At 44.1% G+C, this 144,179-nt stretch overlaps 1 protein-coding gene across 2 annotated transcripts; it reads left to right on the forward strand.

Moving 5' to 3' along the window:
• Window positions 1-5,942: 5,942 nt before the first annotated feature.
• ACOT12 (acyl-CoA thioesterase 12) lies at window positions 5,943-82,428 on the forward strand. Of its 2 annotated transcripts, XM_088457906.1 has the most exons (17): window positions 5,943-6,028; window positions 9,378-9,631; window positions 10,834-10,903; window positions 19,479-19,539; window positions 20,729-20,830; window positions 31,022-31,157; window positions 33,661-33,817; window positions 36,294-36,413; window positions 39,789-39,939; window positions 51,230-51,285; window positions 54,618-54,681; window positions 57,886-57,969; window positions 63,742-63,875; window positions 68,382-68,510; window positions 73,786-73,912; window positions 81,184-81,306; window positions 82,308-82,428. In XM_088457906.1, exons 1-17 carry the CDS (start codon window positions 6,018-6,020, stop codon window positions 82,386-82,388), a joined length of 1,860 nt encoding a protein of 619 aa, XP_088314032.1. In that variant the 5' UTR covers window positions 5,943-6,017; the 3' UTR covers window positions 82,389-82,428. The 2 variants fall into 2 exon arrangements, with proteins under 2 accessions (XP_088314032.1, XP_088314033.1); XM_088457907.1 differs by lacking the exon at window positions 82,308-82,428 and having other exon boundaries at window positions 81,184-81,964.
• The last annotated feature ends 61,751 nt before the right edge of the window (window positions 82,429-144,179 follow it).

Here is a 144,179-nt window from a genome sequence, read left to right on the forward strand (position 1 = left end):
TTTTTTGTTATTTTAGCCTAAATCTAGCCCTAAAAATCAACAAAAAAATATATGTCTCCATTTTGGTGCTGACCTGCTAAATGTAACATATCCTCCTCCCTCTTCTCTCCCATGATGCTGCTGGCACAGTGCCGTGCAGCCCACCTCATTCTTCCCTTCTCCAGCTTGCAGTGCAGTTCCTACCCTGCATTACAGCTGTGTTTTAAGTATAGGATGCTCCCTGAGAGAGGGTGGCCTGGTGGGGACGCCCCCTCAATCTGTGGCTGCAGGCTGGGAGACAGGTATAGAATGCTGCCTGAACGCTCTGATTGTGTGTAATTCACAATCAATGTGTCTTTCTCTGCCTGTCTCTTAGCTGGCTGCTCTATGCACAGCACTCCATGATGCCCAGCCCGCCCCTGCTCGAAGGCCCCTAGAATCGTGAGGCCACAGACAGCTGCCCTGTATGCCTATACGTTAAGATTCCAGCTGCCCTTCCAGCAAACCAGCAAAGAGGATCTAGTGACTACCCTCACGGCTCCACGCAGGGTCATTCAAATCCTGCTCTAAATGGTCGGGCCTGGGGAAACACGATGCTAGCCTGGGCAGAAAGCCGGGCACCTTAGTTCCCAGGGGCCCTGGTACATTGCACCTTCTGCACCACCAGTAGTTCTACCTCTCACCCAGAATGACAGAAAACTCTCTAATACTGGCTAGTCCACCTACCATAGGTTCACTCTCCTAAGGATCCAGGAGGACCTTCTGGGAGTGAGCAAGATGCCATATTTTTCATTTGGAAATCAGGACACTTTTATAATTGTTTTGTTGGGCTATTGTATTTTTTTACTCAAATTACAATCTTTAATTTATGCCAAACACACATTTCTTCTGGAGTTAACCTTATTGGTTGCCAGTCCTGGGAAGACTAGAAACACCGTAAAAATATATCCACTTGTAAACTATTCTGTATATGTATATAATAAATTGATGATTTTTAAGAATCCATCCTAACCTGCTGCTTACATACTTCTTCCTCACTGACTACCCTATCTGTGTTTTCTGTCTGTCCCCCTCCCCCCCTATAGAATGTAAGCTCTCACGAGCAGGGCCCTCTTCCCTTATGTGCTTTTCCTTCCCTCACTCATACGATCATCTACTCAAAATTCTCCACAAGGGCACCTAACACTTGGTTGCTGACGCCCTGCTGCTTTTTTCCGTGTTATGATTGCTGCAGCAATGTATATAAACTATGTTCGTATTCTGTATTGTTTTGTACTGTAAGTCGCTGTTTTACGAGTTTTCTCATTTGTTAATGTACTTTGCGAGGCGCTGCGGAACCCTTGTGGCGCCATATAAATAAAGAAGGATAATAATAATAATAACCCTTCCACCAGCCTCATGAGCTTCAACAAGTGTTTTTAAATGGTCTCCAGAAATTCCTGTTAATCTAGGTATTGTTCACTTCAGCAGAGCTATATAATGAATGGTCAATCTCAACATATGACTCAAATAACCCCTCTGCTGAGTACAATGGCCAATACTGTATATCACTCATACAGCCAACGAACAACATATTGTCAGTGTCCACACACAGTATATCTGTGAATGACGATGTTCACAGATATATTGCAACACCGTGCAGCACGGCATATGTGATATACTGTATCTTGCATATATATATCGTTCATAACTACCGTGTGTACACACGACAGACCCAACTATATATCAGGCACAGAATCAATTGCATATGATGTCACAAGTGGGCGGGCATGTTCAAATGGAGCCTGCTGGGCTGACATATCGAGTGTATGATTGGTAAGTGTGTATGCACAAGAATGTTTGAGCATAAATATTACCAATCGTTGGATCAGTCGTCCGGTCGCTTGGTTGTTCGTATTGGTTGTCGGCCCAGTGTGTACTCCACATTATACAGATACATATATACATTACAGAAGGATCACATATCGCCTCACTACTTTCCTGAAGTACTCAGGTGAAGGTGACATCATCTTATATGACATTATTCTCCAAAAGTATGGCAGATGGCAAAGATTAATCTGCATGATGCTGGGTTCATTTTTATGGTGCCCCGACTAGTCAAAAGCCAGAACATACATAAATACAGCACATCCTCTCCAAGCATTTCAATAAGGATAAAATATAATTATTAATAATAATAATTAGAAGAAGATGCTTTGTGTACGTATATTATTATTTTTATATGTAAACATGGTTGGTAAGAGCTGGAATACTGGAAATGGATATTGGTTATATGATATGAGCCATACAGAACCTCTTTAAAGTGCTAATTTGTGTAGTATGCCTACTTCTAAATACCTACACTGTGAGCTGAACTACTTAAGCCAAAGTAGCCATTTTCAATCAGTATTTCAGCTTCAATTGTTGCAGAATAAAATCTGATGCAAGAAAACCACTTCTGAAATACTGCAGATATTGGGCCTGATTCAGAACCGATCACAACTGTGATTGCAATAGCGATTGTGCACGCAGTCTCACTGCGATATAGTATGCTAATCCACTACGATCGCTATTGGGGGGTATCCACTTAGCGATTTAAACAAGCGATTGCACAATAACGATGTCGTTATCGTGCAATCGCTTGCAAATCGCGCATGCATCGGGCATGCTTTGGACGGAAGCGACCGGCAATGCGCATGCCCGCGGGTCGCTTCCGACATCGCCATTACATGCAGGTCAACCTGACTATCTCATCAGGTTCTGCATGTGCGGGGATGAGGGATGTGCCGAGACTTAACGAGTGAGCGTTCAGTCTAAGCACATCAGTAGCTATACAAACGAGAGCACGATTGCAATGTCACAATCATGCTCTCGTTTGTATATCGCTAAGTGGATACCCCCATATGTCATCGCAGCACAACTTAAGGATACCCACTTTACCTTACACACATCTGTAATGTTTAGCAAGACTGCGAAACCATCGGTACTATCGAGTACCAACGCAGCTTCACGCACACTTGCACAAGCCGTGACCTTACTCAGGAATTGTTAACTTCATCGCACGCAGTGAGTACACAAGCTGCGTACGGCATCACAGTGGATAATTTATGCATGCCCATGCAACGGCGTTCTCTCTCAATCACTCTGCAATGGGTCTGCGTGGTCACTGCGACCGCAGTCCTGATGGCAGTGGCTGGTTGGTGCACACAGGGCCGGTGCTAGGCTGTGCCGCGCCCCGCGCCGTATGGAGTTGCCGCCTTCCCTCCTCCGCTCCCCTCCCCCTGAGCTTAAATATTTCCTCTACCTCCGGGAGGGTGGTGGGCGTTTCCTGTGCCCTCCGGATACAGTGGCGCTCCGGGCGACAGACTGGCTTGCCCGTGCCTGGAGCCGCTACTGGGTGCACAGGTGTATTCATTACTCACTGACACATTTTTAAAAGATCCACAGTAGGAGCTAATTATTTCACTTGTAATTCTGGGCGGGATGCATCAAAGCATATTTTGCGGTCAAACCACAGAAAATGCAATTTTCTGAGTTTTGGCCACTTACCCCATATGCTCCAAGCCCCACAAAGTAATACATTCCGGCGCTTGGATGCGATGCGCAACACCATCTTTAGAATCTCTCCCAGCACGCCCCGCAGCGCCTGCATCACTCTATGCATGCGCAGAAGGTACTAAACCTGGAAATCCTTCTAACGCAAAGGGCAGCTCTTACCGGGAAAGCTGTCTTTGTGATGTTCTTCAAGCATATGGCATTAGTAAACGCCGTTATGCTTGTGATGAGTGGCGGGATGCATCGCATTCATAATGTGATACATCTTGCATCCCGCCCTCTGTGTGGAGATCTGGAAAACATGAACTGTTTCAGGTCCTGAGGACTGAGGGCCTGATTCAGAGCCGGACGCAATTAGCGCTCGCTCGTCCAGAAAATAGGGGTGGCTATTCAAATGAACCGTTCGCTCTTTGCGGTCTGTTCACGCCTCTATGTCTGAATGAGCGAACAAAACATGCGGTCGTTTTTTGGAAAAATACGCCCCCTGGCCGCTCGCATCCTACGTCATGTCCGTTATTTATTAGATTAATCGAGTACATCGAGCAGCGTATGAACTGCTCGCTATTCTTGTGGTTGGTTTTTGCTACCACAATCTTGCGAGCAGTTCTGGCTATAAAATAACCCAGTGACGTGGTCAATGACGCTGCTGTATTATGCACACCCATAAAACGCCCATTTTGACCTTTAAGCACGCCTGCGTTCGGATCTCCACTCCCCGTTTTCAAGCACCTTCCCCTGTTACCACCCACATACGCCTCCTTCTGTCACTCATATTAGCAGGCATTCACTATTTTGCGAGCATATGAATTTCGACCACACTGACTGGTTTGCGCATGCGTATAACGATCCGTACGCATGCGCAGTTGGGCAAACATCGCTCGGAGCGAACGAGCGGCCGCTTACGAGCGGCTCTGAATCAGGCCCTGAGTTTGAGAACCTGAAATATGGTACGCCCTGTAACAATTCTGAAACGTGATGTTATTTCTCTGCAAGTGACATTAATATTAGTGTTTGGGTCGATTTTATTTCTAGGGACAACATTACACTATGGCTGGTTAGTGATAATCTGACAGCATTGAAACATATGGACAATTAGGGGTATATATGACTGTACAGTACTAAAGCTGGTCATACACGCTACAATTATTGGGGCGATCCGCCCGATATCTGCTGATCGCCCCGATAATTGTAGCATGTGTGCGGGCAACCGCGGGTTAAATATTGCTCGGTCGGGCATGCCGTATTGTCCAGCATGCCCGTCCGATACGATATTTATGAGGTGAACTGTCGGCTGCATCGGGCAGTGTATGCCCAGCCACGGCCGACAGACAGACATTTCCTGTGTTGCTTCCCATGGAAGGAACAGGGAAATGTCTCCTCCCCTGGGGGCGGAGCGCAGATGTTGGGGCTAATACACTGTGAGAAATCTCACAGTGTATGCCGTGGACATCTGCGGCTGGCAGGCTGCCAGATAAAAATGTTTGTCGGTCTGACAGGCATTTTGTCTGGACGTGTATGCCCTGTTTTAGTGGTAGATTTTCAAAACTCCTAATTTTTCTCTGTATTGCCTGCCGTATTTAAAAGGGCGATAATAGTAAATGTAAAATCAGGCTTGTTTTGCACCTAATATTATTGCCCTTTTAAATCTGGTGAGCAAGTTTGGCAAAAATTAGGGGTTTAGTAAATAAACCCCTCAGTCAAAAAATAGTGGTTCACAGAAAAGGCCTGAAATCTTTCCCTGCTTCTCACAGGTGGCTGAGTCACAGTGCTTATCACACACACAGTCATTATCACAGATGTGCTTAATTGTGGCTATAATAAATGTCTGGAGTACTAAAGCTGATGACCTTTGATCTAAAAGAGACTTCTTCAGATCTCTCCTCAGTTACCCCTAACAGGTCAAGTTTAAAAAGTGCACCATAGATTTTAATATGTGCTAATTATTACCCTGAATTTCTTTCAGAGAGAAATCGCACCATAACCTGTTACGGCAACTGTGGAGAGGATCTAGAAAGCTTGGTTTAGAATAAAATGACTTCGGACCAATCCTTCACCTTGTTGCAGCACTAACAGAGCATACGTATCTCACACCTTCCCTACATCCTATACAATAATGCACAGATTCCCAAACTTGGTCCTCAGGACCAAAACAGTGCATGTTTTCCAGGTCTCCTCACAGAATCACAAGTGAAATAATTAGTTCCTTCAGTGGAACTTTTAAAATGTGTTGGTGAGTAATGAATACACCTGTCCAACTTCTAGGTGACCTGGAAAACATGAACTGTGTGGAGTCCTGAGGACTGAGTATGAGAACCACTTCAATAATGCCATGCCATAAGGAGTGTCCTGCTACAAGGAGCACATCCAATCCATCAGCCACAATTTAGAATATCCATGGCTAGGCACAAGAAGAGTGCCTCACCTGGTCAGTGGTTTTGATTGAAGAACTATCTTTGTCTGTTCAAGAGAGGTGTCTAGCCAATCGCACAAGCAAATGTTAAAAAATGACCAGCAGGTACAGTAACTAAAGACGCATACACACGACATGATGTGTGTATGCGGTGATATCGTTATTCTTGGGCACGATGGGGTGCCAGCATTGGCAAGTGTATACACACTTGCCGATGCCGGATGGTGGCGGGGGACATGCTGCATTTAGCAGCATGGCATCGCTCACAATATCCCCAGATTGGGCTGCATGTACAGCCGACTGGGGTTATTGTAAACGACCAGCGGGAGCGCGCATCGCTGGTCGTTCTTCGCATACACACTGGCCGATATTTTGAACGATAATGTTTAAAATATCTGCTAGTTTGTACGTGGCTTAAGGGTAATACGTAAGCACCAATGTAAAGTTGGAGAAATCAGATATTTACTTGTTTTTCAGCAATGTTAGTTCTGGATTACTCATGAATGTGTAGCTAGAAATATATAACTGATCTATAAATAATAGAAAACTTCAGTCGAAATAATTTTTTTATTAGTTTTGGATTGTTTTTAGACTCCATATCTATAACATTATGTTGATAACTAGGCTAAAATTCGACTTCATTTCAATGTTAAGTGACCATTATGGGTGTTGAGTAGTTTGATAATACTTAAGTAGTAATTCCGTCATGTTAAAAACAGAATCATTTAAAGTTGATTTGCATAAACAGGTTTTTGCTGTAGTTGCTACAATGTAAGGGCTTGTACGGACAAGTGTTTTGTTCATTCAAACAGCTTTGAATGTTGCACAGACATCCAGATCATTAGTCAGATGTCCTGTTCAGACCAGAAGTGGTAGACGTTGCGCCACTGGTTTAATTTTAGTACTTAATGTAATGCGCAGGGACAGTGGTTGTGAGAGGCTGTCCCTGCAAGTTACATCTCTGGCATATCTAAGGAGTCTTTCACTTTTTCAAAAGACTCCTCCTGTGAATCTGACATTGTGTATGTGTAGTGTCAGATACCAGAGCCGGATGGAGGCTTTGGGAGACTGATCGGAAGATCCCTCTCCTGTGACCGTGCCTGCATAGGCATAAGTGGTTTTTGCCATCTGGGGCCAAACTAAAGGGGTATTTACACTGCTGCGATAACCCAGGTTATTGCTGGGTCTACCCGGGTCACAGCTCAGTGTAAAAGGGTCCCTGAAAAATAACCTGGGTCAAGTGACCCGGCAATCCAACCCAGGTAGCTATCAGGGTCGGACCCAGGATGGACTTGGGTAATGATGCAGTGTAAATGGCGCAACCTGTTATCCAACCTGGGTCATGCCTAAAATGAGCTGCTTGGTGGTTGTGGAGCAGTCACCTCCCACTTTTTATGACCTCACAGGTTTAGCAGGTCAGACCCAGGTTTAGTGTGAACGGGGCTGACCTGAGAATAACAAAGATCGATGATGCTGTGTAAACGGTGCCCCTGGGTTGGAACCATGTCTGAAAACCCAGGTCGGACCCAGCTTTTTGGTGGAAAAGAGGTATAAGTTTGGTACATAGGGGTCAAACCACACTTACGGTAAAGGGAACTGCGTTGTGCAGGTTATTATGAATTCTCCTGCTTAGGCTAATGGGAAACATTAAAATTATGCAGGAACTGCAGTTTCTGCATCATTTTACGGAAAAAAAAACAACTTGATAAATAGGCCCCTAAAAGCTCATCTGAAGGAGCCTGTACAAAACCTATTAATACAATGTATTTTATGGTAGATCTATAGTGTCAAAGTACACTAAAAGCTCATTAATGTATTTGGGGTTTAGTTTTGGTACTTGCTAATTTTACGAATGCTAATTTAAAGGTGGACTCTACACCCTGTGTTCACATCAGCTCTGTTCCACCTGGATGCCACATACCCATGCCATCGGTCCTCTCACCATCACAACCTGTCAGCCCACCCTGTCTCTATGTCTGCTTACATAACATCTGCCTGTAACTCTTGGCACACCGTGAAGCAGGCATGCCATTGAGAGGGGTGATTGGTGCAGCAGGACCAACTTCCCAATTATGCTCAAAATAGAAATATCCTCCATGGAACGATGTGTGGGTGGAGTCAAGTGGTGTCCTTATAAGTAACAAGTACCTTTTTTATATATATATATATATATATATATATAATTTTTTTTTTTTTTTACTTCATACTAATTACACTTTTTTTTTAAGTTGTACTTCATCTTGCAATGTCACTTACTCATGTTTCAGATAGTAAATTTTTACGTGCTATATTACTTTCCTTGTAAATTTTGCAAATTACATGCCACTTGTTAGGAGGTGTAAAACCTAATTGCATACAAATCTATGAACCCCATATGGTGACATGCAGTACACTCTTTTTCAGCCTGCAGATGTCACTACTACACATACTGTTCAACTGCCCTCTCCCTATGCAATCCATGTACAGCGGCCTAGATCTGACATTTCATTTTGGTGCACTAAACCTAGTTCGACTAGATTTTAATTGTTGGGAGAGGTCACACCCTATGTAATAGTCAATTAATCCGTATGGATGGGAGCTTGAAATATGTAATCAAGCAATTGAACCATGCATTTTTTTTCTATTGAAATGTGCTGCAAAGTTGTCAGTACTTTTTTTTTTTTTGCAGCAACATGTCACAATATATTACGGTCCACACAAGTTTACACAACCAGCCCAGACTTGGCTGTTCTGATTGTTTAGCTGTAGGATTATTTGTTCTGAGCAATGTTGGGCACTACTGGGAGGTGTAAGAAAGGGAGGCATGGTGTGGCGCTATGCCACATGGGAAAGCTGCCAGTCAGAGTCTGTGCCCCCAGTGCTGTGGCTGGCACATGTTATACTTTTTATCAGCTGAGAGGCACCTGCTGGAAACTAAACAGTACCTGCGACATATGTGCATCATACAGACAGTGCACTGTGCCACAAATATCCTGACAGCTTGTATACTCCAGTACCCCAAGGCAGCACTCTGCCAGCCTGCATACACTACAATACACCCTGGGGCAATACACTGCCAGCATACACTGTACCACAAATATCCTGACAGCTTGTATACTCCAGTACCCCAAGGCAGCACTCTGCTAGCCTGCATACACTACAATACCCCCTGGGGCAATACACTGCCAGCATACACTGTACCACAAATATCCTGTCCCTGCACTTATACACGTGACGTTGTTATACTCTGCCTGTATACACTTGTCTTCCAATACCCTGGGCCAGCACTGCTTCTGCCAGCCTGCTTACACTGTGACTATATTGCTATATTCCATGCTGCACGTCACTGCACAGAGTCCACTCTCACGGGTCACACACAGATCAGTGCCTTCCCTGCACACACACACACAGATCCGCCTTCCCTGCACACACACCGCTGCTGAGCACTCTGCGTTTCATGTCATTGCTGCTCCAGGTCCAGGACTCCGCTCCCAGCGCCCAGGCAACTCCTGCAGAAGTTTGTGACCTTGACCCGCATGCTGCTCTCCGGTGACCCAACTGATGGACCAGGCTGTGCTGGCGGAGCCCGGAAAGAGGGCACAACCTCTGGCTATGAGCATGGTGAGGTGCAGATGTGCCACACTGTGTACCCCTGGCACTCCAACCACCGGGGTGAGCTGAGTGCTGGACAGCTCCTGACCTGGATTGATACTACAGCCTGTTTGGCAGGTGAGACGGAAAGACACTGTTGGGGGAAAATCTTTCTTTCAATCTTTATTTTAGCTGATTATAGCAAAATATAATATATATATATGTGTGGTGTTGAGGATGTATTTTATGTTTGTGAAATATTTAATTTATTTGGGACTATGCTATTTTCTCGTTGTGCTTGGATGCACTATTCAGGAATGTCCACAAATAAAAGAATATGGGAACATTACAATAAGTAGTCAATAGCAGCAGTGTATATACCCGATTGATGCTGCAACTATCGGGACATTTTCAAAGTTCAAAAAAACAAATAATTGCTGTTGCATCAAGGGTGTGAAAAACAAATATTTAAATTGGCAATAATTAATAAACACAAAGATAGAAACATCCTACATTATTATTTGCAAAAAGAGAGCTTAAACCTTTGATTACTTATTTTTTTGTTTAATGTATGGCAGGTAGCAGCCCCCCCCCCCCCCTCCCCATTTTTTTGTGTGGGTGGCATAACTATAATTCATTTTAGGTTTTAAAAGTTGCACCAAACTGAACAAAATAATTGACACTGAAATTTACAGTTGTCATTGCTACTATGTCTAAGTCGCTATTTATTAAATTATTCAGAAGTGTTTAGTGCTATACATCTGTGCTATACATGTGGCTCTCCAGCTGTTATGAAACTACTAGTCCCAGCATACCCTCCCACGGTAAAGTATGCTGGGACTCATAGTTTAACAATAGCTAGCGAGCCACAGGTTGACCAGTCATGTTCTAGATCATTCACATGCAACTATAAATAATGCCCAATAAATACCTTATTTGTGTGTGTTTTACCCCTTATAACAAATTATGTACGTTTTGGGTTAATTTATGGTGAGCACATGACATACTGCGACGGCTCCAGCCGGACATCCGCACCAGACCATCCTGCTTCTTTGTAACTGGATGGTAACTTTGTCCCCAGTAGGACTAAGCAGACTTATATTAGTGTCCAGTTTGGACACTCTATACAGCATAAAGTGATCTGATGCATCCCTGCCATGATGATGTGAAGAGCCACAAGAGGCCTGTGGGACATATACCACCACTTTGTAGTGTGAACAGATATTGGCTTGTGTCACGGTGCTTTGTTATACACACAGCGGCTCTATACCGTCACCTTGTCACGATGTGCCACTATTGCATTGTGTGATCCATCTCATAGAGATCCGTTTCTTTTCTAGCTGAGAGACATGCTGGCGTGGCCTGTGTTACAGCATCTGTGGATGACATACAGATCGAAGAGACAGCCAGGTACTGGGCATCTTTTCTTATTGGATAACATACTGACACTTCTCTAGCAGTCTCCTACAGGAGGTCATCTCTTTACATGTGAAAACATTAATGAATTACTCTGGAGTTTTAGGGTTCATTAGAAACCGCTACCTGCAGCTTACAGAGCAAGGAGAGCGTGTATATATAATATTATGGGGTCTAGATCTCAAAGGGTGGAAGCCTATTCATTGTATTTGGTTACCAATATAAAATAGCGCGCGCACATTGTTTTGTGCTTTACAGAGCGCATTCAGGCATTCACATCAGTCCTTGCTCCATGTTCCTTATCATATGGACAGACACACACTAGGGTTACTTATTTGGTTAGAAGCCAATTAAGCTACAAGTGTCAGAAAATTGTGGCGCTCATCTAGTCTGTTATTATATTAATCGAACTCAATTGGTCACTGCGTTGCATAAGTCTCAAAAAATGAATCTATGAAAAAACAGAACAAGAATTAAATAAAAATAGAAATAAATTCAGGAAAAATGATAAGGTATAAAGGTATTGAATGAAAATGGATAAAAAACAGGGAGTCTGCCACTTCCACATTCCTCACTGTCTCCACATAGCACTATGATGTTATTCCAACCAATCCTGTGAATTATCTTTATGTAGTCCCACAGTTTTATAAAGTCTTTAAAGTCCCGTCTTATTCCTGGATGGGTTGTAATCCAATGTCAAAAATGCGCCACTCCGTGCAGCGGCACCTTTAGTTAACGATAGGGACAGTATCACCTTCTAAATACACTATGTTTTGGTATGTGGCCCTAACAACGGAGCCTTGTACAAACTTGCCATATACATATTGTTTTAATAGCAAGCTCGGGAGGCTGTTCCCAATTTTTGTATGTATAATATGTTATTTACACATTAAATACATTTTAAGAGTACCATTTAGTACTAGTCATTCCAAACATCAGGTAAATCACACACGTTGTTAGAGCCACATACCCCATCCACTCCACAACTGAGTCGGACAGAGGAAAAGACCAGCAGAGATGGAGCTATTTGGGTGAGTACAATTCAACCACCACTCTGCAAAACATAGTGTCTATTTAGAAGGTGATACTGTCCCTATCGGTGTTAAAGGTGCCGCTGCACGGAGTGGCGCATTGGAGGTGGTGAATAAGGTGGACCCGGTGTGTGGTTTGGAATACCCCAAGCCAATTGCTGCAGTACTATTTACATGTTTTTTTGACATTGGATTACAATCCATCCAGGAATAAGACGGGACTTTAAAGACTTTATAATACTGTGGGACTACATAAGGATAATTCCCAGGATTGGTTGGAATAACATTATAGTGCTATGTGGAGATAGTGAGGAACGTGGAAGTGGTAGATGTCCTGTTTTTTTATCCATTTTCATTCAATACCGTATATTTTTCCTGAATTTATTTCTATTTTTATTTAATTCTTGTTTTGTTTCATATATTAATTTTTTTTGAGACTTATGCAATGCAGTGACCAATTGAGTATGATTAATATAATAACATAGACTAGTTGAGCGCCGCAATTTTCTGATATCGTTTGTGCTTTTTGAGGTTGTTGGGAAACCCTCTACTTTGCAGGCTGCTGTCTGGTGAATCTACAGCATTGTGGCACAGAGTGCTGATATAGTGTATTGAGCCATAAGCTACCAGTGTGTTTATGGGGTGTGGGAAGAAACCCATACAAACTCCACACAGTGATGCTTTGCACAGGAATTGAATGCATGGCCTCAGGACTATGAGGTAGTAATGCTAGCCACTACGCCAACCATGTATAATAGAGACAGGTGGCAGTTTGAGAGTGAAAGTGGATGTGAGAATACTGTTCTGGGGTATTTTAGCTAATATGTACCTGATGGATGACTGCGAGATTGAGATCTGAAATATTGAAGCTACCTAACAGTAGCACCCATAGTCTGCACAAGATCCAGATTAAGACCCATTGAGGCCATACATATACAGTATCTCTATACAACCCCCTTGGAGAGAAAAAGAATACGCCACTTATAGTGGGACTTATACAAAAAGTATGCATAATAATAACACATATTTTACTTTGTCATTATGTATAAAAATAAATCAACCTGAAGATTTGAGTCATTAAGTACACCCCTGGATTCTGTAGTTTTTGGACCATTTCTATCAATACTGCCCTAATGTTTGATGATTTCTGGTACACTCCTCCTTTATAAAACATTTTCAGCTCCCTGAGGGCAGTCTTTTATATACATCTCTTGTAAGGTCTAGATTTTGACCTACTGTTGCTTATTGCAGAGTTAAAGACTGTACACAAAGAAGAAATACAGGTGCACAACTCCAAATTAACTGATTATATATAAATAAATACATTTTGCATAAATACAGTAGAGGTTTTTGGCATAATCTTGGCCAAGTTTATGGGCCTGCCCACCATATCCGGGTAACCTCTTGTCGAGCAGGTCCCTAACATACTAAGGCTCAAATCCAGAGCACAGGACACCCCCAAACTAGCCCAGCTAAACCACCCCAAGGCACCGCTCTAAGAGTTAAAGACTGTGCCATAACGGCTTCCGAGCAGCCTGTGCCCGGTGCCGGGGCCGACCCCTGAGCTCATGATGTTGCGTAGAGAGGATGGGGCCATGACTGCCAGCATTGGGAAGTGCAGCATTGCCAGGAGCATCTTCAGGAAACTCCCTGCGACTGTACTTGCAGGGTGCATGGCATGCTCGGAGCGCAGGGGCAGCAACAGAAAGTATGGCACTCGGTACACCCATTTTTAGGGGTCCTCAATCCCCTGGTCCCTAGTAGGTACAGGCCAGTCGCTTGAGTCTTCCTTACCTATATGGGGAACCTCTGAAGGAATTGTTCCTCCCTGGGCAGATTGTGACTTCAGTCAGTATTCACGCTAGAGATCACATGGACCAGAAGACGCTTGTTTGCATAAAAATATAGCTAATGTCATATAGCAGTGTCTCTCCAGCCGCCCACACTAACCTCCTATGTCTCCCGGCTGCCTGCTGCGGCTCCTCTGCTTTCTTTCAGCGGTGCTGTGCCTCAAGAAACAAAAAAAACTTTATTGCTCTGGCCACTGTCGGTGGAGTAAAGATACAGCAGCACCCCGAATGGCATCCCGTTTCCTGTGACTTGCTGATCACTGCGGGGGTGCAGGCAACGGTTAGACTTGGCTTAATTTGTGGGTCTCTGGGGCCCCCTAGAACCTCGGGCCAGGTACAGCTGTGTCCTTAGTCCATCCCATCCCTACCAGCAGCATCGGTCGCTCACCCTTAGTTACAGCCCTGGTTAAAGGTACAAACATGGCTGCACACAGTGCGGCCTCGTCGGCCTTGCACCCTGAGCAGCTGCAGCGTGCACACACCCCTAGTGACAGCCCTGAATAATGGCTGCTTTTGCATGTAGTATATGAATACTGGGCAGCTCTCTTTCTACACTGACATTTAGATAAGAGGGGATGATAAAGTCCTCGGCCTCACCAAGAAGGAAATGGGCTAGACCCATGAAACTTAGCCTATTCCATATATTCACCCCAAAGTTCAACACACTTGGCACAGCGTTTCTGGAGTTTCTTTAACCCTTCCAAAAAAAATGATACAGTTTGATCACTGAAATACTGCTCTGCTGCTGATATCCACAAATCATTCAGAAAATACTTCCTTTTCAGTTTTTTTTTTTTTTTTAAAGGTTTGGGAACAGGAAACAGGCAGATGGAGCAAGATCTGGTGAGTAGGGTGGATAGTCTATGCACTCAAACCCCAAATCCTTCAAAACATCCATTGCCTTGCCAGCCTTGTGAGCAGGCACATTGTCCTGCAAAAAGAGAGAACTTTTCCTCATTTTTCCACGCCTTCAACACATGCTTTAATCTGCACAGCAAGTTAGAATAGTATTCAGCATTTGTTGTTTGGCCATTTAGGAGATAGGCATTTTACTGACTGACTATCACGTCTGAAAAAAACCGTTACCATCACCTTACCTGCAGACCATTGAGTCTTTATTTTAGTCGTGGAGCCAAGTTTCATCAGCAGTGACAAGACGTTGCAAAAAAATCATCACCAGATGGCTCAGAAAGCTGCAAAACCAACTTGGACCTGTCCACTCGTTTTCATTTCTCATCGCTGTTCAAACATTTGGGCACCCACTTGACTGACATCGTCTGCATATCCAAGAGCTCATGAATTATGAACCCAACACGTTCCCTGGAAATCTCTGTTTTAGCTGAGATGCGCCGATCTGTCAAAATCAAATCTTGAACACTATGAACACTTTTGGGTGTGGGCACTGTTGAAGGCCTCCCAGATCTTGCTGCATCTTCAGTCTCCATCTCCACGCTGAAAGTTGGCACACCATTTATTCACATTGAAAAGGGCACTTGTCACTTAATGTTTGCCTCATACACTCCATGGATTTCCTTTTGCATTTTTCTTCTGCAGCAACAGAAACTTCATGACAGCCCAGAGTTCCACATTTGAAAATTCCAAACTTTGCATTGACATGGTTCAGTTTAGGATGTGAAACACCTGCAAAAAAAGCGCTATTAGTGTAAAAATTTGCATTTTTTCTTTTTAATAAAACAGGATTCTCTTTCTAGCTGCACCAACAAAATAATGCTATGATTACAGTAAGTGAGTTATTCCGAGGACTTATCAGGGCCCCTTCATATGTGCTAGGACAGGCCCTTTTCCCTTTGCTTCATCACCTCATCTTGAAGATTTGCTGGTGCATTTTGGAAAGTTGTCCTCATGTCTGTGTCTACAGGACTAATTGTCTTACATTTTCAAATGCAAAACACTAAGTCATCATCGAGGAGAGGAAAGGAGCTGTGTGCTGTCTTTGTGTGGTCTGTAGACTCTGGCTTGGTGTGGGTTCACTCTCTGTACTTTAGTCAATTGATTCTGTAAAAATGAGCTCAGATGTGTACACACTGGTGTTTTAGTTATTGCAATCACTTTACTTTCACACAAGTGACATATGATATATGCGTTGATAAGAAATTATAATTATCTGATCAAAAACCTGATAATTAATAATTAGGCCCTAAAATCTGTAAAGCACAAAAGACTGCACTTGGTAGTTGTACTTTTTTCATTTTTATATCTCAATTCAAAAGTATGAGAGTACCAACAAGCTCTAAAACGTACTACAGCACCAGGGCCGGATTATAAGCAGGGCGACAGGGGCGGTCATCCCGGGGCCCCCACACACTGTCCCCGGCCACATCCTCCTAAAGAACCTTTTTTTTTTTTTTCTTCACGGAGCTGTCTGCTGCCAGGACTCCGGGCCAGGACCGGCTGGGCTGGTGCCTTGGGTGGCCGGCGGCCGCTCAGCCTGCCCTTCACTCACTGACCCTCCCCTCCCCGGGCTTCTGCGATCGGAACTTTAAGCTCCGATCAGGCAGCTTGCTCAGAAAAAAAATGGGCGAAGGGGAAGCTGCCGCAGCAGCTCCTCACATAAGTCTTTGCAGAGCCTGGAGCCATCACCACTGACTGCTCCGCCTCCAGCCTCCTCCGACGTCACAACCAGTCAGCAGATGCAGCACAGTGCAAGGCTGTCAGCGTCCATCGGTTAGCTCTGTGAGCCCCCTCTCTCCCCTTCTCCCTCCCTATACTCAGATACCTCATACATATTATATGTGATATGTATTCCTCTTCATATACTGTGTGTGTGTGTATGTATGTAGGTGTGTGTGTGTATATGTGTGCATGTATGTATGTATGTGTGTGTATATATATATATATATATATATATATATATATATATATATATATATATATATATATATATATATACACACACACACCTACATATATATATATTTTTTTTCACACACTCGGACTGGGGCGTAAAGGGCCCACCAGGAGAATGCAGTGATAGGGGCCAATGCTTAAGGGGTGTGGTCAACCAACTGAGCGGGAGTGGCCAGCCACTACAGTTGCTTGACTAATCATTAGGCAAATCTTGGTGTGGTATCTATAGAAACAAACCAAGAACCAATGTTTATCAGTGGTCCTGCTCCATCAGGTAACTGATTCTCTAATAGACTAACAATGTACAATTCAGTACATTGTCTGGAACATGACCCCTAGAAAAGGGGGTGGGGCCCTCAGGCAGTGGGGCCCACCGGGGATTTCCCCTGTGGGCCAGTCCAACCCTGTGTATGTGTGTGTATGTATATAGATATATATATATATCTCATTTTCAACTTCTATTGATAGGGGCCCCCACACGTTTGGTGCCCAGGGGCCCCCGCAGACCTTAATCCGGCCCTGTACAGCACATACAATACATTTTACATGTGTATATAAAATTGAGGTATGTGTATATAAAATTGAGGTATGCGCAAAGATTTAATTCTAATATATTATTGATGATTTTTGGCCTGTGCCAGCCCTGGCCTTGTGCCTGCTATTTTGATGTGGCAGCAGAACAGTATTTTCCACCTATCTGGGCACTTAATTATAAGAGTCTTGTGATGTCCTGGTAGTAATGAACAGTCCAGTAACTTCCCTATGTCTACACTATTGTCTATATTTAGTTGGCAGATTTCACAGTGGTGCTGTCAAGAATTTAAATAGGAGATCATATGAAGTCACCTCCCCTCCTCCAATTGGTCCCCTCGCAGCAGGATTATTCTCAGGCCCTGGCAGAGATGAATGGAAATTTAGCTGTGGGATCTCTAGGCAGTCACTTGTTTTCAGTCTAGGTTACAGAATTGTTCTAGGTTGCAAGTGAAATTAAGCTAAATGAATGGGAACTGGAATAAGGAAAAATCAGTAGCGGTTGAGGGACATTTTGTACCTTTTAAATCCTTACATCTATTGTGATGTTCTGTTCAGCTTGGCAAGAAGTGCAGTTGTACAACCCAATAGATTGCACCTGCATAATATGTTCATCTATTCAATGTAGGAGAGAGAGAGCTCAAACCCAACAAACTTGCTCATCATCGATTTACTTTGTTTCCATTTTTGTATGCAATTATGTGATATTTGGTGTGCTGTGGTTGGTCATGTATTGTGTAAACTAATTAACAATCATACCTTTTACTTAACACTGGGGGGCTATATAGTGGAGAAATTGCAAATGGCAACCAATAAGCTTCTGTCATTCTAAAACCGTGCTGGATAAATGATAGCTGATTGGTTGTTACTTGGCAGGTTCTCCACTTCTCTCTGGTAGGTTTGACGTTGGAAAGGATGTGTGTGCAGGTGTTGATACTGAGGAGTTGTTATATAGGCACACACCAGCAAATTAATCAAACAGCCCAGTTACTTAACCAGTGGTTTATTGAAGTATAGTAGGTACAGCCGTACACACTGTTACATGCACACTGGTAATGGAGCGGAGATTGTGTGAAGCGGGGATCTATACAGCTCACCAGCCCGTGAATGTATGCTGCAAACCGGCAACAGTCCAGAAAGCTGGAACAGCATTAAATGCAGGTATTAGCAAGATCTTCCAAAGAAGCTAAGTAAGAGACTTCTGTCTCCCAACATGTCACTCTACACAGTAAAATACAAAATGGTCCCTACACATGCTCAGTAGTGATCTCTGTGGCCATTCTGGAACAGGGCATGAAGCTTCCCTGGAGGAATAAGAAGACAGGAGTATGCGCAGTAGCGCACTCATCTTTCAATATTTGATGCATTTCCCTTTTGATCAGTAGATGTTAAAGTTGAAGAAACTGCTCAGATGAATTGGTAATAACCAATAAGTAGGACCATGGCAATCCCAAAATCAGGGAAACAGTACTCAAATACCCAGGTGATTAAAAAAAACAAAAACAAAAAACGCCATATATACAATTTGCAGGTGAGAAAGTCACCAGTAAGTGGTAAACGAAATATTTAGGTGAAGAGGAAAGGGGTGATGCATCAATCCTCGTAAAGAGATAAGCAACCAATCAGCTTCTACTTAGCATTTGTCTAGCAGTGTCTATAAAATGACAGAAGCTGATTGGTTGCTTAGGGCGACTTCTCCACTTTCTCTCTCCAAGGTTTGATAAGTCACCCCCCCTAAGTGTGAATATTCTTTAGGATTTTTAGAAGATAAAGTACATGTGTTCTTGGAACATTGTGGTATAAATATAGTATGAGTATTAGGTGCCTATCCATCATACGATAAATGGCCCATATTTAGATTACCGGGCCATTCATCATCATGGGTCCAAATGGGACCACCAAATTCCGCAAGCTCCATCTTTTTCTCTTAGTCCGGACCATCTTCTTCTTGTAGCCACACTCCTTCCTATGGGGATGAGGTCTGGGGATGTGAAGAGGGGTTCGAGCAAATCCCTCCGATGCCTCCTCAGACTCCCTGGCGGCTTAAGTCACGCATGTGCAGAAGTCAACCGCGGGGCAGGTAAGTACTGATACTACTTTTGTAGCTGTGCTACTAATCATGGAGACAGCTGCTTTGACCGTTCCTGACAGTGTTATTCCTATTGATATCCTATAATGATATTTGTATAGTCTGATTCTATTTTATCTAGTACTGTAGGATAGAAGATCATACATACTGTACCTCCTTATCTTTTCAGTGTTCTGCATTACATTATTTTTTATTACTAGGATTGGACAACAAATCTGCATTAAAGCAAAAGTAAATCGAGCATTCACCACAAGCATGGAGGTAAGGCGTAATGTGTGTAGCTGCGTCTATTATTATAATATTTTATCTGGTCAATTGAAATAACTGGAGATCTGGGAATTTACAGTCTGGAAAGAGAGAAAAATCCTTGTAAGAGAAGAATGTTAATTAATTCTGTATATTTCTTGGCAAAATACAATAAAGCAAAAACAATTTGAGAAATAGCTGCCTCCTCAATATTTGCCACCCCAAACCCAACTGCGCCTATCTGTTCATCAACCTATGATCATCCACTATACGTATAACATGTGATCTCTTATTTAGGAATATTTTATATACCAGTAAGTTGTGGAAACCAGAAAAGGGTAATATTATAGTATATGTATTGCAGTAACTTTGTGATCATGTCATACATGCTTAATCAACAATTTTTTTTACTGTAGTTGGAGAAACCGTGCTAAACCATGAATGACCGGACACCTTTGAAATATTCATGGGTCATTCTGAAATGGAATTTTATATATTTTAGGTATTTTGCTCCATAGAAAAGGTTAGACGCCCCAAGCTTACCGGATGATTGAGCCATTACTAGTAGCTGTGTGCTAGTGGGTTTTATTTTATTTTTAAATGTAACTTTTTTTTTTTTTCTTAAATTAAATGCAGCAAATGGGTAACAGCCGGGACACCATACAGGTTCCATGCCACAGGACAGGAAAATAACCAGACATACTTTGTTTTCCAGCTACAGTATTTAAAGAAAAAAAAAAAATGAGAGGGAGAGAGAGGAAATGAATGGCAGTGTAAGGAGAGCTCTGGGGCGGGACGTCCACTCTGCCTCATCGAAAACAGCGGCTATAACACTTAGGGGGACATGTATCAAAGCTTGTAGAGAGAGAAATTACCAACCAATTGGCTATTAACTGTCATGTTACAGGCTGTGTTTGAAAAATTGCAGGAGGTGATTGGTTGGTACTTTATCTCTCTCCAAGATTTCATACATCTCCCTAATATTTGAGTGAAAGGAGAAACCAAGCAGATCCTTTCAGAGGTATGGGTTTGTTGAAAATGGCAAAAGGAGATGAGTCAAGGAGACCCAAGACGCCCAGGTTTTGTGACCAGAACTATTTCCTCAGAACGCTAGTCATGTACTCCATTTAATTAGTTTGCTAGGTAAAAGTTATTATTTGAGGTATTAGTGTGTTTTAATTTCAGATGTTCACTTCACTTCTAGGTCGGTATTAAGGTTGCAGTAGAAGACCCACTTACAAATCTCCAGAAACATGTATGTACAGCGTTTTCTACATATGTGGCCAAACCACCTGGAACAAAAAAGGTACCACAATGCAGATATGGCTCCGAGTGTTACATAATGTCACCTTAGACAATTCCACTGTACCTATATCTGTATATGTCAGCTTCTTGTGTCCATACATCACTATGTCGTTAAATAATTTTTTTGATATATTTATATATATTATATATAGTAAATATTTTGGTATTAAGTCTTGGAGAGAAAGTGGATGGTGATAAAGTACCAACCAATCTGCTCCTAACTGTAATTTTTCAAACTAAGGGCTGGATTCAATTAGAGGTGAAAAGTCGCAGCCGGTGAAAAGAATTCCAGTGCGATGTTTTAGCCTCATTCGCCTGTTTGTACTTTCACACTGCGAGCTCCCGCTTTTTGCCCTATTCAATTGCAAAACCGGTGAATACGTGGACGTGTGAATGATGGAACTAGTGAAAAGGACTGGCTTTTTTGTGGAAAACGGTCTGTACCCCAAATTAAGCCTAACTGACCCTGGTAATCATTATAGAATAGCTCTAATGAAAGTATTTTGTGCTCCTAAAGTGAGTCAAAAGGATGTTATATGCACGTTTGCATTTGTTTGAAAAAGGATATAAAGTTATTTATTTGGTGATAAATAATTGCTGTAGGTAAATTGGGGGTACATTTAAATGGGTACTAGTATAGTTTGGTGTTTATAACGTGCATTTTAAAAACTTTTTTAATAACAGCTGCTGCAGCCCCTGCAATCCTAAAGACACTTGTCCCATCCATACAGCCCCCCACAATAGCTGTCCCTGGACATGAAACACATTTTCCACAAATTTGTACTTTTTCGCCCTAAATTCACATGACTTTTTATTTTTCCTTTTGGGTGGAGAAACTTTTTTTATTTTTTTTGTGCCTGTTTTAGCCTATGGAGTTTTCGCACATATGTGAGAACGTACCGGAATTGAATAGAGCAATACTTTGAATAGTGGCAAAAACATCACATCGGTGAAAAGTTTGCGGCTTTTCACCTCTAATTGAACACGAGCCAGTCTGTAAAGTGACAGGAGCTGATTGTTTGGTACTTTATCGCCGTCCACTTTACTTCTCTCCTAGGCTGAGTACATGGACCCCTTAGTCGTATATCAGCCGTCTGTGTGGCCGCAAAATGCTTACATCATAACTGTATTCTTTAATAGTCTGTGCACTATCTGTCACATTGGTAAAAGCAGTTGGAAAGTGACCACTAGCTGCCGGTGACCTCTTCCAACTGCAACCGGTCCCGGTGATGCACAAAGGGATTTGAGGCCCGTGGCCAGTCCTTATCCATGCATAGCTGAATTGTGTGCCTGCTGTCATTTGTCTCTGTTATCTGGGCAGTCTTAGGTTGTTGAAGAAAAGTAGGGATTACAGAAACTTCTTCAGCTTATTTGACCAATGGCTGTGCACCTTTTATTTCTTTAATTCTGTCAAATAAAACGCTTTCCTGTATTTTTAGACATGAAATGGATTTTCATAATGAAATGGATGACTTATTTCCGCATTGAATTTTCATAGATACTGGCTTTTATACAGTACATGTATCATTGATTTACAAAGTGCTATAGTCCCTCATGGTGTCGTACAGAAGATCTAACATTACACAACATGGAGATAAAATATCAATGCAAACACAGCTCACAAGAGTCTCTTGTAATATCTCTGTGTTTATTTGTATTGCCCACTATCGGGCTTCACTATGACAAAGGTAACTCAGAGTGTATCTCTATCACCTGGTCATCTTCACTATTATAGTTTGTGTTCAAAGTTAAATAGTGTTACTGCAGGACAAGAGCTGTAATGATTAACAGTGAGACATGTATCTAATCTATTTGTCCTCTGGTTTTATAAATAATTGTAAAGCTCATGTTCTGTTTGATTTTTGCAATTCTTGTTTTGCTTGTATTAATTTGAAAAATGTCACTTGATCTATTCTATTTAATGTCCTTACACTACTGGGGGTAATTTTTGAGAAAAAAATAAATAAAATGTACTGTAAGTGGAACTATCTGTGCCCGATGTCACTTCGTCAAGATACATTTGCACTGGCACCTTTTTTAAGATATTTTGCCGATTTTGGACAATTCCTGAAATGCGGATGTCTTCAAAAGTACAGGACAGCCTGCTTTCATATGGGATTTGGTCCTTTTTTTGTTTTCTTTCTTTTCTCCTAAAAGTTCCCACACTCTGTCTTGGTCCAGTTATCCCCACAGGATATTTGTCTTACAATTCAGGCTATTTTCTTCTATCGGAGAGGACATAATAATAATAATAATAATTATTATTATTATTATTATTATTATTATTCCTGCAAAATGCTAAGAGGTCCACAATAATATAGCAGAGGTTGATGACAGAATGGGTCATTTGGAATCAGAGGTCACAAGCTTATGCACAATTTATTAAAGCTCACTATGAGACTCTTCGAGCTACACAAGACAAGCTGTCTGACCTGAAATATTGCTCCAGGTTGCAGGCTTATGTGAATCTATTCTTTATGGGAAACTAGTTATACCCTTTGGCTTCAGACTTTGATTTTACCCAGTGGCTCCCAAACGTTCTTGTTTCATGGCGCCCAATAGTATCAGCTTTTTTCTCATGGCACCCTGGCCCAAGGCCAAAAGATTCTTATTGAGAAATTCGGCAGCATTTATTAAATGATGTAAATAGTGTGTACCTATTATACACAAAGTAACCTTGGCGCCAGTACCTATTATACAGTTCTGTGCTGGTGGACAGGGCTGCACTTTTTTTTTTTTTTTGTCCACATATTTTACCATAGACCAAACCAGTGACCATAAATTTTATTTAGTCCTGGACCACCAACCTGTGCGGCACACAGTTTGGGAAACACTGATTTAATCATTGATAGGATTCATTACCTACCGAAGCCTAGATTGCTATTTGAAATAATCCAGGTGGTATGCCATTGTGGATGGACTTTTTCCAAACTAAGGGGTCTATTCGTCAACACTTAATTTTCACCTGCTTTTGTAGAAATTAAGTGTCGGACCCATTCATCATTCCTGTAACGCAGGAGAGATCACCGATATCTCCTCATTTCCCGATAATTTCCACTTTAGTATGGGGACGTAGAAATTATGAAATTCATCAAGTTCCGAAAAAACATTTTTCTTGGAACTTGTGTGTGATACTGTATGCCACTCTGAGATAGCGTACAGCACAGGATACCATTCACAAGCTGCCAAAAGATCCCTCCCTGCTGTGACTCCTTACCTCCTGCGGCTACCTGCTCCATTGCAGTCACTCATTCCCTCCAGGCAGTCCTTCTGTGCTCACAGTTCAGCTGGTAAGTGGAGCGTGCGAGCAGGGGAGGCTGTGGAGGTGAAGGAGAACAGTCAGCGGCGGCAGTGGGGGGGGGGGGTTGTGGACGCTGCAGCTATGTGTGTGACTGTGAACACTGCCCCAGCTCCCAGTCTGCTCCCTCTCCTCGGGATCCTACCTGTCCTGCTCACAGTTCAGCTGGTGAGCAGGTGGGGGAGAAAAGACAGTGGCTGCAGCTCCATGCAAATGGGGGGGGGGGGTGACTGATATCAGTGGTGGTGGGGGTTGCAGGAGCAGATGGACATTGGTGGGGGCAGGCGGACAGTGGCGGTATGGCTGGGCGGCCTCAGGTGTGTGTGTGTGTGGAACGCTGCCTCTGCTCTCTCTCCCCGGCATCCTGCCTGTCCTCTTCGGGCTCCTGTCGACGGCTTCACCGGTAATTACCCCCAACACAGCAGCAGGTAACTGACTGACCTTGCAGGGAGCGCTGGTGGCTGCTGTGTGACGCCACTGGGGATGTGTACAAAGCAAAAGAGTAGTCTATTAGTGATGTGAGGATAAGAGCCCCTATACCAAGCTGCTTACTTTAGGTTAAATTAAATAAGACTTGCTTCTATGTACCCACTGTGTGGTCTCAGTTTCTAAGCTTACAGACGTTGCTCTCAGAGGTGTAACGATGTATAGAAGTGATGAGACAAAACATCTAGTGCATTACCTACTCTTGACTCCTGCATGAGTTTCGTTCTAGAAGTGCCTTCAAACATCCTTCACTCTTAGAAAGAATTAACCACCTCCAATTACCACTGTGATGTGTAATAAAATAATTATATGGGATCAAGTCTTTTTTTTTTTTTTCAGCTTAAGACCCTGGATCAAATGTGTTCACTATTGTTTTTTATTTATTTTCAAGAAATCCCACTCAACCATCCTTATCCCATCATTTTGACAGATTTTCGTAATGCCTGTTCTTTCTCATCCACCTTCCCTCCTGTATTGTGAAGCCAAAATAGTCCGGATTCTCAAACCTAAAATCGGTGTAGTATCTTGGATATACTGCTGGCCATGCTAGATTTACCCTCCACCTGATTCCATTCCCTTTATCAGCCAACACTCCATTTCTTTTGTTCTCATTGTACAGAAGACCTTTGACAGCCTCCAATGGGAACCTATGATGGAGAAACATTAAACTTGAATTGAAAAAATAATTTTAGAAGCCATCTGGGCCATGTAGACATAGGTGGTCAAAACATGTGAGAGCCGAGATTTCCAGAAAGATGACGTAAGTCTTCATTCTCCAGTCCAAACTTGGCGAGAAGATCTGAGCCAACACTGAACCACTCATCTTCAGTTAAAACTTCTTTAGCCTATAACAGACCCACTTTACATAATAGGTGGAATGTACTGAAGGGAAAAATGTGGTAAACCCCCTGAAAATGCAGTTTTCGGGGGGTTTACCGCATACCCCATATGTACTTGATTTGTCCAGATTGGTAACGCCATCTTCAGGTGGTGTTACCCAATAGAAGCCTATGGTTTTTTTTGGGACACCTCTCATGACAGGGATCCAATCGAATTCCTCCCATCACTCCCAGCGGCCTTCTGTGCATGTGCAGAAGGATGGCAGAGGGACTTCAGGTGGCGTTGCCGAATAGAATAGATATGATAGAAACGCTTATGTATAAAACGGATGATGCAAGTTTAATGAAGTCAGCAAGTATGATGATATGGATAAACTGTGTACAGCTGAGTGTGATAATGAGGTGTTGTGGGCAATTCAAAACAAATGAAAAACAACGATGTTGTCAGGACCAGCAATGTTGAGACAATAATGAACAAACATATAACAGTGATAATGTTTAACAGCACTTTCTGTGAGTTGGTGGGAAGGTGTTGAAAAAATGTAATTCCCCCGTGATTGCCGTAGAGGACTGATGCGGGTACACAGAGTTTTGGTCTGACCCTACCTTGCCCTATGAACGAACCTGTACGTTGCGCGGTGATCTCCTGATGCTCTGCCGCTGCTGAAAGCGCACGCTGTAGCCGTCAGCCGCCTTTGTGGATGGCAACCCGCCGGGTGCCTCGTGCTTTCGTGCAGTCTTGTTCTGGATACTGCTAAGTTACAGCTCCCGCTCCTAGTCCTCCTTAGGAGGTAGCGTCAATGGGGTAATAAGTAACACAAACGCGTTTCATCTATACAGACTTTGTCAAGGTGTGTCCGTGAATGCTCCCTTATTCCTTTTAAACCTGTGGGTTTGTTACAATTGGCTACATTCCTCTGTCACTCAAACTCGCCAATCGTCCCGCTCAATTTTTTTAACCATTATTTTTAAGCATTATCATTTTTTAATTAATAAATTTCACACTTACTATTTTACATATTTTTTATAATTCCCTTTATTAACTCCCCTCCCCTAAAAAAAAAACCAAAAAAAACCTTTCATAATTGAGCGGGACGATTGGCGAGTTTGAGTGACGGAGGAATGTAGCCAATTGTAACAAACCCACAGGTTTAAAAGGAATAAGGGAGCATTCACGGACACACCTTGACAAAGTCTGTATAGATGAAACGCGTTGGTATTACTTATTACCCCATTGATGCTACCACTTAACGAGGATTAGGAACGGGAGCTGTAACTTAGCGGTATCCTGAACAAGACTGCCCAAAAGCACGAGTCACCCGGCGGGTTGCCATCCACAAAGGCGGCTGATGGCTACAGCGTGCGCTTCCAGCAGCGGCAGAGCAACAGGAGATCACCGCGCAACGTACAGGATCGGTCATAGGGCAAGGTAGGGTCAGACCAAAACTCTGTGTACCCGCATCAGTCCTCTACGGCGATCACGGCGGAATTTTATTTTTTCAACACCTTCCCATCAACTCACAGAAAGTGCTGTTAAACATTATCACTGTTATATGTTTGTTCATTATTGCCTCAACATTGCTGGTCCTGACAACATTGTTGTTTTTAATTGCCCACAACACCTCATTATCACACTCAGCTGTACACAGTTTATCCATATCGTCATACTTGCTAACTTCATTAAACTTGCATCATCCGTTTTATACATAAGCGCTTCTATCATATCTATTCCTAATCATTGATTGGTCTGTTATCTGACCTTCCAAAATAGAGAGCTGCTTTACACACTCTGGGAGCGCTTGATTTATATTGATCTGTTACCCAATAGAAAACTATGGGCTTCTTTTCGGGACACCTCTCATGAGAGGGATGCGCATGCGCAGGAGGACGCCAGAGGGACTTCTGGGTGTTTAAACTCGGAAGTCCCTCTGCGGAGCCATCGCAAAGGACAGCTCTTTTCAGGAGAGCTGCCCTTTGCAATATTCTAGGTACATACCGCAGTAACAAACAGCTGCATGTATCCGAAGACAGGCCGGATGTACCGCATCGCAGATGCAATGCTTAGTACATCCCGCCCCCGACACATTTAAATTGCAATTGCCTACCGTTCATCATCCTCTCTAATTGCCCTCTTTGAACTTTTGATGGAATACACTGTGTTCTATTATAAACCGAGTAGTAAAAGACTGAAATAATGTTTTCTTTATCCAAATCCCATTTTATATATATATATATATATATATATATATATACACACACACACACGCACGCGTACACACACACACACACACACACACACACACACACACACACACACACACATATAGTCAGGTCCATAAATATTGGGACATTGACAGAATTTTCATATTTTGTCCTCTATTCACCACCACAATGGCTTTGAAATGAAACAAACAAGATGTGATTTAACTGCATACTTTCAGATTTAATTGGAGGGTAATTGCATCCAAATCCGGTGAACGGTGTAGGAATTACAACGGTTTCTATATGTGCCTCCCACTTTTTAAGGGGCCAAAAGTAATGGGACAAACTAAACAATCCTAAATCTAACTTTCACTTTTTAATACTTTGTTGCAAATCCTTTGCAGGCAATTACAGCCTGAAGTCTGGAACGCATAGACAACACCAGACAGTGGGTTTCATCCCTGGTGATGCTCTGCCAGGCCTCTACCACAAATGTCTTCAGTTCCTGCTTGTTCTTGGGGCATTTTCCCTTCAGTTTTGTCTTCATCAAGTGAAATGCATGCTCAATCGGATTCAGGTCAGGGGATTGACTTTGGCCATTGCATAACATTCCACTTTTTAGCCTTAAAAAACTCTTTGGTTGCTTTTGCAGTATGCTTCGGGTCATTGTCCATCTGCACTGTGAAGCGCTGTCCAATGAGTTCTGAAGCATTTGACTGAATATGAGCATATAATATTGCCCGAAACACTTCAGAATTCATTCTGCTGCTTTTGTCAGCAGTCACATCATCAATAAATACAAGGGAACCAGTTCCATTGGCAGCCATACATGCCCACGCCATGTTTCACTGATGAGGTGGTATGTTTTGGATCATGAGCAGTTCCTTTCCTTCTCTTCTCTTCCCATCACTCTGGTACAAGTTGATCTTTGTCTCATCTGTCCATAGGATGTTGTTCCAGAACTGTAATGGCTTTTTTAGATGTTGTTTGGCAAACTCTAATCTGGTCTTCCTGTTTTTGTGGCTCACCAATGGTTTGCATCTTGTGGTGAACCCTATATTCACTCTTGTGACGTCTTCTCTTGATTGTTGACTTTGACACATATACATCTACCTCCTGGAGAGTGTTCTTGATTTGGCCAACTGTTGTGAAGGGGTTTTTCTTCACCAGGGAAATAATTATTTTGTCATCCACCACAGTTGTTTTCCGTGGTCTTCCGGGTCTTTTGGTGTTGCTGAGCTCTCCAGTGCGTTCTTTCTTTTTAAGAATGTTCCAAACAGTTGATTTGGCCACACCTAATGTTTTTGCTATCTCTCTTATGGGTTTGTTTTGATTTTTCAGCCTAATGATGGCTTGCTTCACTGATAGTGACAGCTCTTTGGATCTCATATTGAGAGTTGACAGCAACTGATTCCAAATACAAATGTAACACCTAGAATCAACTCCAGACCTTTTACCTGCTTAATTGATAATGAAATAACGAGGGAATAGCCCACACCTGTCCATGAAATAGCTTTTGAGTTGATAGTCCCATTACTTTTGGCCCCTTAAAAAGTGGGAGGCACATATTGAAACTGTTGTAATTCCTACACCGTTCACCTGATTTGGATGTAATTACCCTCAAATTAAATCTGAAAGTCTGCAGTTAAAGCACATCTTGTTTGTTTCATTTCAAAACCATTGTGGTGGTGAATAGAGGCCAAAATCTGAAAATTCTGTCAATGTCCCAATATTTATGGATCTGACTGTGTATGTATATATATATATATGTGTGTGTATGTGTGTATATATATATATATATATATATATATATATATATATATATATATATATATATATATATATAATTTTTTTTTTTTTTTTTTTTTTTTCTTTTTGTACCTTTTTAATGCAGTAATTAAAATCCTCTTTGAATAAATTTACAGCATTTGGAACTATCATAACTTGGCAGAATAGCTACACTCAATATCCATCCCAAATATTCCACATTTTCATGCAGTTATCTTTCCAGTCTCTACACTCTACAGAACTACAGTCCTTCTTGCATTGCAGTGAACCTCCTGCAGAAATCCCAGCCTTTCTCTGCTGTCTCCCTTAAATCCTTGGAAACCTATCGCACAGCTTCACCAGTGGTCAGCCTCACACTCTTACAGGATTTGGTCAAAACTGAAAGAGCAGCTTTTGGAGACTGAGCACAGGAATTTTCAAGACCACAAAAGCTGGTTTAGTGGAACAATGTCACCTGGGTGATACCTTCTTGTTCCATATGACAATTCTACTGCCTCTCGATATCTGGAACAAAATATCCGGGTGTGAGGTGGCATCTTTACAAAGCTGCCTGTTTCTCACCTAGCTGTATAAAATATCTGCATGTTGGGCAATATATCATACTTTTAACCCCACCCCACAACTTGAATGTTGGCTGTATTTTTGTTGGTGTGTATATGTGTGTGTGTGTGTGTGTGTGTGTGTGTGTGTGTGTGTGTGTGTGTGTGTATATATAATTATTATTATTATATTCCCTATATCCCTGCATCATTCCTTCTTCACTACCTTTTTGGTGTTCTGTATCCCTTCCCAATACTGATTTAAAGCTTAAAAAAAAACAGTATTGAAATGATCCTCACGTTATTTATATAGTGCCACTAATCGGTGTGATGGAAACCCACAAAACTTCAGTGCTTTGAGGCAGCAGTGCTATCCACTGTACAAATGTGCTGCCCCACATGACTAAAGACTTACTGTATTACCACCATGTGTGAAATATATAATATATGTATTTATAACCTATGCACAAAACACCATAAATGAGAGCATGCCCACAGAAAGGACAGAGCACTGGGGTTTATTCTGATGCTTCTTGTTTTACACTGTTATATATGACTTGGACTATTTTCACCATTGGCAGATTGACCACTGTAGTCCGACCTTTCAGCTCATTGCTTTTATTGTAGTGATCGATATGAGAACTTTTATAGCATTGTTGCTGGCATTCATTAACTAACTATTTTTTAATTGCACTTGCTTGTAACTAGTATATTAAGAAATGCAGCTCCCTAAACTGCACACATTAGACCCTCTTACAAAGCATGCTGGCGCACACCACAAAATGCTCTAGTTTTGTTCTGGTGCACATGGATGGTTCTACAATCGCACTACAGAGCCCACACCTGTTTCTCTAATGGAATACAACTTTTTACATGTAGATGAGCTGGGGAATCGGTACTGTGCAAAAGTAACCACCAAACTTCTCTCCTTTTTAATCAAACTTTTTTTTTTTTTCAGTTAAGTTGTATATTGGATTTTTGACCCAGTCTCCAAAGCTTCCATTTATCTCACACTTTGATGGACTCTAATCTTTCTGCAGGTTAATCTAAAACCAGTCCGGCTTCAATCAATGCAAGATCATTTGGAATACAGTCTGGCAGCTGAAAGGAGGCGGATACGACTTTATTATGAAGATACCTACAACAATCTGATGGAGGAAGGCGGCGCACTTTATGGTCCGTCAGATAACTTTATCACTAGGAATTACTTTAAGTGAATAGTTCATAAAAATGATCTCGTAATATTGAGGCACAACAAATCTTTTGTATTTAGAGAAAAGTGTTAGAATACTATAAAATTGTAAAAAACATAAGACAATCTCATGTCTTACCTACACAATTATCTGTGCAGTTGTACAAATTTGCTCCCTGAAAGTAAAGACACACATGCATGAGCCTGTATGTACAGCTATTCATTCAGGTGCGTTTAGCAGGACATCAGAATATTCATCAGGGCTAACAAGTTTGTATATGAAATTGTGTCGAAGGGATAGCCTGTAGGGATGTGGTTTAACATAACGGTAAATGTGTAAGCTGCGTTACCCCATTTGTGAACTGTATAATAATGTACATGCATGAGACAATAGTGTCTTGAGGTTGTTGTTAATAAATAGGAAAGTCACATTTTCTGATATAACAGTGAATACAAACACTTATGCAAAATAAAATTAGAATAAATACAAACATCTAGTTTCCCCTTTCAAAAGTAAGTGGCAATCTTCTTTCCTGCAGCAGTACAAATGAAAATAATTATTAATGCAAATAAGCAGCCGTGACGCCATGTAACATAGGCCCGCGAAAGAATTGAGTACTATTTTCAGCTAAGGAGTATACACAATCGCCCAATGAGAAGCTGATAACTAGTGTTGATCGTCGTCATGGTGTCTTGTTGCACCATGTGTCCAGGTCTACCTCAGTCGCAATAACTTGTACACTCCCTTACTATTCCCTGCTTACGATTGCCCTTTCTCTTTATAATTCCAACCCTCTTCAAACATAAGAAGTCATAAGTGTAAGATGGAAAACAGCATATAGATGCATTTTTAGTACACATGCTCAGTATGTAATTGCACTGGTGTTAAAGCATCTCTCCACACTTTGGCTTATGTATGTGTGTATGTATATATGTGTGTCTGTGATCAATGTGGATGTATACCGTCATTTTTTCTCAGTTTCATAATTGTTTTCAATATTTTTCAACCCAGCTGCAACGTGGAGATGTCTCAGTGCTGACATGGTAGCGCTGGGACCAAGTATCGGATTCCATCACTGGGTGAGCAGCAGTGAAGAGATGTGTCCCGCTGGTCCACCACCGGAAGCTCTTCTGTAGCTCAGCAGTGTCTGAGGTCAAAAGTCTTGAGCGGGTGGAGCTGTGACACAGTGAGCAGATGGGACTGCTCTTTATTGGGCGCCAGTGCCAAATTCAAAATACCGTTTCTTGACCGGCGCTGGGATCAGACACTCTGAATCCGTTCTGAATTTGGTGCTGGCAGAAAATAAGGAGCTGTCATGGTGAGCCAATCACAGCTTGCCTTATCACAGCTCCACCCACTAATGACTTTTGACCTCCAAGCTGCAGAAAAGTCCAGCTGTGGAGAGGGAGGAGAGCAGACCTCCCAAAAGAAGGAAGAGCTGGATCAAGAAGCAGTCCTGGTGGAAGAAAGAAGATGAGCGGTGCCGGCTGGATGCAACAAAGAAGAAGAGGTGGCAGTAGAAAGCAGCTGAGGACCAGAGAGTGCTGCTAGTGGTGGGAAGCAAAGAACTGAAAACAGAAATGAAGCTCCCACTGCAGCCACTCCTAGCATACCTGTAGGCGACCTTGGGTCACCGGAATGTATAATCTTCCCTAGACCCCAGGTTGTCGGGCACTAGACCCGTAGGCACAGTCAGGACTTAGGACATGGCGCATATATAACAGAGAAGATGAGCGTCACTCAAGGGACTTTTGCTGAACAAATAGTCACTGTCACAGCACAAATGTGTCTGACGTTTTGGTTTAATTAACCTTTTTCAAGGACAAATGATGCCTTGTTATGTGTTTATGTCCGGAAGGGCACCTACAGCGTTTCACTACAGCTAGAGTATTGGATCTTGTGCAGTATGTGTGTGTATATGTGGGTGGGTGTGTGTGTGTGTGTGTATATTATATATTTCTTTTTTTCGAGAGAGAGCAAGAGGCTTGGATGTCCATGCCTATATTACAAACCGTGCATACCTTAGTCCAATAGTGACATATAAAGTGTTATGTGCAAAAAATAAAGGTGCTAAAGTGACTAGTACATATGCTAATTAAATAATGCTCAAAATAATAATGGTCTAGATAACACCACTTTTTTTTTTTTTAAAAGTACACATATATTTGTATAACACAATAAGACAATTAATTACAATAAGATAAAATTTATAATAATAGGTTACTTAGGTAAATGTAAAAGACTTTAAAAACTAATTTCATGGATACATAGTCCCACAATAAATATTTTGGGTACAATGCATATAGATAGCTAAAAAGTTCTTCGAAAAGTGCTTATCTTAGTTAAAAAAGTTCATCAAGGCAGGTAGGTACAGCGCCCAACGCATTTCGTCACTCAACTGACCATCATATATACACAGATTTTTAGTGTGTGCATGTAAGAGTCATTGATCTGTTAACTGCACCATATCTTTTCCTCTATTGCAGACACAGATTGGGAAAATGACCATAACAAGATATCTACAGACTGTACCCTTGTAGAGAGCATAGAACTGGTCCTTCCACCACATGCAAATCATCAAGGAAATACATTTGGAGGGCAGATCATGGCGTGGATGGAAACTGTAGCCAATATATCTGCAAGGTCATTATTTCTTTCTTTGGGCAAAAATTATCCCAGATATGTAATATTTATCATAATAACCATTTCGGACACAGCTTTTTTACACGTATGAAAGATGTGCTTAGCATAAACAATAGAAAACAAATTCAGTAAGTTCAAGAATCCAGTGTAATGTAATATTTTAAAACTAATGCTCATTGATGCAGAAATGATGCTAACATTCAGAGGACTCCATTAGAACATGGAGCCTACAGCAATAATAATGGGCGATTATCACACCACTTGCTGTCAGAATATAGAGCGGTCTTCATATTCCAGAATCTTGTTCCTGACATTAATCTGTGGTTTGCGTTTGTCCCTCACTACTATCCTTTGACCCAGTTTCCTTACCTGACTCCTCTGGTCAGGGGCTCAATGATTTACTTGATGCAAATATTTAGCAGAGTAATACAGGCACTCTCTTATAATATAAAGTTCACATTGTGGCTATGTATGAACCTTTATATAACCCAGGAACTAGTGACCAGAGGAATCCGGTGAGACAATCTGGGTGAAAGGATAGGTGATATGAATGTAGCTCAGTATTCGGACAAGATGAGTCTGTGGCTGTCGCCCATTTCTTACTGCAGGCAAGAGGCCACCTCATAGTGCAGACTTCATAACCTTAACCGTTTCTTGTCTGCAGAAAGGAGCACTAGTTCTATAAACCTGACAATTGGACAGCTCCTGATATAGCATTCTGCATTGCTAAAACATTTATTGGCAGAAAAGCGAATACCCCAGATTAGCATTTGAATGTGGTAATTCGGCACAAATGTTTGCTTTTTGTTATTATAATATACATGGTGTTACCTGCTGCACCCCTATTATAATGCTACATCTGCTTTACGGCCAAAGTGCGCACCTATAGTTTGAAATGTTTCATTTATAGATTTGAGTCTTCATCATTATCCATGGCCATGTAGTACAGAAGAGATTTAACAGTAACAGTAAATTGTATTCAAGCCAACAGATGATGGGCAACAAACTTGTCCTTATGTGGACTATTCTTTAATTCTCATTAACGTTTCATCTTCTGTATTGTTTAAATATGGCTTTCTGCTTCTGCGATCCTGCTGTATAGGCAAGGATCAAACGCTTTTGTTCAAATTAATCTTTTGTAGTTTTGGATAAATAGTCCCCAGTTATTGCTTTGCTGTATGATGTACTTTGTTGTTTATTCTCTATTCTACATATTTTAATTATTATTTGTTAATAAATAGATATAGATAGATATCTATCTATCTCTAAGTAATGCTTTTCTATGCATAAACTGCTGCAAAATTAGAATTCACCTCAGAGCTCTATGGGGTCTATTCATTATAATCAATTTATGTAAGGTGATACTTTAGGTTTAAAGTAAAAAAAAAAAAAAAAATGGATTTCATTACTTTCTTCTTACTAAAGTATCACTATTTCCTCTTGCGGAGCCAGCAATTCAGAAGTGTGATACTTTTCTGCTAAAGCTGCGATGTCTCCTTACTTGTCACACAACAGCCACCAGCGCTCCCTGCAAGGTCTGTCATTTACCTGCTTCTGTGTTGGTGGTGATTCCCGGTGAAGCCACAGACAGGAGCCCGCAGAGGACAGGCAAACTCCTGACCACCCCCCCCCCCCCCACTGCCAGATCCCTCCCCTGCAGAGAGCTGCAGCCACTGTCTGTTCTTTCCCATCTCCGCAGCCTCCCCCTGCCCGTTCGCCAGCTGCACTGGGAGCACAGGAGGACTGCCTGGAGGGAATGAGTGTCTGCAAGTCTGCAATAGAGCAGGGAGACGCAGAATGTAAGGAGTCACGGCAGGGAGGGATCTTTCGGATCCCTTTGCTGCACAAGCTGCCGTGTAAATGCCAGGGTGGCGTACCATACAGTATCACTCAGAAGTTCCCAAAAAAATGCTTTTTCGGAACTACTTGAATTACATTCTACGTCCCAATACTAAAGTTTATCAGGGGATTTCGGTCATATATCATATATCCTGCATTACATGAATGATTAATGGGTCTGACACTTATTTTATACAAAAGTAGGTGAAAATTAAAATGTTTGTAGAAATTAAGTGATGATGAATAGACCCCTACAGGAGGAGATATACTGTATCAAGACTTCCTATCTAGTACATATTAAATCTTAGCTAAATTCTGATTGGTTGCTATGGGAAACCTCTCCAATTGTTGTTTTTAGGTTTGCTAAATTTCCCCCCATTACTATCTTCATATGGTCGCAGGACTCCTCAGTGACCGATTTTATAGACTTTGTTTTGGCATAAAGATATCTTTCTCTATGAAAACAGTTGTTGGCTATTACCACTAAAATATTGTATACTACAATAGAATCTATGGATGTAACTAAGCCGACTCTCTGATGGGTCCCATGAGCCAGTCGACTTTCGCCTACTAAATGATCAATCCTAAGAATATCATACGTGAATCATTAGTTTTCTATTTTTTTTTTCCCACGCAGCCGCCTGTGTCGTACACACGCAATTCTGAAGTCCGTCGACATGTTCAAGTTTAGAGGCCCTTCCACTGTAGGGGATCGACTGGTTTTTCGGGCTGTTGTAAATAACACCTTTCAAAAAAGGTAACTGTATACTGAGCAGTGAGTTCTGATCCCTTCAGTTGTGCTTTTAAAATGTGATACTGTATGTATTTAATGAGCTGGTTCTCTAGAGACTGTCGTGTCTCCAATATTTAACATCTACAAATGTTCTGTAAGCAAAGAGCTTGACTGAAATAGAAGCAATAGCTAATGTTTATATATATATATATATATATATATATATTTGTAACTACTCAGTGGCACAAATAAAACTAAGGGTTATCTGAAGTTGTTACACAGAAATAAGGAAAGCAAATAAGCGCTGTATTTTGGGCAGTGACGTAACTTCATCCCAGGTGCCCAGAGGCAAGATAAATGTTGGTGCCCCCCCCAAATTAAAATGTACCAGCACCTATGCCAGCCCCAGCTGCCGCCGCCCCCCCTATGCAGTTCCTTTTATACAATGCCCCCAGTAGTGGTCCCCCTACGCAGTGCCTGCCTATTTAGTGTCCCCCAGTAATGGTCCCCCTATGCAGTGCCTCCAGTAGTGGTCCCCCTATGCAGTACCTCCTGTAGTGAGCCCCCTGTAGTTGCCCCCAGTAGTGAGCCCCCCCCCCCCTGCACGCACACACACAAAAAAAAACCCAAACACTTACCTTTATCCCCGCTCCAGTGCTGCTGCCGTCTATCCCCGGCGTCCGCTCCTCGGCACTGTGACACTCCCATAGTGCACTGCGGGACCCGGAAGATGGAGGGAGCTCCGTCCTCCAGCTGCCGCCGGGGGTTTGAATAGGAGCCGGGCGCCCGCTGGTAACGCACTCAGCGGGTGCCCGGCAAATGGAGGGTGCAGGGGGTGCGACTGCACACTCCGTAGTTACGCCAATGGAGGTGGAGCGCCGATCAGCGGCACTTCTCCATGCAGCTCCCGGGGACAATGAAGCCAGGTGCCCCCTTGAGGGCTGGCGCCTGGCGGCAAATGACTCCATTGTCTCGGGACTTCCGCCACTGATTTTGTAACAAATGCACGTAGTCTCCAAGAGTTTTTTTTTTTTAATTTATTCTGGGTACAGACTATATGATGTATCGTATGATCTATCGTTCTGACGTGGATCTGAGCGATATATAGAACATATTGGACGTGATGTAATAGGGTCCGAGTTTTAATTGTGGAAGTTTAGGGCTAACCTCGCACATTTTTTTTTTAGCGCTCACTCTATCTAATAGGGGGGTGAGAACATGCAAGTGGGGTCCCCCCTTTAAAAGCACAATCAAAACTTGGCTTTTTTGAGCCAGTCCTGGTTGTGAAAATATGGGGGGGGAACTTAGGGGGTCCCCTGTATTTTCATAAACCAGCACCAGGCTCAGCGAGCCAGTCCTGATTGTGGAAATATGGGGACAAAATGAGTAGGGGTCCCCGTATTAGTTAAATCCAGCACCGGACTCTTTCTAGTGGGGGTGTAATGACTCACCCGGTGGACCAACTTCACGGGGTCCCCCAGCCAAAGCCATTCGCATCCCGCGTTATTAGGCCCATCCTGGGGAGTTGGGGACCCCCAATAAAGGAGTTCTCCCTCTCCAGGGCACCCTAGGCCTGTGCTGATAGCCCGGGGCTATCCCTGACACCCCTGGGGGATGGGAGCACAGTAGATTGTGTGAAAATGTAATAAGGAATATTGGAAAACTAGAGGTCCCAGCAAGCCTCCTCAACATGCTGGTACTTGGAGAGCCACAAGTGCCAGCATGCAGAGCATTAATGGCCTGCTGGTACCTCCTAGTTCATCTGCAAAAGAAATATAAAAAAAAAAAATGACAGGACACACATTATTAAGGCTTCACTCACATGCACTAGTACTATATACTGGCCTTATCCCTAGCCGGTCTGTCCAGTAAAATATCATAACTACCCCTTGGTTCCGGTTCTCTTTGGTCCTTATAGGCATCAACCATCATCTATAATGAAAAAAAAAAAAACTGCAACCACGTGCCCATCGGACACAGTACCGCCCTCTAAGGACAGTACTTTGTGAATGACGCAAAAGCCACTGCATTTCCGATAGAAATGCATTGGCAGGCCTTCAATGGTGGTAATGCACTTTTAGTAACCTAGCAGTTCACACCATTGACTTCAATGGTGGGAACCGCTTATTGTCTGAGAGAGAGATGGAGGCTCACCTCCCCTGTGCATGCTTCTGTGTAACTCGCAGCTTTTGTAATAAAAGTCGTATTACAAGGTGCGAGTTTACCCACAGTTTAACTCTCATGCAAGTCAAACAGGGACCGTTAAACCCGCATCCTATTACATTTGCGAGTTTTGGGACAAACTTGCACCTTCCAAATGTGCGACATGGTGCAAGTTTGAGCCCGCAAAAAAATAACTTGGATACTTATACATCCCGCACATTGTATAGTGTGTATGCCTGATCCGTCTTTCCCTGTGGTCATTAATCGCATCATCCTATCTGCTGAGCTGCACATCAAATGTGACTATGCAATGAACGACGTGGTGTAGTTACATGCAGCATGTGACATGCCGAATCATAGTGTAGGGTGCGTTTACATTCAGGGGTGTATCTATAATGGGTGCAGGGTGTGTGGTGCACACGGGCCCCTGGGTCCAGTGGGGGGGCGCACCGTACACCCTGCACCCATATTATCTAAAACTTACCTCTCTAGTCCCACCTCTAGGGTCTCAGTGCTGCTGAAAATGCTGGAAAATGGCCATGGTGGCCATTTTTCCGACGTCATGCTCTGTGAGGAATTCACCGGGAAAGTGGTGGCAGCGCCATTTCCCCGGTGATCTGGGCAGTAGACTCTGGTCACACTCAGTCTACTGATTCTGCGGTGGCCGGCCACCCGCGTCAGTCGGCCGCCGGGGTGAGAGGAGGGGGCCCGTGACGGGGGATGCACATGGGCCCCCTCCTCTCTAAAGACGCCCCTGGTTACATTAGTTGCCTTGTCACGCCGTTGTATGGTGTGTGCCCAGGTGGAGCCCTGCTAAACCATTTAATGAAGAAGTGAATGCCAGTTTGGAGAAGGGAGTCATTTTAAAGTTTTAATGTAGTTTACAATATTTTGTAAATAGTAACAGCAAAATGACTTATCTGAGAAACCGGAAGCCTCATGTATACCGTATAACTGAGCTCTTGCCTGTATTTATTCAAAGTTGTTTATGAATTCTCTCCTCAGCCTATTCAGTATTTTTGAACATAAATGGTCGCAACTGATCTAAATATGCAGGAAAAATGTATTTTATTGCGTGAATAATATTGATAAATGGGGATCAAACATTTTGGGGACAAATGTTTTAAAGATCTTGGGCTGTCCCTGGAAATATATTACATTGGGTAACCATGTTTATTTGGCTTATAAAGTAAGATAAATATGTATAATTACTAATACAAATTGTGCCTATTACAGTGTAGAGGTGGGAGTCCGCGTGGAAGCCTATAACTGTGGGGAGTGGACAGAGTGTAAGTCGCGACACATTAACAGCGCTTTCCTGATTTACCAAGCCCTTGATGCCAGCAATGAGTACATAGTGTTCCCCAGGGTCAAAGCCTCCACAAAGGTGAGATCAACAGGGAAAATATCTGCTTCCTGCGAAGCTAAATAACATATCTCTGTATCCTGTGTCTACACTCTGCTTAATTATCCCGATGTAAACTAAGGTAAACTCTATCAAAGGTGCAAGGATGAGACCAATATGCTGTCATCACAGATATTCAGATACATTCAATATCCTATGGCAAGTTGGCAGCATAAATCCATGTGAAAATAGAATGTTCTAATGCAGAACCAGTCTCCTCTTGGCTTTATCCCTTGGATGCGCCATTATATATGCAGAGTTATTGTAGTGCCAGCATAATAGAGTCATCTCATTGATTTTTGGAAGTATAGGCAATAAAAATCATTTGATGATGATAGAGATTTTGGGGGCCCACAGGACTCTGCGTTATCCCATATATTCCTGTATAATAAATATGAGTAGTGGGCATACAAATGGGAACATAGGTGAATTAGGTACACAAAGCATTATGAAAGCAGCCGTTTCTCACATGCCTTAAACAAGGACATAACACCCCAGCATGGTCAGGGTCATGTATAAATACAGTGGAATGCCCTGATTGTTTATGAATATGGCTTGCATGCAGAGCCGGATTAAAACCTGATGGGGCACTAGGCAAGATGTGGGTAACAGAGGGTGTCAGTTATCTGATAGTGTCTGCCAAAATGAAATTCTCTTGCACCTTTCCACCATAACACTGTTAACTTTCCCTTGTTACCTATTGATGTCTGGGGAGAGTTCTAGCTGCCCCCAAGGTGCTGCACCTTTCCTTTTGCAGACTAGTGCTCTCTAAGAAGATTGCTCTGCTGTGATTTGGTAGTGTGGTAGCAGAAAGTTGATGAACTATCAATCACCGCACATAGAGGTTTAGGGCTGGGGTGTCGCACATTGATAGAGACTGGATGGAGCAACATTTCAAGTTGCTGTGACTGCAGGCCTGTGTATTTTACTATTGCAATAAAGGGGCCATAGACTGATCTCCGTACATAAACCACTTGTGACACACAGCAATGTGGTTTATGGTGTGGGTTTGTAAGTACCAGCAGTCCTAAACATGACTTGCCTGCTTCCAAACACTTGGCCACTGATAGCTGGCCTTCACAATCAGACTCCTCAACAGAACACAGTTTGGCTCAGCGTCATGAGAGAGTTGACACAACCTCTCTCAGGTGTTACCACTAACCTCCAGCACTGAGTACTAGTGCAGGTAATCGCCTATCAGCCAACCACTGTAAAAGCCTGCTCAGTGCATTTCTTCAGTGCCAATTGTGTTTTCATAGATGATCCTGCTTCATGAGGAGATGTATCAAGTGCTGGAGAGAGAGAGAGAGAGAGAGAGAGAGAGAGAAAAAGTGGAGAAGTTGCCCAAAGCAACCAATCAATCTGTCATTTATCTAGCACATGCTTTGCATTGACAAAAGCTGATTGGTTGCTGTCTCTCTCTGTCTTTATCATTTAGTATATGCGGCATATCCCAACAAAGCACCCGCCTTTGGGGGATACCTGCAAATATTAAGTATCACCCGAGTGTAACATATCTGCTGCGTCCCCTCCATTTCCAACAGCAGCCGCAGCACCCATAAATGTATATGGGGACTGCAATTCTGCAAGATTTACCAAGCTCCAGAATGCAAAGAATTCGGGCGTTTGGCCACAGCAGCTGGAGCCATCTGCAATAATTACCGGTAGTGGATGTCTCAGTAACCCTCGTCTGTAATGGCCGGTGCACATGCGTGGCGATCGGACCATGCATGAGCCGTAGCGTTACAGGGTTCTAATATAGAAGTAAAGTGACCGTTAACGTGGTAACTTCACTTCTAGAACATCGCAGGGACGGGGTCACTTTGGAGCCCCTTTCCCTGGATGTGAATTTTGCTACATTATTGCCACATATAGCGGTGATAAGGAATTGCATTAATGGGTTTAAAACCCGATAAATTGATAAATATGCCCTCCCAAGACTTGGTACATCTTCTCTTTAGAATGTGACTTGCACATGTCTTCTGCAACTCGTGAGCAGACAAGTATGAACACTTATTCAAACCCAGTGTTCATTTTTGATTGGCTATTTAGTGACCTTTTATATGTATGTGTGTATATAAATACCACACCCATGGGCGTCGGAATGAGAAGGGCAAGTGGGCGGATCATCTCCGCCCCCAGAAAAAAATTTGAAAGGTGCGGCGGCTACGAATGGTCAGGGACTGTGCTTTAAAGCAATAGGCTGCACAGAGGAGGTGTAACGTGCAGTGCAGGGGCTGTGCAGCCTATTGCTATAAAGCACAGCCCCTAACTGTACACGGTTGCCAGGGGGGCGTATTTGCATGAAGACTGGGGAGTCAGAACTATTGCCCCCCCCCCCTATCATAAAATTGATCTTACACCCTTGACCAAACTTGTATACATGGTCAGGGGTTGGGTACTGGATGCCGGTGCTCGTCCCAGCGGTCAGAATCTCCATGCCGGTATCCCGACAGGGTTAAAATACCGCCAGTTGTCTGTCTGTATCCTAACTCTCCCCCTTCCCCTCATCCTCTCTCCTCACTACCTAACCCTGTTAGTGCCTAAACCTAAGCTCTTCCCCTCCTTAGTGCCTAACCCTCCGCCTAAGCCCAGTACATACCGACAGGATCCCGTGCCGGGATTCTGGCACCAGCATCACGACTGTTGGGCTTATGACCGGATCCACATGGTGAGGTCTGACACTCTCGACTTTTGAAATATTGAAGTGTGTGTATATACAATGTTTTTCACCAAGATGAGGACTCCTTATACACCTATTTCATATGCCTTTGATGTGCTGTTCTGTACGCTATTAACTGACTCTTTATTTGGTCCATGAACTTTGACGCAAGTAACGCTCCAATGTATAAAATGAAGCTTGCTCAACAAGTAACTCAAGTGGGGAGTGTCTATTTTTTGTTCATTTAATAAGGGGCCTTGTATTGCCGGAGGTCAAATGGGGACTCGACATGGCCTAGAGCAGTGGTCTCCAAGCTCGTGAGCCACCAGTAGCTTGTGGTCTTAATTTTGGTAGCTCACCTAGCTGCAGTACTGCCGAGTCAACTAGGAGGAAGTAACCTCTGATGTATGCTCCCCCGTGGCATCGAAGCCATGGGTGGAGCCACAGGGAAACATGTCAGGTGATTGCCGCAGCCTTTACAGAAATCACTTAACCATTGTTCCACCCACGGCGTCTACGGCGGAGAGAGTGACTACCACCCTGCCGGAAAATCACACAGCTGCCCGGCCTATATCTTTTGCTCCTGTAATACCTCCTTGGAGACAGTAATTAACAGTGAAATGTGCCTGTGCTTTTTATTTACAAACTACAACAATATCACTGTAATAATGAAATGCATTTTTTTTTTTTCAATTCTATTAAATTAACTGAACAATTGAAGGTATTAGCCAGATTTTTTTTTATTTCTACAACTTTAGTAGCTCTTCAGGAGGTTTAATGTTTCTAAAGTAGCTCACCCCTCAATTAACGTTGGAGACCACTGGTCTAGAGTGTTAGGGTAAAAGTATAAAAATACAGAAAACTAGACATTTGTAAAAATCATGTTTTATATCAGTTCCCATGTTTCTCCCTACATTGTCAGATAATTGTATTGTATTACCAATTTACACTGGTTGGCGAATAGTACATACAGGTTTGTTTATACAGTATCTATATATTTGTTTTTTCACAATACCCATTTGCCTAATTTCATGTGCCCCCCATCTTATATATTAGGTAAGCTACACATCTGTTGCTGCTAATTTCCCTAATGTCCTCTTAAGCTGTTTTGTTGAAAGCCATGTCCTATATTTAAATGTAGCCATTAAGTGTTGTAATTCTTGTTCTAAATAAATTGCTAAAACAAAGTTTTTTTCCATTTCTTAAGTAAATAAAAATAAATACTTGCTGTAATGTGCTTTATGGCTCCCAGCATTTTCTCTGAGCGGCAGTTGGATTAGTATCCAGCTTTTTTCCGCCTATCCTCAACGTGTATATGAGACGCTCACGGTCCACTATCCGTGCACTGATGTAGCTGTTGGTTTCAGGAGGGTTTGGGTCAGTCTCCTTGTATACCTCTCCCTTGGCTAAGGTATATAGGGCTCTATAGCCTACCATTCCTGTTGTTTGTGTAGTTGACTTAGAGTCCATTGTCATTGTATTAGATATATATGCATTGTATGTGACTGTTTGCTAGCTGCTGTATTGACTCTTTCATTTTCTGTCTGTCAATTATAACTATCACTGTTTTTTTTTTTTTTTTTCTCTCCATCCTCTTGGGGTGGAGGTTTTTCTTTTGAGTACTTCGCATTCATTTAAGATTTTGTGAAGGCTGTCACATAGCATTGCATGTACTACTTTTACCGAACATGTCAAAGGTAAAAGGAAACTTGTACTGGTTTCATATAAATCATGTATGGCCTATATGTCCCCTCAGGATGTAAAGGATGGTTTGTGTGTTGTCTGTTATAAAGAGCCACCTCACCAGTGTGTCAAGGCTGCCGACACTTGAGACTCCTGGAAGGAGTCAGGCCTACTTGGCAATATAAAATTAGGTGGTTTTAGGAATGACCTTTTCATGAAATCTCAGTAGCACGGAATAAAAGTAAATAGAATTTATTCACAGGCAAAATATTATAGCAACGTTTCACATAAAGTCTCAACAACACAGAAGTTCAGATATGCAGTAATCAATATAGGAGTAAACCCCTATATGTAAATAAAGTCTCTGATACACAAGAACTAATGTGGTAGGGAACCCCGAGTCCAATATGAGGCTAAGACCTCAGGATGGCATAGCGGACCTTACTAGGGTTGAGCCCTGTAGCGTGATGAAAATCCGGAGCAGGGTTGAGCCCTGCAATGTAGTGAAGATCCGGAGCAGGATTGAGCCCTGTGATGTAGTGAAGATCCAGGACAGGATTGAGCCCTGTGATGCACGGTAGGTCCGGAGCAGGGTTGAGCCCTGTGGCGTGACGAGGATCCAGAGCGGCGTTGAGCCCCACAATGTAGTGAGGGGCCGGAGCAGGGTTGAGCCCTGCGGTGTAACTGGGATCCGGAGTGGGGTTGAACCCCGCGATGCACTAAGCGTCCGGCGACGGTAACGGTAACTGTGCAGTTGACAACTGTAGCAAAGGTAACTCCAATGTCCACGGAAGTAGAAGACAACAGGCAGAGTACATAATACAGCAGGGGATGGAACCACAGCAATGGAGCAGAATAACAATACTTAGGCAATGGCAATGCTGAGCTCTGTAGTGCGGCTGGTAACCAGTATCAGAAGTTTAACCGGAACACTGGCAGAGATATAGCAAAGTCCACAGCAAACCACAGGCACAACAGGGATCTGGCAGGAGTCCAAGAAAGACCTGAAAGCAATGTTGCACAGACACTGAGACACAGTTAGTAACAGGCTTTATACTAGAGGGCTGTGTTCCATAGGAAGTTCAGAACATGTGACCCAAATGGAATCAGGTTTGAAGTAATAAGCAATCAGAAATCCCACAACCTGACAACACCTTTTGAAACAGATGAAAATTTTAACTCTCTATCCCCTGTATGTGGAGAATGCCAGCAATAAGGATAGCTCCTCCAAAGACCACAATGGAACTTTGGCAAATGTAGTTTATCTTTATGTAGTGAAATAATCACAGTCCTGACACAGTGCAGTTTACCTGTCTCTGGACAAGAGTGATATTGGGTATCCTCTTTGTCCCTGGTAATGAAACAGTTTGTGGATCGTATGGCTGCTCCCACGATGCCTCCTTGGATGGGGTGTCCACAGCATGCTATGTTTGCGCCTCCTATGCATCCTTCCTGGTTTAGTCAGAATATGATACCATCTAATGTTGAAAGCAAACCGGTAGTTACTAAGGCGCTTAAGCACAAGTTAGCTTTTTATCCGTCTGCTTAACATATGGATTCAGACATATCATCAGAGGAATCTGATGATGTGCTGGTTCCTCTCCAGGGTCTAGCTCAGGGAAGGAGGACCATCTGTCCACATTGGATGTTCCTCCTTTGGTGAGGGCGGTTAAATCAGTCCTAGATATTCAGGATGATGAACCAGCTCATAGTAAGAAGGCTCCCATGTTTAATCAGCACCGAACAGTGGGCGAAACGGAGTTTCCTATATCTGAGCTTATGGATGAGGCATGGGGTGTAATGTGGACAAACAATTTTATGTGAATAAAAGAAAAACGTTGTATGCTTTTCCAGCTTCTGTTTGTACTAAGCGGGAGGTGCCTCCTACTATGGATGCTCATGTAACACATTTAATCAGAAATGCTAAATTGCCTCTTCCGTCAGCATCTTCTCTGAAAGATTCCACAGATAGAAAAATTGAAGCATGTCCTTAAGGCAATATTTTCATCATCTGGAGCTGTTACTCGTCCAGCTATGGCTGGAGCCAGGCTAGCCAAAGCTGTTGAAGAATGGATGGGGGCATTGGAACAACTTTCTACCAGATGCTACCAGAGAACAGATGTATATCTCCTACATACGGGAAGCAGCTTCCTATCTGGGAGAAGCTGCTGTAGATGCTGGAATTTTAGCTTCTAAAGCATCAGCAGCTTCAATAAAGACACGCAGGGCCCTTTGGTTAAGATCCTGGAAAGCTGATACAGGATCAAAGAAGGCGCTGGAAGTCTTACCTTTCTATAGAAAGGTACTTTTTGGAACAGAGTTGGATAAAATATTAGCTACTCTGGCGGCTCCAAAATCAGCAGGTCTGCCATCTACGGCAGCTATAAAGTCGAGGCAGGTTTCTTTTCGTTTCTTCCGTCCTCAGGAACGAGCAAGGAAACAGTCTTCCTCTATGCCGACTAGCAAGACAACAAGGCGCCTAACTAAGATTTCTGGCCCGGCAAGGCGTCCAGCTTCTAAACCGGACGACAAACGCTCGGCCTGATGGGGCGGTCCTCCCCTGTGGGATCCCAGGGTGGGAGGCAGACTTCTTCAGTTTGCGGATTATTGGCATCAAACAGATGCCTGGGTCCGAGAAGTGGTCTCTCAGAGGTGTGCCCTCACTTCCACGAGGCATCCTCCCAGTATTGACACACTGTTCCAAAATACTGGTTAATTGTACAATACCATAAAGTGTGCTTTAAACCTGCTTTCATGCTGTACAATTTGGAGAATAACATAGAAGGGAGAGGTGTGTCTCCATGTACAGATTTGTCCACTTTGCGGCGTATGTGGCAAGTCGTGCATTCGCACCCACGACTTAATAGGATTGCGTGATGTGATCGCAGTGCACACCATAGCGTACAGTAGCATATGCAGCTGCGGGTAATCTCATGGCGCGATGCGTACGCCTGTTTGCGGCGCGATCGGCAAGGATGTAAGAGAACACACCTGTATCTGATAATAATGCATATATGTATTGTAGCACTCTGTGGGGCCCATTTATTAATGATTGCTTTTGCAATGCGTTCAGGGCATGTCAGTACCGCCCATGATCGTATTGCAAAATGCGATCATAACGGCCGGTTGTATTAACCGGCACATGCGGACTGCACATGAGCGGCTCCCATTGCCGGTGGAGGGTTACAGCAGATCCCTCCGCCGGCTGATATGCGGTAAGTAACCATAGGCTACAGCGGCTAACGCTATCTTCAGATACCTGCTGCGATATCTGAGATACCTGCTGCTGTCCCTCCTTAATACATCCGGGGGATACTTAATACTTGAGGTAAACCCCCGAAAACATGTGTGTTTAGGGATTTTACCTCAAATATTCAATGATAAATGGGCCCCTATGTACAGTATAAACTTTATGTATAATGTTCCCCACTGCCTCATTTATAATGTTTTGACAATTTTTTTTTTATGCTATGTCCCAACAAAGGGCCATATTCAACTAGCGGCGAAAATGGACGTTTTATTTCGACATTGGCGAAAACTGATGTTTTTCGTCTAAGACGAAATTTACCAGAAAAAAACTGCGAAAACGGCACACACAAGTAAAAAAACTGGAGAAAAGTTTTTCTCCATTCCAGACCAGGGGCAGTATTCAATTAGGGAGCGAAAAGTCCGTGCTGGACTTCTCGCTCCACATCGGAGGTTTTGCAGGGATAAAGTATCGGGCATATCCCCGCATTCAATTTGGAGTCGGCGAAAACGGGGCCCTGCAGAAAGGCAAGTATCTAAAAAAAAAAAAAAAAAAAAGAAAAAAAAAAAAAAATAGGGGAATTTTTGGGAAATCATCCACTATGGGTACCCCAGTTTTAGCCTGCGGAAGGGAAGTTTTTAAATACTCGCAGCAGGTGCTTTTTTTGCGCCTGTGAAGGAGTGATGAAGAGTAGCACTTTTTTGGGGGAAAAAAGTGCTTTTTGAAAATTCTTCAAAAATGCACCTGCCGCTACCACCCACATTCTTTAAAACACCTGCCGCATACTTGGGAACCCCCCCTGCAATTGCACTACTGTAGTTTAAAACTTTGTTCCCCAATTTTTTTATTTTTTTTTTAACCCCAAAATTCAAATTGTTTTTGGGGTGTCCCGATTTTTTTTTTTTTTTTTTTTTTTAAAGCCTGCACCCCTAAACCCCAATTTTGCACTTTTTTTCGCCACCTATTGTTGTGGAAAGTTATCCCCGTTTTTTTACAAAGACTTTTTGCACCGGCGAAAAGTCTTTGAAATTGAATACAGGGATAATGAAAACAGGCAAAAATGACGTCATCGGCGATAAATTGTAACAAATAACGGGTTTTCGCAGCCAAATTGAATATGGCCCCAGGAGAGAGAAAAAATGCAAAATCCTTATTTGTGGCTAAAATGTGGGGATTTCTTTCAGAACCCTTTGGACACCCCCCCTAATGATAAATTACCCTCCAAATTTTTGTAAGTTGTGTACTTTGGCAAAAAAAAACCACGCTAATTTTGGGTGAAAAAAAAAAAATTTTTTTTTTTTTGGGGGGGGGTCTGATTTTTCTGGGGGCAGTATGGATGCGTCAAGTGTTTTAAACATAGTACGCGGTCACAGCAGGCGTTTTTTTTAATTGTTTTTAAAATTGGGTTTTTACGACACAAAAATATTCTTACACCTATTTTAACGTACTCCCAATTTACGTGGGACATTACTTTCCTGAGAAAAAATAGCTTTCTATCATATTCAATGATTTCGCCAAAGTACACAACTTACGAAAAAAATTGGGTGTAATTTAGCATTAGGGTGGGGGTGTCTCTTTCCCATCTTCTGCTCTTCTACAAACTCCGGCAGTGTGGTTCCCTCACAGGGTCATGAGACACAAGACAGCTTTGTGTGTCTTCATACGATGTCTGCACCGCTCCAGGGACACTACCTGGAGCCTAAACCTGGCTGTCTGTCGGCTATTAAACAGCTGCCAGAGCCGGGCTTCAGCCACAGACAGCGCCCTCTTACCAGTTCAGTGCCCGGAGCTCACACTCCACCGGAACAGCCCTCCCTATGTCCCTGCCCCTATGTACCACCCAATGGTGAAAAATGTATATAACGCATGTAACTTTGACAAGTAAGATGAGCCCCCCCCCTCGGCTCCAGGCCCAATAGCAGCTGCACCTATGGTAGCCATGCATGCCGACCTTTGTGCTACCCCTGTCGGGAGGGGGCAGCCAGGCTGGCATTGTGGGAGGAAAAGGCGTGGCACAATAGAAGTTGGCGTTGCAGTGATTACCGGCATTTTGAATTGGGAGGTGGAGCCTCGATGACTCATTTCAACACTAATTGCGCCATCTGTGGCGCCCATTTTAATTGGGCTGTGGGAGACTTCAGGCAGCTCGGAGCACCACCAGATATTCAGGAGCTTCCCAGAAGATCTGGGAGAGTAGGAAAGTGTGGCATTACCCCCCTATTAACGATGTATTGTGCAATGTCGTAATCATGCAGTAGTTTTACAGTCTGCTAGTGGATGTGCCCCTTAAGAAGCTGATGGACGGAGCACCATTATCAATCTGCCATCTGTTTGAAAAATGACAGTTGGGAGCTGATTGGCTGGAGCACCATTTATCATACACAACGAGTTTTAAAACTCATTGCATTGGTTACAACTTGTTGATAAATAGGCCCCTAAAGTGTCTTAAATATGTGTTCCAAGGAATTATGTAAATATTGATGCCCTCCTACAAAAAATAGAATTCTGACAACTAGTATCTGATGTAATGGTGGGACTGCAGGGGATACAGTGACTATGGGACCTGCAGGTGATGGGATGGAGTGCTGTAGGCTCTACACCCCCTAGGCTACAAGGTATACAATAGGGAAGCCGGCTACCGGAATCCCAACAGCCGGCTTCCCGACTGCTTTATCCTGGCGTGGGATAAATGACCGGGTCTATATCTAGACGCCTGTCATTTCCCCGACGCCGGGAGACTGGCCCCGGCATCCCGATAGAAGGGATGCCGGGCGCTGCGAGTGGACAGCCGCGGGGGGGAAGGTTAGGTTTAGGGCACTCGGGGGGGACTTAGAGTTAGGCACCCCCCCGGGAGGGTTAGGGTTAGGCTAGGGGGAGGGAGGGTTAGGGTTAGGCACCCCCGGGGGGGACTTAGGGTTAGGCACCCCCCGGGGAGACTTGGCTTTAAGCTGCGGGGAAGGGGGGGGGGGGTTAGAGTTAGGCACTTGGGGGGGAGGTTAGTGTTAGGCACCTCTAAGGAGGGTTAGGGGGTTAGGTTAGGTTAGTTTAGACTTAGCGACGATCGGGATTTCCTGCGCTGTCGGGCTTCTGCTGCCGGGAACTCTGCTTTTGTCGGCCAGGCGCTGCTGGGAATCGAACCGCATGGCCGCCGGTATTTCATACCGATTCCGGCTACAAAGTGGGTAGATATCACTATTATCACAGAACATGCATAGTCGAGATCAAACACGTATTTACTGCACATGCGCAGGTTTATGCAGATGCTCAAAGCAGAGCAGAGGGACACAGGATGATGGACCACATCACAGGCCCATCACTATTTTTCTTAGCATTGGGGGGTCAATGACTCTGGAGGACCCATCATGCTGAGATTGTGCCCTTTGAAGCCGTTTGAATTTCTAGAACTACAATTTGCTTTAAAAGTAGCTCCCCTCTCTGTATTTGAGCACTTTACAATTCTTCACAGCTTGGTGCTGAATCATCAACATCACTTGATGACAGTGAGGATGTTCTTGAGGCCTAGCTCTGACCTAAACCTACTCCCTATGCAATCCCAATTTTTTTTTTTTTTTTATGGGGCTGTATTTTGCTTTAGATGAAAAAAATGTAAATTACTAAAAAAATATAAAAAAAAGTGACTGTCTGGGAAGCTGGGTCTAATATGTTGTTCTATTTTATAGGACAGCCTCAGAAGATTTCGTGGAGCCATTGCACGCAGAAAAATACGTGTCTCAAGGTACATCACAGTAACTAATTCTTACATACGCGCACTTGTATAATGAGAGAGAGATTCAACTCACGTTTTTGTTTTTGCAATGGGTGAATCATTACTGTAAATTATTTCCAATCTAATATTTTTCGTTTGCTTTACATCTCCTGTTTGCATTGACAATACAGCATTATAGACCTGTACATCATCTGAGACATTCTACACAAGGATAAGCAATGGAAAGTGCTTTAACTTTATTTAGGAATGCCCTTCTTTCTTCTACTCCGTATTCTAAAAGGTTTTTACTTCATTTCTACCTTTTCTTATACTTGGTAAAAAGTAGGTGTAGTTTAGTTAACACCACAATCTTTCACGGAATGTACTATTATTTTTGTAATCATTTCCTTCCAGACTAAGGCCCTCATTCAGAGCCGTACGCTCTGAGCAGAGCGCACGCTCTGAATGAGGGCCGTCCTCCATAATTATGGAGCGCCCTCCTGGACGCTCGTATAGCTGTGGGTCACCACCCACAGCCTATACGAGCGTGCAGTTTGATGGCCGCGATGGTCCTGACCATCGCCACTGCGAGCCGGAGCCTGCGGTTGAGTTTTTCAACCGCAAGGCCCGGAGTGATTTTGGCTCTATCAGAGCCAAAATCACTCCCACTGACATCACTAGTGATGTCAGTGGGCCGGCTTCTGACGGTAGGCGTTCCCTTGGGAACGCCCCCGTCTGGGAGGCACGCCCCCGGCACGCCCACCAAAGGGGGCGTGCTGTCAATCAACATCGACAGCACGCCCCCTTTGATCAGACACAACGAGCGAAGGAAAGTCCTTCGCTCGTCACGTCTGGCGCATGCGCACGACGGAGCTCCCGCAGTCGTGCGCATGCGCTGTGCACAACATCGACCCACTTGCGAGCGGACAGCCGCTTGCGAGTGGGTCTGAATCAGGCCCTAAATCGTTACTCCCTATTAAAAATGTATCTTTTCTGAACAAGAGAATCGAGTGACTAAAAATAAAATATCTACATGCTTGTTAATGTATATTGTGAAAATATATAGTCATTAAATCAAAGTCTTATTAAGAATATATTTCAGTCTCCTGCACTCTTCTAAAATATCCCAATATACTGCCTGTTACACTGGTTACAATGTGCTTCCACCACCATCTGCGTTTACACAGTATAACTCCTCCCCCAAACACACATAAACTAATGGTGCATACACACGGTCAGATATTTCTTCAGATCTGAACGATAACAATTTAAAAAATCGTTCATATCTGAAGGAAAATCTGACATATCTGACATGCCTGAACGATGCGCGTTCCCGATGGTCAGATAACGATATCTGACATCTGATGTGTTTGCAGTCAGATTTGGACGATTCCATTCATTTTAATGCAGTCAGAAATCGTTCAAATCTTTGGTAAAATCGTTCAATCGTTCATCTGACAGATCTGACAAATCTGACCGTGTGTATGCTCCATAAGACACTATAATCCCCACACACACCTTGCGTGCGCACACACTATAATCCCCACACACACCTTGCGCGCACACTATACTTGAGCCAATTACCTATTCTGCAAGCACCCCTACGCAGCATTGAGCGCAGATGGGTATATTGGAGACAACTCCACAGGTTCCTAAAACGCAACTACTGTAGCTTTGTTTTAGTTTTAAAACTGTAAAATGAGCTGACATTCCCTGCTACCAACTAAAACTGCTCTTGAGTCCATATTTGCCGCAGCAGTGCTGCCCTGCTTGAGTTCCCACCTACATCGGAGTGGCTAGTAAATCTGGGTCAGAGGCATCAGTGGCAGGCTGGGCCGGGGGGCAGGATGCCATGTGCCAACCGGGCCGCAGCGCCATGCGGGCAGTGTCTTTGTGACACAGCTGCACTGCGTGTGTAGCGCTGACTGGACGGAGTTTGGTCAGTGCTACACAGTGACTGACAAACACACAGCCGCCGGCGCCGGCAGCTGTGTGTTTTAATTTGCAGCCAATGAGAGTGTGTCAGATTCTCACTGACTGCTGCTGCGCCCACTGCCAGAGCCACTCCATCTTCCGGCTCCTGCAGTGGGCAATGGGAGAGGCGTCATGACGTCTCTCCCATAATGCAGAGCGGGCTGGCCTGGGAGGACAGACGGAGGAGCGGATTGGCAGCGGCGGGAGAGTGGATTCAGGTAAGTGTTTTTTTGTTTGTTTTTGTTTTTTTACCTGTGTCTACTGGAGGGAGTGGAGTGGGCACTACTGGTGGCACTACAAGAAGGGGGGGCTACTACTGGTGGCACTACAAGAAGGGGGGGCTACTACTGGTGGCACTACAAGGGGGGGGACTACTACTGGTGGCACTACAAGGGGGGGACTACTACTGGGGGCACTGCAAGTGGGGGGACTACTACTAGGGGCACTGCATAGGGGGGAGGAGACTACCATTGGGGGAACTGCATCGGGGGACCACTGCTGGGGGCTTTATACAAAGGGCAATACTGGGGATACTACATAGGGGGGAGACTACAACTGGGGCCACTATTTAAGGGGCACTGCATAAGGGTTACCACTATTGGGGGCACTGCATGGGCGGTGGACTGCTACTGGGGGCACTATATAAGGGGCACTGCATAGGTGGTACCACTACTGGGGACACTATATAAGGGGCTTACTACTGGGGGCACTGCACAGGGGGGACCACTACTGGGGGCGCTGTATAAGGGGATTACTACTGGGGGCACTGCACAGGGGGGACCACTACTGTGGCACTGTATATGGGGCTTACTACTGGGGGCACAAGGGGCACTGCACAGGGGGGACACTACCGGGGGCACTGCATAGGGGGGATCACTACTGGGGGCACTACTGGAGGTCTGCATAAGGGGGTCCTCTCCTGGGGCACAGGGGGGCACTGCATATGGGCACCACTGCAGGGGGCACCCCATATCTTTATTTTTACTTTACATTAATCCCCTATGGACCTGCCTCCTCCCTGGAACACTTGAGGGGGGGGGGGGGCCGTAGCACGCACGTGCTCTGGGCACCCCGGCTACACGCTACTCCTCTGCCAGGGCCGCCTGCATGCATTTTCCCCCCAGGCTAAAAGTTGCTAGCCAGCACCTGAGAGGCATGATGTTCTTAATTTAATTTAAAAGAAAATAAAAAAATGACGGTATTGGCCTCCTTCAAAGCAATGTCTGAGGTAAGTTACACTCTCGCAGATATTATTACCAGTTATTCTGGTCTCAGAGACACATTTAGTAAAGGAAGCCAGGTGTGTGCCACCAATGAGCAGCTAATGTGTTTTCTAGCATGTGATTTAAAGAATTCTGCAACTTTTTTTTTCCCACCATGTTTTCTAGAAAGTACATGCTCTTGAATAAACCAGAAAAGCCAATCTCACATCCTTGGGACAAAAGCAACCAGGTGATATGTTTGACCCTGTCTCAATTTGTGCATGACATTTAGGGCCGTATTCAATTAGCCACAAAAAGTGCCATTTGGAAAAAAGTTTTTGCTGATTTGGGCTTTTTACCTCCGTATTCAATTACAGGACTTTTCGCCTAAGCGGAAAAAAAACAGGAGAAAAGTTTTCTCTATGTAGAGGCAGGCGAATTGGAAGTGCAAAATCACTATTTTAGGGTGCAAATGTGGGGATTTGGTCCAGAACCCTTTGGACACCCCCCCCAATAACTAATCAGTCCAAAGAAACGTAAAAAAAAAATAATTGAGAACACCCCAAAAATGACATGTCAATTTTGAGAAATGGAAAATGGGTAAATAGTGGGGGGGTGGTACTTTGGGGGGCTATATGGATGGGACAGGTGTTTTTGGGATTGCACGAGGCTGCAGCAGGTGTATTTTTAAGAGATTTTAAATCTTCACTTTAGAGATTTCAAAATATGTTAGTACCCATTTTCATGTACCCCAAACTTTACCTTGGTACTTATTTTTCCCAAAAGAAATGGCTTTGTATAATTTTTCAGCACTTATGTATATAAGCACATATCAGCCAATTCTGACACTTTAAAAACACAAAACACTTTTATTAGGGCTATTAGGACACTTCTATATTGATTTCTAATGTTAGTGCAGCTTTTTCAGGGTACAGACTAATTTCCCCAAAAAACTTAGGGACACTTCGCCAGTTTCACTTTTCGCTGATTTCGCCTGTTTGCCTTTTTGTGTCTTTTGGAATTGAATATGGAGATAAGTGGGAGCGCGCAGGGAAAAAAGTTTAGCCTAAAAACACGCGAAGGTGGCGAAAACATTGCGGCTCGGCTTTTCACGTCTAATTGAATACGGGCCTTAGTTGCTCTATTGTCGCACATGAAGCTTCTGAATACATATAGATTTGCATAAATATTATAATTTTGTTTTACAGATGCTCATTTGTTTTTAATTTAATTTTTTTACAGAAAGAGCAATTAGACAATGTGATACAGAAATAATCTGTCATTTGTTCTGTGAGCTATGTTCTGTATAAAATGGTTCTTTATTATAACCTAATCTAGCAAAAATGGCCAGGTGTGAGATGATGGATGCATGCAGCCTTAAAATGCCACTATATGGGTGCTGAGATGCTACCTTATAACATTATTTATATCCTATTTAACCCTACCATGATGCTATATAACGTTGTCAGTGGGATCGGATATTAATGCCTCCACATCTCAACCTGTAACTATACACAATAAGTGTGTGTGAATAAAGATTGCTTTATATTTATTTTGATATACTTGGTACAGGTTGAGTCTCCCATATCCAAATATTCCGAAATACGGAATATTCCGAATTACGGAATAATTTTGGCATGACTGAGATAATAAAACCTTTGATTTTGGATGGTTCAATGTACACAAACTTTGTCTAAGGCACAAATTATTAAAAATATGGTATAAAATTACCTTCAGGCTTTGTGTATAGGGTGTAAATGAAACATAAATTTATTTCATGTATGTACACAAACTTTGCTTGAGCCACAAAATTATTGAAAATATTGTATAAAATTACCTGCAGGCTATGTGTATAAGGTGCATATAACACATATATGCATTCTGTGTGTATATTGGGGTCCCATTCCCAAGATATTTCATTATGATATGCAATTATTCCAAAATACGGAATATTCCGTTATCCAAAATACCCCTGGTCCCAAGCATTTTGGATATGGGAGACTCAACCTGTACTACAAAGAATCATTATTGGCACTATACAGCTGTCATGCAACTGCACTACCAGGGCCAGATTAGTGGGGATTTTCTGGGCTCTCTAACAAGTGCACCAGCATCAGTGAACATTGACTGTATGGCATATCGTTTATGAACATTATATGTGCTGGTACATTTTTAAATAATTTTTACAGGAGAGTGGATTTTTTTATATATGAATATCCTACCAGTATTTTTATGGTTTATTACAATGATTTAACGATCACATGTCCTCCTATTAGCTAGATTTTCTAAATAACCCATTTATGCTAGCAGTAATATATGTTACAAAATTGCAGTGTTACAATTTGTAAGCTATTTAGAGATATTTAATGTATCTCTTTTATGCTTTTTTCTATAGTAAGAGAATTGAATGCAGTCAGTCAGTTTTTATGTTGAATAAAGCAGGGGCATAACCAGAGGTATGGGAACCCCATATCAAAATTTCCTTGGGGCTCCCATAGGTCTACCTATACAGTGCCCCTTTAGTTGTGCTTATAATACAATGCCCCTGTAGTTGTGCCAATTATGCAATGCCCCTTGTATTAGAGCACCTTATGCAGTACCCCTTATGTTGTGTCTCCCGTAATGCCCCTAGTATTGGCCCCTTATGCTGTGCCCTCAGTAATGCCCCTAGTACTGCCTTATGCTGTGGCCCCCTTCCCTCGTACAGTACTTACCTCTCTTCACGCTCCAGTCCATGGCATCGGCTCTCTCGCATAGACGCTGACTGGATCTGACTAGATCCAGCAGCTGGCATAGACTCCTCTCATCGCAGGTGACGGGAGTGACGTCAACCACGCACTGCATCACTGGGAACGCTGGCCTCTGAAGCCATGAGGTGTCTTTAGTCTCTGATCTCTTCAGAGACCAGCGTTCCTAGTTGCACAAGCAACTTGGCCGGCCGTGCAGTGGGACACTTGCTAAGCCACCGGGCCCCATAGCAAGCACATACCCTGCACCCTCTATAGTTACGCCACTGGTAAAGTGTATGTATTTTTACATAGAATGCAGCTCTTGGGTTATTTTATTTATATAATTTTACATATTCCATTTATCAGCGCAGACACTACACCATATACATTTTGCCTTTTCCATTTTTGAGGGTAAGCAGGATCCCTCAATAGTGTCAGCTGTTTTAAATGTCATAAGGTTTCATTTGTGTCTAAACGCATTTGTTTGGTGTATCTACTGATTGTTTATGTGCTGGAGAGGAGGTGGGGTGCAGATAACCTGTATGTAGAGCTGGGTGTGCGTTTAGGTGACTGTGCCTTTGGTTGTACGGTGGATGAGAAGTTTGGTGTTATGTGGAGGATGGTATCCTACCCTCACAATATTACCTACATTTATTGTATCCACCAGATGATTTAACCTATAGACTTTGAGCTGAATGTATCTGTTGTCTCTTATGTTATTTTAGGCATATCTTGGTTACAATAATGTGGCCACCCTGACTGTCCTTGCTGCTAATGATGGATGGGAATTGAGTAACACTATGGAGAATGTAAGTTTGCAGCTATTTCAGACCAAATGGTTTTAATTTCCTACTAAACTGACGAGAGGAAAACCTCACCACATCCACTATTGGAGACTTAATTGATCCACTTCGGCAGGTATAATGTATATAGGCAAGTATCACGGCAAGGCCCAAAGACTATAATATCGCTGATCCTCGGAGAAAACAGACTCCATGAAGCATGATGCATGAATGGTGAGGGCCACAGAATATTATTGGCTAAACATGAAACAAGGCACACATTTAAAAAAACAAAAGTTTTCACAAACCATAGAGGCATGTGTACTTGGAAACTTGATTCTTGACATAAATTCCATACTGGCCAGCAACTAGATAACTGGAGATGATGTCATATCCAAGCACCACTGAGCCAGCCAATCGGAGCCTTTTATTCATTACCCTGGTCGTTGCGACCCGGGTTATGTCATTCAGACTAAAGACGACCCGGGTCATACCCAGGATTAACCCTGCTTACTGAGCAGGGTCACGAACCCAGGATTCCGACCTGGGAGGGCCCCTTTCATACATAGTCTAAACCTGGGTCGATGTGCGTACACCGGCAAAAACCTGGGTATTTAGGCTGTGTGCGCAAAGGGGTATTGCTAGCTGCAGTGAATACACAGAAAAGATCTTCTTCAGCAAAAAATCCACTTCCCAAACTCTTTGGAGCACTACTAATAGTAAGACCATAAACATGTAGTTATTTATTAAATAAATAATCGTAAGCCAAGAATTATGACCTTGTCAAGGATCAGCAACCAAATTATGACCATGCAGGGATTTTAAGACATGAAATATAAACTTAAACTCCATTGAACTAAAGTTGCATTTTTTTCTGAAATTTTAAATAAGTACCCTTCTTGATAAAACAATATGCAAAAGTACGATGTATATAGATAGGTACACATAAGCCAGATTAGTTTTATTTATTTTATTATTTTAATGTTTCACACTTGAAATATTAGCCCTAATGAGTTTTTACTGTTTATAATATAGTGTAAAACATGATTTGAGGGTCAAACAATCAGAGTTTTGGGAAAAACATTTTAAAAAATTATGTATTAATTGGAGGTTATACTTATTGGTTGTATAGCAGTTTTGCATCTTATTAATTCCCCTAAAATGCAGTTTTCTGAACAGACAAGAGTCTAATTATTTATTATTTTTTATCTGCTACTAAAGTAAAAACTAACAAAGGTGACCTGAAAGTTGCCCGAAAAGTGAAATGGTTTGGGCTTTCAGTTCCATTAATTAAAACAAACAACATAATGTATTTGCATACTGTATTTTGTTGGGATTCATTTATCTTTCTTGATAAGGTTTAACTTCATTCTACTTTATTTAATACCTAAAATTTAACCTGTACTGTATTAATATGAATACAATTTTTTCCTCTTTCGTCCTATCTGGGGAACACTGACCCTGCAATATGAGGGAGGGGCCGAGGAGTAGACACTAAAAAAAGTGAATTCACTGAAACTCCCCCTCCTTTATATTAGGGATTAAGTAATTCTACAGAATCCGAACCGCTCCAAACATCAGGGATCCGACTCCACCTGAGCCGCGGCTTGGGTGTTCTCGCCTGACTCTGAACCCACTGCGAGGCCGAACGTCATCCTCCTGACGTCGGATTCTCACGAGAGTTCGACTCTACATAAGGCGCCGTGACCGGATACAATGCTTGCAGGCATGGAACAAGGAGTTCCGTGCTACATGCATGAAGAAACAGATGCATCGACGGATCTCCGTCCGTGCATCTGTGTCTAATAAAAATGAATAAACCTGTGTAAAAAAAAAAATGGCGTGACCCCTCCCCCAAAAGCGCAACCAGCCCCAGGCTTTAGTGACACAGAGCTGGTTGTGCAAAATACGAGGGGCAAACGACGTAGGGGTCCCCGTACTTTGAGCAACTAGCACTGGGCTCTGATCTGGTTCTGGAAATACTGGGGGAAAAATGCGTAGGGTCCCCCTGTATTATCCAGAACCAGCATCAAACTTTTTCTAGCGGGGGACTAATTCCACAGCCAGGGGGCTCTTTCACCGTGCGCCCCAGCTGAACTATTAACTCTGACCGCTAGTCAGCCCAGGCCGGGGATCCCTGGGGAGCTGGGGACCCCCTCAATAAAGGAGTCCCCCTCTCCAGGGCACCCCTGGTCGGTGGGTGGAGGGTTGATAGTGTAAGTGTAGTGTAAGAAAAGAAGAGTATATAAACATTGTCTTTACAGTAGAACTGCAGGTCCCAGCAAGGAACAGGAGGCCCTTTGTGTAGATTGTGAAGCTGAGGTGCTTGGGCAGCGCTCGTCCAGTTATGGCTCAGTCCGTTGTAGACTTGGCAAAATAAGTGCGAGATGTTCGCAGCCAGGCTGATGTAAGTGCATTTCCTGTAGCTCTGCAGCAGGTCTCACCATCTCCATCCCCCTATTCTGTGAGAGTTTGTAATCCGATAGATACGGCATTGACTTTACAAATGAGGTCTGTTCATCATTAGAAGCTGTCTTAAGCTTGGCTGGGGCTGCATTTCACTGAGGAAAATGAGGATTCAGGGGGATCCGCTGCAGAGCAAGGGAAGGTAGAATTATGAGAATATGTATCCAAACCAATGGCGCTGCACTCCAGAGCAACAAAGATGACAAGAATAAGTCACCAAACTTATATAAATATGCACAATATAAAAAGGGTAACGATCTCACTTGCGCTCCAAATTGTTCAACAACGGATGGGGAAAGAGTTTGTTCTCTTCAGCAACAAAACCGTTCATATCTGTAAATAAGAAAATGTAAATGGGAAACAACAAAAACGCCGCAATAGTGAAATATTGTCAACACTTTCAAAATTCCAACTGTGTTAGTTTAAAGGAAAGTGATGAAAACAGTGTTTTCCAAGAGATCAAGCTTCCAAGATCCCAATCCAGACACCAAATTTATGAACAATTGGCAATGTGGGCTCTTACATGAATGCGTAGTTCAAACAAGTTGGTGCAAAGCACATAAAGGTATCTTTGGTTCCCAATGATCAGCAAATGGGAAGTGGGGTTGGTGATTCCATAACACCTCCGATAATATGGAATAATAGGGAAAAATGCACCCAAATTGTAGTATAAAATATGAAACATAAAATATATTATTAAATAAAAACAAAGGTTATAAGTAGCTGTACCATATAGCTGAAATAATTACTAAAGATGGAACCTGGGTATTTAAACATTCAGTAAATCATGTGTCAGGCTTCCATATACCTATGTTAGATACCTTTCTACGCATTTCGACGCAATGCAGTATCTTTTTCAAGACGAGTGTCAGTACAAAATAGGCTAAAAAATGAAATAATGTGCAAATATATATAAATAACTAAAATGCCCATATATTAAAAGTATATATAATTATCTTGTTAAAAAGAGCATGTTGTTCAGAATATACAAGCTCAATAATGGATAGTGAGTTGAACAAATCGAACATTCTACAATTTAAATGGTATGTAGAAATAACTCGCCACTCTTATGAACAAATTCTCTTAGCCACCATATTCTGGTTACCGCAATAGTGTTGAACTGTGAGAGAGCCCCCATAATCCTTTGCAAGGCTAAAAAAAAGCTGCAGTTGCCTAGCAACCATACCTTTGGAGCCAATAAGGACTCTTACCCACCTCTACAATATATATCCCCACTTGTCCAGAACCCCGGAAGACGCCATTTCCACAAGGGACAGAAAAAATGCGCACCGCACATCACATGCCAGCGGTGACACATAGCCGCATCTGGGCTCCATTCTGTCATCTCCGTGCATCGTCTCAGTCCGGTACCAGGTGGCCAGACCAGCTTGCGCCCACAATTCCTAGCGATGGGTGTCATAGCGACGTAATGGAGATGACCAACCAGGACAAAATAGGTCCCAGCATGCATGGTGATAAAAATAAACAACATACCATCCAGGATTATAATACAAACGGTAATTACCAGTGGCGGCTCCAGAGGTGGGGCTGCAGCGGAGTCCAAAATTCAAATACACCAACTGCCATTTCAAACTCTGCCAAACTAAGGGCGCACATCCACTTGCCGATTTCTAAGTGCGATTGAACGATAACGACATCATTATTCAATTGCTTATGAATCGTGCACATTAATGCTGGTCGTTTCCTACATCAATCACCGCCGGAACATGCTGGACAACCTGACTATAACATCAGGTTGAGCATGTTAGGGGATGATTGATGTGCCTACACTGAACGTTCAGTGTAGGCACAGCACAGACTGCGAAACGACTGCACGATCACAATATCGTAATTTTGAAAATGTTGACAATATTACACTATTGTGGTGTTTTTGTTGTTCCTTATTTACATATATGGATGCTTTCGTTGCTGAAGAGAACAAACGCTATATCCATTTGTTATTGAACAATTTGGAGCACAAGTGAGATCGTTACCCTTTTTATATAGAGGAAGGGAAGGTGTTGGATCAGCAGTGGCTGGACCATTCCAGTTGAGAAGATAGTTCTCTCTGTACTCTGGGAGTTACTGAGCTTACCCAGGCCATCCGCCAGACCCTGAAAATCAAGGATGAGGAGCCTTAAGCTGGTCACACACTAGACCAACTTACATCCAACCAGCCAACTTGTTGATTGGTTGGAATGAAAATCTGGTAAGGAATGGGAGTAAATGATGATCAACAATTTGCTCCTAAATGCCAGAAAACAGATGATAATGGTCGTCAGACACGTTTGTTAACTGTTTGATCTAAACTATTTGGTCAAACAACAGTTTTTGTCCATTTTCCAGCATTTAGGAGCAAATTGCTGATTGTCATTTGCTTTCATACCTTACCAGATTTTCATTCCAACCGATCAACTAGTTGGCTGGTTGGACAGATAATCTTTAGATGTGTGGCCAGCTTTATTCTTCCACAGCTGCTGGAGGGCTATTTAAGAAAAAAAAGAAACCGGTTTTAACCTTTCCTTGATTCATGCATTTTTTTTTGGGATGTGTTGGATGAAGCCTGGTCTATACCAGATAAAACCTGCTGAAAGCTTAAATAGTTTAAGTTTACTTATCCCAAGGATATGGCTCCATGGGAGATACCTCCAACAGTGGAGGCTAAAGTTCTTCTAAGACCTACTGTGGTCGCATTAAAAGATTCTACGGAGCATAAGCGTGAATCCGTACTTAAATCCTTGTTTATCTTTGACAGATGCTACCCTGTGCCCTGTATTGACGGGGGCAGACATTTTCTTGCAAACCCAGGAATGAATACAGAAATAAACTCGGACATCAGTACAAGTAGTGTACAGGTTGAGTCTCCCATATCCAAATATTCCGAAATACGGAATATTCCGAAATACGGAATATTTTCAGCATGATTGAGATAATGAAACCTTTGATTTTTGATGGTTTAATGTACATAAACTTTGTCTAAGGCACAAATTTTTAAAAAGATTGTATAAAATAACCTTCAGGCTGTGTGTATAAGGTGTATATGAAAAATAAATGAATTTCATGTATGTACACAAACATTTTTTGATGCACAAAATTATAAAAAATATTGTCTAAAATTACCTGCAGGCTGTGTGTATAAGGTGTATATAACACATAAATGCATTCTGTGTGTATATTTGGGTCCCATTTCCAAGACATTTCATTATAATATGCAATTATTCCAAAATACGGAATATTCCAATATCCAAAATACCCCTGGTCCCAAGCATTTTGGATATGGGAGACTCAACCTGTATTATATTTACCCTTTTTATTACTTTTGTGTTCTTTCAGGTCAGAGTATTTACTCACGAAAAAAATGACATTCTATCAATAAAGATTGAAATGCAAGTGAAGGTACAAGCCGCTCAGGCTTATCTACTGCTTTCTGACCTTGGGCTGCGGCCACATTGGGATGTCCACTACTTGTAAGCACATTGGGCTTTTCTTTGATCATATTTGTCTTTGTGAAGTATTTTGTTTTTTAAAAGATATCCTATCAGGGCTGGATTAAGGCTTGTGAGGACCCCGTGGCAACTATGTTGTGGGGGTCCTATCAATAAAATTGCCACGGCTGCACGCAGCAACTACTATCTTATCTCCAGTGACCAACAAGGTTGCAGCATACTACTTCATGTCCGCAACACTGCTGGGAACAGACTCCCACCAGCATAGAGGACATGATCTAGTACATGGATAGGGGCAAACGCAGATTTTTGAGTAGGGAGGGAGAGAGTAACAGGGAGGGCTGTAGGGACGGGAGAGAGAAATTGGGGGGACTTAAATTTAACACGCTATTGAATAGCGACGGGAGGGACTTCCGAAGCTATTCAATACACCATGCTGTTTGGGCGCGCTAAGGATTTCTTCTTGCACCCCTCTGAGGATGCAAAGAGAAATCCGACCAAAGTGCCGGGTGCGCGGCTGTGTTTCTACATAGCGTGGTGCTAACAGCCGCGCGCCCAGCACTTTGGTCAGAGAATGCTGGTTACCACGCCTTAACAACCTTATTAAGGCGCGATAACCGGCATTCTCCGACCACACAGCACACTGAATTGAATAGCTCCCGGCGCTGTTCAATTCTCGTTGAATTGAATCTCCCCCATTGAGAGAGTGAGAGGAAGAGGAGAGCGAGAGGGACATGGCAAGAGAGAAATTGTGAGGGGGAGGGAGAGAAGATGGGAGGGAAGAGAGTAAGGGAAAGTGACAGAGGGAGGGAAAGAGTCGCAAGGTAGGGACAAGGAGGGAGAGAGGCAGGGGTGAGAGAAAGGGAGGGAGAGAGGATGGGAGGGAAGAGCGAAAGGGAGAGAGGGAGGGACAGAAGGCCTGATTCATTACGGATCACAACTGTGAATGCAATAGCGATTACGCATGCAGTCTCACTGTGATGATATACTAATCCTCTGCGATCGATATGCTGTCGCAGCACACACATCCGTAATACTTAGCAAGACTGCGAAACAATCGGTAAGATCGAGTACCATCGCAGCCTCACGCACGCTTGCACAAGCTCTGACCTTACTCAGGAATTGCTAACCTCGTTGCACGCTATGAGTACAAAAATCTGCGTATGACATCGCAGTGGATAATTTATGCACGCCCATGCAACTGCATTCAAACTCCTTGGCATGCCTGCGTTTCACCGACCACCCCCAAAGAGAACCTCCTGTCAATCACTCTGCGATGGGTCTATGTAGTTACCGCGATCGCAGTCCTGATTGCAGTGGAGTGCACGCACACTGCGATACGTGCACAAAATGAATGATCGGGCGATTGTGTGCGTAATCGCAGTTGTGATCCTTGCTAATTCGGACACCGAGAGCGAGCACACATTACCTGTTGCAGACTTGCAGTTGCGGCATCAGATTTCTGATGGGGGTGGGTAATTTACAGCATTAGGCTCAACCCCCTACCCATATATTCGTGAATCATGGCATTATGTCAGCGAGGGGGAGGGGCTTTGGCAGCCCCACGGTCCATCAGTGACTGCTGTCGTGAGCCGGCCAGAGAGGGTACAGAGTGGCCCAGAATGTTTGCGGGAATGTGGGAGCCCCCAATGTGTGGGGGCCCCTGGGCGACCGCTCTGTCCGCCCTGCCTATAATCCAGGCCTGTATGCCATATACCTATGTAAGGCAGCAGATGTTACAGGAAAGGACCAGAAAGATGATTTAGGTCAGGGGTTTTCAACTCCAAACCTCTAGAACCTTCAACGTGTCATGTTTTCAGAATTTCTTTAATCATGCACAGGTCATTTTAATGTATTTGGCTGGGTCAGTAATTAACCCACCTGTTTTCACATAGATATCCAGAAAATATGACCTGTTTGGGAGTAATTAAGGATTGGAATCGGAAACCCTCTGATCTAAGTAGATTAAAAGAATGGAGTGTTGCAACTTCAGGTCGATGCCATGGATTATAATTGAATGCACTTGGGCATCACAATTCAAAGGATGAATAGAATATTAATGCACAAAAATGGAAATGACTGATGTGTGAAATAATGGGTAAGGTTTGGTTGCCCAGGAAGATGAAATGGAAGCAAGGGTAGGATGAAACTACACAGGGCAAAAGTGAGAGCACACTAAGGATATTGTGTTCCGTTCTGGACTCTCTCTCCATGAACAATCTCTGAGCCTGATTCACAGTTGGCCGCAGGCGCGTCTTTTGCAGCAGTCGTCACAAGCTGCCACTGCGTCTTGTTTGACAACAGTGCTCTGGGCGGCCCTCTCAGACCCGTTGCTAGGAGATTAGGATGCCAGGCTGCTACTTCGTGAGGTCCTCCTACCTGGCTGCTCCGTCATCTCCGCCCTCTCCTGATTGGAGCTCTCTCCTTTTTCACATTCGCTGAGTCCCTGCTCGGATGTCGGCTATAGCGTTTAGTACGTGTCTTCCGGTTCCGTGTGTGGAGATCATCCTCGTGGTGTGTTCCAGTATCTCCTGTCCAGTGTGTATCATTTCAGTCTCAGCCGCACTGTGGCGTCTGAGTGGACTTTTGATTAGTTACATTGCGGCAGTCTCAGCCGTACTACAGTGTCTAAGTGGACTTTTCTTACCAACCTCTCGGCTGTCTTAGCCGCACTGCAGCGTCTAAGTGACTTTTAGTACCTACATCACAGCAGTCTGTCGCATGGCTGCGTCTGAGTGGACTTTAGTAACTACATCACTGCTGTCTCAGCCGCATCACGGCTACTAGGCCGCATCCCAGCCAAGTACACATCAACCCTCAAGGCTGCACTATCTTCTTACATCTCAAATGCTTGTTCACCACAGCACTCAAGGCTGCAACTTGGCCATAGATCAGCATTTCCTACCCAATCTCCTTCAACTCTTTTGTGTTCCTTATTTCTCAATACCTGAACACAGTGAATCTTCCCAGGGATTCATAAGTCGTATCTTCATCTTTATGCTAATGTCGCTACAAAGCCCTTTCCTTGTGTACACCTGTGCCTCCAAATGTGCAAGGACTGAGATGCCCACTTGCAGCATCTATAGACGCTGCATTACCATCTGGTGCGTCTTTAGAAGCACCATCGAAACTTTCACCAGCCCTATGACAAGTGCAGTTTCTCTCAGTATGGTCTCATATCTCAACAGTTCAGCGTCTTTGTACCCAACTGCTTTTAGCAACACGTGTCACTCCTGCGACACTCCCGTGAAAGCGTAACATCTGAGTCTTTTTAGCCACTCCCCTGTTACCTCCCAGTCAGCATCCAGGAACGCCCTCCACATTTCTGCTACTGTACATCTACATTTGATTTGTGTCTCTAAGTACAAATCGGGAAACATGTGTGCGATGCAACTTAAATGCATGCGCAAACGAAAAACCTTGTTCCACTGTGTACCACATTGATACTGCCCGCTACTCATAATCAAACCCTTTGTGTCATTCTGAAGCGTAAATGAAATGGTGCATGATTTACGTCACACATATGCCAGGAAAGACACCATGACCTCTATGTGCAGCTTACAGAGGGGGAATATGAGGAAAGCTTTCATATATATCATATCATAAGTCTTAACGTAAAATACAGGTCAAGTCTCCCATATCCAAATATTCCAAAATACGGAATATTCCGAAATACTGACTTTTTTTGGCATGACTGAGCTAATGAAGCATTTGATTTTTGATGGTTCAATGTACAGAAACTTTGACTAAGGCACAAATTATTAAAAATATTGTATAAAATTACCTTCAGGCTGTGTATAGGGTGTATATGAAACATAAATGAATTTCATTTCTGTACACAAACTTTGTTTGAGCCACAAAATTATTGAATATATTGTATAAAAGTACCTGCAGGCTGTGTGTATAAGGTGTATATAACACATAAATGCATTCTGTGTGTATATTAGGGTCCTATTCCCAAGATATTTCATTATGGTATGCAATTATTCCAAAATATGGAATATTCCGTTATCCAAACTACCCCTGGTTCCAAGCATTTTGGATATGGGAGACTCCAACCTGTAGCAGAACATTCAGCAGCAGATGAGATCTATTTCAGCAAGCGGATGTGTACAAAGGCTAGAGGACAGTAGGTTAAGGGGATATCGGAGTATGAAGAACTTGTTGGGTAGAATAAACTCCCAAATATGTCGGTAGGGGAATTCAAACACTTGGGATAGACCTAATGCTATTTTAAAGCTAAAAAAAAGGAAAGTCCCAAATGGAGTGTGAGGTTTTAGGAATAAAAATTAGCCGCTTAGTTGTTGCATAGAGTTTGTTTGCTGTCCATTTGTATGTGTCTATTTATAAAAACCATATCTGGAATTTAGTGGACACTTGGCCGATATACTGTACATGCCCTGCAGTAACAACATACATAGCTGGTAACGACATACATATTTATGGTTAAGTTCCATTGCTGCCTGCTTTTACACGTTTTACAATTGATGCTCTTCCTAAAGATGATGACCTGCGTTGCACTTGCAGGAGCTGTAAGATTGTTGAATCTGCTAGTGATGATGACAAAATATACTGCATAACCTGCCCACCCGTAAAGCAAAGCAAGTCCAGGGATTTTGTCATGCTGATGTCTCGGAGGTTTCCATGTAAAAATGGGTGAGTTACTCTATTAATACATCCAAAAGTAACATTATTGTACTTATGTGGTACACCTAATTAGCTAAAGCCATTCTGGGTATTTCTTTAAGAAACACAATGGTTCAAACTTCATAGCCTGCAAGTTGCGGGCAGTGGTGAGACTTCATTCTAATTGTAAATGATTAATTTAGTCCTGCCTCTAATTTCTGAATATTGGTATATGGAGTGATCGTACAGCCTGGTTCAGAGCGAGGAACCCGTGAGATGCTCTGAGCTCTGTAAAAAGGTGGAGTTTCGTGTTATACTTTAGTAAATAAAGTGTGCCCGCAATGCAAATGGCCATTACAAAAGAAAACTAACCTGAGAGCACATTCTGTGCCTATTGCTTGGATAAGATAACTAACATCAAGTGCCACCTCCCAACCCAAGCTGGGGTCTTGACTAATACCTGCATGCTCCTACTAACCTTTGGGAGCTAATCACTCGTCTGGTTTACCACCCTACTTACAAGCTACAGGGAAGATTATGAATATTGCTTGGATTGAGCTAATGGTGGTCCTTTTTTGTCGGGGAAGCTTATATAGTAGGTTATTGTATTATAATGATGTATTTGTAATTTCCTGCTGGTCAGTCCTTGGTGCAATCAATGGTGTATTTTATATAAAATTTAGAAAGTGTTTGTACGAGTGTGTGTATATGTGTGTATATATCTATATATATATATATATATATATATATATATATATATATATCTCAATTACTTTCGGGGCGCTTCAAACAAATTAATAATATGGACAGTCCTTATTCTTTATACTGTATATTACAGTCCCTTCAGGGCTTAAAGGTTCCAATTCTTTTCGTTTTAGGGACGTAAATGCTGATATTTGTGCTTGTTTTTCAGAACCGGTCAATAAGTTCATACGATGGAACTTGTTTATCGTCGTCCTTGAGGTTCTATAAAAATACCCTTATACCAGAAAACACCCAAGATAGGCCCAAAGGCCAATATTAATAATTCATAAACATTAAAATAGATTTTATTAAAAATTTACAATCGCAGATGGACAACTGATCTTGCATGAATATGATATGTCAACATCCACTATATAGATAAAATAGATTTCTATACACCTTCCAAATGAGGGGAATGTTTATAGTGCAATGTCCACCATTCACAAACTCTACGCAGTTCGTCTTTTACCAAGACTTCATCAGGGGTAGATCTCAGAATAAATGTGCTTACTTAAGGTCATAGTATGACAGTGTTCTAGGCGACTTTCAGAATCAATTGATATATAACCTCACAATTGATGTATATATTGTGATGTGTCTGATGTCTTAATCATCGAATATAGACTATACAAAACTTAAGTCCTTCTGCCTCTTTGTCCAACTGCCACAACCCAAAGATTGTTTTGTATCCATTTTTTTGAGTGGTCCTACTAACAGAGGACTTACTGAAGGGAGCAGCTGTGTACAATTATAGCGCAGGTTAGCTTGGTGGGTGTGTGTGTATGTATGTGTGTATATATATATATATATATATATGTGTGTGTGTATATGTAATATATATATATATATATAAATATTTTCCTCCATGTGCGGCACTCAGTGGAATTTGAAAAGAATTTACACAGCTGCCATGGCTTGCAACGTTTCGGACTGTAATAGCCCGTCTTCAGACATTATAACATACATATAAAACACATACCTTATATACCCATTGCTGCTCCACATGCGGCCGGATCTCGCCTGTTCCCTTCCGCTGTACATGTCCAACTTCCGGTTTCCTCTCGTAACGCCCCCTGGCCATGTGAGCGTCCTGGTAACCATGGAGACCCGTCGGCTGGGAACAAGCAGTAATACCCGTTGTAGTGCAAAATATAAAATATACATAAAACATACAAAGTGAACATATTGTACAATCTTGCATATAAGGAATAATTTTAGCTCCTGTCTTATACATCCATTTATATACACTAAATAATTTGCCCTCATTATCACTCTAATAGGCTAGAAAAAATGACATCAATCCTTCCATTACTTACATATTCTAAAAAATTAGATTCAAACCCCCTCCTTCTTATAGGAGTACATTCAAATTTAATTGATCATTTAATCCCCTAGGCTTAACTGTATCCAAAATATGGATCCACTTGGCTTCCAAACACAACAGCTTTTTATGCCGATCACCCCGTCTTCCGTCATCTGGGATGTGATCAATAATCATATGTCTAAAATTCGACAAATCGTGTTTGGCTTCCAGAAAATGCTTAGCAATCGGTTGTTCCGAACCCTTACCACCAATAGCAGATCTAATTGCTGATCTGTGGAGAGCCATGCGCTCTTTGAACGAGCGCATGGTCTTCCCCACATAGCATAAACCACACGGGCACTTTACCAAATAAACAACATATGTGCTAGAGCAGGTGAGTCTATACCTAATTTCATATTTTCACAAACCCGTGCATTTGTAACAGCTATTATTACTTAAACATTTTTTCTCCTTATATCTCATAGCCAACGTGACATCTGTATGGACTACCCAGTCCTTAATATTCTTGCCTCTCTTAAAACAAGACCTAATTCTAGTATGTTTAAGGCTGGGGAGTTCTTTATCTTTTTGTACAATGGGCCATAAATTTCACAAAACCTACTGAATTTGTGCCGCTCAAACTAAAAAAAACAAAACAATGAAATTCCAATCATTAAGGTTGGCGCCTTAATGGCGGTGTTCCTTTCACAATACAGATATGGTATGCAATCACACCCTGTGGTTAACTGAAGATTCAGCACTCTCACAGAGGACCGGATTCAGACCCGGTCGCTAAGGTGCGCTCACTTGCTGTGAGCGATTTTCGCCCGTCTGTGCATGCATATAATTCGCAGTGCGCGTGCACAAGCCAGTCTTTGCGATCTAATTTTGGTTGTTTGTAAGCCACTATCAGGTCACTACTTTGAGTGACAGACAGTGCAATTTGTGGGTGGCAACAGGGGAAGGTGCTTGTAAACGAGGGAGTGGTGTTGCGGACGCAGGCGTGTCAGGCCACCAAAACACCATTTAAAGGGCGTGCATAGTTAGCAAAGTAGCTTCATTGTACACATCACCTGCATGTATTTCAGCCCGCACTGACAGCAGTGCTTGCGGCTGGGAAAGCCAACCCCAAGTGCTGTGAGCAGCTCCGATGGCTCTCGATGTTATCGATTTAATCTTACAGTTCCCGGAGATGAGTTGTGTTGCGGGTGGCAAGGGGGCGTCTTTATACACTAGCGAGCACACTTGGCCGTAGCTCGCTAAGACATAGAGGGCGTCCTTACGCGACGCAATGCGAGCGCTTCATTTAAATATCCGGCCCCTTTTTGCTAGCGAGCGGCCGCATCTTGTGATCAGGTCTGAATGAGCTCCAAAGTGAGATTGCTGTCACTCACAAAATGGTGGAGCTGCTGGAGGGGGTGGCGGGTACTAATTATGTGTTGGAGGGGCCTGTGTCCGACAAACAGCCCCCCCCCCTCTTATCTGTTAGCTGTGTGTTGTTTGGCTGCAGTGGAAGACTGCTGCCGCTATGTAGCAGCAGCAGCAGTCTCCTCTTCCTATGGGAGAAGGGACTGATCACACTGAAACCCCCCCCTGGACTTGCGCCAGGTTGAGGGGCTCACATCGCCCTTTCCCCAAATAGTGTGTTTTTCCATGCCTCCCTTGATTAGGCCACAACCTTCATAGTAATGGGGCCCGGGCCAGCTGTCTACAGCCCTGCATGCGCGGCTTCACATTCCACAGCTTGGTAAATGCAGCAGCACCCATAGAAACCTATGCGGACGAAATGGAGGGACCATGGCAGATATCGGAGAGATAGGTAATCTGGGAAACCCTTAATGTTTGTGGCATACTTGCCGACTATTAAATCTTCCTCCCCAGAAGAAGGCCAGGGAGGTGAAGCAGGTAGGCGGAGTTTGGGACGGGGGCAGCCGGATTGCGTCGTTAAACCCCGCCCCCTCATGGGAATTCAGTGATTATGCATAATTAAAATAGGGGCTGAGCTAAATTACGCGACTCTCATAGAATCGCGTCATTAGGCCCTGCCCCCAACGCTCAGAACCGCTGATCCCCGCTAATATTCTCACCATTCTGCCCACTTCACTAGGAAGTTGCGGGGGGTTACCCGAAAAATCGTGAGCCTCCTGCGAAAACCGGGAGGGTAGGCATATATGATTTGCGGGTTGCCCGCAAAGTGTCTGTTTTCGGCAAATATTTAATGATAAATAGGAATGTGAAGGCAAGAAAGAGCACTAAAATTAAGATTGTGTCGTGAGGAAAGAATCTATGCTGCCATAATCTGCAGCATTAACCATGTGAAGCTGAGTAGAATAGCACCTGATCCAAGGGACTCATTATGCCAAGTAACCTCTGTAAACAGTGTGATTAGTGGTGAAATATTTTAGGTACATACTGAACACACAGCCTGATTCTGAATTAGGAGCAAAGCAAAAAAGAGCAGATAACATTGCACCTTGGTGGAACCATGCTGCACAGCAGGTGGGGCTGACTTCTAATATGCAGAGATTGATACGTGAGCGAGCCATGTACAAACTGATATCTAAATTGCAGTGTAAAGATAAAGCTATCAAGCATTTATGGGCTACATGCAAAAGCAGTAAGCCAGAGGTTCCCAAACTCTGTCCTCAAGGCACCCTAACAGTGAATGGTTTTAATGATATCCATTCTTGACCACATGTCATTTAATTAGTACCTCAGTCCATTTGATTTAACGACCTTGTGCTCAACCATAGATATCTCTAAAACCTGGCATGTTGGGGTGCCATGAGGACTGCGTTTGAGAACATGTGCAGTAAGCATGCAAAAAAAAAAAATGTATATGCACCCCTTGTACTGCAACATGGTTTGTCCCGGTGCCCAGATACGCTCTTTTTTGCTTTGCTCCCAACTTAGATTCAGGTCCATAGAGACCATAAATAAATGTCATTGACACCCATTCTTTACATCGATGGTAGCAGAGCACCAATTCACTAGTTTCATCTACTGTATATTTCACTTATTCTGCTGTTGCCAAGCCTGAATGTGCAGTACCCCTGTTTGCCAACTTATTTCCACAGGACACAGAGGTCAGGGAGACTGAGCTGCAGTGCAGCCAGATGGCTGACCAAGGGGTAATACCACATAGGGCTTATGCAGCTCCACAATGCACACATGTGAACAGGTGTAACATCCGTGTACTTACTACTTAAAATAATTGTTACCTTGATAACTTTCTAATTTAAGATATTCTTGTTTCAGAGATCCTTGCGTTATTGCGATGACATCGGTCACCTTGGCGTCGTGCCCTCCATCTGTAGAGTACCTGAGGAGTGAGGTTCAGTGTGCAGGGTTCCTGATTTACAGTCGGGGTACAGATGAGTGCCAGGTGTGCCATTGCTATCTTGTCTTCATATAAATAAGTTAATCTTTTTCAGCCTGGTCTTTTGACCCTTTTGTCAGCCAGTATACTAGGTTACACAACCTGATCCATTGAGAAGTAACTAACATGCAGTCCCAAGGGCTACTTGATTAATTTTGAATAATGGATGTAATAATGAAAGGAAAAATGGGTCCCATCAGACTTGCCAATATTGTGATAAAAGCTCCATAGACACTTTTAATGGACGGGTGAGGTTGTCTAGGTCATTAGGGTCATTTACTTCACTACTCAACAGGATCTGATATCAACATAAAACTGTTGCATATAGGAGAGGATGTGTATGTGTGTGTGTGTGTGTGTGTGTGTGTGTGTGTATATATGTATATGTGTGTGTGTGTGTGTATATATATATATATATATATATATATATATATATATATATATATACACACGTGTGTAGATATGTATGTGTATATATGTATGTATGTGTATATATAATATATATATATATATATATATATATATTATATGCGCGCGCACACACACACGGAAAGTATTCACAGCGCTTCACTTTTTCCACATTTTCTGTTACAGCCTTATTTCAAAATGGAATAAATTTATTTTTGTCTTCAAAATTCTACACACAATGCCCCATAATGACAACGTGTAAACAGTTTTTTGGGGATTTTTGCAAATGAAGTAAAACATGTAAAAACTAAAGGTGCGTACACATTTAACAATTTTTTTTTAACAATTTAACTATAACGACGTCATTCTTGTAAAATCGTTCCTTTTTTTTGGGTGAACGATAATCATTCAAGCGCGCTCCCGTTTGTAGTTTATCGTCCATTCTGACTATCCAACAGAACTGTTTTCGTTCAGAAAATCGTTCGTTGTACAGAATGAACGTTGTCCATTCACTATATGCATGTTTAAAACATCGTTCATGAAAATCGTTGAAAAAAAAGTTCATTAATTTAGTAACCAACGATTTTTCGAAACTATTTTCGTTCACTTTTTCAAGGGAAAATCTGAATGAAAATCGTTAACGAAAATTGTTGGTTACTAACATCATTACGTGTGTATGCAGCTTAAGAAATCACATGTACTTAAGTATTCACAGCCTTTGCCCTGAAGCTCAAAATTGAGCTCAGGTGCATCCTGTTTCCACTGATCACCCTTGAGATGTTCCTACAACTTAATTGGAGTCCACCTGTGGTAAATTCAGTTGTGTGTACGTGATTTTGAAAGGCATACACCTGTCTGTATAAGGTCCCACACTTGACAGTGCATGTCAGAGCACTAACCAAGCATGAAGTCCAAGGAATTGTCTGTAGACCTCTGAGACAGGATTGTCTTGAGGCACAAATCTGAGGAAGGGTACAGAAAAATATCTGCTGCTTTGAAGGTCCCCAATGAGCACAGTGGCCTCCATCATCTGTAAATGGAAGAAATTCGGAACTACAAGGACTCTTCCTAGAGTTGGCCGGCCGTCTAAACTGAGCGATCGTGGGAGAAGGGCCCTAGTCAGGGAGGTGACCAAGAACCCGATGGTCACTCTGTCAGAGATTACAGCATTCCTCTGTGGAGAGAAGAGAACCTTCCAGAAGGACAGCCATCTCTGCAGCAATCCACCAATCAGGCCTGTATGGTAGAGTGGTCAGACGGAAGCCACTCCTTAGTAAAAAGCACATGGCAGACTGCGTGGAGTTTGCCAAACTGCACCTGAAGGACTCTCAGACCATGAGAAACAGAATTCTCTGGTCTGATGAGACAAAGATTGAACTACTTGGCGTCAATGCCAGGCGTTATGTTTGGAGGAAACCAGTCACCACTCATCACCAAGCCAATACCATCCCTACAGTGAAGCATGGTGGTGGCAGCATCATGCTGTGGGGATGTTTTTCAGCGGCAGGAACTGGGAGACTAGTCAGAATAGAGGGAAAGATGAATGCAGCCAATATACAGACATCCTGGATGAAAACTTGCTCCAGACCGCTCTTGAACTCCGACTGGGGCGACTGTTCATCTTGCAGCAGGACAACGACCCTAAGCGCACAGCCAAGATATCAAACGAGGGGCTTCAGGACAACTCTGTGAATGTCCTTGAGTGGCCCAGACTTGAATCCGATTGAACATCTCTGGAGAGATCTGAAAATGGCTGTGCACCGACGCTTCCCATCCAACCTGATGGAGCTTGAGAGGTGCTGCAAAGAGGAATGGCTGAAACTGCCCAAAGATAGGTGTGCCAAGCTTGTGGCATCATATTCAAAAGACTTGAGGCTGTAATTGCTACCAAAGGTGCATCAACAAAGTATTGAGCAAAGGCTGTGAATACTTATGCACATGTGATTTTTTTTTTTTTAAATTAAATTAGCAAAAATCTGAAAAACTTTACACGTCGTCATTATGGGATATTGGCCCTGATTCAGAGCGCTCGCTCTGAATCAGGGCCCACCTCCATTAAAATGGAGCGTCGTCCTGGACGCTCGTATAGCTGTGGGTCACCACCCACAGCATATACGAGCGGCCAACAAGATGGTCGCGATGGTCTTGACCATCGCGACCATCGGACTTGCGAGTGAAACCCTGTGGTCGGGTTTCTCAACTAGTGATGTCAGTGGGGCCGGCTTCAGACGGTAGGCGTTCCCATAGGAACGCCTCCATCTGGCAGGCACGCCCCCGGAACGCCCACCAAAGGGGGCGTGCTGTCAATCAACATCGAGCATCGAGCATGCTCCCTCCGTCGTGCGCATGCGCAGTGGGGAACATCGACCCACTTGCGAGCGGACTGCCGCTCGCGAGTGGGTCTGAATGACCCCCATTGTGTGTAGAATTTTGAGGGCAAAAATGAATTTAATCCATTTTGCAATAAGACTGTAACATAACAATGTTGAAAAGTGAAGCGCTGTGAATACTTTCCGGATGCACTGTGTATGTGTAAAATCTATATATATATATATATATTACAAAAATTGTCATTATGTTGAGATTATGGATGTCTGTGTACCATGATTGAATGCTTAACTATTAATGAAGGTAAAATAAATAACTGAGCATCTCATGCACACACAATGTTTTTGAATCAAAGAAAAAAATGTGTATTATATGGAATAATGTACCCCCTTACTGTAAAATTAAATGGCAGCTAGAAACCACGTCGGAGTTCTAAGACCTGTATAAACTCTGTTTCTAAGAGCTGTATACTTACATTGGAGGAGATACTTTATAATCAGTGAGCTGTGATATCAGACATCAATGTATATATTAGATAATGGACCACTAACAGTGAAATATAGAGATACTAACAAATGTACTAATTAGATTCTTGTTTAAACTCTGCCCCCACCTTGGCATATTGCACTAGATCCCTTTGTCAGTGTTCCCTATTTGTAGTACTTTACATGTTCAGCCCCCTTATCATATGGCACGCCAGCAGTAGAGCAACTACAGGGGCTTGAGCTGGGCACGTGCCCTGGGCGCTGTCGGACAGGTGGGGAGGGGGGGGGGGGCATCCGCCATTCAGATCAGTGGTTTTAGTGTGCAGTGTGGACCATGCTGAGTCCACACTACACAAACACGCCGCTGCCGGTGCTGGGTAGTACACTCACTGTACGCGGTAGTACCCGGTGGAGGTGTTTTTGTTTCAACAGTCAGACTCATTGGCTGCTGCACCCAGGACTGGCGCTCACTCATGAGCGCCGCCTTCCGGTTCCCGCAGTGGGTGAAGGGAGAGACGTCATGAAGAGCGGTTTTGTGCCTTGTGTAATGTTGTTGCCGTGTCTTTGAATCTCCTTTCAATCTCTAAAACTGAAACCATGGACGACAGCCGTCCTAGTCATTGTTTATCACAGCTGTAACACGGCAACTGTACCATGTTCTTGTGTTTGTGCAGTATGGAAGCCCTAATGTATTTGTAACATCCACATCTGTTTTTTTGCTGAAAGGACAAAACCGTAGTGTGTGAAATAGCCCTAAGGGAGGTGTGCAGTTAGATGTACGGATGTGTCCTCAATCACCTAGCGTTTTTATTTTATTTATTACCAGTTATCTATATAGCGCACACGTTCCCGGTAGCCGCCCCTTCAATCGACCAGGGTTTTTCCCGGGACTTAAGTCCCGGGAAAATACCCTGCTTCTATCTGAATGGTGCTACCCGGGCAGCACCAAGCAGCTTTTACATGTAGTTGGCAGTGCAGAGCGTCCTATAGGACGCTCAGCGCTGCTGCTCACCACCCCCGGCCGGCTGTGTACAGAGAACCCCAGCCGGACAGTGGGGACACCTGCCGGCGGGTCTCTGTCTCTGCCACAGCGGGCCGCCCCCTCACTGGTTGCTGTTTCAGCGAGACAGGACCCCAGCCGGACGCCGGGGACACCCGTGCTGGAGACCGCCGACTGGTCCCAGCCATAGCGGGCCACCCGCTATCCCGCTGGACCACCAGGGAATTAAAATACATTTTAAAAAAATGTACAATTAAAAAAAAATAAAAAATCTGCATTATGATTGGCCTGCTTTCGGCAGCTGAATGATGACATAATCATCAGCCAGAGAGGGGATAGGCTAGGAGCAGCCAGAGAGGGGATAGGCTAGGAGGAGCAGACGGCAGAGAAGAGGCAGGTAAGCAGAAAAACCCTGCTCTTGTCTGAAAGGGGTCTACCTGGGAATTTCCCGGGTAGACACTGTAGTGTGAAAGGGGGGGGTCTTGACCAAATACCCGGGAATTGCCACAGGAGAAATTCCCGGGTCTGAGCAGGAAATTTCCCGGGTTGTATATCTGAAAGGGGTATAAGATGCTCCACCATGGGTAGTTATTCCAGTACTTTAAATGCTTTTTCCAAAATTGTGCTTCTCATCATAGCCGCACACAGTCAGTCAGTGTCCCAGTCACACTAATTATTTTGTCACAAAGGAATAGATATAAAGCTACATATTAAACATAACGATACATGGCACGAGGCATGGTGTGACCGCTCATTTTGAACTTTGTCTATTGCTTTTTGTAACCAGATTAGTGAGTTACAGTAGTCCTCACACATGACTTGCTAGCACCAGTAGTCGGTGTACCCCCTGCATCGTTCATTTGTAACATTAGTGATGTGACAGTCACATGTTTTGGGGAAAAGTCTTGTGGGAAGCTTGGGGTGGATAAGTCACAGTCTGTGGCACCATTAAGGGGCTATTTGTCACGGCTTGAGCAAACGTGTATGTGGCCACATCTGTAAATTTATGCTCTCCCCATCATATTTTAGGAACCATGGGGTCTATTTACTAAGCAGTGTTAGGAGACAGAGTGAAAAGTGATAAGTAAGTGATAAGGTGCCAGCCAATCAGCTCCCAACTGCCATCTCACAGGCTGTGTCTGAAAAATGACAGTTGGCAGCTGATTGGCTGGCATCTTATCACTTTTTCACTCTGTCTCCTAACACTGCTTAGTAAATAGACCCCCATATCTCCCAGTCCTCCAACCCCAGTTATCTCCAACACTTTCAACTCCCTTCTCTGCCCTTCCTCAACCCTACCCTACACCCCACCCTCTATACTTTACTTTTGGCATCCAATATCTCTAAATGACACACCTACTTCTCTCCTGACCTCTCTCCTCACTTGTCTCCAACTGTTTCTCTCTTTTTTTTCATGGATGTCCCAGCGCCATCTTAAATGTAACATGTCTAAGACTGAGCTGATCATCTTCCCATTCTCCCAAATAACCTCATCCCCCACAATTACATGATCTATTGACAGTACCACCATCTCCTCTAGACCACAAGTGCACTGTCTTAGAGGTACTGAATGTATGGTTTCAAGGAGAGGAAGAAGTATAACTCCTTCAGCTCTGCCATTATTTTCTCAGAAATATTGCCAGGTTTAGACCCTTTCTCACCCTGGAGGCAACTAAGATCCTCATCCACTTACTCGTAATCTCCAGATTGGACTACTGTAACCTCCTCTCATCTGGCCTCCCTGACTCGCACCTCTTTCCCCTCCTGTATGTCCTCAATGCTGCGACCCAGCTCATCTTCCCCTTCAAATGTTCTACATCTGCCTCCCCTCTCCTACAAGCTCTACACTGGCTCCCCTTCCCCCTCAGAACCATATTCAGGCTTCTCACACTCACTTACAAAGCCCTCACCCAATCATCTCCTATTTACATCTCTGGCCACACTCCCGCCCACCAACTTCGCTACACAAATGAATGCAGTTTCTTCTGCCAAATGATTACTTCCTCCCACTCTTGCCTCCAAGATTTTACCCGTGTAGCTCCCCTACTTCTGGAACTTTCTTCCTCATGCTCTCCTTGTCTATACAAAACATCAAACGGTCTCTCAAGACCCACTTCTTCATCAAAGCCATCCAGCTGTCATCCAAACCCACTGCCCCATGCTCCTTGCTCACTGTCTCCCCAATCTGTGTCACCCCTGTCTATCTGGCCCTCCCCTTTTGAATGTAAGGAATAGTAGTAATAATGAGAGAGGGGAAAATGGCAGCTGTTAAAATATCCTTCTGTTAGGCCTGGTTTGCATACGCAAACTATATTACCACGTCTTCCTCCTGCATCACCGCATATCACCTTCATTTTACTACTTGGAAGAAATAGTTAAAATTCACAAGAAAATCTACTAACACTATAACTTTGGGTTATTTCAAATATCCTAAAAATATGTATCTTTATAATCTGACTAGTACAAGATGCATTACCCTTATAATGATCTCTGATGACAGTTTACAGTGCTTTGACTTGTATATAGATCATAGAATTGGTAAACACTAATAGTTTAATATACTTGCACTCTGCAATACAGGAAATTTAATTTGCTTTGTGTTTTTTATATTTAAGGTTCATGAATACACTTATACAGTTTGTTAGGAAAAAGTTTTAGAAGTTGCATATAATATATTGATTTTTATACTATGAGTTTTAAATTTCTATCCTGCTTGTACAGTTAATGTTGTGCTTTTCCTAGTGCCCTAGCTGGCTACAGGTTTTGCTTATATTGTAGACGTTAGAATATGATGACTGGCTACAGACTAATTATATTTCACAATTTAAAAATGGCTTACACATGGACATCACTAACCAAGGAAATGAATACAAGAGGTGCAAACATCCCCATGATACACAACTAAAAACTCAGGGCTCAAAATGGCAATTTGCACCTAAATTTCAATGTTAATGTGTTTTTAGGATCTTTATCTGTTGTTTTGTGATCTTTCGGTTTGTGTCTGTTTTAGTCTCTGTTAATGTGTTTTTGTGTGTAATTCTTTCTCTGTTTTGCAGGTACTTTATCTGAACCAGCTGACATCTGGCGTGATGCCGTATGTGGAAGAAAATCTCACTGGCTGGTCTAATTCTATAAAAGAGACCGCTGCTTCTTGCATAAAATTCTTAGAGACTGCCAAGGTCTACACAACATTATTGTAGATAATTCAGTGTCTCTACTCCAACTCTCAGAAAGCTCTGAGCACTCTTTCTACTTTCTACCCCTTTCTGCAATCTTGCACTCGCCTGTCTCCCTTATTTTGCCCAGACTTGCCCCTACTCTAACCTCCCCTCTCCACTCTTCCTGCACCTTAACTAACAGGAAACAAACAGTTGGACAAATCCAGGTGACAGTCAACAGGAAAGTTCTATATAAATGACTCTAATATCTGACTATGTATTATATATTTAATAATTTTATCTACTGCAGTCGTCCACACTGAGCGAAAAATGGTGTTTAAGCCTCATCATAAATTTTACTTGTATAAAACAAACACATTAATTCACTAGTAATTTTTATATTCTTTATTTAATACATTAAAACAAATCTTTATTATGTAGTGCACTCATTTTAAAGCTTCACAAACATGTCATGTAGTGCAGCGACCAATTAGATATTTATTTTCATTTGTCCAATTTGTACTAGACTAAAGTGGTTGCTGGGGGTTACAGCATATGCCCTGTTTACACATCACTATTTATTAGCCAATATCACTCCCACTGACATTCTATGAATCCACTTTATGCTGTAGTTTTCAGTAAAAAAAAATGCAATTAAAAATATTCTTGATATGTTACTTGTTTTACTTCTTTTTAATGTAACTGTGACAACTACTTTGGAACAGTAGATGGCGCCAAATGCTAGAGTAACAAAAAGGTAGCATGCAGGATTTTAAAGTAAAGTCTGGAATTATTTACAACTACCTGAGATTACTTCCTAGCAATTTTTGTTGATTCAGGAACTTTGGACTTGTCTTTAGCAATGGACATTTTACATATAGATTACTTTACTTTCCATAAGACACAACTGTAATATTAGAAACCTGTTTATAAAAGGTTAAAATTATAGTTAAATCAGTTTATTAATTAAAAAAAAATCTATTTTTTAAATTAGTGTCTTTTTTTTTTTTTTTTCATTCCAGGGAAGGGATGGCCTGATCTACACAATTTTGAATGATGAAAAGGCCACTAATAGGCTAGAGCCAGACCTGATGAGTGCATAGAAAAACATATTTAAAACTTAAGATGTGCGCAGACCCACGTTTTTTGGATAAGTATTAACTTTGTTTTGGTTTTGCAAAAAAATGCCCTTGCATTTTTTGGATATGTATTTTTATCAGAAAATGCTAAAAATGGCTAAAAATCACATAATTTGGGCCTATATTTGTTCCTACAGTATTAACCTCAACAACATTATTTTCCAGTCATTTCCAGTCAATTTTGACAACCTCACAGCTCTCAATATTTTCATCCAGTTTAGGCCACAAGGTTGCACCGAGCTAGCTGGCTTACTAAGCTAAGCGACAGCAGTGGGTGGCACAAACATGTGGCAGTTCAACTTCCAACATGGCACATATAGGAAACAGAGTGGCACTGCAGTGGCAGACAAGATGGCAGTTTAATAAACTATAAAAATGTTTGTTGTCTATGCTAAAAGACAGTCAGCAATGTCCCAAGCAGCGTGTAATAAAAAGAAAAGAGGTGCAAGATGGAATGGTCCTTCTCTTCCCATTCACCCATATGTTGCATACATTAAATAGGACATTCACAGTTTAACAAACCAATCACTTCAGCGACAGGGACTGCCACTTGTGGCTGAAGTGATTGGTTTGTTTTGGCCCCCACAAAACAAGCTACCAATGGGCAGCTGACATTGCTGGCAAATATCTCTACGTACAAACTGTAATAATGGCGACAACATCTTAGAGCCACTCTCCCTCATCAGTGAGTACATCATGTTTACCATTACAGGTGTCTCTGGACTTTGATGTAATTGCTGGTAAAAGTCTTTCTCGTGAGATTTGTAGAAGTAGCCTCCTACACTGATCGCTGATATGGAGGATGGGCAGCTTAAGTAAAGCAGAGCCAGTTTGTGCAAGGGCCTCCAAATTTCCTTTTTTTTCCTGCCAGTAGTCAAACGGACTGTCTGATATGTCTATTTGGATGCTATCATTAAAATAGTCCTCAACCGTTCTTTGAATGGTGACCATATTAGATGGCGTAGTGGCAGAGATGTCACAAACTTTCTGCAATTCTTTTAGACACGACCAGATGTCAAACTGTTGTGTTGGCTCAACTGCATCAGCAGTGGGTTTCCACAGTTGTCGGAGAAACTGAAGGAGGAGATGTCACCATGTCATGTGTAACTTGAGCTGACAGTTTGATTTTAAGATGCTAACAACCCTTAGATCCTGGTGAAGCAAATAAAGGACTTGATGTACAAGTTCAACATACTTAGCGGAATCGCTTCATTTCAGCTTCTCCTCCAGTTTCTCAAGCTGCTTTCTCAAAAGTCTAATTAGGGGAATTGCCTGACTCAAGCTGGCAGTGTCTGAACTCACTTCACAGGTGACAACTTCCATTGGTTTCAGCACCTTGCACAACACAAAGTATTCTCCATTGCGTTGCAGTAAGGTACATTTTGAACATGTCATGGCTCGTTGACTTGACATGTCCCTGTCATTTAAAAAAAAAAATCTGCACCATTAAATTGATTATGGGATGTGTTTGAAATCCTCCGAGCTGTAATGCTCTCAGAATATTTGTGGCATTGTCAGAAATCATCCCAAGGAGAGTCCAAGTAGGTTTAAGCCATTTTGCAATGACTTCCCTGAGTTTTCCTATCTACAGGTTGACACTGATATGCCTCTTGATGAAGCCGGTGATACACAGAGTAGCCTGAGCCTTTACTTGCCACTGCATGTGGTGAATGGCATGTTTTTTATTTTAGATGTCCTGACTTAAACCCTGTATTCAGTTTTAGTAGATGACATTGAAGGACTAGTATCGTCATGACCGGTTGCAGCAGCTACAGCTCTAGTATTTGGTTCCTGCTGCTACTCTTCTCTCTATTTTAGTTTTACTACTTTTTTGCAAATGACAGCTCACCATGCTGGGGTAACACAGTGCGTATGAATGTATGTGTGAACAAATGTAGTGGGGTACAGCACACACAACAATTAGCACACAAAAATAATTCAAAAACTTTTTTTTTTTTTACTGTTTTTGCAAATGACAAAAGGACACAACGGAGTCACACTGCTTATATATGAAAGCAGTTGGATACAGCCTGAGCCTGAGGGGACTGGAGTGGACAGACATACAGCAGCACTGGAGTGGATGGATACTGTATAGAATATATATATATATACACACACGAGGGTATCAAAAAGGAAGTAAAAAAAATATCCGCACTCCAGTTATAAAAAATATCCGCACTCCAGTTACTTCTGTTGGCCACACTGTCTTATAAGTCACTGCTGTGCAGGTTTGAATGTGTTATGTCAGGTCATTTGTGACTGCAGTGCAAGTAAAAATGGCTGCCCCACTTGTGACTTGCACGAAAGAAGAGCAGTGTACAGATTCGTTTTTTGTGGCTTGAGGGTGTGTCTGGTGCTGATATTTATCGAAGACTTTGTGCACAGTATGGAGAAAGGGTTTTGTTGAGAAGAAGTGTGTATGAATGGATAGAGAAGTTCAAAGAAGGTCGCACAAGTGTCAGCCATGAAGAAGGAGCCAGACGCATGTCCACGACTGTTGTGAACATTGAGCGTGCACATGAACTGATTCTGTTGGATAGACGAGTGACAGTGGACGCTTCGTATCACCAGTATATCAACTGTGATTAGATTATTATTTCAGATGTATGATTTTTGCTCATGAGTTCCTACTTATGTATCTTTTCTGCTGCATACAGCACTATTAGATTCTGCATATGGGTGTGTGACTATCACAGTGAGGTGTCGCATTTATTTCACTGCTGCATGCAGAACGACTAGATTCCGTGCATATACATGTGTCCAGCAACTGGTAGCAAGCTATACATATTGATAACAATACACTGTCATTTGTATAAATTTCAGTTTCTTCCACTGTATGCAGAATCATTTTTTGGTTTCCGAGTACATATGGGCGGCATTGATAGCGCAGCTTGCAAAACATTTAGATCCTGTGTGTGTGTGTGTGTGTGTATGTGTATATGTGTATATATATTCTATATAGAGCGGCAATTACAGCAGGGTACCATACCTAAAACACATACATTACATCAGTTACTGCTTAGATCTAACCATAATCATCACAGTGGATACAGACTACATACATCGGTGTTCTACTTTTTGCATAGGGATACATGATAAGTGTCTGAGATTATACACATAACTATCCTGTGTCACTATTGTTATTTTTCGTAAATTTTTATTCTATATATTTTTTTATTTTTTGTCTGTGTATTAGTGCTTGGATCATTCATTTATCTCCGTAATATGATCATAGATCAGTGCTAGATTAAGGTCCTCATGGGACTGGAGCTGAATTTTATGAAGGGCCTATTGTGTGCTGCCGCAGGGGGCGTGACAACTGAAATGAGGGTGTGGCTAGTGATATGAGGATGTGTCCAGTACTGTGGAGGTGTGGTCTGTGCTGTGGGGTGTGCTAATATGAAGCTAATAGATCACCTGTTACATTATTGACCACTGAATAAAAAATAAATAGTAAAAATACAAACTATGGTTATTAATAAAATGCAACAATTTTTATTTTATTAACAGAAATATACCTGATAATGATAAATTTGCCTTAGACATTGGAGCGACATATAGACTTTTAGCAGACTGGCAGAGATCCATTGGGTCCACTTTCCCCAGTCTCCACAAAAAAATTAACTGTTTGTCAACACTCAGACTTTTAAATTTATTATACAAGAAATCCAAAAGCTGACACAGAGCATATTTGTGTGCAGTAATAGCCCCCTCCCAGTCACTTGCCGGGCACGCTCATCACTTTTCCAAGACCGTTCTGATACCATGCATCTCAATCACAGAAGCATCTTTGTGCGTACACACAGTGTGACGCATACGTCATACCAATTTATAGTGATTTTCGTGCATGCGCAGTAGCAAAACATCACTCAAATAAAACAACATCGGCATTGTGTGCAGCCCTGATCAGGACCATGGTGCATTATATTCACATGTATTACGTACAAATATCAGCCAATTTTAATCCTACTTTGGATAAGAAATGGATCACTTATCAGTGACCGTTACCAGCCATCCATTAATGCCAGATAACCACCTTGACGGAAATAGGAAATTGTCTTTTAATGGGTACTATAGAGTACCAGAGGAAATAAAGACCAGTATATTAGAGGGAGAATGTACAAACTCCACACGGTAGGGGCCATGGTGGGACTCAAACCCTGGACCGCAATGCTGGGAGGCAGTAATGAGAGAGAAGAAAAAAAAAAAGAAAAAACATACACACACACACAACTAATCCACGGCACTCACTATTCCTAGATTTGGGGTGCAACATGGTATGTGACCACATTGTTTAAATAGAGATCACAGGGGCTCTGCACTCACCATAATAACTAAAAATAATAAACAGTGGGGTTTTAGTTCATGAATTGATCAATGCATTTAAGCAGTGTTGGACTGGGGGTTTCCCCTGTTCCCCTGTGGGCCAGTCCGACCCTGCATTTAAGCTTGCAGCCCATTGTCACGGGACCCCACTTTACTGCAAGTCCCTACTCTATTGCTCAGAAGTATAACATGGACATAGCCATCACATTAGTGTTAAACTCAGGGTATGCTATCAAGGTTTAAAGCTCACAGCAACTTTGCTTTTAAACTTGAGACAGTTACCAAGCACACCTGTTGCAAAGCACCTAGGAAAACAGCTAACACAAATTAATTAAACTAGTTAAAAGGGGTGCATGAGAAAATGTGATCACAGAAATGATTAATTATAAAAATGTATCAAAATAAACAAAAAGCACTAATCCACGGCACTCACCATTCCTAGATTTGGGGTGCAACATGGTATGTGACCACATTGTTTAAATAGAAATCACAGGGGCTCTGCACTCACCATAATAACTAATAATAATAAACATAATAAACAGAATTTATAATTATAAATGTTATAATTCTGAGCAATAGAGTAAGGACTTGCAGTAAAGTGGGGTCCCGTGACGATGGGCTGCAAGCTTAAATGCATTGATCAATTCATGAACTGAAACCCCACTGTTTATTATTATTATTATTATTATTATTATTATTATTTATTATGGTGAGTGCAGAGCCCCTGTGATTTCTATTTAAACAATGTGGTTGATATATATATAAAATTGCCAGTATACACAGCATTGCACCCACAGATGTAATATTCAGAATATTACGCCAATACCACCAGTATACACAGCATTGCCCCCACAGATGTAATATACATATTACCACTATACCAACAGTATACACAGCATTGCACCCACATATGTAATATTCAGAATATTACACCAATACCACCAGTATACACAGCATTTGCCCCCACAGATGTAATATACATAATATTACCCCTATACCAACAGTATACACAGCATTGCCCCCACAGATGTAATATATATATTACCCCTATACCAACAGTATACACAGCAATGCCCCCACAGATGTAATCAGTGGCGTAACTAGGGAGGGTCGGGCAGGGTGCGTGCCCTGGGTGCCGTGGAACCGGCGGCGCGAGGGGGTGCTGTGGGCCATGGTCCGGCCCGCCCTAGTTAGCCACCAGTGTAGCGCCGAACGCAGTGAGTGTGGTCAGCGCTACACATTTACACAGGACCGGCGCTAGGCTTCCAGCGCCGGTCCTGTGCTGCACAGCTGAGCCCGTTCCCTCCCCCTGAGCGCTTGCCCAATAGCGCTAGTAGGCGGGCTCGGGCTGTGCATAACACACGCATCGCCGCCAGCTCTGGCGGCGATGTATGTGTTAAACAGCAGCCAATGAGAGTCAGATAGACTCTCCTTGACTGCTGCAGCACCCACTGCAAGAGCCGGGCTTCCGTCCGGCTCCTGCAGTGGGTAATGGGACAGACGTCATGACGTCTCTCCCATAATGCTGAGTGCGCCAGCGGGAGCGGTGTCGCAGACCGGAGCAGCAGCAGCGTGGATTCAGGTAAGTATATTTTTATATATATATTTTTTAAACCTGTCTGCATTACTGGGGCGGAGGAAGGGTGGCTACTACTGGGGGGACCTCTGCTGGGGGTGGGGGCACAACGGGGGAGGGGTGGCTACTACTGGGGGCACCATTATTGGGAGGACCTCTACTGGGGGGGCTACTACTGGGGCACTTAATTGGGAGGGGGAACCTCTACTGGGGACTACTACTTGGGGGGGGGGGGAACTACCACTGGGGGCATTATAAAAGGGGCCTACTACTAGAGGCACTGCACTGGGGGGACCACTACTGGGGGCAATAATAGGAAGGGCCACTACAGGGGGCACTGGATAGGGGGGATCACTACTGGGTGCCTGCATAAGGGGGACCACTACTGGGAAAACTGCATGGGGGGGACTACTGCTGGGGGCACTATATAAAGGGCACTGCATGGGGGGGGACTACTACTGGGGGCACTATATAAAGGGCACTGCATAAGGGGTTACTGCTACTGGGCGCACTGCATTGTGGGGACTGCTACTGGGGGCACTGCATAAGGGGGAACACTACATGGGGCACTGCATTTGGGGGGGCCACTACTGGGGGTACTGAGTAAGGGGAACTAATTGGGGGCTGTATAAGGGGGACCACTACTGGGGATACTGTATAAGGGGCACTACTATGGGCCTGCATAAGAGGGACCATGACTGCATACTGGGGGTACTGTATAAGGGGTACTACTGAGGTTAAGGTGCATATGGATAGGAATGTTCAGCGTGAAAATAAAGGGGTGTCATGTTGACACGCCCCATTTTTAAGTGACCACGCCCATTTTCCTTGCCGCACGCGCCTTAGGCGCGCGCACACATCAGGGGGGGGGGGGCTCCCTTTTCAAATTTGCCCTGGGCTCCAAATACCCTAGTTACGCCACTGGATGTAATATACACAATATTACTCCCATACCAACAGTATACGCAGCATTGCCACCACAGATGTAATGTACATAATATTACCTCTATACCAACAGTATACACAGCATTGCCCCCACAGATGTAATATACACAATATTACTCCCATAACACTTATATTGGGGTAATATTATTGTATATATTACATCTTTAGAGGGAAATGCTGTGTGTACTGCTGTTATGGGGCAAACATTGTGTATATTATATCTGTGTAGGCAATGCTGTATTTACAGCACTGCCCTCACAGATACAATGTACACCACATTACCAGAGCAGTATATACAGCATTGCCCCTACAGATATATGTATAAATATTGCCCCAGCAATATACACAGCATACTCTCAATTTCCAAAATCATATTGTCTGTGCCTCACCCCTCAGCCAGTCAGCCTGCGTGTCCATGATCAGCTGCTGACCTTACCTCATGCTGCCTTCACGCAGCTGCCAGTGAGGCTGCTTCCTGTGTTGCTTCAGGTAAGCACCGTGGAAGCGCTGGGTCAATATGAGTGTTCTGCAGCGCTGACCCACGCAGGAAAGACTAGAGAAGCCCTTCACTGCACTGACATCCCATGTAACTGCTGCTGTGTGTGCTGCGCATGATCCACCAGTGATGCGGCTGGGGGGAGGTTGTGGGCCATAGCTGGGGGCAGGGCTTTGGACGGCCACTGGCAGGCTGCTGTAGCAGGAAAATACCATCCTGTCTACAGCAGCAGGTTAGTCACAGACGCTGTGGGCCTATTTTGATTGGAGGCCTGGAGCTGTAGCTCCATCCGCCCCATTGGTAATCCGGCCCTGTCATAGATAGATATTCTAGTGATTTTCTCTTTTTATTGAGTATTTAATTAAAGGTATGTTTTAACTAGGGGTGAGCGGGTTCGGATCTCTGAAATCCGAACCCCCCCGAGAAACCCCCTGATCTGAGGCCGATCCGAGTCAGGCTCGACTTTTCCCGCCTGACTCAGATCTGAAATCGAGGCAAAACGTCATCATCCCGCCTTCCGGGTCTCGCCGGTTTTGGATTCTATATAAGGTACCCGCGTCGGCGCCATTTTCTCACTCAGCTGTAGACAGTGAAGAGGGAGGGTGGGAGTTAGGGCTGGCTGGGCTGTGTAGTGTAGTGCTGTGCTGCTGTTGTCCATAGGGGCTGTGTCCACTCCTCCAAAGTCCATTGGGGCTGGCTGGACTGTGTTGTGCAGTCAGTTGTCCATAGGGGCGGTGTCCACTCCAAAGTCCTGTGCAGTGTCCCAGTCCTAAAGGGGTGCTGTAGTGTTGTCCAGGGGGTGCTCCGTCCATCAGGGGTGCTCCCTCCAAGTGCAAAAAAATAAATATTTTTTTCTGTTTGTGAATTGTGTGCGCAGTAGCCGCACGTGCATCAACAAAGTAGTGCCAAGCGTGCGCCTGTGTCATAAGTAAAGGGCCGGCTGGCTTGACTGTTAAAGGGTGCTGTAACCCCCAAAGTACACTCCAAACAAAAGAAAAAAATATTTTCTGTGTTTGTGAATTGTGTGCACTGTGGCTGCACGTGCATCAACAAAGGAGCAGCGCCAAGCGTGCGCCTGTGTCCCATAAGTAAAGGGCCGGCTGGCTCATTTCTTAAAGGGTGGTGTAACCCACAAAGTGCACTAGTCTCCAACAAAAATAAAAAATATTTTCTGTGTTTGTGTGCGCCTTAGCCGCACGTATATATCAATATAACATAAATGGAGGACCAAACTTTCTCCGATAAAAATAAAATAGGGAAAGAACAAGAACCACTTCCTCCTAGTGCTGTTGCTGCTGCTGGGAGTTGTTCATCATCCCAGAGAGGAAGTAGGAACATCACTACTTTTAGTAAACAATTGACCCACCAACAGTCCTTAGCGAAGAGGATGAAGTCCGACAGCAGTTATCCTGAAGCAAAACTTATAACTGAGGCCTTGACTGCTATGTTGGTGTTAGACGTGCGTCCGGTATCCGCCATTAGTGCAGTGGGATTTAGACAATTGATGGAGGTAGTGTGTCCCCGGTTCCAAATCCTGTCTAGATTCCACTTCACTAGGCAGGCGATACCGAGACTGTACAGAAACGTCAGAAAAAGTGTCCTCAGTGTCCTGAAAAATTTGGTTGTACCCAATGTCCACTTACCCACGGACATGTGGACAAGTGGAACAGGGCAGTCTAAGGACTATATGACTGTGACAGCCCACTGGGTAAATGTATCACTTTACGCAGCAACAACAGCAGCGTCACCAGTAGCAGCATCTCAGAAACGCCAGCTCGTTCCAAGGCAGGCTACGCTGTGTATCACCGGTTTCAGTAAGAGGCACACCGCCGACAATCTCTTAGAGAAACTGAGGGAAATCATCGCCCAGTGGCTTGCCCCACTTAGACTCTCCTGGGGATTTGTGATATCTGACAACGCTACCAATATTGTGCGGGCATCTGGGCAAATTCCAGCACGTCCCATGTTTTGCTCACACAATAAACTTGGTGGTGCAGAATTTTCTGAAAAGAGACGGGCATGCAGGAGACGCTTTGGGTGGCCCGAAAAATTTCTGGCCACTTTTGCCATTCAGCGACTGCGTGCGCCTGTGTCATAAGTAAAGGGCCGGCTGCCTTGTCCGTTAAAGGGTGCTGTAACCCCCAAAGTGCACTCCAAACAAAATAAAACATTCTTTTTTTTTTTCTATCTTTGTGAAATGTATGCACACTAGCGACAAGCGTGCGTCTGTCTGTTAAAGGGTGGTGTAATCCCCAAAGTGCGCTCCAACCAAAATAAAATAATCTTTTTTTCTGTGTTTGTGTGTGAAATGTATGCACAGTAGCCGCACCTGCATCCTCAAAGCAGCAGCGACAAGCGTGCGTCTGTCTGTTTAAAGGGTGGTGTAACCCTCAAAGTGCGCGCCACAAAAAATAAAAATTCTTCTTTTTTTTTTTTCTGTCTTTGTGAAATGTGTGGGCTGTAGCCGCACCTGCATCCTCAAAGCAGCAGCGAGAAGCGTTCGTCTGTCTGTTAAAGGATTACATCGGTGACAGCATCCAAGTAGGCATGTCAGACCTGTACTGTCAGGAAAAAGAGGCAATTTGGTGGCCCCTGTACAAACTGGCTCTATTTTACCTGAGTTGCCCCCCCTCCAGTGTGTACTCCGAAAGAGTGTTTAGTGCAGCCGGGAACCTGGTCAGCGAAAGGCGTAGGAGGTTGCTTCCACAAAATGTGGAGAAGATGATGTTCATAAAAATGAATTACCAACTCTTCCAGGGAGACCAGCCTCCAGAACGTACAGAGGGACCTGTGGTGGTGGATTCCAGCAGGGACGAATTAATACTCTGTGAGGATGAGGAGGTACACAACACTGAAGAGGGTGAGGAATCAGTGGATGAGGAGGATGAGGACGACATCTTGCCTCCGTAGAGCCAGTTTGTGCAGGGACAGATTATTTGCCAGCTTGTTTTGTGGGGGCCCAAATGAACCAATCATTTCAGCCACAGTCGTGTGGCAGACCCTGGCGCTGAAATTATTGGTTTGTTAAAGTGTGCATGTCCTGTTTATACAACATAAGGGTGGGTGGGAGGGCCCAAGGACAATTCCATCTTGCACCTCTTTTTTTTCTTTGCATTGTGTACTGTTTGCGGCCTAGTTTTTCAAACTTCCATCCTGTCTGCCACTGCAGTGTCACTCCTAGATGGGCCACGTGTTTGTGCCGCCCACTCGTGTCGCTTAGCATAGTCATCCATCTACCTCGGTGCAACCTTTTGGACATAAAAACACTATTGTGAAGTGTTCAGAATAGGTTAATAGCATAGGAGCAGAAAAATCAACACATTCTGTGATTTTAGCTGTTTTTATGCTTTTTTTAAAAAAATTACAGATCCAAAACATAAAACCCAGAACCCAAAACACCGAAGGGTGGTTTTGGCAAAACCAATCCAGATCCAAAACATGAAGAAAGATCCAGATCCAAAACACAAAACACAAAAAGTGGCTGGTGCACACCCCTAGTTTTAACTACTATTCTATTTTTTGTGATTATTAAATTGTGGGGTGTGCCTTGCAAAGGAGTCTTTTTCTTTACCCTCTCTTGCTGCATATAAACTCTAGGGAGCACCCCCATCTTTTCCTTGAACTAGAGACCCTACCTGAGTAGACTTCATTTTCTGATACTTTTACTCCTGTGCAATTGGTTTTCCAATTCTTCCCCACTTCCTTCCTTTTTACTTCAGGCCTGAGAATATTGGCAGACTGGTGTGGCTATTATAGTGGTTAGTAAGCAAATGTATGTGATGTAATATAGTATAGGTTTGCAGCTATGATTATTGTATTTGTCTGTAGACTAGAGCATTTTTCGTCTGTAGAGGGGAATGTGCATGTCCGTCCGTCCGTCCTCTGAGCCCTTTGTTATGAGCCCAAAATGTGCCCCCTCCCTGAAAACAATTCGTTTTTCATTGTGTGCTAAACAAATTACATTTATTAATAAAATATTCTTATAAAATGGCTAGCAATTCATATAACCTCAAGACACTGCATAAATAATCTCTCAAACGTATCCCACTGTTTGTGTGTTTGATAAAACATGGATATCTCTTAATAGTCTTGTGAGAAACAGTTTGCAGATATTTATAATGTAAGGGAAAAGGAGTTGGAGCCTATACAGTTAGGAACAACAGTCTGTCTATGATGGTGCTTTTTGTTTTACAAATGTGAAGTGTGCAAGGGGTGCAACTTGGGGATGCAGTCAGGAAGCAGACGCTCAAAATGCCGACCGCCGGCTTCCCGACTGTCAAATCCCGGCAAGGTACTAATGACAGGGGTCGAAATCCCGACGCCTGTCATTAGAGCTACGCTGGGAGCCCGACGCCCGGCATACCGAACGAAGGTAAGCCGGGCCCAGACAGCCGCGGGGAGGGAGGGATAGGTTTTAGGGCTCCCGGGGGGACTTAGGGTTAGGCACCCCCGGGAGGGTTAAGTTTTTAGGCTAGGGTTAGGCAACCCCGGGGGGAGGTTATGGTTAGGCGCTCCCCTCACCTGGGAGACTTAGGTTTAGGCTGCAGGGAAGGGGCGGTTAGGTTTAGGCACTTAGAGGGGGGTTAGGCCCTAGGGGGGGAGGTTAAGGTTAGGCATCCCTAAAGGAGGGTTAGGGTAGGGAGTAGAATTAGCGGTACTTACCTCAATTAGCGATCGGAATCTTCACCCGTGACGGGCTTCTGCTGACGGGCTTCCGCTGTCGTGATTACATACTGATTCCGGAAATTGTGTATTGGAACAGTAGGCCAAAGCTTTGCCTAGGGCGCCGAGAAACCTTGCACCGGCTCTGGTAGTCAGCACAGCAGCACTGGAGTGGATGGACACTGGACAGATATACGTCATCAGCACTGGAGTGGACTAATTTTTTTTGCAACTTTTTTTTTTTTTTTTTAACTTGTTTTCAAAACTTTTTTCGCAAATGACAACTCACACTTATGTGAATAGTGGGGTATGGCCTGCCAGTGCCGCACCAGTGTGACACACACAATAGATGTAACTAATATAATAAAATGATAACTTAATTCCTGCACTATACTGTAATCTAGCTCGGCCAATATTAACAACACTAAGGAGCCTGAGGGGACTGGAGTGGACAAATATGTCAGCAGCACTGGAGTGGATGGACACTGGACAGCTGTACATCAACCGCACTGGAGTGGATGGACAGCTCTACATCAGCAGGCCTGGAGCGGATGGAGCACAGTAGCAGCCACTGGAGTGGATGGCTGGAACACAGCACAGGAGCAGCCACTGGAGGACGGAGACCAGCACAGCAGCGTGGACGACTGGAAATGGTGCCCGAATCACCGCCGTAGGGTCTCATATAGAATCCAAAACTCAGGAGAGATCTAATGCCGGCTGATGACGTTTTGCCTCATTTTGAAGTCTGGAATCTGTGGGAAGATCTGAGCTGTGGGTCCGGATTCCTCGGATTAGGTAAATTCTGGTGGGCTCGGTTCTCTGAGAAATGAGCCCACTCCTCCTTTTTAAACAATTAAACTATAATAAAACAAACCTACTACACGGTCCCCTTAGAAGCACATTGTGATAACTGCTATGGCCAATCTGTCAATGCTAGTGCTCTAGGCTCTAAATGTTTCCATTATAATCAATAGTCATGTAAACTCGGAATTACAATAGTATGTATAGAGATTTTTGCAAATGCATTTCATCCTCACTGATGTACTAAGCTCTGGAAAGTGATAAACTACCAACCACTCTGCTCCTGTCATGTTACAGGATCTGTTTGAAAAATGACAGGAGCTGATTGGTTGGTAGTTTCACTTTCCAATTTATCACCTTCTAGAGCAAATTGCAACATTACTTACAGTTATTAATTTCCTCTTATTATAAATTTGTAACACTATATACTGTATTTTTGCAATAGGATTATTACAAAAATGCCAACCCACAAGAAGACAGTTCCACATTCTATTCTTAAAATGATTTCATGCACTGAATTACCAAATTAGGGTATGACAAAACATTAATGAGCTCTAAACAAATTAAAAAAATTAAAAGATATAGGGGTCTATTCCCAGAGAGAGAGAAAGTACCTACCAATGAGCTCCTAACTGCCAGATTACAGGCTGTGTTTTATAAATGACTGGTTGGTACTTTATTTCTCTTCAATTTCTCTCTCTCCAAGGCTTAGTGAATAATAGACCCCTAATAGTCACAAATAAATGCTCATATTCAAACTTAAAAAAAAATTGCAGATTTTACATAGTTATTTAACATTTTAAAGCACCCAATAGGTTTCTTTGGAAGCCATTGTACATTCTTATGATGACTGATTTAAAAAAACAAAACTGGATGCCAGTATATTTTTCAATCACTACTCTTTTTAAAAAAGTTTTTTTGGACTGTTTGGGAGAAACATTCATAGGGGAGAATTCAATTGTTTTGGACTCCCGTAGTTCCCAAGAAAAAAAACATTTTAAGGGCACAATGTACACTACCGTTCAAAAGTTTGGGGTCACTTAGAAATTTCCTTTTTTTTTTTTTTTTTAAAGCACTGGTTTTTTTCAATGAAGATGACATTAACAATGTATAGAGTGTATTTCTGATTAATGTAATGTGGTAAATGACTATACTAGCTGCAAACGACTGGTTTTTAATGGAATATCTACATAGGTGTATAGAGGCCCATTTCCAGCAACCATCACTCCAGTGTTCTAATGGTACATTGTGTTTGCTAAGTGCTCTAGAAGATTAATGGATGATTAGAAAAGCCTTGTGCAATTGTTAGCACAGCTAAATGGGTTTGCTCGTTAGAGAAGCTATAAAACTGGCCTTCCTTTGAGCTGGTTGAGTATCTGGAGCATCACATTTATGGGTTCGATTATACTTTCCAAATGACCAGAAAAAGAGAACTTTCATGTGAAACTCGACAGTCTATTCTTGTTCTTAGAAATGAAGGCTATTCCATGCGAGAAATTGCCAAGAAACTGAACATTTCCTACAATGGTGTGTACTACTCCCTTCAGAGAACAGCTCAAACAGGCTCTAACCAGAGTAGAAAGAGAAGTGGGAGGCCCCGGTGCACAACTGTGCAAGAAGACAAGTACGTTAGAGTCTCTATTTTGAGAAATAGGCGCCTCACAAGTCCTCAACTGGCAGCTTTGTTAAATGGTATCCGCAAAACGCCAGTGTCAACGTCTACAGTGAAGAGGCAATTCCGGGATGCTGGCCTTCTAGGCAGAGGCAAAGAAAAAGCCATATCTGAGACTGGCCAAATAAAATGAAAAGATTAATATGGGCTAAAGAACACAAACATTGGACAGAGGAAGATTGGAAAAAAGTGTTGTGGACAGACAAATTGAAGTTTGAGGTGTTTGGATCACACAGAAGAACATTTGTGAGACGCAGAACAAGTGAAAAGCATGGTGGAGGTAATGTGATGGTCTGGGGCTGCTTTGGTGCTGGTAAAGTGGGAGATTTGTACAAGGTAAAAGGGATTTTGAATAAGGAAGGCTATCACTCCATTTTGCAATGCCATATCCATATCAAGTGCTGTCCAAACCCTGTGGACAGCGCTTGATTGGAACCAATTTCCTCCCACAGGACAATGACCCAAAGCACACCTCCAAATTATGCAATAACTATTTAGGGAAGAAGCAGGCAGCTGGTATTCTGTCTGTAATGGAGTGGCCAGTCCAGTCACCAGATGTCAACCCCATTGAGCTGTTGTGGGAGCAGCTTGACCGTATGGTACGCAAGAAGTGCCCATCAAGCCAATCCAACTTGTGGGAGGTGCTTCAGGAAGCGTGGGGTGAAATTTCTTCAACAAATTAACAGCTAGAATGCCAAAGGTCTGCAATTCTGTAATTGCTGCAAAAGGAGCATTCTTTGACAAAAGCAAAGTTTGAAGGACAAAATTATTTGACATAAAGATCATTATTTCTAACCTTGCCAATGTCTTGACCATATGTTCTATTCATTTTGCAACTAATTTGATAAATAAGTCAGTTTTCATGTAAAACATGAAATTGTCTGGGTGACCCCAAACTTTTGAACGGCAGTGTATGCCACCGTCCCGTGTAGGGAGGCCAATCCTGGGCCCTTTTTTGAATCCCAGGATATCCATGAATGGCTTAGTTATTTTTAAAAAATGCCCCCCTCCCCCCCTGCGCAGCCCCCACGGTGACTTACCAGGAGGGTGGGCTGATGCTCCAGCCAGGACAGGGCTGCGCAGCGTGACTTGAAGACAAAGGTCACGCTGCGCAGCCATGTGTCCACCCAGCCAGTGCACACAGCTAGGGGATTGGGGAGCCGGGCAGCAGGGACTAGGGAGGGAGCCGGGCATCAGTCTCTGCTATGGAGGCCAATCCCAAATGCCGGGATTAGAAGCTTTGATTCCCGGGATTCAAACCTGGCCATTTTTAGGTCAAAATCCTGGGATCCCTAATCCCGTGGATATAAACCAGCTCTTATCTATATTACAGCACCCAGGCTAGCAAACCTGTATTGCCAAAAACTATATTTTTATATTTCAAATAGTAAATTCATTTACCCAGGGGGTGCAAAAGAACAATCACTATAAATATGCATATATATAATCTCAATTTATTTACTATACATAGGCACAAGTCATATTAATAAAACAATATTTAACAATATAAACATAAATTACATTATTAAATTATCAAGCTCTCTAAAATAGGATGGTTCACCTGGTAATTGCTCCACTCCAGTATATAATGTAATGATTCGGATAGCTGTAAGTCAGTGCTTTGAAGTGCAGAAATATGAAATAGTAGTGGTCAGGTGCTCCAAGGTGGTGCTTCACAAATAAATCACTTTTAGGTGATGCAAAGAATGGTAATATGCAAACTGCAGAAGATGGGTATACAGGGGAGAACGCAGGACAGCTTTCCGTTCAGTTGTGGAAGCGAGTCTTCTTTTGCGCCGCTTGAGTAAATGAATTTCCCATAGTTCTCGTCTAAAGTGATTGGGAGATATTAAATTGCAGAAAACCACCCAAAGTCGGGGTTTTGGGCATAGTTACCGCATTGTACCCAACCTTTGGGTGACTTAATGGTCACTTTAGACAGGATTAGCCGCTTTGCACATCGAATTGCCGCATTGTGGATTCAACATCTGCTATAGTGATAGGCGGTTGCACCCGCTGTCACAAAATATTGAAAAGCTCCCATTTTTTAGACTGGAGCCGTGGCAGTGATAAAACAATTGAATTCCCCCCTTACTTAGAGTTGGATCCTTTCTCAAAATGTGAAAATTTTAATTCAAAGTGTTCCAAAACGTTCCAGTGGTGGGGAGCAGCTCTGGTGAAATTCTGGAGGTGGGAGGAGAGATAATCAGTTGGGAAAAAAACTTGGTGGGTTTTGGCAGAAGGTCGACAGGCAATATGTTGACAGTAATAGGTCGACAGGTACAAAAGGTCGAACGTGCAGAAGGTTGAGAGATTCACTTGGTTGACACAATTGGTCGACAAACGGGGTCAATACTTTTTTTTTTGTAATGTAACCATAATCTGCACCCTAACCTTCCCTCTAGTGCTAACCCTAACCGTACCCTCCGGCAGCCTAACCCTTCCCCAAGTGCATAACCCTAACTCCTAACCTTACAAATGTTGAAAAATACAAAAAGTTATTTGTGTGTGATTGAACATTGGGTGCCCATGACTCAGGGCAGGGGTGGGGTTGCATTGACTTGATTCGAAGCATCACGCTTCCTGCACCTACCACTTCTACTCACCCCCCCCCCTTCTATCTGGACAGCAGCGTAGTTAGATAATATCCCATATGGGGAAAAAAACAAGCACGGAGATGCTTTGGACAGAGAACATGGCTAAGAGAGTAGGAGGCACAGGGAAGCAGAGCTACAGGGAGGTTAGAGAATAGATGCCAGGGGGAGAGAAGCAAGGAGTTTAGTTGGGAGTGGAATAATTAATTCCACTGGGGAGCAATAGAAATAGTTTGTGGTTGACCAACAAAAGCACCTTTGTGTATACATGCTGTGTAACACATACATAGTTTCAAAACATTTCTCAACTTCAGCATTGCGTGTGATTGCATACCACTTGGAATCAAGTCATATTTCCAGTAAATGAATAGTTTGTTAATATGGCTGTATCATACAGTTAAACGTTTGAGCCAATCAAGAGTTTCATGCAAATCAGCCACAATTATATTTGCACTGCGTGCATGAAAAAATAAAAGAAAATGCAGGTTTGTTTGTCAGTATACACAGTGTGGTCATCTATGTGACCGCACTGCCCACATCCATCTCCTTGTTCAAATAGCCATTATTATCATCAGTGCACACTTGCACCTGCCCTATGCAGGGCCATTTTAACAATTTGGCACACAGGGCAATTGTAAAATGCACCACTATTCTAGGGCCTTCGAGCAGGGGCTGGCCAGGCTGAGGGGCATCTACATGGACTGTGCGGCCACTCGCTCCGTGCATAGGTCAACAAGCTGAGAGGCAGGAAGAGAAAGATGTTCTTCAGGTCCCTCTGATTGTGAATTACACACAATTAAAGCAGCCAGGCAGCATTCTCTATTTGCCTCCCAGCCTGCAGCCACAGAGCTGGATTAACGGGGTGGGGGGGGGCACAGGGTATTGGCCCCCTTATACTTTAATCTCGGCTGCAGGAACTGCACTGTGAGCTGGACAAAAGAAGGAGGCATAGTCCGTAATACTTTACATCATGATTGATTTTGTTGAAAATACCAATAAATCTTAAGATTTTATTTTATTGACCATTTATACATTTATATCTTTATTCCCATGTATGGATGGGTAGGGGCCCCAGTGCCAGTGGTGTATCTATAATGGGTACAACGTGTGCGGGGCACATGGGCCCCCGGGTCCAGGGGGGCCCCGCACCGCACACACTGCACCCATATTATTTTAAACTTGCCTGTCCCCGTGGTCCCACGTCGGGTGTCAGCGCTACTAAGAACACCGGAAAATGGCCGCTGCGGGCATTTATCCGGTGTTCTGTGCATGCGCAGTAGACTCCGGGCACACTGTAGTGCCCGGAGTCTACTAAGGCTCCGGTGGCTGGCTAGCCGCGCCAGTCGGCTGCCGGCCACCGGGGAGAGAGGAGGGGGCCCCGCATGGGGAGTGCACATGGGCCCCCTCCTCTCTTAAGACGTCCCTGCCCAGTGCATTGCTCTGCCCATGGCCTACAATGCTTTGAAGTCAGCCTTGGCCCTATGCCTGGAACAAGAGACTCGACAGAAATCAGACTGAGATCTGCGTACAGATAACTCTGCCTAGCCTGCCCATGCCTCCCAACATTTTGGTGATACAGAATAATGTGTCAAAGGCACGCACACACAAAATGGATGTGCCTGCATATCATGCCCCATAACGCAGCACATTGGGAACGTGGCAGCTATTAGTTTCATCAGGGTTTTTAATAGATTTGTGCTACAGCATGTATTGTGTAGTGTTATGGTTTTAGTGATCCATTGGGAAACCAAAATTGACATACACCATTCACCCCCAACCCCCCAGGCCATGTGATTGAGGCAGTAGTGATGCATAGGATTGTGAACACTAGCTGCAATATGTGTTTGATGATGGCTGCATTATTATATTGTGAAAATGTCTGTATTAGTTTTGTACTTTTATTTTGTGATAATCTATAATACAGTATAAGCAGCTTAAAATCAGCCCAACAGTTGCACCTAGGGGAGGGGCTGAGGGAGGCTCCAACCCCTCACAGCTCTCAGTGCCTGCTGGATGACACAGACTGAGACACTGTGCCCTGATTTACATGCAGTGAGCAACGTACAGATTCGGACCAGCTGTGCTGTAGAAGTTACAGTATGTAATAAGGCAAATGGATTATCATACAAGTGGTGCCAAGATACACCCACAACTCTTTCATTCTATCAATCTAAACATGTACCCATTTTGTATTGTATTTAATAATTTACTAATACCATGTTTTATATTATATGTAAAAATGTTTGAATATTGATTCCTAAAAGAGTATATACTTTAAGTCAAAATTAGGTCTTGTGTGCAATCTTTGTAGATATGAATATAATTGTTTTTGTGGTATTTGAACAATTCTATTTCCTGATTATAACTGTACAAGAGGGTTATCAATGTTTTAGTCAGGGGCAGAACTAGGGGCAGTGCAGCTGCTGCAGTGCATCAGGCCCCACCGTAATAAAGGTGTCCCCTGCCAACAGCATTAGTAGCAGTCTAGCCAGGTACTAATGATGAGGTTTTGTGTCACGATGGCCAGTGGTGTACTATGAGTCAGTTTGACTCATTATAGTACACCGACAGCCATCGTGACTCAGGCATTAACGAAGAGGGAGACGGCAGTCCCCTCACCCCCAGCTCCTCCTCTCTGCACCTCACTGAGGCGGTTCTCCTTCTGTTGTCACCGGGGATCTAATGACCCCAGCTCCAAAACAAGGGAGGTTATTTGCCCTCATGGTCTTCCCCACCACATCCGCTAATGTCCTTTCTGGGTTAATGCGTGCCATGGAAGGGTTTAGAGCTGGTGGACAGCAGCAGTTGCTGGTTCCTCAATCCTCACCTAGGTGGTCAGTCTGGCCATGATAATGTTAGGATCTGTGGTTAGCAGATCATCTTTGTTGCAGTTCCCAGTCTTAGTTGCTACTGGGATACTGCACTAAATCCTGTCTTGTCTGTGTTTAGCCTAGTCTCATTCCTGTCTGTCTGTGTGATGATCTCATGTGTTTCTAATTACTGTCTGTCTATGTGCAGTATCAGCTGCACACTAGTTAATTATCTTCTCTGTGTGCACAGGCCAGGTGCACAGTAGTCTGTCATTAGGGAGACTTGCAGAGCTTGCTCTGATTGGACCCTGTATGTGTTATATTACAACCAGCCCTTCATTCCTTGCCGGTGATAGAGTATTTGTGTTTCCGGTTCTGGCTTAGTCTCCTGTCACCCAGTCGAGCTCCAGGTCTCCTGTCTATTGTATTGTGTTATTCTGCCATTTGTGTCATCCAGGTGGCACGGTTCACTTGTCATCTACCTTCTGTTAGTGTCATCTTGGCGGCATGGTTCGCATACCTGTCCTCTGCCGTTTGTGTCATCCAGGCAGCACGGACAGTACTCTGTGTCCAGAGTACGCAGCCCAGCGTGCGCTGCTTGTGTCAACCCGGGGGCACAGGCCGCACTACAGCGTCAGCTGCTTGTGTCAACCTGGCGGCACAGGTTGTATTAAAGCTTCAGCTGCTTGTGTCAACCCGGTGGCACAGGCCACCCTCCAGCGTGTTCAGTGCGCTGTCCAGCATACCAACACCAGTGACTTTATTATTATACAGATCTTCATCTGCCACATTTTACCAAGTCATATCAGCCCTCAAGCCTGCTAACAGCCCAAAGGCTGCATCTTACTAACGGCACACAGAAACCATAATTGATTTAATGAGCCATTCGCAGTTTCATTGTACTGGCCGTGTGTACTTACACCAGCCAAGTCATATCAGCCCTCAAGGCTGCTACACAGCCCAAAGGCTGCATCTTGCTAATGGCTCACAGGCCGCTACTAGCCAAGAATTACCAGCTGTTGCTGGACTGAGTTAATGAGGTACCTCTATCCTTAACAGATAAAGCAAGATGAATAGATGATTAAAGGGCACTACTGTGTCATAATGTGAATAAGGGGCACCACTGTGTGCCATAATGTGAATAAGGGGCACCACTGTGTACCATAACATTAATAAGGGGCACTACTATGTGGCATTATGTGAGTTGTGGGCACTACTCTGTGGCAGTATGTGATTTGTGGGTACTACTGTGTGGCATAACGTGAATAAGCGAAATTACTGTGTACTGTAACGTGAATAAGAGGCACTCCTGTGTGGAGTAATATGAATAAGAGGCACCACTATGTAGCATGACCATGAATTGTGGGCACTTCTGTGTGGTGAAATATGACTATTGGGTACCACTGTGTGGCATAATGTGAATAAGGGCACGACTGTGTGGCATGATGTGAATTGTGGACACTAATGTGTACAGTAATAGTAACCTCATTAGAATTTATTTCCAGGCATTTCCAGTCAATTGTGACCACCTCACAGCTCACAATATTTTTTGGACAAAGGCTGCAGCGAGCTGACTGGTTAAACTAAGTGACATAGCGGAGGCACACACACGGCAGTTTAAAAAAGAATATAGCACATCTAGGAACCAGTGGCAATTTAATATAAACTATATGATGCTGTATGATGTTTTTATTAATCAAGAACTAGAGCAGAGGCCTGAGTCTAGCACTGGTAAATAGAGATGGAGTATAATTTAGTGGAATATAAGTAAAGCATTAGTTAATTGATTAATTGAATAGGTATGCAGTCGGGAAGCCGGCAGACCTAATACCGACAGCCGGCTTCCTAACTGCTTAATCCCGGCGAGGGTTAAATGACAGGCGTCTAAATCTAGACGCCTGTCATTTTACCGATGCTTGGAGACCGGCGCCCGGCATCCTGATCGAAGTGACGCCGAGCACGGACAGCTGTGTGGGGGGAGGGGGGTTAGGTTTAGGGCTCCCGGGGGAACTTACGGTTAGGCACCACCCTGGGGGACTTGGGTTTAGGCGGCAGGGAACGGGGGGTTAGGTTTAGGCACTTAGAAGGGGGGATTAGGGTTAGGCACTGGGGAGGAAGGTTAGGGTTAGGCACCCCTAAGGGAGGGTTAGGGGGTAGAATTAGGTTAGTGAATACTTACCTGGAGACTCTCAGGATTTTCATCCTTGTTGGGATTTGAACCGCCGGCCAGGGGTTCGGCGGTAAATCATACAGATTCCATTGAATATGACTATAAATAAATAAATGTAATAAACCATTAAAAAAACAAGCATACAAATGAAATTGATTGATTAGTGTTAATAAGTTAAGTATAGGAAAAATTGGAGAAATGAAAAACGCTACTAAAGAAAAATCATCCAAAATCCCAGTGAGTTGGATTCCTCAGGATTCAAAGCAGAGTAATAGCCTAGTCAAATTAAATATTTATTATATGAATATACGATATGATGATACTAGTCTGTATCTGCTGAAAAGCTGCAGGAAACAGGACCTATATGCCTGGATGAGAAGCTGGAGATGGATTGCATTGAAAGACACAAAAGAACATGAACACCCCAGTAAAGTGCAGTAATCAGGGCCGGATTAAGGTCTGTGGGGGCCCCTATTAAATATGGATGAAATGGGGGTATGCGCAATGGGGACCGTATCGCTCGTAAGCGGTACATTGGCAAACTGCGATAAGATAAGCTCTGCACTGTTTGTTAAATACTGAAAGGAGGACACAACCCCTTTAGCGAGTGATAAAGGGGTTATGTCTCATTGTAAAATGGGGCCCATGGGCTCCACATGGAAAACAACAACAACACAGTTGCACATACGAAAATAAACACACAATATACACCCACGGGAAAATAAAACACACCTAGGCACCCACATGAAATATTACTTACCAGTTGCGCAATCTTAGCCACATTACACCGCAAATAGTACCCCTGATTCACATTACATAGTAATGTCCCTTATTCATGTTATGACACACAGTAGTGCCCCTGTTACACAATGCCCACAGTAGTGCCCCTTATACACAATGACCACAGTAGTAGTGCCCCTAATACACATAATGCCCACAATAGTAGTGCCTCTTATACAATGCCCACAGCAGTTGTGTCCCTTATGCAATGTCCCCAGTAATGGTGCCCCATGTAGTTGTGCCCCTAGTAGTAGCAGAGCCCACAATATTGGTGCCCTTTATGTAGTGCCCCCAGGGGTTGTGCCCTATATGCAGTACCCCATATGCAATGCCCCCAGTAGTAGTGTCCCCAATAGTAATGCCCCCAATAGTAATGCCCAAGCAGTAATGCCCCCTGTAGCAGTGCCCCCAGAAGTAGAGCCGCCTTTAGTAGTGCCCCCAATAGTAATGCCTCAGCAGTAATGCCCCCTGTAGCAGTGCCCCTTGTAGTGAAGCCGCTTATACAAAAAAACAAAACACAATATTTAAGCACTGCTCCCGCGTCAGTGGGGCTGCCCACTTCTCATTATGATGTCTCCCCATAGTGCACTGCGGGAGCCAGAAGCCAGAGCTCAGGTGTGAGCTCCAGCCTCCGGCTGCCGCTGTAGGGAGGGAACCAGGTGCCCGCTGGTAACTTTTGAATATTATTATTATTAATAAATTATCAGTAATCCAAGTGATTTATCTACAGTCTACATGCAGCTCCATTTATTTTCAGTTCCTTTCAGTGACATCCTTCATTTTAGTGTTAGGTGTAATAAAAGATTGTTACAGTCTGTTCAATCTTATCAAATATATATTTATATAGTTATTAAAATGCAAATAAATGCTAATGATAATAAATTATCCATGCATTAATAGATTAGTTCTCTGCATCCTTCTCCTATTGCATGGAAACTGCACTGGCCTACACACCCCAGGCAGTTAGATAGGGATTTCTCCCTGGCACAGTTGGAAGGTGATTGTTGTTGAGATATAACAACAGACTGAGGCTTGGGGCTCAATCCAAGTACTTGCAAAGAGTGCGATGTGCCATTGCCACAACATTACAATGCCGGCAACGGCACCACATCTCACACCCCACGCGGCCCGCTCAGAGCCCGAATACGCATAATTTTTCTCTGGGCCCTATGGAGCTGCGAGTAGTTTACGTGAATTCGAGCTGCCTTAAAGAGGTCTCCTACAGCTTTGCGAGCGGCAGGAGAAAAAAAAAACACCCACAGAGCTGGCAGCGAGCGGGTCTGAATCAGGGCCATTGTTTGCAGTTCCAGTCTTGGTTGTTGCTAAGCCTCTGCACTAATTACTGCCTGTCTGTTTGCAGTGTCAGGTGCACACTGATTGATTCTCCTGCCTGTGCACAGCCCAGCTGCTCACTAGTCTGTCATTAGGGAGGCTTGCTTAGGTTGGGCCCTGTTTCTGTAAAATTGAGTTCCAGAATGCAGCCAGCTCCATTGTTCCTGCCGTTTGTGTCATCCAGGCGGCACAGTCCGCATCTGCACTACCTGCCGTTTGTATCATTTGGGCGGCATGGTCTGCACCTGCATTACCTGCCGTTGGTGTCATCTTGGTGGCATGGTCTCCATTCCTGCCTTGCCATTTGTGCCATCCAGGTGGCACAGGCCGCACTCGGAGTCCTGAGTGCGCGACCTAGCGTCCAGAGTACGCAATCCTGTGTACAACTGCTTGTGTCATCCCGGCGGCATTTAGCTTACCTGGGCATCCTGAGTACGCAATCCTGTGTACAACCGCTTGTGTCATCCCGGCGGCATTTAGCTTACCTGGGCATCCTGAGTATGCAATCCTGTGTACTAACCGCTGGTGTCATCCCTCAAGGCAGCATCCAGACCAGAGGCTGCTACAGGCCCAGAGGCCGCATCTCAACTAATAAGCCCACAGGCCTCATCCAGCCCATAGGCTGCTACCGGCCAAAAGGCCGCGCCACAACCAAGTGGCTCTAAGCCACATTTGGAGCTAGCTCCCTTAGCCATCAAGGCATCCTGCCAAGGCATTCCAGCCCTCAAGGCTGTGCAAGATGGCGTCGTAACAGTGTCAATGTTAATTCGAGTAGCCGAATAAAAAAAATCCGCATCCGGGCCCTTGTAATTTGGATTGTCAGTCAAAAAAGCTCTTGTGGCATTAATGCCTTGAGTGTTAGGGATACTACAGTAGTGGACAGACTAGTCACAACTATAGTACACATCAAATATTTAGCCAGTAGTGGTGAGTGATCTTGAAGTTTGCGAATGAAAGCTATAGTATCCTTAAAAAAATCCCTACTATACTATACACTATGGTTAATATTACCTTTGATCAATTATATTTGAATTCAGACAATATCTCTAATCCTAATATTCCTACATTTTTAATACTTAAAAGTTCTGTTGCTATATAGTTACTTAAGATATCTGGTGCACAGACACAAACCTTTATGATAAGGTTGTTGTGAAGAAATGTTTAGTAGGAAAAGAAATAGAGACAAGTGGAAGAGATATTTGCAGTAGGATAAGGAAATGCTTATTTTGTTTTTTGTTGCTATGGTTTATCTCACACTGTTTATTTGTCTTAGCCAACAGGCTTAATGTCTTCTAAAGAGGTTGGAATAGTAGAAGAAAAAACATCACTGGAGATGACGATGGCCAGAGAGTGATTTCTCATACAGGAGAGAGATTCCAGGCAGACAACAGAGTTACAAAATCCATGGCATGACCGTTCTAGACTAATGGAACTTAGGGTCTCATTCAGACCCGCTCGCAAGCGCTGTACGCTCGCAAGCGGATCGATGTTGCCCAAATGCGCATGCGCGAGACCCGAATAACGATGGGGTAGCCGTCGTTATGGGTCTCGCACCAAAGGGGGCGTGCTGTCGATGGTGAGTGACAGCACGCCCCCTTTGGTGGGCGTGGCTGCCCAGACGGAGGCGTTCCCATGGGAACGCCTACCTTCTGGGTCCGGCCCCACTGACATCACTAGTGATGTCAGTGGGAGTGATTTTAGCTCTGATAGAGCCAAAATCACTCCAGGGCTTGCGGCAGACGAGACCCTATTGTCGCAAGCCCGATGGTCGCGATGGTCTTGACCATCGCGACCATCATTATGGACGCTCACATAAGCTGTGGGTGGTAACCCACAGCTATGCGAGCGTCCAAAAGGCCGCTTCGCAAATAAAAAAAACACGCCCTGATTCAGAGCGGGCACTCGTTCAGAGCGTCCGGCTCTGAATCAGGCCCTTAATCCATATACTGTTTAGATCCAAACAGTGGCGTAAGTTCATCCCAGATGCCCCTGACACTGTAATGTAGTATTACAGTGTTGCACACAGAATATAAGCAAAGCCACAGATCATTTTAATCAGCAGAAGTTGCTTGTGCATCTTATTCACATCGCTGTGCGAATAAGACGCATTTGAAGGCGAAAAATTCTCACGATAGGATGCTCAGTGCTACCAGGTTACTCTGCGCTCACATGTTATGTGTTACACGGAGGATAAATGTATGTGGACACATCTGTATGCATTAGTCACAGATAAGATAGTGACCTATATGGTGCAATTAGCATGAGGCTCAAAGTCTTCCTGAAGGAGGTGAATGCCACCTGATGTGGGGTGGGGAGCCCTCCTGATACCCCTGATGGAGGGGAAAACCACCTGATGTGGTGGCTTTGAGGACTGAGAGTTTAAGTCAAGGTCCTGTAAGACTGCCACTATGATGGGACTACAAATTACAAAATGCCCAGTCTACTGCCAACTGCATTACATGCCAGGAAGTTGCTCCACCAAAGATCTGCCCCCCCCAGACTCTGTTGCTGGTGCCCCAGGCACCTGCCTCCCTTGCCCTCTTACCCACAGCTCTGTTTGATGCATTTTTTTTTACATCAAGCACCTGGAAGCAGATCTGCAGCCATGCTTATCTTCGGGGCAGTCATTCAGGACTCAGCAGCCCTAGCCATGGAACCGTGCAGCAATCAGGGAGGAGTGGGATAGAGAGCTGTGTGTGTGAGGAGCCCCGGGACTACTGCACAGGTCCACAGCTAGGGCTGTCCCCAGGGAAGAGTGGGATGGGGAGTTGTTGGTGTGGGGATGCACGTGAACTGCTGCATAGGTCTGAGCGGCTAGGAGTGGGACGGAGAGTTGTGGGGGCACCAGGACTGCTGCACGGGTCTGAGGGCCTAGGGCTGCTGCCAGGGAGGAGCGGGACAGAGAGTTGTGGGTGTGGGGAGCACCAGGACTGCTGCAAGGGTGCGAGTGGCTAGGGCTGCCGCCAGGGAGGAGTGGGATGGGGAGTTGTGGGTGAGGGGGGCACCGGACATCTCACACTGATGAAAGAAGCTGCTGAGGAGCACCGACACCAATGAGTAGGGACAGGCTATAGATAGATGGAGGCGGCAGCTGATGGCCTGACATGGAGCTCTCCACTAGTGTATGGTGGCTTCTCAGGTGCCGGGAAGAGGTGCCATGTATTGGGCGGCCGTGACGGTTCACTTCGGGAACATGTACCGGTTACAGCTCTAAGTTTGGTGAATATATTGTGGGCAATGGAGGAGGTGCCCCTTTAATGCTGGAGCCTGGCAGCAGGCACCTCCATTGTATCCCATACTTCTAACACTGGATCCAAACACTTACCTATATGAGGTTTGAAAAATAGATTGTATGCATGCAATTCTACTAAGCATACTTTCACCGAATGGTCAGCTTAACCTTTAGTGTCAAGCAAGACATATATTAATGGACCTAGTTTTACCTGACTTTAGTAGATATGTACAATGGGTTTTTAAGAAGCAGTACCTTTATATGATATTAACAGTAGACAGTGAGCCACATTCCATAAGAATAACAATTTTAAGATGTACAGTATAGAGATGCTAAGCATTATGGGTTAGTGACAGTGATGCCCATATTCTAGACAAAGGCTTTGAAAGATAGTGTAACTCTAGACAATCTAGGACACGTCATTACTGTATATCTGTGTCCTGGTTATATACAGTATGTTAGTGCTTACTGTGCAATAGATAAGAATGGTCCATGCTATGTTGCGCCAACCAGTGCTTGGTGCCCAGTATGTACTTAATATGGGCTTAACATCCATAAATCCAAGACTATAGTAGCCTTCAGCCTTTACCAGGACTTTGAGAACTGCAGTACGTGGTGCCTGTTTGTGACTATGGACTGATCCAAGCATTTGATGACAAATGATGGGGCTCCTTGGATATGAATTACATCTTATGAAGATGATGAATCACAAAATTTGAGTATACACTTTGTTGTTTGTTTGTTACTTGTAATAAAGTGTATTGATTTGTACTCACTCAGGGCCTGATTCTGACCCGCTCACGAGCGCAGGACGCTCGCAAGCAGGTCGATGGTGCATTGTCGTGTGCATGCGCGAGACCCGGCGAGCGACGAGGAAGCCGTCGCTCGGGGTCTCGCACCAAAGGGGGCGTGCTGTCGATGGTGACTGACAGCATGCCCCCTTTGGTGGGCGTGCCGGGGGCGTGGCTGCCAGACGGAGGTTTTCACATGGGAACGCCTACCGTCTGGGTCCAGCCCCACTGACATCAGTGGTGATGTCAGTGGGAGTGATTTTGGCTCTGATAGAGCCAAAATCTCTCCAGGGCTTGTGGCAGCGAGACCCTACCGCAGGGTCTCGTCGCAAGCCCGAAGGTCGCGATGGTCTTGACCATCGCGACCATCATCATGGACGCTCGCTATAGCTGTGGGTGGTAACCCACAGCTAAGCGAGCGTCCAAGAGGCCGCTCCTAGAACAGGTAGGAGGGCCCTGATTCAGAGCGAGCGCTCTGGTCAGAGTGTTCGGCTCTGAATCAGGCCCTCAGTTGGTTAAGTTGTATAACTATCCACTTTGATCAGAATGAAATCCACCATATACAGCTGTGTCAGTGAGGTGCCGCAACCTGTCAAATTTGAAATCACTGAAATGCACCCTGCTATTATGGTGGCTGACACCCCACCGAAACAGCTGTTCCCGCTGTGTGCCGCAATTTCCTGCGGGGTGAAAGAGAGTTCTGCTGAAACAATGACCAGCGAGTAAATAGACGCCGCACTGTATAAATTCACCATACTAAGGGCTCTATTTTTTACAATCTGCAGATTGTAGTGTGATATTACCAACTGAATTTGCATTGCGAATTCAGCCAATATCACAGGGATTTACTAAAAATCCCTTGCAGGGACAGAGCTTGCAATAAAGCTCTGTCCCTGCGAATCCCTTCTGCACACTTATCACAGTATTTTCGCAAAAAATACTGTGACAAGTGCCCGTGCATGTGCCGACCGGCCACCGCTAAGCCCTGCCGTGACCCCCCCCCCCCCGTTAATTACACTTACCTACAGTGATCGGGACACCGGTGATGTCCTGCGTGACTCTAGTCAGCTGATCTCCCATCCTGCACTGGGACCCCCCCAATAAAGCGGTCACCCTCTCCAGGGCACCCCTGACCTAGGCTGATAGCCCGGGGCTATCCCCGCCATCCCTGGGTGGTGGGTGACGGGTTGTGTTTTGTGTAGTGTAAAAAATAGATTTATCATCATTGTCTTTACAGTGGAACTACAGGTCCAAGCAAGCCTCCTCCACATGCTGGTACTTGGAGAACCACAAGTACCAGCATGCGGGGCATTAAGGGCCCACTGGTACCTGTAGTTCACCTGTAAAGAAATGGTTAATAAAACACACCATGAAAATAAAGCTTTAATGCATCCTTAAACACACTTACACATACTCACCTGTTTCCAGATGTTCATGTGCCCTTGTCAACGTAAAGTATCCCATCGAATTACCTGTAAAAGATCCAATACTCACCTTTATGTCCCACGATGTTCTCCGCAGAAATCCAATACGTGGGGCGTATACAGTGTAACAACATGCTTCTGCATAGTGTTACACTGCGCTTATGTCCGCTAATGAGAACGAGTTCACTTCAGTCCCGGGCCGCCGGCCAATCAGCAGCGGCTAACATTAGCAGCCGCTCATTGGCTGGGATCCACGTGGATAGTACTCAATTTGCTTTACAAGGTAACATTCTGTAGATTCAAAAACTTCAATACAGAGATCCTATTTTTGTAAAACTATTTTACCCCAGCCTTGATGGAGGGCCTCTTGCCTTTCAAAATAAATTATATATCTATTATTTCAGTTTTTACTGAGCCTAAGGATAGAGAGAGGGAATATTTATTTTAATTTCAATAATCCTGCACAGCTGCAATATTAGAAAGGGTTTGCAAGAACTAAGGTCAGTTCTTATCTTAGCAAATAGGAGTAGGATGTCAACAGAATACAAGGGTTCACAAGGGGGTGTGACATACACTCTTACATATTTTAATTTCTTTGCCACTTAATATAGAAGTAGAAGGTAAGAGACTGTCTGTCACTGGTGTGAGTGGGACATTCAGAAACATTACCTCCGACTTTGGGTAATTAAATTCATGTCCTAATCGCTTGCCGTATAAGCCAGTTACTCCTAAAAAGGTTAGAAAGGGACACAGGGCCTGCTTTAGTAAGGATCGCAACTGCGATTACGCATACAATCGGGTGATTGTTACGTTCTGCGCATACATATACATCACAGTGTGCGAACACTCCACTGTGATCGGGACTGCGATTGCAGTGACTACGCAGTCCCATCGCAGAGTGATTGACAGCAAGTACCATCTGGTGGTGGTGGCGTGGGGCGGCGAAACACAGGCGTGTCAGTGCATTTGATCTATGTTACAGGGGCGTGCATAAATTAGCCATTGCAATGCCATATGTAGCTTTGGCTTTCACTGCGTGCGATGAGGTTAGCAATTCCTGAGTAAGGTCAGTCCTTGTGCAAGTGTGCGTGAGGCTCCAATTGTACTCGATGTTACTGATGGTTCCGCAGTCTTGCTAATTCCTTATGTTAAGCTGCGTATGGCACTGCGATTGCAATCATCATATATTCGCAGTGGGACTGCGTGCGTAATTGCTATAACGATCGCAATAGCGATCCTTACTTAATCAGGCCCACAGTACATTTTTGGAGGATGAGCAGGACAACAACAGGTTTGATTACAAGGCAAATATGGTGCGTGACAATGGGCGCCCCTGTCAGTACCATTTATTTCTACAATATATATGTTAATATGATTAACTTCAATAAAAGTGAAAGCAAAAAAAGAAAGAAAATAGGGTTTTATATTGCCTTGAAATCAGACACATTCACACACATATTGCAAGTCTGTCTCGTTACATTCATGTTGGTCTTTTTCCTGCATCATTTCTGTGTACAGTTGATGTAGCAACTCTGTGCTTTTTAGCCTTTGATGTCAGCATTTCAACACTGGTTCCAGGATGTGGATGGAAAATTCAGCACTAAAAATATATAGACTACGGAAAATACACATTTCTATGTGAGCCTCATTGTGTGCTGTCAGATAGTAATTCAGGAACTTCTCCATCAGATTCTGGTGACATAAGAAGGAAGAATGGGGAGTAATTGACTCAGTGCACACTCGCAGAATGGGTGCACGCGCAATGCTGAATCAGCCCCTAAGAACCTTATTCAAATGAATGACCCTGTACTAAAGATAGATCTGATTCTCAAAGCTATTGCTATTAATCTACTCATCGTATACAAGAAAATCCTAACTTAACCACTTGCCTGGCATGGTCGTATCAGATACGACCATACCAGACTGGGCTTTCCCTGACATGGTCGTATCTTATATGACCAGTAAGAAAAGCACAGTGGGCGGTTGCTGGAAGATGATCTTCTAGCAGCCGCCTATTTAGGAGGGACCTCCCAGTCCCTCCGCACTTTTCAGTTATCCCTGTGTGCCTGATCGATCAGGCAGCCCGGCGCCCGCAGCTCTCACACCCAGCAGTTGCAGAGAGGAAAGAGCAGCCGCCTGGAATATAGAATTCAACAGCGCACTGTCATAGTCTCCCTCCCCCCACACTGCAAGTATCAACCAGGTGGGACCCACACCCAGTGGCTGCAGAGGTCAGAGCAGCCGCTGGGAAAATAAAGAACAGCACAGCACTGTCAGCGCTGTGATCTTCTACCTCCCCTTGCCCTGCGAGCTGCAGCCCGGCAGCATCCACACATGGCGGCTGAAAATGTACAACAGCACAACGCACTGATGGCGCTGTCATTCCCTCACTGCCCCCGCAGTGCAAGGATCAGCCTGCAGTCCTCATCTCCCTCGACCGGGCCCTGCTAGAGCCCGGTCGAACAGGAGCAAACTCCACCCCTCAAAGTATACTCTGCCTTCAATATATATAAACTGTGTATGTATATATATATATATATATATATATATATATACACACACACATATATATATACTGGTTTCCATGTTGGATGGGGACCAACTTTCTGATCATCACCTGTGGGGACCACCCTTTCTAAAGGTTCTAGAGGTATGAAAAAAATCAGGCACTCTAACCATAGCTGTGCTAGCTTATACACAACTTCAGTTACCCGAATTGATGAAGTAATGTTCTCACCATGCTAAATGGGGACTTGTGAAAACTCAAGTGAACATGGCTGATGGGGACCTCATTTACACTTCATTTCCATAGTTCACACAAATTCCCGTTTGACTAGTGGGGACCTTGCAACAAGTGTATTACTAATGACAAATGACATGCATTCAGCAGCGGCTCTTGCCCTCTTACCTGAGGTGGGTGCCGCTGCTGCTGGCCTGGGTCCCAGCACCTGCTCAATGAATCTGGCAGGTGCCAGGAACTGCGCATGAGCGGCGGTGGCACCGCGCATGCACATAACACCAGCTTCTCAGGGCTGAACACATCTGTCTGTGTTCACACATTGTGTAATATGTCCCCACAAAGCATGCTTTATTCAATGTGTGAATACAGACAGACGTCATGTATCACGTCGTGAGTGACCAGAATAGAGTGATACGACGTCCCCACAAAACACCTTCGGTCAGTGTTTGAGAACAAATTGTGTGTGAATGTAGACATAACTGGTCCCCACAAGGAACTGTAACCACTGTGTGTAATATGTCCCCACAAAGCATGTTTTATTCACAGTGGTTACAGTTCCTTGTGGTTACAGTTCCTTGTGGGGATCAATTTTGTCTACATTTTCACACACAATTTGTTCTCAAACACTGACTGAAGGTGTTTTGTGGGGACATCGTACCACTCTATTCTGGTCACTCACAACGTGATACACGACATCTGTCTGTGTTCACTTCACACATTGAATAAAACAGGCTTTGTTGGGACATATTACACACAATGGTTACAGGTCCTTGTGGGGACCAATTTTCACACACAATTTGTTCTCAAACACTGACTGAAGGTGTTTTGTGGGGACGTCGTATCACTCTATTCTGGTCAAGAACGACGTGAGTCACGACATCTGTCTGTGTTCACACATTGAACTAAGCAGGCTTTGTGGGGACATATTACACACAGTGGTTACAGGTCCTTGTGGGGACCACAAAACACCTTCACTCAGTGTTTGAGAACAAATTGTGTGTGAAAATGTAGACAAAATGGTCCCCACAAGAAACTTTAAGAACTGTGTGTAAAATGTCCCCACAAAGCCTGTTTATTCAGTGTATGAACACAGACAGAGCTTGGCTGGGTAGGAAGAAATATTTTACTATAATAGGAGTATTTATTTTCCCTAAAAATAGTTTTATGTTGGCATGTAGCTCATTTTAGAGATTACAGGAGGTCAGTCTAATTGCATGTTATGCAGTATTTGCATCAAAATGACCATTTGTATTTTATGTTTTCATATACTAATCTGCTTTTAAAATGTGTTTATAGACAACCAGTATCTTAGATCATACCATGGTGGGGGAGGACCCCCATTCCTCACTCCTGACAAAGACAGGATGGATGATGCTACTGGTCCAAACAACAGTCCTCAACCAGTACATCTGTGTTCATCACTTCACAATTCACTCTACAGTTTCTCTTAATCATGTTTTTGTATTTTAGGATGTTTTTTAAGCAGCTAAAAAGAAGTAAAGAGGCTTATTGTGATGGTAATCTAGTGTAAATCAGTACATCCAACAGTTTACTGTAATGTATCTAGAAGGTTAGTGGTAGCTGGATATTTAGGGCATATCTTGACCTTCACAGGGATATTTTTTCTGGTTATTTATCACTCTATTCTGGAAAATTAACCGGGAAGTGGCACTCCTACATAATGTCACATCGTATACAGAGGGCCCAAAGGCTTACTTAATCTTTTCAACGTTTCAGTGTTGCAGCTTGTTGCCGGGGGGGGTGGGACCTTAGGCAAGCTGTAGTCGGAGCCATCAGTGGTGACTAATGGGCTCCGCAAAGGCTTATGGGAGGAGTTGCTGTGGCTGGGCATGTGCAGTAGCTCCCCCATTGGCCATTTCATGTGTAGTTGTTTATTTCAGAGTATGTATGTGTACTATATACACACTATGTGTATATATAATGTATATATCATACACATTTATAAACACACATATTAGATATAAATATATATATATATATATAATATCTTGAATTTCCACCAAAGGAAGGAGGCACTCGCCACTTGAATACTTTAAACAATTTTATTAATGGTTTAACTTCACACTTGCTTGGATGCATCTATTTCTGGTCAACGTTTCGGCCCCAGTTGGAACCTTTCTCAAGACCTCATCCAAAGAATCGTAAATACACGTAATATAATAACAAAGTCTCATTGGTCAATCGCGGTGTTAAGGAAAGCGTTTGTAACACAGCCACTGAAAGTATTCAGCCTTATGTATCAGGGCTGGTGCATAATGTTATGGGGTGCATCTGTTCAGTGTGCTGCAAGTGAATCCATCCACCGGTTCACGCTGCATGCATATACCCCGCCTCAAGCAGGCCCGGCGACAGGGGGGACTAGGGGCACAGTCGTACCGGGCCCCAAGATTCTAGGGGCCCACAGACAAATGTGCTCTCTACTGCTGCAGTGATGCAGGGTCCACAGAAGCGCACACTGCATCAGTCATGGAATGTCCGGCGGTGCAGGCCGGGGCCCACGATAATGAGGGTGCCCACTGTGGCACTGAGCCACTGACAGTAGTACTAAATATGAGTTAGACTGACTCATTATAGTACACTGCTGTTGGCCATAGCACAGAATGAGGAGGCAGTCTGACCGCCCTCCTCTCCTCTTTTCCCTTCCCATCCTCTTACCTCTCACACTGCTGTGCTGTTGCCGGGGGCCTGACGTCACACTCTAGTGACCGGACATGGCGCAAAAGCCACTTCCTCAATGCAGCCATGGATGTGGGTTCTGACTTTACGGAGGTATCCAGCCCGGCTATGTAGCACAGCTCTGTCCGGATGAAAGATCAAGAAGGTGGAGTGATAGGAGAGCAATGCAAAATCAAATACCCTATGGGCAAAGGAGATAGCGAGAAGAAAGACTGTCTTCACCATCAACCACTTGAGGTCTACTGAGTCCAGAGGTTCAAACGGAGACTCCTGTTGATCCTGGAGAACCAAGGACACCCACAAAGCTACCAGAGCCATGTTCTAACAGACAGGAGAGTGATCCTTTGCTGGAACCAAACTGACAGCACAGAAATCTGAGCTCTAAGGAAGGCCAAACAGAGGCCAAGGTCTAACCCAGCCTGGAGAAAGCCAAGCACCCGGGAGACCCTAAAAACTGTAGGGTAATAGCCCCTGGGAGAGCACCATTCAAAGTAAGAGTGCCAAACTCTGTAATAGATGCGGGCAGAGCAAGGCTTTCATGCCCTAAGCATCATCTGGACTACAGAGTGAGAAAATCCCTTACCTATTAGGAGGGATGACTCAAGAGCCATGCCGTCAAAGACAGATGAGGTAGGTCTGGGTGCAGGCATGGCAGGCACGGACCCTGTGTTAACAGATCCTGCTGTAGAGGAAGTGAAAAAAGGAATGTCTATGGAGAGACTCAATAGGATGGTGAACCAATGGTGCCTTGGCCATGCTGGACCTTTTAGTATCACCATGCCACCTTCTTGCTTGAGTTTTCAAAGAACCCTCAGGAGGATGGAGATCGGAGGAAAGAGGTATGCAAGATTAAAGTCTTACCATACTGTCAGAGCATTCACAAAGGCGGCTGAAGGGTCCTTGCTCCTGGACCCTTACTTGATGACTTTGTAATTGTGATGTGAGGCCATGACATCCACATCTTGTAGGCCCATCTGTCCACCAGGAGTTGGAAGACCTCCGGATGGAGGGCTCACTCTCTGGTGACCTGTATGTGACTGACCAAGGTTGCCAAGGCCTTAGAAGCATTGAGTACAGTATCCAATGCCTCTTCTTCCAAATAAGATGAGATGTAGGTTATTTGCTCCCTAGTTGCATCTGATGGAACGCTGTCCTCTAATGCATCCGGGCATCCTTTGAAAGCCTTAGCTACCCAGGCCGCAACCATAGCCGGCCAAGTAATGGTGCCAGAAAGTGAAAAAATAGACTTGAATCAAGTTTCCAATTTTCTATCCGTGTCATCTTTTAAGAAAAGATGTGGATGGTACAGGCAACAAGGGGCTCCTGACTAAGCATGCCAACTGCAAATCAATAGTAGGAGGGGTTTCCCAATGTGTACACTCACCAGATGGGGGAGGGTAAAAAGATGCTAGTCTTTTTTGTAACTGAAACCATTTATCTGTAGTATTCCATCCTCCCTCATGAACTCAGTGAGGATGAGTCAGCGCAGGCCCGGGACAGAGAGGAGGAATCAGTGCAGGATGGGACGTACAGGAGAAGCCAGCATAGGCCAGGCCGGCGATTCTCAGTACATGCACTCCTGTGCATGAAATGACCACTACAATACTAGACACTAATCTGCACTGGGGCTGAGGAGGATCTGCTTCCGCCCTCCCTGCAAAATCTGGTCACCATGGCGACCTGTCCCCCAGGATTTCTCAAGCCCTGGTTTAGGGTACGGTTCCTCATCCTCTATGTTCAGGATTGACTTGACCACCCTCCCTAGAGAAGAGACATCCACTGTAGAATGACAGTCCTTCTCGCCTGGGAAGAACCCAGAGGAAGAACCTCAGGCATCATCTGCCTCCTCAGATGACACGGCAGAATATGAAAGCTGGGTGGACTGAGAGGGTGATACAGTCCGCCTACATACAGTATGTGTCCTCATACACCTTTCCTTTTTTGCTTAATTTGGCATGAGATGCCAGATCCCAATTGTTTTTACTTGCAAAAGTACTTGTATTAAGTATCAGACTAAAGTAGCAAATTTTAAGAAAAATCACAAGGTGTGGCTAATTCGCAGATTTAAAGACATGGCACATCTGGCCATATGGCTACAATTTAGGAAAGGTTATGTGGACACATCTGTATTTGCTTTGGTAGCTAATGGTCTGTCTGCCTGTAACATCTGTTGAAAGGTGGGAGATGTATGAGCCATAATCTGAATAGATTGGGTAAAAATATCCATCCAGGAAGAATGCATAAATGCTACCGACATAGCAGGTTGTAATGGCTGTGGGTACCCCATGGTAGGAGGCAGCTAGCAAGTATTCCACTAGCTGCGACCTAATTTCATATAAGGAGGACACCCAAAGTGGCTCCTGTACAGGGGCTGGTAAATTGGGCTGTTGTGGAGCAAACCTTTTGCACACAGATCATCCTGCACAAAATCCTGAGAAGACAAGTCCGCTGACAGGATTTGCAAGAAACCAGCACGGAGGCCGCAGCCTCCTACTCTTGTCTTCGGAAGACTTGGTAATAACCAGCAAGCAGTACACTATCATGTGACACCCTTCACAGAAATAAATAAATGTGAAGTACTATTTTTAACCCCTACACACATGGTAGTTGAGCAAAGAACAGCAGGGATAGATATAACTGACAGACAGAAAATATGAAGACAGTATATCACATCAGCAGAGCTAGCACAAGTCACATACAATGCATATAAATATACTTGCACTGGGCACTAAATCAACTACTGAAACCTTATAGGCTGGTAGGATTGAGTACTTGTATAACCAGAAGGTTATTGTTGGAAAATAATCTAATGAGATTCATTAAGTATGTCCAAGTTATTATTTACAATGTTGCACTTATTGCAGCCATATAAATGAAATACAATTTCCGGCCTCTGAAACGCAAGCTCTTTTGAACCGCACGCATCACTTCTGGGTCCCCGTCGGATGCAGTGGTCTGAATAGTTAGTGATAGAGTCTCATACTGTCAATACATTCAGGTGATTGTTCAGTGTGTGATTGTTTTGAGCTCATGTGCTGCTCATTACTGGGGGTAGATAGGTGTGTTTACTATGCCCCAGGAGGAAGGTGCCGGATGGCACTGAAATGGCTGTCGGGCTGTTCACTATGATGCTGCTGCTTCAGTTCATCTTGCACAGATACTGTACCATGATATTACTTCACACTTTTTGCATTTATGAACAGTGGTGGATTTTGCCTAGGGTCTGCAGACCCCCCCTCCTGTGAAATCCTCCACCTCAGTGTAATCAGTACAGTCCGTGGAAGGAAGTACCACCTGCCAGTCACATAAACAACAGGCAGTCTCAGGGGTCGGTGTCTCCTGCCCCTGGGACTGCCAGTCCAGGCTGCTATTAGCAGAGACTGGTTTCCAGGACAAAGCCACTACTCTGCCTATGGCCAGCCCTAACTGGCTCCTAGGGGCTGCTGACAATGCAGCTCTTTGGTAGACGGCGTATGTGCACTAGCTAATATGCAAATGTAGCAGGAGGTGCATGACACCCCTACTGCATTTGCAATCCCAGCGCTGCGACCGAAGTTGGGATGACCATCAAGACCATCGGTGGTCGTGGGATGACCATCAAGACCATCGGTGGATGGCGCCAGGCCGAAGATGCAGTCCATTGCCTTGCCACTCCCTAAGAACAGGGTGGAGATGCCACCATTTTTGTGCACGCCAGCGGCCCCCACCCTCACACGCGTTTTAAATGCCTCTATATGTAAATCAAGCAGAGGCGTCAAAGGAGCAGAATGGGTCCTGCGCACGTGCAGTTTCTTGATAATCGTGAATCTGCGTTCAGCATTGCACTTGCGTGCAAGGCTGAATAAGCCCCATAGTTCAGCAGCAGCCAGGCTAGAGTCAGCAGGACTGACACTTCAGCTCAGTCAGTCTGCCTGACTCTGGCCACCTTCATGAAGCTTAGTGTGTCACTTCTGTGCTGCTGCTTTCCTCAAGGCGGCGCGGTGATGGCAGGGTGGCACTTTTGTGATGTCACATGTCCAGACAACACATGGCACAGCGGACGGGTCACTGCATGTGTGGTGCAGGGATGGCTTATGAAGCCTTCCACTGCGCCGCCTGTTTATCCAATTTTATGTCAGCGGCAGAGCTTGTTCTGCTAGTGCCACAGCTGGGAGTGATGGAGGGAGGTTGTGACTTTTGGCCAGGGCCTTAGACATCCCCTGTTGGTTAATGTTAAAAACGAGCGCTTGGACATGTACTGTGTGTAAATATAAGTAAATAAATTAACCACGATTTACTTAAAATATTAAATAAATAGTAAAAATCTCCTGTACCCGTCTCGTTGTTTATAACTCTTTCTGTGACAGAGTGGTGTGGAGTAGAATGTCTCTGGCCCCCGCCGTCACTGTCAGCATCTGCAAGTGTGTCTATATGGGTCCTGCTGCTCACGATATAGCACTGGGTACACATTGTTCAGTATGTACCCAGCTTTAGCCACCACAGATGGTTGAAGCTGTGTCTGTTTCAAGAAATCCAGAAAATATGACCTGTTGAGGATATTTAATAAAACAATAATTAAAAAAAGCAAAAGATTTTGAAATTATTTGGTATCCATTGTACCATCACAGCCTTGCTTCACTTGTTAAGAGATGTTAACATTGTCCAGCGGCCTGATGGGAAAGGTCCTCTCGGCCAAGGGGATCTAAATGCCACCCTTATTATTGCCCACCCCTGGTAGGAGGCCACTACATGAAGCCTCAGTAAAATAGGTAACTCCAATATAGGCAGGACCATGGAAAGGATAAGCCATTACTTATCGGCCAGTCTCTGGACTTGCCCCCCAAGCTAAAAGTTGCCAGCCAGCCCCTGCTGTGTGCTGCAATGTGTTTTCATAATTTTCATGAGCTGTGCTTTGCTGGAGGCTTAGAACTTATAGTTAAAGCTAGCTAAGTTAATGTTAAAGACAGGGGCTGGCTGACAACTTGTAGTATGGGAAGCAACAAAGTCCGGCTTTGCACTAAAATAAAAAAAACAACAGAAAACATATGCATTTGAGATATTTACAGTAAATTTCCAAAGGGGAAAATCACACACACTTTCAGCAAATATTGGGTTGCTGCAATCACATAATGTAGTACATATAGTCACCTCTTACCTCAAATGAGATAAAAAAAAAAAAAGAAACCAGCACAGCACACCACCTTCTTAATGCAAAAAAGTAATAAAAGTTAGGTTTCCAGGGTGGTGGTCTTGGGGTCTTGCTATCCTTGGGTCACTCCTACCAAGTCTTACCTTCTGAACTCTCCATCTCATTCTGTCCATTCGACACTAATGACATTTGCCTCTTCCAACTTGTTCAAGTAGCTGCCTTTTTTTGTCTCCCTGGCCTTCGTTCAAAATTCCTCCATCACTTGGCTTCCTGGCTCTTAATCTTCAAATGGGCTCTCAAGACTAATTTCTTCCTCAATGCTTTCCAGCGCTCATCCTAACCCACTACTCTATGCTCCTTCCTCACTATCTAGCCCATCTGTGTCACCCCTGTTTGTCTGACCCTCCCCTTAGAATGTAAGTTCTCGTGAGCAGGACCCTCTTCCCTCACATGCTTCTTCTTGCCTTACTTTTACTTTCATTTACAATGGCACCTAAAACTTGGTTACTGACACCCTGCTGCTTATTTAGGTGTTATGCAGCATTGTTTATAAATCTTGCATGCGCGCATGCAGGGGGGTTTCTGAGTACTCAGAAACCCCCCCTCCCTGACGGATTAAATTTGTTTCATAGAGACGGAGACAGCCTTGTCTCCGTCTCTGAATGCTGCCATGCATTGGCCGTGGGTCACACGCGGCGCCAGGTGCGACGGAGCTGTCGCTCCTCAGATAGAGAGCTCTGATTGGCAGAGCTCTCTGCAGAGGATTTGGCCGAGGCGGGAGCAGCTACGCTTGCTGAGTAGCAGCAGCAGCAGCAGCTCCACTGGACCCCGGCAGCGACCCTCCTCAGCCCTTGGTTTTGTAAGTGTGCTTGCTTTCGTGTGTGTGTGGGTATATATGCTATGTGTAATCATGTTTGTGTTTATTTGTGCATGTATGTATGTATTATGTATGCTGTGAGTAAGTGTGCTCATGTGTGTGTATGTGTGCTGTGGGTAAAAATGCTTACATGTGTATGTGTGAATGTTGTCTGTATGTGTGCATGCTTGTGTGTGTATGTGTAATATATATATATACATACAGTCAGGTGCATAAATATTGGGACATTGACAGAATTTTCAGATTTTGGCCTCTATTCACCAACACAATGGCTTTGAAATGACACAAACAAGATGTGCTTTACCTGCAGACTTTCAGATTTAATTTGAGGGTAATTACATCCAAATCAGGTGAACGGTGTAGGAATTACAACGGTTTCTATATGTGCCTCCCACTTTTTAAGGGGCCAAAAGTAATAGGACTATCAACTCAAAAGCTATTTCATGGACAGGTGTGGGCTATTCCCTCGTTATTTCATTATCAATTAAGCAGGTAAAAGCTCTGGAGTTGATTCTAGGTGTGACATTTGCATTTGGAATCAGTTGCTGTCGACTTTCAATATGAGATCCAAAGAGCTATCACTATCAGTGAAGCAAGCCATCATTAGGCAGAAAAATCAAAACAAACCCATCAGAGAGATAGCAAAAACATTAGGTGTGGCCAAATCAACTGTTTGGAACTTTCTTAAAAAGAATGAACGCATCGGACTGCTCAGCAACACCAAAAGACCCGGAAGACCACGGAAAACAACTGTGGTGGATGACAGAAGAATTATTTCCCTGGTGAAAAAAAACTCCTTCACAACAGTTGGCCAAATCAAGAACACTCTGCAGGAGGTAGGTGTATATGTGTCAAAGTCAACAATCAAGAGAAGACTTCACAAGAGTGAATATAGAGGGTTCACCACAAGATGTAAACCATTGGTGAGCCTCAAATACAGGAAGACCAGATTAGTTTGCCAAACAACATCTAAAAAAGCCATTACAGTTCTGGAACAACATCCTATGGACAGATGAGACAAAGATCAACTTGTACCAGAGTGATGGGAAGAGAAGAGTATGGAGAAAGAAAGGAACTGCTCATGATCCAAAACATACCACCTCATCAGTGAAGCATGGTGGTGGTAGTGTCATTGCGTGGGCATGTATGGCTGCCAATGGAACTGGTTCCCTTGTATTTATTGATGATGTGACTGTTGACAAAAGCAGCAGAATGAATTCTGAAGTTTTTCGGGCAATATTATATGCTCATATTCAGTCAAATGCTTCAGAACTCATTGGACGGCGCTTCACAGTGCAGATGGACAATGACCCGAAGCATACTGCAAAAGCAACCAAAGAGTTTTTTAAGGCTAAAAAGTGGAATGTTATGCAATGGCCAAGTTAATCCCCTGACTTGAATCCGATTGAGCATGCATTTCACTTGATGAAGACAAAACTGAAGGGAAAATGCCCCAAGAACAAGCAGGAACTGAAGACATTTGCAGTAGAGGCCTGGCAGAGCATCACCAGGGATGAAACCCAGCGTCTGGTGATGTCTATGCGTTCCAGACTTCAGGCTGTCATTGCCTGCAAAGGATTTGCAACAAAGTATTAAAAAGTAAAAGTTTGATTTAGGATTGTTTAGTTTGTCCCATTACTTTTGGCCCCTTAATAAGTGGGAGGCACATATAGAAACCGTTGTAATTCCTACACCGTTCACCTGATTTGGATGTAATTACCGTGAAATTAAATCTGAAAGTCTGCAGTTAAGGCACATCTTGTTTGTTTCATTTCAAAGCCAATGTGGTGGTGAATAGAGGCCAAAATATGAAAATTCTGTCAATGTCCCAATATTTATGCACCTGACTGTATATGTATATATATATATATATATATATATATATAGAGCCACAATGGTCTTGCACTCACATGAGTAAATAACTGTGCCCGGTGCCTCCACAGAAAAGCATAAATATCAAAACATAAGTGCGGCACACAGGGCTATGAAAATGTTCAATAAATGCAACACTGCAAAGTGGTTACAACGTTTCAATCATTTACCTGATGAAAATCATATACAGTCAGGTCCATAAATATTGGGACATTGACAGAATTTTCAGATTTTGGCCTCTATTCACCACCACAATGGTTTTGAAATGAAACAAACAAGATGTGCTTTAACTGCAGACTTTCAGATTTAATTTGAGGGTAATTACATCCAAATCGGGTGAACGGTGTAGGAATTACAACAGTTTCAATATGTGCCTCCCACTTTTTAAGGGACCAAAAGTAATGGGACTATCAACTCAAAAGCTATTTCATGGACAGGTATGAGCTATTCCCTCATTATTTCATTATCAATTAAGCAGGTAAAAGGTCTGGAGTTGATTCTAGGTGTGACATTTGCATTTGGAATCAGTTGCTATCAACTTTCAATATGAGATCCAAAGAGCTGTCACTATTAGTGAAGCAAGCCATCATTAGGCTGAAAAATCAAAACAAACCCACCAGAGAGATAGCAAAAACATTAGGTGTGGCCAAATCAACTGTTTGGAACATTCTTAAAAAGAAAGAACACACCGGAGAGCTCAGCAACACCAAAAGACCCGGAAGACCACGGAAAACAACTGTGGTGGATGACAAAATAATTATTTCCCTGGTGAAGAAAAACCCCTTCACAACAGTTGGCTAAATCAAGAACACTCTCCAGGAGGTAGGTGTATATGTGTCAAAGTCAACAATCAAGAGAAGACTTCACAAGAGTGAATATAGAGGGTTCACCACAAGATGCAAACCATTGGTGAGCCACAAAAACAGGAAGACCAGATTAGAGTTTGCCAAACAACATGTAAAAAAGCCATTACAGTTCTGGAACAACATCCTAAGAACAGATGAGACAAAGATCAACTTGTACCAGAGTGATGGGAAGAGAAGAGAAGGAAAGGAACTGCTCATGATCCTCATTAGTGAAGCATGGTGGTGGTAGTGTCATGGCATGGGCATGTATGGCTGCCAATGGAACTGGTTCCCTTGTATTTATTCATTGATGATGTGACTGCTGACAAAAGCAGCAGAATGAATTCTGAAGTGTTTCGGGCAATATTATATGCTCATATTCAGTCAAATACTTCAGAACTCATTGGACGGCGCTTCACAGTGCAGATGGACAATGACCCGAAGCATACTGCATAAGCAACCAAGGAGTTTTTTAAGGCTAAAAAGTGGAATGTTATGCAATGGCAAGTCAATCCCCTGACCGGAATCCGATTGAGCATGCATTTCACTTGATGAAGACAAAACTGAAGGGAAAATGCCCCAAGAACAAGCAGGAACTGAAGACATTTGCAGTAGAGGCCTGGCAGAGCATCACCAGGTATGAAACCCAGCGTCTGGTGATGTCTATGCGTTCCAGACTTCAGGCTGTAATTGCCTGCAAAGGATTTGCAACAAAGTATTAAAAAGTGAAAGTTAGATTTAGGATTGTTTAGTTTGTCCCATTACTTTTGGCCCCTTAAAAAGTGGGAGGTACCAGGGGTGTATCTAGGGATCCAAGCGCCCCTGGCAATTTAATGTACTGGCACCCCTCTACCCCCCTTATGCAGTGCCCCCAGTAGTAATCCCCCAGTAGTAATCCCCCCTATGCTGCATTGCCCCCAGTAGTAGCCCCCCCTATACAGTGCCCCTAGTAGTAATCCTCCCTATGATGCATTGCCACCAGTAGTAGTCCCCCCATACAGTGCCCCCAGTAAAAGTAGCCAGTAGTAGTCCCCCCAGTAATAGTACCCAGTAGTCCCCCCTATACAGTGCCCCCAGTAATAGTACCCAGTAGTAGTCCCCCCTATACAGTGCCCCCAGTAGTAGTCCCCCCTAAACATTGCCCCCAGTAGTAGTCCCCTATACAGTGCCCCAAGTTGTAGACCCCCCTATACAATGCCCCCAGTAGTGGCCACCCCCCCCCCTAAATTTCCCCCGGTAGTGGCCACCCCTATACAGTGCTCCCAGTAGTGGCCACCCCCATAAATTGCCCCCAGTGCCAGGCTTACACACACACACACACACACACACACAAAGAACAAAAAAAAATTCAACTTACCTGATCCTCGCTCCTGACGCGATGGCCGCTGTCCGAGTCCCGGCCCGCTCTTCTCCTGCATGGGAGAAACATCATGAGGTTTGACGTCTCTCCCATCACATGCTGCGGGGGGAGCCGGAACACGGAGCTCATGAGTGAGCTCCAGCCGGCTCCCTCCGTGGACGACGTAGCAGCTAATGAGAGTCAGGCAGACTCTCATTAGCTGGCTGCTATTACAAACACTACTGGGTACTATTACTGGGGGCACTGTATAGGGGGGACTACTGGGTACTATTACTGTTTGTAAATTGTGTAGGGCAGACCGCTCTCACTGCGGTCTGCCCTACACTTGTGGGGCCCGGGGCACTTGTCCACCCCTTGGCTACTGGTGGCACTGCCGGCTGGCGCCCCCCCTTTGGTCGGCGCCCCTGGCGAGTGCCATCCTGGCCAATGGGTAGATACGCCCCTGGGAGGTACATATAGAAACCGTTGTAATTTCTACACCGTTCACCTGATTTGGATGTAATTACCCTCAAATGAAATCTGAAAGTCTGCAGTTAAATCACATCTTGTTTGTTTCATTTCAAAGCCATTGTGGTGGTGAATAGAGGCCAAAATATGAAAATTCTGTCAATGTCCCAATATTTATGGACCTGACAGTATATGATTGAAACGTTGTAACCACTTTGCAGTGTTGCATTTATTGAACGTTTTCATAGCCCTGAGTGCCGCACTTATGTTTTGATATATATATATATATATATATATATATATATATGGTATAAGTTCCACAATCAGCCAGCACTTCAATAAAGAAATATATATATATATATATTAGGGATGTGCAGGCTCGGATAGGTTCGAGTTTGCACGTGGAGTTCGGATTTTTCCCTCCAAAAAAACGGAACTCAGAACGAGGCAAAATGTCATCTTACATGGACGAACATCATCATTCCTGGACTTTTGTCCAGGAATGATGATGTTCGTCCATGTAAGATGACGTTTTGCCTCGTTCTGAGTTCCGTTTTTTTGGAGGGAAAAATCCGAACTCCACGTGCAAACTCGAACCTATCCGAGCCTGCACATCCCTAATATATATATATATATATATATATATATATATATATATATATATATATAATGTATGGAAACTCCCCCTTAAAAATCCTGCGTTTGCCCCTGTCTTGTACTTGTCCTGCATTGTCTGTACTGTTAATAACTGTTGTCTTGTGTGCTCATTTGTTTCTGTACTTTGTAAGGCGCTGCGGAACCCTTGTGGCACCATATAAGTAAAGGATAATAATAATAATAATAATAATAATAAAGGGGATCTATCCACTACCAGGAGTCCAGGGGACTTAAGTTACAGGACAGAGGGACAGCAACAGTGAGTTACAGCCAGAACACAAGTTTAGATATGGCCCCCATCACAGCACAGCAGAGATCCCTCTCCCCTCACAGCACAGACCCACCTCCCCTTACAGCACAGCACATACCCCTCTCCCCTCACAGCACAGCATCCTTCTCACCACCCTGCACAGTCCCATGTGCCCTCACAGCACAGACCTCTCTCCACTCATAGCAGGACCCCATTCCCTTCCCAGCACAGATTCTCCACCTACCGCTTACAGTACAGCACCCATCTCTCCACACAGCACAGTCTCCTCTACCCACACAGCACAATCCCCTCTCCCCTCACAGCACCCCTTCCGCCACATGGCACAGACCCCTCTCCCCTCACAGCACCCCTCTCTTCTCACAGCACCCCTCTTCTCTCCCAGCACAGCACCCCTCTTCCATCCTCACCAGCTTCAGCAAACCGGCCTCGAGCCAATCACGGATCATGAACTCAGTGGCCAATCAGAGGCCACCAGCAGCATTTTGAGTCTGCGAACCAATGGTAGGTAGCTTCTGCCACCTTTACTTATTTAACTCTCCCTAGACCACCAGTGTTGTTCGGCAATAGGCCCATGGGTGCAGTCAGGCCTGAGGACTGTGGTGCTTGTTAGGTGGGTATAGACCATACATGCCGACTATCTGGCTGCCCCTTCCGGGAGGGAGCAGCCAGATCGGCATTACTGGGGTGTGTGGCCAGCAGATGGGGCGGGGCCGGCAAGATGAGATGTTTTTGTGGGCAGGGCGGAGCCACGCGAGCGCGTCATTTTGGCCCCGCCCCCGCTACACACTGCCGATATTACAGGAATCGCGTCACCGCCCCCCTTCACTGCCGGGAGACTGCGGTGGGACAGGGGGGGTCGGCGGTGGGACAGGAGGGGTCAGCGGCAGCCGGGAGACTTGTCTGCCATCCCGGGAGGTCGGGAGCAGCACCCGATTTTCAGGAGGCTCCCGACCAAATCGGGAGGGTAGGCAAGTATGGTATAGACCCAGTGACTCTGGTAAGTGATCCTGGGCATTAGGCCCAGGTTACAGTCATTATTTTGAAGAGGGAGCATGTAAATATCAGGGGTAATCAGTATTTGGGCCTGCCGTAAAGCCCCCCTGATATTTCCATACCCCCACTTCAAAAAATTGTGGGTCCCAGGGACCCCTCACTTTAGTAAAATTGTGGTCCTACTCCACTATTTTTGGGTCCCATATACATATTATGGGGTATGAGGGCAGGCAGGTAGAGCTGGGGCTAGTTAGGGCGGGCAGAGGTGGGGTAGGGAGGGGTAAGTGCAGACAGTAGTTGTGACAGTGCTGGAGGCAAGAAGGGGGCTAGGGGCAGATAGTGCTGGGGGTATTAAGGGGGCAAGGGTAGATAGCAGCTGGTGCAGTAGTGGGGGCAAGGAAGAGGTTAGGGGCAGGCGGTACTAAGAGTAGGGAGGGGTTAGGGTAGATAGCAGCTGGTGCAGCACTGGGGGCAAGTAGGAGGTTAGGGACAGGCAGTGCTGGGTGTATGGAGGGGGCAAGGGTAGATAGCTTGGCAGTACGGGGGGTAAGGGGGAGGTTAGGGATAGGCAGTGCTGGTTATAGGGAGGGGACAAGGGTAGATAGTTGGGGTAGTATTGGGGGCAAGGAGGAGGTTAGGAACAGGGAGTGCTGGGTGTAGGAAGGAGGCAAGGGTAGATAGCTTGGGCACCTACCGACACCTCCCCGCCCGCGGCTGACATCCCCACAGACACCTCCTGCAGCCTCATCCCCACAGACAACTCCCCCACCCAGGTCTAACATCTGAGGCACAGTAAATGGAAAGTGGCTGCGGCTGAGGCGGGAGCAGAGTGCGAGGGAGAGGGACCGGAGTGTGGCCGAATGATCTGGGATGGCGGTGATTGGATGCTGTGGCGCTGCACACAGGACACACAGTGCATCCTACAGGACCAGCTCAGTTTAAAAAAACAGATCCCTAACTTCCTGTAGCTTGAAAAAATGCGCTATATCGCATATTTTGAGATCACTGCATACACATACTAGTGACCCGTCCTGGCTTAAAGATGCCAGTAGAAGTCTGTAGTGAAACACAAAAGAAATCACCTCACACTATAGCAATACTGCCTTAGTTCCAGCACACAAGTGGATACTTAGTTAAAACAGAGACTGAAACTGTGCCTGTTAATTCTAAAAAAGCACACCCTAATTAGCAGGCAGTGGAAGCACTAGGTGCTGAGCGAGGGCAGTGACAGCAACCCTCCTTCTTTTAACTTGTCAGCTGTTGGAGCCAGCGCTCAGCATAAAACCTTGCCAGGACTATTTGTCCTTCACAGTAATTAATAGGTGGAACCCAGAGTTCATTAGCCCTAAGAGCAGAGACTCAGTATTAGGAGAAATTACTGATTCAAGAAGGAGGGCTTAAGTACAGCCACAAGTATAAGCCTATCATTTTTTACTATAACCCATCAGCAGGGTCAGTCGTTATATACCTCCGCAGTGACAGCTAGAGACAATCTCATTGCAAGTTGTTTGTTACTGCACCAAGTTATAATACCGGGATTGCAGCAAGTGTTAGCAGAGCCTATTTAAGCTGCCTCAGAGACTATCTCCACACCAGCAACACCTATTGAACACTAGAAAAGGACTCCTATATCTAGCCAGCAACATCAGTTCCCTTCAGCAGGAGTACAATTAATAACAGTGTAATAAGTGTTGAACAGTTTTGACTTTTGCCTGGATAGCTCAGGACCTCCCTTAATAAGAAACTGGAAAAGTGAGGAAAGGAAGTGACAGGATTTGGTCAGTCTTCTTAAGTGACTGCCGTTTACACCTGTCAGTAAAGGCATGCCCCCAGCAAGTCATCTAAAGTGCACCATCGTACAGGTATAGCTGGCCAGCCATCATAGACTGTATTGGGTTAAATAGACTTATAGCAAGAGCAGCTGCATAGGAAATGTTAATTGTTAAAGGATAGGTATAGCAGTTGTGAGCATAAATGTGTATATTTGTGCTTTAATCCTTCCTTCATAGCGGAACAGCGTTGACGTCAGGCGGTTCCAGCACAATAAAATACCCACCTGGATACGTGTAATTCTTTATGTGACAATTGCTATGAAATGTATTACATGTAATGAACAACTATTGATGTCTTGTATTTGTTTTAGTTAACATTGATGCTAGAAGTTTCAGTGTGAATAAATATAAACTTTCTTCACACCAACTACTCAGATGTGTTAAGTATTAAGCAAATAATCTTCTGAGGAAAACTGGAAAGAGTAGTGAATGAATAAGTGTAGAAGGTAAGACTACCTTACGCTCCACCCTCATTATACACTCACATACTCTTAGTGTGGGTTTTACACACTCACAACTGAATAGATTGCAAAAAGAGGTCGCAGCCAAATTTATTTTATTTAATTGAATTGTAATTGATTTGTGATTGTTTCAAGCATGGTGGCGGAAAGCAATGCTAACTCGGCTACAGCCCATATGAAGAATGTATTAATAAGATGAGGGTGGAGATTCCATCCCCAAACACAAGCTATCTCGGGTAGTACCATCTCCCCTTAACCACTTAACTGACAAATTATTTTTCCAAAAACAGCTCCAAAATTGTCGGTTTATTTTATGATTGAATTAGGTCAAGAACATAATTTTAAAGTTATCCATCACTATTTTATTTTAATTGTTTTTTTTTAAAACACAGTATACATTGATGCCCACCAGCAATGGCAAACTATTTGTTTTCAGCCAGAAAGTCGGTTGCCATCCCTAATCAGAGGCTCTGCGATATATATCGAACATATATAAATATATATATATATATATATATATACATACAGTGTATATGTACATATATATTTATATCTGCTGTTGATTACACACACGTGTGTGTATATATATATATATATATACACATATGCGCCTAATTAGCCGTGTGTGATTAATTTATTCCGGAGTGCCACCGTGTGGATTACACACATACATATATACACATATGTGTATATATATATATATATATATATATATATATATATATACATATCTATATATGTGTGTGTAATCCACACGGCGGCACTCCGGAATAAACGAATCACACACGGCTGATTAGGCGCATATGTGTATATTTACACACACACACACATATATATATATATATATATAGGTGTGTAAATATATGTGTGTGTAAATATATGTGTGTATATATATATATATATATATATATATACATATATACACATACATATATATAGAAAAAATTGAGGGGCACTCACCAGTATTGCACATATAGAAAAAATCAAACTTTATTCCTCGCATAATCCATAAGTGAATAATTCTCAACGTTTCGGTCCCATCCGGACCATTTTCAAGAGATACATCAATGCAGCCTCCACAGCAATATCCAACAGCTCCTTATGGATCCCAAGTTGAACTGTGTATCTCCCACTGGGGCCCTAAATACCCCCATCAATCAGCCAAGTGGCCCAAACATGTCTCAAACACCAGACACAAATCAATCTAACAAGCAGCACTTACCACCTGCGATACACGAGTGTAACGCGGCATAATCACACCAGTACTTCCTGTGTGTGAGCCGCATGGGGAGGACAACGTGGATGGAGCGACACAACTTCCACCAGGTGAAGCGCATACGTCACTTCCACCGGCGCATCACACAACACATCGGTCTACAGCATACAACTACCAGCACCCTCCGGCGTCGGGAGCCACACCCACCGGACGTACCAAGGATTATCCAATCATAGTCAATCCTTAGATCGTCACCATGGTAACCCCTTACTATGGGATAATAATATAGGCAAAAAATAGATACCACACAGGGATTTACCTGTTGGCATATACTATATACATCCTGAAGGGCGATCCAACGCAAGGTGGCTCATAAATGTAGCAGGCAATAAGGAAATATTACATGCACATATGTACATATTACATACACCTATGCACACACAAATATACACATGCGCAATACATACACATGTGGAGTGACACTGTACTCAACAATGGGGGCATACAGAGACCTCTACCATAGGGACATGCATATTCCAAACCCTCACAAGTACAAAAGTTACAGTATATAATTGCATATAGATACATATATAACCCTAAATCAAAAAACGAAAAAAAAACAAAAAATGACAACATGATAACAACATACTGACAATAATGTGGGAGTGTATTGATCAAAAATTAAATGATTAAAACATGAGTCAGCTACCACCATAAGTATTCCAATGACAGATTCACATAAAAAAACATTAGCGCAACAAAATGTTCAATGGATTACCCTTGTTCAGGCCATTGGGCGATACGGTGCCAAGGCGAAAAATCCATCTTGCGTCAAAATTTTTTAATATAAGAGCACGATCCCCACCCCGTTTTGGCGGTGGTACCCAGTCAATGATGCAACATCTTAGAGAAGTAAGCTGGTGCCCCAACAATAAAAAATGGTGGGCCACTGGCTTATCTGTTGTACCACTTGAAAGGGCCTGTCGTATTGATGTCCGATGATTAGCCATTCTTTCTCGGAATGTGCAAGTTGTCATACCCACGTAGGACAATCCACAAGGGCATGTTAATAAATATACCACATAGTCCAACTGACAATGAACCTTATATCGTATCTGAATGGGACTCCCATTTTGTGGATGTGGGAAGCTGCAACCGGGAATCATTGAGCGGCAGGTGGTACAACCCGTGCACTTGATGCACTCTGGTTTCTGTGTCATAAGCCAAGTGTGATCCCCTAAAGTTGGAGATCTCTTGGGGTGCATTAATAGTTGTTTTAAATTCCTGCCGTGTCTGTATGCCATCATCGGTGGATCTCTACACCCAAGACTCAAACTTTGATCACTGGCTATGATAGGCCAATGTTTCTTGATCGAGTGGACTACTTGTGAGGAGACCCCATCATATTGGGTAACAAAAATCATGCGTTCCTTGGCTTTCTTAGCTTTAATAGCTACTTTCTGATGTGCTCTGGTAAGGCATCCCTCACTAGTACTCCACTTGTAACCTCTGGCAATAAAGCGGTCAAACATCTCACCCAACTGTATATCAGCCATCGCAGGGTCTGTGTTGTTTCTTATGACCCTCATGAATTGAGAGATAGGGAAACTGTTCTTCAGACTCGGTGGGTGATTGCTTGTTGCGTGCAAGATCGTATTCCGATCGGTCTCCTTTTTAAAAGTGCTCAGACCAGTTCCTCTACGGTTAATAGTGACATCCAGAAAACTAATGGTCTCACGATTGCATTGACCAGTCAAACGTATCGCTCTGTCTAGGTGGTTTAGCTCATCCAACATAGAATAAAAGTCAACCTCGGTGCCCCTCCAAATCAAAAAAATATCATCAATAAATCTGTAAAAAGGAATAATCCTGTCACCAAACCTAGGCAAAATATATTTGGTGTCATATGCATGCATAAAGGCGGTCGCATGTATCGGGGCCACATTGGAGCCCATAGCGGTTCCCGCCAATTGTATGTAATACGCTTCCTCATACATAAAATGATTATGTACCAGGATTAGCTCAAGCAACTCCAAAATGAACTCAATAGGCAACCCAATCGTGCCTTTTTCTGTCAATAGGGCTCTTACTGCCAGAAGCCCCTCCACACAGAGCATGACAGTATATAAAGAGGACACATTGAGTGTAACTAGCAGATCATCATCCTGTAAATTAGCTAGTGGTATAATTTTGTCCAAAAAATCACCTGTATCTCTTGTATAGCTTGGTATCAAGGGGGCAAGATCCTGAAGGAAATTGTCCACAAATACAGCCAAAGGGTGTAGTAGAGAACCTCTGGCAGAAATTATGGGCCTGCCAGGGGGGTCCACCAATGTTTTGTGGACTTTTGGGAGAGTGTATATCACTGGACAAACAGGATGATCCACTTTCAGATATACAGCAATCTCCTCAGTCAACCAACCAAAACATATGGCCCTATTGATGATTGCATCGATGATACCTTTAATCCTAGGCATTGGGTTGCTAACACATCTTGAGTAGGTGTTATGATCTGATAATTGACGTTTGATCTCACGATCATAGTCAACAAAGTTCTGCAGAACAACCGCCCCACCCTTATCGGCTGGGCATATAACTATTGAGCAGTTGTTCTGCAGTGACTTCAAAGCTTGTCTCAACTCTGGTGACAGATTACCAGCTGTCTTATTTGGTATAAATGAATGAGTATCTTGAGATGTCATTCTTAAAAAGGTACGTATACTGGGATTAAAAGACTGAGGATCAAACAAACTGGGCTTCCGTAATATCAAAGTAGTGACCTCATTCGATGTCTGATCATGGCCCATAGTACCAAAATGTTCCTTCAGTCTCAACTTCCTTCCAAATTTAAATTGATCTACAGCTAAATGAAAAGCATCATGTCTGAAGGTCGGCACAAATGACATACCTAAAGATAGTAAAGCAGATTCATGGGTAGATAATTGATGGTTTGACAAATTAAAGATTAAATTCAACTCCTCCTGCACCTGCCCCTTCTCCTTATGCCCCCTTATATATATATACACACACAGTATGTATATATATATATATATATATACACACAGACACATATATATATATATATATTTATACATATATAGATACACATTATAATAAAATATATATATATAATTTTATTATGGCCTGGCCCCTTATAAAAATGGGCATTATGGGGGAGGAGGAGGAGCGGCTGAGGCCAGAGGGAGTGGCCTGGATATCTAGAACAGCGGCGACTACCAGAGCCGCCGCTGCTGTCTCTACACTGCTGGAGCCGCAGCGGGAGGGTCTCCCTCTGGCAGCCCGGACACATAGCACAGCGGCGGCTACCAGAACCGCCGCTGCTGCTTCTACTCAGCCAGTGATCACTATGTGATCACTGTTGTGCTGGAGCCGCAGCGGGAGGGTGTCCCGCTGGTGGCCCGGCTACTTAGCAGCAGCGGCAGCTACCAGAGCCATGCTGCTGCTGCTTCTACACAGTGATCACACTGATCACTGTGTGTTCCCGAAGCCGCAGCAGGATGGTGTTCCGCTGGTTGCTCCGATACATAGCAGCAGCGGCGAATACCAGAGACGCCGCTGCTGCTTCTACACAGTGATCACACTGATTGCTGCGTGTTCCCGGAGCAGCAGCGGGAGGGTGTTCCGCTGGTGGCTCCGATACATAGCAGCAGCGGTGGCTACCAGTGCCGCCGCTGCTGCTTCTCACTGAAGGGGGTGGGGCCGGCCGGGCTGCCCGATCACTGCTAGCCACAGTGATCGGGGTCACAGTGATCAGGGTCACAGCAGCAGCAGCAGAAGCAGCCGGGCTGCTTCCTCTATTGAAGTGGCGCCGGGAGGGGGATGCCGATGGTGCCTGATCACTGTGGCCAGCAGTGATCGGGAAACACAGGAGGGGGAGCCGCGGGTGTAGAGGGACCAGAAGGTTCCTCTGATATAGGCGGCAGAGGGACCTTCCCATAGCCGCCTAGTGACCATTTCTGACTGAGCGTATCAGATACGACCATGTCAGGGAAAGCCCAGTCTGGTATGGTCGTATCTGCAAGTGGTTAATCAAGCACAGTGCTGATCCCTTCATAAGATGGAGACCTGCTCCTCCTCTAAGGCAGCAACCGACTCGCCTCTCTCAAAGGGGGGATGCTAGCCAAGTTCAGCTGCAATAAATTGAGCTGCCGAGGAGCACTGCTTTTCGCCAAATACGAGGTCCACTGATGACATGCCGCCACCATCTACCTAGGACCGCTAAATGTCTCTAATACCAGACAGAACAGCTGAGACGTATAAGACCAAACCTTCCCCAGCCAAATGCACGCCATCCATCCTATAAAATTCAATCTCTTCATAGCGGAGATGGGGGTGTTTGATAACACGCCCGCCCAGACTTGCTACGAATCGGGACACTGCAATATTCAGTTTTCTCCTCACTCTATCCAAAGCTGCACCACCTTGCGCCCCTCTCCAGAATCTACGAGGAATGACTTCTGACCAAGCTAACTGAACGTGTGGCTAATGCTCAGCAATTATTTGGAAGTCTCTCTTCATAGCATTGATAAGCTCCACACCCTTACACGTGCCTAAATCATTGCCTCCCAGATGGATGACCAAGCAGTCTAGGGCCCCCCATTTTTTCTCAGAATCCCAGAGAAGATTCATAAGATCATTCCACCTGAAACCTCGCACCCCAATCCAGCGGACATTAAAGGGGATCTCACGAGCAAGGGGGTGTCTGTTAGCCCAATACACATACGAATGGCCAACAATCCACACCCTACCACTCACACTACAAAGACCTGTTATGGAAAAAGTTTTTTAAAGGAACATTAGTGCTTATACATAATATTTTGAAACACCAACTAGGGAGGAAAAACTGAGTTGTTTAAGTAACACAGATGGAGGTGAACAACACAAAACCTTTTTGAGGGCAAAAGTGAAAAGAACTCCAATCCCCCATAGTAGCGGGTAGCATAAGACACTGGGTTTCCCAAAAAACAAACTTGTGTGAAGCGCTATCTAATTAAGCAGCTTGTCGCCTTTAACATAACTCTTATAAGCAGGAGACTTCTACTGACCCAATCGTTTGCTTGCCTCGCTGGAAGAACTCGCTGCTGCCGCACAAGTGGCCGCACCAATTCTGAATGAGTGTGTGCCATAATGCTCTGCTGGCAAATCAAGGGCTATGAAGCAACGCTTAAAAAAATTGATGTGAACTGAAAACGTGATAGCAGTGAAAGGTCCTCATGAACCAGCCATTGCAACCCTCCTCCTGGACGCTGCTGATTGTAACGCTTAGCTGTTGCCACAGGGCATATGCTCGGATCCGGATGTGCAGGAACTGATATCCAATGCTCCCTACCTAATTGGTTGGTCTTTGATTTCTGAATTTTCAGCAAAATTAATCTGATTTTACAAGCACATTACTCAGCAAAATCCCTGTTTGCACTAACTTCTTGTTAGCAGCTGCTTGTTCCCCTTCATGCAGCGCCCCAAAAAATGACAAAACAACAGCCAAACTAAACAAAACCACCTCGTAATCACCTAGGGTCACACCTACACCACCACCACCACGTGATCTTTCAACAAACTGGTATCCAACGGTTTGCGAGAATCATCTGAACGCGCCTGCTCCCTCGCACAGCCCTTCATAGCTTTGGAGAGAATAAACGACTTAGTCGGGTCTACCAAGCCACGCAAGCGCAACAAATATTAAATGCCTGCCAAAGCACTGGACATTGCCGCTTTTGACCGACCGTGCTCATGCCAAAACCAAACAAACTGCAGCATGGTATCTTCCATACTGTTACCCTGCTCTGTCTTGGCAATGAAAGCCTGCCAGGAGTTCCATGCTGCCGTATAGGACTTTGGCGTACCCGGGGCCAAAGCTATCAAAACGAGTCCGCCGATGCTGACCTGATGATCTGCCAGACATGAGCGGGACAAGGTAAACCATGATCACTGGCTGCAGGTGCCAATGCCCTAAACCTGGACCATTGAAAATGAGACAAAGTATCCGCTATCTCGTTTCAAACGCCCGGGATGTGCCTAGCCTTAAAATCAATGTTCCTTATCAGACATAATAATATTAAATGCCTAAGCAAACTGAGAGCCTGGGGACAAACGGTCCTCTGGTTGTTAATGGCCTGAACTACTCCCAGATTATCTCCCCAAAAATTTATCCTGCGATTACTAAACTGTGCAGCCCAAACTTCTACGGCTACTACAATTGGGAACAACTCAAGGAGGAGCATATTGCCTGTCAAACCACAAGATCGCCAAGCCTGTGGCCAAGCCTCCGCACACCACTGACCCTCGAAAAAGGCCCCAAAACCCAAAGCTCCAGAAGCATCCGTATAAAGCTGAAGTTCAGAATTGACCACTGGCATGGGTAACCCAATCCGAACCCCGTTGAAGTCCTGCAAGAACACATACCATAACCGCATGTCCTCCTTGATCTCACACGTTAAACCAAACAAATGGTGAGCCTTATTTTTGCCCATGCTGTGGCCCTCTCCAACCTACGACAAAACACCTTGCCCATAGGAATAACTCGGCAAGAGAAATTTAGCAGCTGGAGAAACGATTGCAACTGCCTTAGGGAAATCTTTTTAGCGGAAAGAAAAAGTTCAAAATATTCACGCATCTTAGCAACTTTATCCCCGGGCAACCTGCCCAGCCCCACCTCGGTATCGATTTCGATATCCAAATAGAACGACACCGTGGTAGGCCCTTCTGTCTTTTTCGCAGCAATGGGAACACCCATAATGCGAAAAAGAGCCTGCACTGAAAAAAGTAACTCGCTGGCCCAACCAATAAAAATATCATCTAAATAATGGGCTACACCCGACTGTTCTGAACCCACCTGAATGCACCACTGTAAAATGGAACTAAAACATTCGAAGAAGGAGCAGGAAATGGAGCATCCCATAGGCAAACATTTATCTACAAAATATGAACCGTTACTCTTGAAACCCATGTATTTGAAAGAATCGGGATGCAAAGGAAGAAGCCTGAAAGCAGACTCTATGTCTATGTCTGCAAACAGGGCTCCCCTTCCAAAATCCTGCACCACCCGGAGCGCGTCCTCAAAAGATTGGCAAGCGACGCTGGAATCCTCTGTATCTAAAGCGTCGTTCACGGACCCATCCACCGTATAGGACAGGTGCTGAATCAACCGTAATTTACCAGCATCTTTTTAGGAACAATCCCCAAAGGAGAAACACACATATCAACTAAAGGAGGAGATGGAAATGGGCCAGACATACGGCCCGAATCCACCTCAACCACTATTTTTTCTTTCACAATGTCTGGGTAATCGCTGGCAGATTTAAGGTTCCTTTTGGCTGAAACAAAAACTGGACGAACTACGGGCAAACGAAAACCAGCCGTAAAACCTTGTAATAAAAAGGCCGCTTCTGCCTTAGGAGGATAGTGACCCAACCCACGTTCTAGAACGTCAACTTTAATTGGAGAAAATGCTCTACTTAGCCCCACGCTGGTCAACCTGGCCTGCTGCTTGCCCACCTGGATGCTTACAATCCTTGGCAGCGTGAGCACCTCCGCATGACAGACAGACATGTTTAAAATGGCAGCTTGCGCCTCTGCTACATTGCCCATTATTAAAAGCGAACCATTTACCTTTTCCTTAAATCCTTGGCAGGCAACAAAGGGCTGCTTATGACCCACTGGGCTTATTTTGATGTGTGACTTCTAGCCAAACCTCCACATCCTTATATCCAAAGCTAAAAATCTTATGGCCATCCTGATTCTTATGAAAAACCTCATCATATTGACGCCAAACGTTATGTTTAGCACATGGACAGAACTATGGGAGACAATGGAGGTGCCTGCCGCCAGGCGCCAGCACTGAAGGGGCACCTCCTCCATTGCCCACAATATATTCACTCCACTTAGGGCTATTCAATATTAGTGTTTTTGTGCATATTAGATAGATAGATAGATAGATAGATAGATAGATAGATAGATAGATAGATAGATAGATAGATATACTCCATATTTATTTTCCTATTTTTTTTAGGGGGGGCACCAAATTATAACTTGCCTCCGGGCGTCTGGGATGAACTTACGCCACTGGTTTAGCAGACAATTGCATGCACTGTACAAGGTGCAAATATTTAACAATATTCAAAAACTCGGCAGGCCTGGTCTCTGTATAACAAGTCACATATATGTACATGCCAGAAAGCCAATTCACATAGCTGCGCCGGGTTTCTTCTGTGGCCACTACCCCCCCTCCCGATTTAGCAAGGTCCAAGGCTTTCTTAGCGTCATGCGTAATGGAAAACATATCTTTACTTTAGAGCTAACCCCTCTCAAACTACGCTTCCCCTTCAGCTGCTGAACAAAGTAGCGCATAAGCTTGCGCAGCTTCTCAACTGAGCTAGATGAGTCAGATGAATCAGAGTGTGAACCTGCACCACTGTTGTGAAACAATGTGATCTTACCTCTTCCGGATGTCGTTGGGGTAGCCGACTCAATGGCAGAAGCCGAATCCTGTCCCACGTTGTGCGGTGCGCCCACCACGTCTTGCATCGCCAAAGCCGGAACATCCTCCCTGACGGCAGCAGCTGGAGCCAAAGTGGCTGGTGACATAAGCGTCTGGGACAACTGCGTTAGCAATGGACAATGGTGAAACAGAAACTGTAACGGGGGCTGGAGATGGGGCCCGGGTGGGCGGGGAGGCCTGTGGTTGAATGTGGATGGAGTGTGGCGGGGTGGGAGGCCTGATAGGTGGGGGGGCCAGTAGCAGTGGGGTTGCGGGATGGGAGTCAGCTGTAAATTGGCACAGTGCACCTGTTGCGTACCTGGCGCGTAAGGGTTGTAGAATGCCGGGGTGGTGTTAAACTGCTGTATAGTGCCTGCGGGACATAATGGCCTGCCTCTTGTGTTAGCAGAGGGTTAATGAAATGGTGAGTAAAAAAGGGGATGGTAGGTGGAAATGCCTGGTGGCCACAACCCTGGCTAAAATATGGTGACCTTTGCGCAACTGGCGGAGGAACAGATAAAGTAAAATTTGGAGGGCTAAACCCCCACTGGGTACTGTAGCGACTAGAGACAATTGTGTGAAACTCTGGCTTAATAGCTGTGGCAGCACAGGGGTGCTGCAGGCAGTAACGCTGCCATGGCCTCCTGCATCCGCAAGATGACTCATTGAGGGAGAATGTAGCTCAGCCGGGGTAGCAACTAGCTGACCCCCAGTAGGGGACTGCACATTAAAGGGGGTCAGTGGGGTAGCACTCCCTGCTCCTGGAGCAGTGGAGGGTGATATAGCAGGGCTGCGATGGCCTTGCTGCTGCAAAATGGCGCCAGACGAATGGGGGGTGGGGGCCTAAAAACGGGGCCATTGAGATGGCACTGAGGCTTCCTAATGAAGCCGCTGGTGAGCGGGGGGGCCGGAGGAAGGGCCCACTCGCCTGGACAACAAGGCCTGCAGGCACGATGGGGACTGAGCCAGCGTGGCGGTAGCACCGCCAGACGCCGTGGCTGCAGATGCCCTAGATGACACTCGCACGGGTGCAGTGCTCACCACACGAGTGTAAGGAGAGGCGGCCGCTACAGCAAGGGGTTTGGCCGCCTCCTGCAAGCGACGGGGGTTGGCGCATTGTGGCGGGGAGAGGGCATGGCAGCAGGCTGGTAGGTGTAAATGGCGGGGAGCAGTGGAAACGGGGGAGGGAGGGAATGAAAGCACAGAGAGGTAATGGGGGGGAAAGGGAGGAATGGAATGTGAACTGGAGAAATCAAAGGCAAAATTGAAAGATATGAGGGAAGAAAATGGTGGGAAATATTGGAGTTTAAATTAAGAAGGTAGGCAGGTGTGAAAAAGAGTATATAATAAAACAAAAAAGTACAGGAATAATGCTTTCAGAGTGACACTGAGGTACTTATCCAGATGATCACAACTGGAAAAGAGGAAGCTGACTCCTCCCACTGCCCTAATATCCTGAAAAAGAGCCCGCCTACACAGGTCCCTGATAGGCTGTCAAAATTGATTGAACCAATACAATAACTAATAACGGGACTGCAACCCAAACCAGATCAATTCAGTAATGCTACAATGAAAAACAGGGTGCTTATCTCCTCTCAAGCTTATGTTAGCTTTTGTGTGCTTATTCTGCTGCACTATTCAGAGAGACTGCATAGGCTGGTTACAGGATCTAATCACCTCAGAGGAGTTTAGCCAAATATCCTGTCAGACTATTGAACACTGCTAGAGTTTGTTGCAATTGCCACAGAAGAGAGTGCAGACCCATTGTCTAATTATCTCTAGCTCCTTTATTGCTCTATTTATTAACATTATTTTTACTAAAATAACGTGAAAAAGGGTTTCAGCGATCGCGAAGGGCGGGATTTAGTATCAGAGGGTGGGGCTTAGAGACGGACAGCGCATGCATCGACACTTGTCACTGTATTTTTTGCGAAAATACCGTGATAAGTGTGCGGAGGGGATTCGCAGGGACAGAGCTTTATCGCAATGCAAATTCAGTCGGTAATATCACACTACAATCTGCATTCAAAATACGGACTGTATTAAATAGAGCCCTTAGTTACAAAAGTATTAATTGAAAGTTCCTAAAGTTGCTACTAAAAGCCTTCTATTAATAACAACATAGTAACTGATAATATCAGAAATAATCCTCAATAAGAGTCCATTGCAGCTAGACTGAAGTAAAGTTTTCCCAGGAACACTTAAATAGGGAATTGCAGCTAAGGATAATCCAGAGTCACTGTGATCACCA

Source organism: Taudactylus pleione, unplaced genomic scaffold, assembly GCF_031769625.1.
Source record: "Taudactylus pleione unplaced genomic scaffold, aTauple2 ptg000792l, whole genome shotgun sequence".
Classification (NCBI taxonomy): domain Eukaryota; kingdom Metazoa; phylum Chordata; class Amphibia; order Anura; family Myobatrachidae; genus Taudactylus; species Taudactylus pleione.

Bases quoted from the DNA above. Each gene is read 5' to 3' on its own strand.
- ACOT12 (XM_088457906.1), top strand. The intron at 10,904-19,478 runs GTACTGGGCATC...TTTTATTACTAG, and splicing joins CAGATCGAAGAGACAGCCAG to GATTGGACAACAAATCTGCA. The intron at 31,158-33,660 runs GTCCGTCAGATA...CCTCTATTGCAG, and splicing joins GGAAGGCGGCGCACTTTATG to ACACAGATTGGGAAAATGAC.